This window comes from Anopheles merus, chromosome 3L (assembly GCF_017562075.2).
Source record: "Anopheles merus strain MAF chromosome 3L, AmerM5.1, whole genome shotgun sequence".
NCBI lineage: Eukaryota > Metazoa > Arthropoda > Insecta > Diptera > Culicidae > Anopheles > Anopheles merus.
Genome location: NC_054085.1, coordinates 1,335,106 through 1,479,284, shown reverse-complemented (window position 1 = coordinate 1,479,284; position 144,179 = coordinate 1,335,106). Strand labels below are relative to the sequence as shown.

The 144,179-nt window shown below is 40.4% G+C and overlaps 9 protein-coding genes, 1 long non-coding RNA gene and 1 pseudogene across 18 annotated transcripts; 4 read left to right on the top strand and 7 right to left on the bottom strand.

The window, feature by feature from the left end:
• Positions 1–26,777: 26,777 nt before the first annotated feature.
• On the top strand, positions 26,778–35,821 carry LOC121598751 (sodium channel protein Nach-like). Of its 6 annotated transcripts, none has more exons than XM_041926023.1 (7): positions 26,778–32,755; positions 33,235–33,701; positions 33,788–34,223; positions 34,294–34,639; positions 34,722–34,836; positions 34,915–35,024; positions 35,264–35,821. In XM_041926023.1, the coding sequence occupies exons 2-7, from the start codon at positions 33,271–33,273 to the stop codon at positions 35,431–35,433; spliced, it is 1,608 nt and encodes a 535-aa protein (XP_041781957.1). In that variant the 5' UTR covers positions 26,778–32,755; positions 33,235–33,270; the 3' UTR covers positions 35,434–35,821. The 6 variants fall into 6 exon arrangements, 4 of the variants coding, with proteins under 4 accessions (XP_041781957.1, XP_041781955.1, XP_041781956.1 ...); XM_041926021.1 differs by having other exon boundaries at positions 33,154–33,701; XM_041926022.1 differs by having other exon boundaries at positions 26,778–33,036.
• Positions 35,822–36,180: 359 nt separating this feature from the next.
• LOC121598756 (succinate dehydrogenase [ubiquinone] flavoprotein subunit, mitochondrial-like) lies at positions 36,181–40,092 on the bottom strand. The gene is made up of 4 exons (XM_041926028.1): positions 39,902–40,092; positions 37,650–39,395; positions 36,895–37,257; positions 36,181–36,682 (listed from the first exon to the last, which is right to left on the bottom strand). The coding sequence occupies exons 1-3, from the start codon at positions 39,953–39,955 to the stop codon at positions 37,078–37,080; spliced, it is 1,980 nt and encodes a 659-aa protein (XP_041781962.1). The 5' UTR covers positions 39,956–40,092; the 3' UTR covers positions 36,181–36,682; positions 36,895–37,077.
• A 307-nt stretch (positions 40,093–40,399) lies between these two features.
• LOC121598755 (1,4-alpha-glucan-branching enzyme-like) lies at positions 40,400–44,165 on the top strand. The gene is made up of 4 exons (XM_041926027.1): positions 40,400–40,925; positions 41,441–41,610; positions 42,090–42,780; positions 42,855–44,165. Exons 1-4 carry the CDS (start codon positions 40,840–40,842, stop codon positions 43,954–43,956), a joined length of 2,049 nt encoding a protein of 682 aa, XP_041781961.1. The 5' UTR covers positions 40,400–40,839; the 3' UTR covers positions 43,957–44,165.
• A 616-nt stretch (positions 44,166–44,781) lies between these two features.
• On the bottom strand, positions 44,782–50,993 carry LOC121598757 (serine palmitoyltransferase 1-like). Its single transcript, XM_041926029.1, has 7 exons — positions 50,815–50,993; positions 47,538–47,723; positions 46,974–47,461; positions 46,569–46,896; positions 46,239–46,474; positions 46,023–46,152; positions 44,782–45,944 (listed from the first exon to the last, which is right to left on the bottom strand). Exons 2-7 carry the CDS (start codon positions 47,586–47,588, stop codon positions 45,768–45,770), a joined length of 1,410 nt encoding a protein of 469 aa, XP_041781963.1. The 5' UTR covers positions 47,589–47,723; positions 50,815–50,993; the 3' UTR covers positions 44,782–45,767.
• LOC121598754 (general transcription factor 3C polypeptide 3-like) lies at positions 50,988–54,355 on the top strand. Its single transcript, XM_041926026.1, has 3 exons — positions 50,988–51,078; positions 51,392–53,084; positions 53,140–54,355. The coding sequence occupies exons 2-3, from the start codon at positions 51,627–51,629 to the stop codon at positions 54,298–54,300; spliced, it is 2,619 nt and encodes an 872-aa protein (XP_041781960.1). The 5' UTR covers positions 50,988–51,078; positions 51,392–51,626; the 3' UTR covers positions 54,301–54,355.
• A 1,213-nt stretch (positions 54,356–55,568) lies between these two features.
• On the bottom strand, positions 55,569–86,997 carry LOC121598752 (annotated as a pseudogene).
• Positions 86,998–90,831: 3,834 nt separating this feature from the next.
• LOC121598753 (trimethylguanosine synthase-like) lies at positions 90,832–94,535 on the bottom strand. Of its 2 annotated transcripts, none has more exons than XM_041926025.1 (2): positions 94,426–94,535; positions 90,832–94,282 (listed from the first exon to the last, which is right to left on the bottom strand). In XM_041926025.1, exon 2 carries the CDS (start codon positions 94,252–94,254, stop codon positions 91,126–91,128), a length of 3,129 nt encoding a protein of 1,042 aa, XP_041781959.1. In that variant the 5' UTR covers positions 94,255–94,282; positions 94,426–94,535; the 3' UTR covers positions 90,832–91,125. The 2 variants fall into 2 exon arrangements, with proteins under 2 accessions (XP_041781959.1, XP_041781958.1); XM_041926024.1 differs by having other exon boundaries at positions 94,357–94,496.
• Positions 94,536–97,672: 3,137 nt separating this feature from the next.
• On the bottom strand, positions 97,673–98,643 carry LOC121600426. Its single transcript, XR_006005824.1, has 4 exons — positions 98,561–98,643; positions 98,052–98,233; positions 97,828–97,989; positions 97,673–97,759 (listed from the first exon to the last, which is right to left on the bottom strand). It is a non-coding gene; the product is annotated as an uncharacterized LOC121600426 (long non-coding RNA).
• An 8,719-nt stretch (positions 98,644–107,362) lies between these two features.
• On the top strand, positions 107,363–108,723 carry LOC121599247 (carbohydrate sulfotransferase 8-like). Its single transcript, XM_041926907.1, has 2 exons — positions 107,363–107,696; positions 107,762–108,723. The coding sequence occupies exons 1-2, from the start codon at positions 107,447–107,449 to the stop codon at positions 108,496–108,498; spliced, it is 987 nt and encodes a 328-aa protein (XP_041782841.1). The 5' UTR covers positions 107,363–107,446; the 3' UTR covers positions 108,499–108,723.
• Positions 108,724–112,356: 3,633 nt separating this feature from the next.
• LOC121598694 (carbohydrate sulfotransferase 12-like) lies at positions 112,357–113,310 on the bottom strand. The gene is made up of 2 exons (XM_041925912.1): positions 113,017–113,310; positions 112,357–112,934 (listed from the first exon to the last, which is right to left on the bottom strand). The coding sequence occupies exons 1-2, from the start codon at positions 113,210–113,212 to the stop codon at positions 112,357–112,359; spliced, it is 774 nt and encodes a 257-aa protein (XP_041781846.1). The 5' UTR covers positions 113,213–113,310.
• A 26,744-nt stretch (positions 113,311–140,054) lies between these two features.
• LOC121600548 (signal transducer and transcription activator) lies at positions 140,055–142,850 on the bottom strand. Of its 3 annotated transcripts, none has more exons than XM_041929231.1 (3): positions 142,526–142,850; positions 140,226–142,456; positions 140,055–140,156 (listed from the first exon to the last, which is right to left on the bottom strand). In XM_041929231.1, the coding sequence occupies exon 2, from the start codon at positions 142,413–142,415 to the stop codon at positions 140,235–140,237; it is 2,181 nt and encodes a 726-aa protein (XP_041785165.1). In that variant the 5' UTR covers positions 142,416–142,456; positions 142,526–142,850; the 3' UTR covers positions 140,055–140,156; positions 140,226–140,234. The 3 variants fall into 3 exon arrangements, with proteins under 3 accessions (XP_041785165.1, XP_041785167.1, XP_041785166.1); XM_041929233.1 differs by lacking the exon at positions 142,526–142,850 and having other exon boundaries at positions 140,226–140,893; positions 140,970–141,062; XM_041929232.1 differs by lacking the exon at positions 140,055–140,156 and having other exon boundaries at positions 140,778–140,893; positions 140,970–142,456; positions 142,526–142,849.
• Positions 142,851–144,179: the final 1,329 nt, after the last annotated feature.

Below are 144,179 nucleotides of genomic sequence, written 5' to 3'. Positions count from 1 at the left end.
CACATTTTAGGTTTGTAGAAATTGGGAAACAATTATTTCGTTTTTCATACAAATTATATGGAAAAGTGTCTCTTAGTTTTGTTTGCATAACGAGTGAGACACTGAAACGGATTAAATTCGTTATGCGGGGTTCCACTGCAGTTTACTTACATTCTCTTCTGTCTAATAGAGATACAATCGAAGAATGTTTCAATCCATAAACTTATGTTATCCAATTGCGGGGCCACCGAACTTAGTACGATACGAACCCGAGTATTTTCCTTAAGACATTCTGAGTTAATTGGAAAGATTAACACATTCATTACGCTTTAAAATTAACAACGTTTCATTAAACGAATACACTAATGGACTGTTTTTAGACGTGATAGTTCAATTACCATGCACGAAACGTAAAGCACTTCAATTTAACCGTCAATTAAAATATCATTTTCATGGGTCATTACTCTTCGCTGCGCTGGGGAGTGTTTCACTAAATTTGATAGAACGATGGGTTCCATTCCACATTCACAGCTGCTTAGCTTAGCGCCTGGAAGGCATTTCCAAATGGTAATGATTTACTCATCTCGAATGAAAACAGAAGCATGCGGGTTTCGAAAGCGACGGCTTTTTATTCCATTTCTGAGCTTCGCTTGATAAATGCAACCAGTAAAGAATTATTCATTACTTTTTGGTGGTTTCCACAAGCCACCTGCTCCCACTGCCATCCTCGCTACTACCACAAGCTGCACGCTCCTCTCTTGCCCTGAATCGTGTAATCGTTCCGAGGATCCGATGAAATGGATTGGTGCTTTCTGAGCAACACAACTTTGCTCGATAGTGCTTCTCCATTACGAATGCTAACGAACCCGGCCAATACACGGGTATAAATACAACCAGTGATCGCTCTAAAGCCACGTGTTCCATGGAGTGAAAAGTAAAGCTCCAATTCTGTGCCAGTGACGAAGAGTTTACTGTTAAATTAATTGCACGGTGGAGAAAATACCTTCTGCCAGGCATCAACGCAGATAAACGAAGATTGCAGCATAGCCTGAGTGAGTCAAATGCGGCTGCTCCAAGCTGCTAACGAGCGCTGCTAATTACGATCAAAGTTTTAATTTAGTTTTAGCAAGGAATTTATTACGTTTCGTGTCATGTTTGGAACAGTCACATTCGAATTAATCTCATACCGCTCCAAGCGTTCCTCAGGATTCCTCTTCCCAGTGCAGTCGTTAGTGCAATTTACAGCACTTGATGTTCCGGATGGTTTAACCAAATGAAATATACTACCAACGTTGGATGATGAACACCCTTGTGGAAAGCAAGAACATGAACAAGTAAACTGTACAGAAGCGAAGAGAAAACAATTACATAGAGAGCGTTTTCGGCACTGCCGTGAAGTATAGAGTTTTCGTTGTTTTTGCTTAGCTTTTTTGCGCCAATATGTACTCGGCGCTTCAAAATTAAAAGAAATGGAACAGCGCAAACCATAAAGGAAGTTGTACGAAGATAATTGAATTGTAAATTACGTTACATTTTGCTGTGCGAGGCGTTCATGTTTCGTAACACTGATCATTGACTGCAGGCAGCCAGTATAACCAGAATTGTATTAATTTCGGAAAATGCTACAGTTTTGCTCATGACATCCGGTACACCGCAGTTTGACAGCGGTGTTTACGAGGCATATCCTGTTTCCAACAGCGGCGTGTAATAACTCATCTAACAACACTTGCGCCGTTCGCTGCTCTGCTGGTGTTAATGGTTTTTGCTACAAATTACGTTGTCTCTCAGCGGGAGTTTGAACAAATGTTGCTAAAAGTCTTATTTTAAAAATAACAAACAAATTGTTAAATTGTAAAAACTTCATTTTTTCGAACTCAAGCAAAACATATTGTACGATGGTGTCATTTGCATTATGTAGAATTAGTTATAAATCAGGTGTAAGATTAAAATTAACCAGATAATGCTTTAATCCCCGAAATGATAAGTATGTTTTAAATATATAAATCAATATATGTTTTCCTAAATCAGAAATTCACTTGAAATGCCATTGATAAGACAATTAGTCTAATCCATAAACAAAACCACACAAATGGAAGCGAAAAGTTTTCGTTATTTGCTCTCATGAAGTTTTGAACGTTCCCACAAATTTACCAAGTATAGACAAATTTACCTAACAACAATCGATGTTTGATTGGGAGGACTGTGGGCAAAAGTTTGGGATGTTAATCAAACCATTCTTATCCTGCAGCTGCTTTGCAAGCTTTTCAAGCTCTATTTCCTTTCCTAAATTATCCACATTGCTACGATAAGGTGAACTGAGCCTCGAAGATCGGTTTCTTCTAGCCCATCCGTCCCAAAATCGCTGTCTCCGGTGCGACCAATGCCAGTGAGCAAACGAAAGAACATCACACGAATTTCTATTGAAATTATTGAAATGACTTCATCACGTTCCCTAAGTGCATAACCACCGAACGTCGCTCTGGCAAAGTGCGAAGAAAACTTTCTGCTTAACGCCAACAACCAGACACGACACGAATTCTTCTGTGCACGATGCGACCGAGATTCATTCGATGGTTTCAAGGAGATCAAATCAGAATGCAAACGAAATACCATTCCACATTGCTTCTCTCCCTTTTGCGAGAACAGCCCCTAGACCGCAAGCAGGGAAAGTTTTGAGGGCAAAATATTTTCACATCTACCGATAAACGTTGGGACTTTTGGAGAACGATGACCGTGCCTCGCTGGGAAAAGCAAATTAGAAATTCATTCACACATTCCTTCAAACCTGATTCCTTCCAGCATTTAAAATTTACGCCGGGCAACCGTTTTAACAAGCAGTGTAGAAGAACAAACGAACAGTTCCAACGGCACGTAACTCATACACTTAGCCCCGTAGTTCGTATTGTCACAATCGATACCAAATAAGCTTTAAAAACCACATTTAGTGTGCAGCATGATAGAGATTTTATAAAAACTTGATTCGATTCTTATTTGGACCGACAGCCCTCGTCCTGCTCTAGCAAGGACTAACTATAACCCAATAGGATCTTTCAATACCGGCCAAGAAGACAAATATGGTCAAACTTACTTTACCGTTAATTATATTATAAACAAAACGAAAAAATACAATAACACAATTCATTAAAAGTTTCCGTAAACTGTTATGTTACGGAAAAGAAAATACCAAGGCTCACCTGTACTAAGAATTACTTTGGGTAGTTAAAAATTGCATTGATTTCTGTTGATCCTAATAATCTTCACATAACGTCACCGGAGAGTGAATTATTATCTTCAGAAAGCTACTAATTTGACACATCTGCGTGTTTCCGCCCTCAGGCATATTCGCATCGTCAAAATGAAAGTACCCAAATGGTCACACACACAACTTTTCACACACACAAGCAGCAAAGCATCGCGCCAAGTAAGCAAAGCGCTATAATGTTTACGGGCTCAATGAAAGAATGAGCCGACAGTGCTGTATATATTCATAAATTTTCCATTTTACATCAAGCGCGTCTTGAGATGAAAGTTTGAGCCATAATTTTTTATCCATCTTTTTCTTTGCGCTCTCAGTATCGAACAAATTTGCCTGCAAAGCCCCAAGGTGACACTTTGCCTATCTCGGTTAGGCTCACCTTTAATATCACCAATGTCAACAGATAACGAAACAAGCTAAATTCGTACAGCTATACCGGCACATACACTCTACACTCTCTTAAAGAATTTTATCGACGTGCTCCATAAATTCATGCTAATGGTTAAAACTTTTCGTAGAGCCTAATAAATGTCTCATCGAAATGTGTTGCGAGCCAAGGCCTGCGTTAGGTTGAATTGCCCATTCCCTTTAGCCATCTGATGCTGCACACTAGATAGATTAATCTACTGGGGCAATTTTGTACCCTCCGTCCCCCCTGCTACCGATTTAGAATATTATCCAAACAGCACGATAAGCCGCGGCGAATTAAATACTCATTCGCACAAAACATCAACCTTGCCCTCTGTATCTAATCTAGATTTAGCAAAATCAACATTTCCACCAGATTGAAAGAGGAAAGCTAAAAACATGGCAAAAAAACAACTCCGGCACCATTTTCCTTACATCTGAAACGAGGAGATTGTAGTTAACCACATAATATCGACCACATTTTACTGCTAATGCTCGTAAACATCGATTATCGTGTCCATCGAAAATCCGACCACGGACCGTGAAGAAGGAAACGGCTGACAAACGCGTGTCTTTCGATGGAATCATCATCTTGAGCACAATTCAGACAAGAACCTGGGACTAAAGCTAAAAGCAGAACAGGAGAATGAAAATGAGCACACGATACACACACACATACACACACTCACAGATAACAACAACTACAACCTCGACGAGATTGGGGAAGGATATGATGAAGCAGATTAGGTTTCGGAGTGGACCATTCTTTCTATTTGCCGTCATTTTCGTTGAATCGTCTTATCAAAATGAGGTCAACTATCGAGAGTGTAAGTAGATGGTCAAGAAGGCTGGTTGGGCGGTAACGAGGGGAACTACAGTGGCTTGGAATGAGTGACAGCCTTACGGCGATTGCCTGATTCAGGACAACATTGCGAAAAAGCTTCCGACCGTGAGAGTGAAAGATCTTCAACATGAGTATCCAATTATGGGTACATTATGTATAGTTTCATGAAACTAGCGATATTGAAGTTAATCATGCTTGGAGGGTTAAATGAATATCGTTTCGAGCGTTACGTGGCCATTGGTTAAGAAATTTCTGCGTAAAATCAGCAGATGCAGAAATGATGCGATGAAAAAAGCAATGTATCTGCCCTTTCTATTTGTGTAGAAAAAGATTGTTATGGTGTTGTTAACAGGAATTTCGCATTTTTAAAATTTATTGTTATTTGTGTGGTAAATATCTATTGAAGCATTAATGCAGTGTGCCCATTTCTTCCATCGCACGTTGCTTACAGCTCACGTTATTAATACAAAAATATCGTTTGAAGTTTGTTTGTTTTTTAATTTACTATTTTTGTAATTTTTAATAAATTTATAAATACATTGTTCGTGCTTATATTCATGCACTGCTATTTATATCTACTAAAAAACTTTATATTTTTTGTACATATTTAATAAAATGAATTACATATTCCGTATTCCGAACACATCCGATGCACCTAAAACGAATAGTTGCTTAACATAATAAACCGCGTTAAGTGGGCTATGTCTGCACTTTTGTTTTTTTTAGTTTTGCATAGAATGAGGATACTATTATCAGTTATCCAAAAATGCCTCCGTCCAGCAAAGTGTTTCTAGAATATCAGTCATGCTCGTATCAAAAAGACTTCAAATTGCCATCTAGAATGATATAACATTATATTTTCAAGGCTTTCAATGCATACAAAAAATGTTTGTCTTTTCTGCTGGCTCGAGTTTACTTTTTCACAAAATCTTTAACAACATACATCATCTTCATGAAATAATAAAATCTATTATGAAGAGGACATACATATGGAGTATGTATATGTTTTACAAAACTGCTTCATAATTGAATTCAAACTTTTCCTGATTTTTCATTGAATTTTTAGTTCAGATCTGGCAGAGGTTAGTGGTAAAATAAAGGAACGATTTTATTTTTTCAGCAAATCCATCACGGCTGCTAAATTCACACTATTGACGCATCATCTCCGGTTTTGTAGGCTTTTGGTGAAAATACGGCGCTATCCATCGTTGGAAGTGGCATCATAAAATTTTGCACCGTGCTCGCAGGGATTTTAACTCAACAAACAATGACGCTCCAGCCTAGTCAATAGAGAGGCACTCGAATCTTTTCCAGCAAAACCGCAAAACCTCTGTGTCCGTTTGAAATGGAAGAAAAATATTTGATAATAATAACAACAACAAAGCCACCGAACCAAATTCGAAACGAATGCCTGACAATGACAATGGCGAAAAGAAAAGTTTAAAAAGAAACCGAAACGGCTTTCCACACCCAGGATATTCACCGTGAAACAATGGAAATTCGAAACAGAAACTGTTTTCTCCTGCCAACAAATAACTCCCACAATGCAGCCGTTTGTGGATGGTATTTTTCTCACATTCAACACACAAAAGCTGCGAAGAAAAATGGTTTCCTTTCCGTGCTGTGCCTTGGTGGTGATGGTGGTTTGCTCCCGCCACAGTCTCGTTCGTCTCCGCGAGCTCTCAAAGAAAACTATAGCGGCTAGCTATTGTGCGAGATAGCATAATGATGTTTCAGAAAAAGTGAAAGAGCAAAACAGCATCAGCAGTATGATATTCAAAAGTTCAAACAAAAGTTCTCCCACCCGTGCAGTGCGGGACCACTGTCGAATGAGTTCGGTGTTCTGCAAACTTAATGCACTGAAATAGTTATGCCACTGCAAGCCGGGAATTGCCATGCAGGGAATAGGTGAGCTGAGCATTCTTGCTGACGTTGAAACACACAAAACACCTCTTGAACGGGAAGCTCATAAACGGAAACAATTCTTGCGTGGTATTCCTGTTCATCAAAGAAAACTTGTGAGTTTTTGTATCCCTGGTGTGGTGCCTGCTGCATTGCCAATGACGAGATGAAAAAGGTGGGTGGCGCAATGCAATACATAACAAAAATCCCTACCTCTGAGCTGATATAATTCCCTAACAATAATAAAACACTGTGCGTTTCCATCGCGACCCGTGAGAACTGTTTTCAAAACCTTTCTTTGTACGTTTGGAAATGCGACCACACGATGTCGCCCATTTACTTTGATCGTCCTGCAACGAGTCGTGTTTCTTGAGAGGCTAGTTCGTTCCTATTCCTGTCAAGTGGACCCATTGACAAGATCTGTAGCGTCTCGTTTAGCCCGTGCCAATCTAATACGGTAACGGCGTAGCATTTGAAGAAGTTAATAATATTGCACTTGTTGCCAGCCAACGAATCCCACCCCAGTTGATAATACATTTCCCGGAAGACTCTTCAAATCTTCACGGCGGCATCAAAGACTTCCCTATCAACCGGTTTCCCAGAAGAGCCATGATTTGGCTTTCGTCTCCACCATTTCAGAGTGCTGTTTGGGAGCCAAGCTCCGGTGGTTTATTTCCACACAGCAACCAACGCAACGCAGACCCTTTTCGCGCGGTTGACAGATTTTTAGACCATATCTAGGGCCCAATTAATCACCTTTAGGTATCCATTGCCTGTCACCGCAAAACGTATTGCATGTATTGACCGTTTCCTTCAAACTGCCTCGAGCTAATTAGAAAGCGCTGGAGTGGAACCACTTTCAATCGAAAGCGAGCTATCGCCCAGCTACCATTCCGTCTACGAAAACTTCCGTCTTTTGAGTTTTGTGTGCTCAACCCATCCCTGGCTTCTTCACTTGCTGCTCGCAACGCATATTTCGTTTGCGTGTAGTCAGCGGATCGAATATGCTCACAATTTACCGAGCTGTTCAAGCTGGTGGCGAACGTTTGCGCAGCCAATATATCAGCGTCCGGTTAGGTGCGAGTGTTTGAAGGCTGAAAAGATAAAAACATCCCTAGCGTTTCTCAAACCATCAGATACCCGATGTTGACTCGCGTGCCAGCCCTTCGGTTCACTCGGTCGCACTCCAAATCTTTCGCCAAACATCCAGCTGACCTTGCAAGGACTATTGGCTTTTTTGAGGGCGAACGAACTAAAACTGTCAAAGCCCAAGACATGCGCATTTTCCAACATGGAACCATGTCAATGAGGAGCGGTAAGGCGTTCGGTTGGACTTTGTAAACATTTTACGCTGTCTGCTCACACCATCTCTGCTTGCCGCTGACCCCGCTGCCATATCTTTTTCTTCGTTGTTGACCTGAAATTTCTTTACAGATATATTTTACCCCACTGCCCTGTGCACTCCCCCCTTTTGAAGGATACCACTCTCATACCTTACGTTAGCGTTTATGCTCCCAGGGGAGGCTCAGTGATTTTTTTCTTAGAACGTGACGTTATTCACCAATTTGCCCGACCCGTCAATAAACACTGGTCCCTTTTATCCTCTCTCGTCTTTCTATGTTAGGATGGCGCTTTCTATCTGCAGTTAGTAGAAAAAAGAAAGCTACACGACATACTATTTAAGAGCATTACATAAAAAGAACATTATGCTTTCTTTTCTACCCATGCATTTCGAACCATTGAAACCATCACAAGAGCATTGTGACGAACTGGTTCGAGTCCAGTAGTAGCGAACATGAGCGGATGCAATTGTTTGAAGGTATCCATGAATGCTCTCCCTTACAGCATTCGATTCTATAGAACTGAGCAATGGTTGCCTTCAAGTAGAACTGGGTTCATGTTACGTATAAAAACTGGAAGCTGGATGCAAAACGTTCATTTGTTGGAAAGCTTTTATATGAAGCTTCCAATGAGCAATCGCAAAGGCGTGTTGGACTGTGGTGGGGAGAAATGAATTATGATGAATTTCATCAGCTGATAGAATAGTAGTCCTTTTGGAAGCTTCATTCATTTCATGAACAAATTACAATTGAAAATTGGAAATTGGAATACACAGTGGACTATCTTGCAATGAGTTTAATTCATTCCAGGTTTCTAAAACTCACTAGTTATTCGAAAAATAGTTACATGGGAATGTGTCTTTCCATACAATTTGTACCAAAAATCTATTAGTTGGTTCGATGGCTCAAATGATATCCCACAAGTCACCCCATTTATAATTTATCAAATATTCGAATTTAATCGTTTTTGTAATAAGTTTTAAAAACTGTTTAGCAATTTATTACCAGAATAGAACTGTAACCAAATAAAAAAAATACAATTAAAGAAACTGTTCAAGGAACGCTAGTGGTTATGTAATAGTTTGTTCATTAACAGAGTGTGTGGAAACACTGGCAGGCACGCTTTATTAAAAACAATATTGCAAAGATAAGATAAGCCCAATGAGAAAAAAAGGATTCCTTTAAGTTTTTTATCTAGTATTTTTTATCAGTATATTTTAACTCGAAAATGATATTGATGTACTTTTTTGAAAATAATCAAGCTATAACCATATCAAGTCTGTTCAATAATATAAATACATCTTTTTGAAAATATCAAACATACCGTTATGATTCAAATTACGGATAGTTTCAAACTCCGGAAACTCATCATGTTTTTTTTTTAATTTCTTCATCAGTACCTTCAGTATCTGGCCTTATCGTTTTTTTTTTTATTTTAAATAATTGCCATGATGTACTAAAACCAATTAAAAATGTGGCTGACCTCTAGTAGGCTCTGATGACACGGTATATAAATATTTTCTGTCGGCCAGTTCACCGCCGGAGGCATTCTTTGCAATTTTGCTAAAAACCGACGGCAGTGTAATTTCTTGTGTAATTCCTGTTAATCTCGTTCACATGCATTGAAGTACACCTGAATCCTTTGTAGAGTCAGGTATCCACATGATAACAACTGTGCTTTAACATAATGTGCTCTCAATTTCATTCAAACACGTATTTAAAATACTGTCCGGAATTAAACGTATGACTTTATTTTATTTATCTTATTTATTTTATTGTATCTTGTTTTTAATTCCGGACAGCCCAAGTAAATTGCGATTATTTTCATAAACATACGTTTTTACACAGTGATAATAACAAGAATTAAGATTCAGTAATAATAATAAAACAACGAGATTTGAAGATAGATGTTCCGAATGCCTTGATGGCAATACGGTGAATATTGTCGAGTCGCGCAGCAGTAATTCGGTTCAATGCAGCTACGATTGCAAGTGCAAAAAATCCAAACCCCGTTATCAATTAGACCGTCATCCTGTCAGTCCTGGAGGACACTGACCAACATTGGTTGTCCGGACTAGTGATGCACTCTCTGGAGCGCACCCACGACTCCGATCCGTAGTCGTCAGGAGTCGTCCGGAATCCTCCGGAGTCGTCCAGTGTTGTCCAGAGTTGCCAGGAGTCGGAGTCGTTCAAAGCCAATCGGAGACGACCGGAATCGCTGTCTACCGGGGTCAACATGAGCCGTCCGGTGCAATGTGCTTGTTATCAGCCATTTTCCCTTTTTTTTGGTTTTTTATCCTTTACTTTACGCGTGCACTTAGTATACAGCCCTTGTTTCGAAAGCCGACTCTGGCTGATTCCGGCTGACCCAGGACGACTCCAAACGTCTCCGGACGACTTTGGAGAATTTTGGACGACTTAAACTTTGAGTGACTCTGGACAACTCCGGACGACTCCGGGCGACTCTGATTCCAGTCGACTCCAGACAATTCCGGAAGACTCCTGACGATTTCGGACAATTCCAGACGACACAGTACGACTCCAGACGATTCCGGACGTCTCCGACTCCGGGCGACTACTCCGAATAATGTTGGATCTACCTTCTGGAGTTGGTTCCGAAATTACCGGCGACGGATCAAAGTCACCTGCAAATTTTGGTCAACTTTACCCATTACTAGTCCGGACCATAAAATAAGTTAAAAACAAAAAATGTATGTGTGAAAGTGAAGATTATTGACGAAATCCCGTGGCTGTCCAGGATATGAATCAGAAAGTCCGTAATTTGAAACATGAGATCAAAACTGTCCAGAATATGGATCAAAATATCGTTGCAGTTTCAAGGATTTTTGCAATGTTTCGAATAGAATTATATGAAATCTATATTTTTATTCTAAAATTTGGAAAGTTAGTTTCACTCAAGTGAGTTTTGCTGAAGTATGACCTATTAAATTTCAATCATTAAGAAATTATTAAATGCCAAAAAATGCCAAAGTATCCGTAAATCGAAGCAAAATGGCACTATAAAAATGCTTCGACCGAGGCAAGATTGACAGTAATCTATAGGGCAAAATAGACAGTTTCTTGTATCAAATCGTACTTTTTGAGACATTGATGTTCCATTCAGTAAAAAAATAGCGCACAGCTATAAAATATCTCATTTGATGTCGATATTGTCGATTGAAACACATAATAGCCGCGTGGCAAAATAGTACAAACCTAGAAGCAACTAAAAATATATTGTGTTTATTAATAGTCGACTAAATAAAGAGAAATAGATCTGTCTGATAATGGGTGGTCATCTTTTCAAAACAATTGAATAATTCATCAGAAGGGTCGCTACACACGGAGGACGATATACACGATGCAAAAAATTTGTTTCTAAGCTAGAGTAAAGCTAGAAATTTAGTTTAAAACAACCTTGGCATTTCTTGTAGCTGATTAGATTTTTTTGTTTATTTTAGTTACATTCAGCTTAACATTTTATCAAATTTTGGTTTGTGTATGTTTTTTTTATATTCAGCACTTAAGTATATTTTAAATTCGCAGACAGATACTTGTTTAAAATTGGCCACACGAATCCATTTAATAGACGTGCTGGTTCTTACAAGCCCGTATAGGTTCGATACCTCATTGGCGTCATCTCCAATGAAGGGGGAAACTATATTTGATGGTATATTATATTATATAAATGTTGTTTTAGTTAGAAAATAGAATATTTTTTCGTTTCCAGTGTACTTTTGGAGTCTATTTCTCTGCATTATTTGTTATTTATTTATTAAAATGCAACGATCTACTAGTGGCCCTCTCGAAGCGAATTCTCTTCCATTCATTACATAAAGTTACGTGTCAGTCATCGATTTGTCACGTTTAGTCTTAGGTTAAAATAACTAACACGTAGAAGGTCGCACGGCACGAATACAATTTAACAACGCAGCGCGCGACATGTCTGCTTGATGACGATCAGAAATGACATTAAACTCACGGAACATAAGAATAAATGGATCAAAGGAGCCAAAGCGAGTGCGGCGTTCCTACTTGTCAAGTAGCGATCTAGCTCGGAGCGATCGCGGCGGGACATACATGTTGAGCCTCGAAGGAAGTGCCGGCGAGTCGATCCGTCGATTGTCAAAAAGTCGGGCGACAATTTCTTAAGATATTGTTATTTATGCGTTATATTTTTTAAACAACATAAATAATAGATTTAGGATCACTAAACCTATAATCTTGGAAATTAACTATTTAAGCCATAACATAAATCCTAACCAAACTATGTCAGTAAAGCGAACGATCTGATAATCGGTACAAAATACACCTGTTCTCACTTTCCTCTGAATCTTTATCCGGTTGCTATGGATCGCAATCCATGAGAATGGATTACAATTTACTACGTCTGAATCATTTTCAGCTACGTTTGGATTGCTTTCAGCTACATTTGGATTTTACGGAAATTTGCGCGAGCTACTGCAAAATCCAAACTTAGTTGAGAGCGATCCAAACGTTGCTGAAAGCGATCCAAACGTAGCTGAAAACGATTCAGACGTAGTTGATTGCAATCCATTCTCATGGATTGCGATCCATAGCAACCGGATAACGATTCAGAGGAAAGTGAGAACAGGTGTATCAAAATTAAGTTATATCAGTATTAAAGTTTATTCGAATAGTATTAATTTTTGTATTAATTTAAATAGTATTAATTAGGCATTGTGTTACGAGAAATCAAGCCTAGAATGGACCGTCCCCCGTAGCAAGGATTTTCTATCCGGCTGCGTGGTAACGAATTAAGTCTCGAAAGCCTGTATAGGCCGGCATGTCCACGTAGGTCGTTAGGCTGAATAGAAGAAGTTACGAGAAATAGAGTACATAACTCTACAAGAATGACAAACAAAACAAATCAATTGATTAAGTGCAATCTACTTTAAGCAACAAAAAAGCATCGTGTGAAAATTTATCATCATTTTAAACTTTTCAAAAAAAACTATTCTGTTCAAAGCAGTAAAACAGTAAAGTAGTCCAGCATTGCCTGGTAACTATTTATCAGCAATTAACAGCCTCGGTATGAATGGAAGAAAAACAAACCACCGATCATAAATCGTACTGTTTTCTCCGAAAATATATTTCACTTTTTTACCCAGCGTTTCATACGCATTTCCCTTCTCCGCTCGCTTCTCGTTACTAAATGGCACCAACACGACGCCGAGACTCAAATCAACAAACAAGGACACACAATTTATGCCTTCTATTAGCATTAATATATCCGTGAAAGTAGTTCATTTGGACGGTAATTAAATTCACCTTCAACCGCGACTCACAACGCCCCTCGATGGCGTTTTTGCACGAAGCTACTCGCATACGCATCGAACCAAAGATACCCGTGTTGGGGTTGGTACGTTTTCAGTCCTCAAACCACGGGCTGTCTTCCCTCGTTCCTGCACACTACTGGTGGGCTGAGTTGGCCGAGCTTGCAGCACTTAGTCAACTGTCAACGAGTCGTACCGAACCCTCGTGAAGAAGCGTCCACTCGCATGCTGCAATCTATGGTCGCAGCAAAAACCTGTCCAAGTGGTGGCTGCTGGCTGTTTGCTTCACGGCCCGTTTCAAGCGTCAGTGGCAATAAATTATCTCCCCTAGTACGATTCGAAACTCAACGATCGCCGTGGTATGTTTCTTGTCGTAGCTTCCGCTCAGCTTTATCCCTTGAGCCCTGCTGGAAAGGACACATTTTCCTATGGTCCGGTGGCGTTTCAGACGTCCCCGGGTTTTACCCAGCTCACCACTCGCCGAAAAGATCATCATCAGCGGAATTGAATTTACAGTTGTAGCAAGTTTTCTGTCTCCACCTCTTAGACGGCCCTTCAGCGGACCATTCGCCATACAACTGAGACTACCCGTTGCCCATCGTATTCAGTTCCAAGAGTTCCTGCAGTCTCTTAAGATTTGTGGTTTTTGTGCGCTGCAATCTTTCTCAAGAAAACCCCACACCGTTTCGCTAAAGCGCCCGTCAACCATTAAAACACAAGCCGAAAAGAAAATGGCACTAGCAGGGAAAGCAACATTTTGGGACTGCCAAATCAACGGACAACGGGTAACGGGTGGAAAGCACGCGAAGGAAAAATTTGCGACAAGGGACATTTGCACCTCCCTGGCTATCCTTCTTCTCGTGACAATTGCCATACCGTGCGCCTTACGGAGCTGCTTGCGATGATATCGGGGACATTAGCAGCAAAAGACGAAGTTCTTAAAGGATTGGGTCGGTGTTTGCTTGAAAATTCCTCCGAATGGTGTTTTTCGTGTGGAAAGAGTGGTGTCTGCGCTCTACGCCAAACTTGTCGTTGAAACGGACGACGAGAGTTACAGTTTAAATCAGTGTCATCAATTCCAGTCAAACAGAGGCTAACCCATTCGCGTTGTACCGAATGTTGGCAGTAATTTTGGCCTAAGGATTTTCCACAGCGAGTGTAGAATAATGGTAATATCACTAATTAGTGGTCGCGTTTGTTGTATCATGTATCTAAGGACTATACAAATGTAACTGGTTAATAACACCAAGGAGTCAAAAATGTTTAACAATATTTAGACGAATTTAGAAGAACACAAGTCAGAAGTAAATCAAATATGGTTAACAAAGATATTGACGTGAGGTCTAATTGAGACAACATATAGTCGTCAATAAGTTATTTATTTGTTATTTGTTATTTATTAATTAAAATTCAACGGACCGCGAGTGGCCCACTTGAAGCGAATTCGTTTACAATCATTATATCATGGTCCCGTTTCGGTCATCCATTTGTCACGCTCAGTCTTAAGTAAAATAATTAACACGTAAAAGGCCGCACGATGCGAATACTATTTAGCAATGCGGTGCGCGACATGTCAGGTTGATGACGATCACAAATGACATTAAACTCACGGCACATACGAATAAACGGATCAGAGGAGCTAAAGCGAGTGCGACGTTCCTGCACACCAAGTAGCGATCTAGCTCGGAGCGATCTCGGCGGGACATACATGTTGAGCTTCGAAAGAAGCGCGGGTGAATCGATCCGATTGTCAAGAAGTCCCGCGACAAACAGCTTCTGAGCGTTGCAGTTCCGTTGCTTCAAAGTCTCGATGCCAAGCAACGCACAGCGTCCCTCATAGTCCAGTTGGACACTCCAGGAGCGCAAAGCGAACCGCGTAAATTTGCGCTGGATCGACTCTAAACGAGCTAGGGGCGAGCAGCTGTAGGGCACCATACTACCGAAGCGTATTCTAGCACTCGCCGCACCAAAGCGCAGTATAGCGTCTTGATGCAGACTGGGTCAGTGATGTCTCGTGCTATTTGTTTTAGTAAGCCGATCAATTGGTTACCCTTAGTGACAACGTGCTCTAGTTGGTCGTGGAAGCTCAAATTTTCGTCAAGGAACACTCCTAGATCCGTGACACAGCTTTTGCGCCCAATGGTAGATCCATTTAACGCATAGTCATACACTAAGGGGCACCGCTTTCTCGCAAACGTAACGACAACACACTTCTCGACGCACAATTCAAGAACATTCAAAGAGCACCATGACTGGAAGGCACTTAGAGTGGCTTGAAGGCGGAGTTGGTCTGACCGGTCACGGATACGCAGGAACAGCTTCGCGTCGTAGTAGGTGGCTGTCAGGAGGGAGCAACCGTGTTACGTCATTCAGGAAAATGACAAACAGCAGCGGTCCAAGGTTACTCCCCTGCGGCACCCCCGAAGAAACATCGATACGGCGCGACGTATGGGGTCCCATCTTCACGCAGTATGTGTGACCAGCAAGATAGGAACGCATCCAGGCCAGCAGCTGCACAGGCAGGCCAAGCGTTTCGAGCTTTGCGAGCAGCAAGGCGTGCGGAACGCTATCGAAGGCAGCCTTGATGTCCGTGTAAACTGCGTCGATCTGCGAGCCGACATCGATGGTCCTGTGGCAGAGGCTAACGAACTCAACCAGATTGATGGTGGTTGAACGCGGAGGGACAAATCCATGTTGAGCTGCGCTAATGTAGTTCGAGGCAGCTGCGAGAAGAGGTTAGTACACCAGGAGCTCGAAGACCTTAGCGCAGGCACAAAGCAATGTAATGCCACGGTAATTACATGCATTTGATTTGTCCCCCTTCTTGTGCACTGGAACAAGCCACGAAGTTTTCCAGCAGGCAGGATAGATGCCCGAACGCAGCGAGTCGCAAAAAATCGAGGCCAGGATGGGTGCGATGGTGGTGCCACAACGCTTAAGAGTGGAAGCCGGGATCCCGTCAGACCCTGGAGCAAACGAAGGTTCCTGTCAATCGCCTTCGAGACTGAATGCTCATCGATGATCGGCAAGCTTGGGGCCATAGCATCCACCGGTACGTTTGATAATGCGTTGGCTATCTGCCTCTCATCAGTTACCGCTGGAAGTATAAATAATTAGAACAAATCCATGGGTTTAAGTCCCTGGACTAAATCTCCTATACTTAGTACTGAAATAATAAGAACATAAGAGACAACATTTAGCATTATCGACTGCAATACTATGTTTAGAGCAAGACAATTAGGTTCACAATCAGTTTTTATCCCCTGTTCAATAAAATTCAAACAGAATTGAATGTATCATTGTTTTCGTTTTGTTGTAACGTAATAATTATATCGGCAATTAAATAATGGATTTTTATTATTACACAATTAGCATCTTTAGTTCGATCGATGTTCGATGTTCGGATTACTAATTCAAACAAGAATAATCAATACTTGATACAACTGCACATGGATTGACTTTTCAATCACATTTCAAAAAGAGGTCTTGTAAACCTGTACGCACACCCATAAAATATAGCTACTATATTCCAAGATATATTATTTGTAGAATCACGAACAATTAAAAATTATACTTTTGACATCCTTCACCCTTGTTTACAAAATATCATAAAAATTTAACCTAATAACTTAAAGGTACAAATGTACTATCAAAATCGGCATTCTCGATATTCTAAAGCACCACTCATATTGATCATCCAAATACATGAGTAAAATAACAGTAATGGAACACAGAAATTATCTATCACATTGGTTTTAAACCGAGGGGCCTGGGAGTTTCCTCCCTAGGGGAAATTTTGACTTTGTTTACATGGAAAACCACTGCCAGTCTACAATCGATCGCTTTTTTCTCAACTAGACGCAGTCCCGCTCATTGCACGCAACAAACACGCCAAGCCTCATGCTCTGACAACGCAGCTCAATTGACTTACCGTATACCCGCTTTATCCAACCACCACAATGACAACGCTACCGCTGAGTATTTAAGCTGCTATTATCAAAACGTTAGAGGTTTGCGCACTAAAACAAAAGAATTTCACCTAGCTGTATCGGAGGCTGACTTCGACCTTATCGCCCTTACGGAAACTTGGCTTGTTGACAACATTCCATCTGCTCTTCTCTTCAACAACAACTTCTCTGTTTACCGCTGTGATCGCTCTCTCAGCGGCTCTAGCTCTCGCGGTGGTGGTGTTTTGCTAGCCGTTTCTAACGCATACGAGTCGATAGAATTACCTTCCCGTGATCGTTCTCTCGAGTATATTTGTGTGCGCGTCACCTGCAATAACGCACATCTGTACATCATGGTAGTATACATTCCACCGCAGCTTAGCTCCGAGATATCGACTCTTCGCTCTCTACATGATTGTATCAGCGGCTTCACTCTCACACTGAAGCCTTCGGATCTGCTGTTTGTTATTGGCGATTTCAATCAGCCTAGCATAAGCTGGTCCACAGCTGATCCTTTGTCCTCGCCAGCATACTCATCAATCACGCACTATGAACCAACTGCGCGCTCACTGGCCAACAACACCTTTGTGGATGGATTTAAATTTAACGGATTAGTGCAACTTAATCACATCAATAATTCGCACGGACGCATGCTTGACCTGCTCTACGCTAACAATGCTGCAGCTAAATTGTGTTCGCCTGTCTTTCCAAGTGTTGTTCCGCTTGTACCTCTTGACTCCTATCACCCGGCGTTTGACTTCAATATACGTATTAACTCGTCGACCCGACGCAATTCGACGACTCGACAAAACTCGACGACAACCGCATTTTATCGTTATAACTTTGCTAAAGCTGACTATGTGAAACTGAACGACATGATTTCAATGTTTAACAATAGCTTTCATTGTTCCAATTTTATTTCACTTGACGAAGCAGTATGTTCATTCTCGTCCTTCATGCTGCAAGCCTTTGTTGTATGCGTCCCAGTTCAGCGTCCTAAACCTAACCCCCCCTGGGCGGACCGCACACTCAAACGACTCAAACGTGTAAAAAGAGCTGCTTATCGTCACTACCAAACGCGCCGCTGCCAAAGATCTCGCTCGATCTACTTTGACACGCACTCTTTATACTGCAGCTATAACAGGTTTCGATATCGCAGATATTTGAGTAAAATCCAACGTAACCTCTGCAGGTGGCCTGACTCGTTTTGGCGCTTCTACCACAGCAAAACAAAATCTACGCATACACCGAAATCCATTACGTATAAAGGAGCAACAAGTGCCAACACTAATGAAATGTGCAATCTCTTCGCGGATCGCTTCGCAGATTGCTTTTCACCGGCCATGAATGATACCGATACCATTGATGCTGCTCTCGTCAACACTCCGGCTGGCGCAATTAACATGAGCACTCCTTTCATCGACAGTGAGATCGTTTTATCTGCCCTAGCGCAACTAAAGCCTTCCTTCGCTCCTGGACCCGACGGAATTCCTTCTACCGTGCTGAAACGCTGTCAAACGACAGTAGCACCTATCCTTGCAAAATTGTTCAATGCATCGCTAGCCAATGGCTACTTTCCCAAAACATGGAGGAAATCTTGGATGGTTCCTATTTACAAAAAGGGCGACAGGACAGATGCCATCAACTACCGGGGTATTACATCTTTGTGTGCCATTGCCAAGGTGTTCGAACTAGTGATATACAAACATCTGCTACATGCATGCCGCAGCTACCTAAGCCCGTATCAACATGGATTCGTGCCAAAAAAGTCGACTACCACGAACCTGGTTGAATTTGTAACCTATTGCACTAATCAAATTGATGCCGGAGCTCAAGTCGATGCAATTTATACAGATCTGAAAGCAGCATTCGACTCTCTTCCGCACGCAATTCTTCTCGCTAAACTCGACAAGCTAGGAGTTCCCAGCTCGCTCGTACAGTGGCTTAAGTCTTACCTAACTAATCGCACATACACCGTGAAAATTGATAAGCACATGTCCAAAGAAATAGTCAGCAGCTCGGGTGTGCCACAAGGAAGCAATATTGGCCCGCTTCTCTTCATATTGTTTATCAACGATGTTACCCTGGCTTTACCTCCCGACAGTATCAGTCTGTTTGCCGACGACGCAAAAATTTTCTCGCCTATTCACAACACAGGCGATTGTACATTCCTGCAAGACTGCATCGAAATTTTCTGTTCGTGGTGCAAGCGTAATGGACTGACTATCTGCATCGAGAAATGCTACTGTGTGTCTTTTAGTCGATGCAGGAGCCCAGTGACTGGGACCTACTTCATGGACGGCACTGCAGTTAATCGACAGAATCATGCCAAAGACCTGGGCGTTCTGCTTGACTCTAGTTTGAACTTTAAACAGCATATCGATGACGTTGTAGCCAGAGGAAATCAATTACTTGGCGTGGTTATCCGGACAACTAATGAATTCCGTAACCCCATGTGCATTAAAGCTGTGTACAACTGCATCGTTCGTTCGGTTCTGGAATATTCGTGCGTAGTCTGGAGCCCAACTACCGCTTCTTCAATTGCTCGACTTGAGGCGATTCAACGTAAGCTCACGAGATATGCCCTACGCCTACTTCCCTGGCAGGATCGCAATAATCTTCCTCCGTATGCTGCGCGGTGCCGTCTTCTAGGCCTTGAACCTCTTTCGGTTAGAAGACGCAATGCACAGTGCTCTTTCATCGCTGGATTGCTAAATGGCTCTATCGACTCATCGCCTTTGTTGCATCGAGTCGATATCTATGCACCATCCCGAACACTTAGGTCTAGAGAAACTCTACGGCTCGCTCAACCCCGTTCCAGTGCTGGTCGGTCTGACCCTATGTTCCGCATGTCGGCTGTCTTCAACACTGTCTCGGATTGCTTCGACTTCGATATCTCAACTCAGTGCTTCAAGGAACGTCTCCGGCTTTTGCCGTGGCCGCAGTGAATTGCGATGTAAATCTTATTTTTGCTATGTATTTTTTTTTTTTTCTCAATTGAACTGTTACATCTTAATTAGGCCATACGGCCCGTTGAAGATTAAATAAATAATAATAATAATAATAATAATATCTTAAACATAATTTATAGACTTACTGTCAATTACTATGCTAATTTGTAAAGTATATAAATATATATCAATCCCTATATTAATTAAGTCAACCGTGCGCTCCCTCATACTTCATTCGATTGCACTATACAACATAACACATTACGCAAAAGCACGATTGAAAATAGCATCCCACATTGTTGCAAACCTGTTTGCAAAACTATTCCATCATTGAAAAACAAAACAAACCTGGTTAGAAGCCCTTATTTGGGTGATTGGTGTGATCTGCTACCAACTGTGATAACAAGGGTCATGGTGTCCTTCTGGGAGACAACATCTGCCAGCATTGCCAGCGTATGTATTGACCAATATCGCATGGAGTCGATTCCTAGATTCCTGTTGTTGCGTTCAATAATAAATTGGGTTTTCTGCCATGCGGCTGCGATTGTGCTTCTTGAATGTGGCTCGGCCAAATAAAACGCTCCCAAACAAAGCGCCACGCGTATAGCAGATGCTTTAACATGCCCCACGGTAACATGTCAGCCCGGGTCGATCACGTGTTTGGAACCATTTGTTACCGGTCATTGCTGCCTACAGATTATCGGTGATTTCCGTCTCGGAAGAACATGTTTTCGAATGTGCTACGTTTTTTTTTCTTCCCTCTGCGTCGCTGTCACAGAACTAAACGACTATGCTTAATTGTCCTCAAAGTGCTTCGAAAACTATTAATCATTCCAAAACGGTCAAATATAAAGCTATTATGTCTTTGGTTTACCACCATTCTTGCTAATGGTCGAGGGAATATTGTTCTAAAACGACCCTAAAACTGGTCAGCCTTTCCAGGACAAGTCGCAAGAAACAGCCCTAAAAACTGTTTTAGCAAACAAATTGAGAATAACAGGTAAACAATATACGGTGTTTTGATGAGAGAAAGTCTTTCTATTTAAAACATATCTCTTTAAAACAGATTGATCAGCAAAGTTGATTTGTGTAGTCGTTATAATGCAGCTTGTATTGGAATTTTGCTTCAAAAATTAGTTATTTAATCGAATTCATTAATCCGAAAATGTAAGAGTTTCCTGAAATTGAAATCAAATGATATTGTTTTAGGCTTGAAAAAAATAATGTTCACTATATAAATATGTTCTCTGTACATTTTAAGTTGCGGACAAGCATCCGTGCTGGTTCGTTACCTTCCCTTACATTTGCTCCTTCCTCTACTGTACACTTTCGCAGCAAACAAATCACGTTTCATGCAGTCCCAGTACCAGTCTTTCCCGAATGTCAAACATTAATCAACGCGGCGTAAAACTAAATTTGGGTATTTCTTTACCATTCGCAATTATGCTTCAAAGATTTGCGAGCACGCATTACCCCCGAGGGTTTAGGATTGGTTGGTCAAATATTTGTTCGTTACATACATTTACCAATTCTCTTCCCTCACATTTAGCAGCGGTCAGTAGGGGAAGAATTAAATTCGCAAGAACCCAAGCATTGCCGAGGACCTGCGAGAACGATAAGTTTCGACCATGCTCTATTGCCCCGTCGAAAACGTCGGAAAATGAGAAATGGATCCATGCTTTCAAATAAATGGAACCACGGGTAAAAACATTGCAGAGATATCCGAAACCCCTAACCGCAGCTTGGGACCGGGCGGAGAAGACGCAGCACGGGGAGCATATTTATGCCATCGTAACACAAAAATTCAGATGAGAATACGACGACGATCCAAGCATAATCCAAGCAAGACGAAAGCGTGAAAACGACCCTTGCACGAAGTGGGGGAAGAAAAAATGACGCCAAATTCCCTCCGGGTCAATCTGGAATCTTGGGCCAACGGTTTAGCTTTCAGCTGTCCATTTTATGAATATCGCTCGTAAAAATGAACCAAACGCCGTAAAGAACCTTAGTAAAATAAAGCTTCCGCATCCGCCCGCAGCGAGGAGCCACACACCCGGGCCATTACAGCCCAAAAGCGAAAAAAGCTCGGCAATATCCTGTCCGAGTGTACTGTTTCCACATGGCGCCAGTATTTGGCCACGCCATGGAGCGGCAGAACTAAAGATAACGTTGATAGGTTTAATGAGGTTACATAAATTTTATCAGATTGAAGGATCGATAAACGTGACTTCCTTCGTTAGCACCTCCATTGAGTGTGGTTCTGGGGCAAGAGGGTTCACCTGGGACCCGAATCGTAATCCTTATGCGGTATCAGTAAAAGAGCGCGGACGGCCGAGATTTTTGCACACTGTAGCCAACTGTTATGCCTTGAATTAAGAAATCCCTTTTTTTACTTTGATGTCACCTCCAAAGCCTCTGAAACATAAAAGCTCTAAAATGTTTATTGTAAGGTTGTTAGATAATTCACAAAGAGCTGCTATCCATTGTTCTACTAGTATTGAGTACAAGGAGGAAATGCCTTACAAATAGGAAGGAATTAAACATTAAGATAAGGCTAGGAGCAGTATAACGGGATGAAAAAAATGCATTTTGCTCCAGGTTCCTACAAAATATTATAAACAATGTTCTTTGACAACTTTGAATAATAGTTTTAAATATGCTACAAAGTAAATTTTTATCTCTACTTTAACCAAATATCATTACACATTCACATTATGGCTTCAAAAAACTCAAGGTCAATATTTCTCGCTGTTCTTAAAAGCTTACTTACAGACGCCCAACACCATTTCCGATTAGCTACGGGTAAATTTTCCTTTTTTGTTAGCTCTACCCACTGTTGTAGAATTATCACATAAAACATCGCTTTCAATTTCCCATTGCACCTACCCCCGATGGCACCGATGGCCGAAACCTCAAATCGAAGCTGAAAATAATTTCCTTCATCGGCAATAAAATAGAAAGTATGTGTCGCCTGTTGCAAATACCGTCCCGGTTGGTCCCGGCAGCCGGAAAGACATCTACCGCATCCGCATTCCCATAATGTCCCACCGCGACCGCAATATTACGAACATTTATTACAGGCAATGCGCATATCCGGAGCGAAGAGCGGAAGCCAACCTGTTCCACTTTGCTTACTTCCACGGGTAACCAATTTCATGGCTGCGGCCAGATCGGGTACCCATCATGACCAGTATGAACTGAAGCTGCAATCGAATGTGGCAATAGCATTTTATTTCCATTTTCTAATAAAGCATTCCATCCGGTGCCAGGCAAGCGCCTTTGTGCAGGCTGCAATGTTTTTCCGCTTTTAAAATGTAATATAAGGGGGGGGGGGGGGTTGAACACCGGGTGTTGTATGTAAATTTTTGAGAAAAAAGAAAGTATAATATAATAGCGTTGAGCTTTCCAAGAATTTAGGTGCTTTTTCCATGTTTATTGAAAACATGCAGCTTTGCACTAATAATATAGTTGTTTTCCATCGTTCGAACAAATAGAATTTTTGATATATTATTGTATTTCATCATTCAAATAAACACAATATGCGCCTATAATCGACAAGTTCGGGTAATTGCGTAATGCACGTACAACTCGCGAATACTTACACATACACTAACATGTAAAACTTGTGTATAAATTAAGCTTTATTTACCATATGTTTTGCTTACATTGTTATTTTACACATCTTTATTATCCAACATATTTTTTATCATTAAAAGTTATGGTCGCATGGCGTTGCACAAGTTGTTATGGTTTAGTAAATTGTTTTACATTAAACATTGCTTCACTTTCGCTATTTGCTACACAAATTGCTAAACTACAATCTTTTCAGCTCAATTCAAACATATAGTTAATGGAACTATACGTAGATACACTTCTTTTCATAGTGCTGCCAATAAAACTACTCAGTTTTGCCTCTAAAACATGTTTGGGCATGGACGTTCATAGAAAGCTTAGTTCGTAAAAGGTTTGCAGCTATAACGAGCATTTCGACTTAATTATTGTATCATTAATTATTGTAATGTCGCTTTCATCTTTCGGCCAATCTGACGTATTTGAACCACTTATATTAATAGACATGGACTATATGATCAATAAAGGTACAAAATTTAGAAAAAGAGAAATATTTTAAAGCACATTATGATATGTTTTCTTTGATATTTTTTATATTTAATTAAAATAGCAATGTGACCGTTAGGGATTGTGTTTTCATGGGATGGAGTGAGCATGGTATTGACGACAATTTACGACTGATACCTATAATAACAATTTACGACTGATACCTATAATAACAATTTACGACTGATACCTATAATAAAATCCATGACGATAATGGAACTGACTTCACTTTTAAGTGTTCGGAATGCGTTCAACAATAACAATATATAAATGTTCTGTTCGTTATCTAATGTGTATTGTAAACAAATTTTGACTCGAGAGGGCTTCATAGTCCATCGATTAATAAACTAAACTAAACTAAACTAAATAAAACTAAACTGTGTGAACTCCTTGATATATCTATTCAAAATGCGGGATTTGAAAATACAGGGAAAAAAGGGACCGTAAACAGCCCCGTATCTCGAATTTCTGCGTAAGTCGAATTTTACGAGCCGCGAGTTTCCAGCCAAAATATGACTAATTTTCGTGTAGTTTTGCAACACGTGATAGGTTTTAGCCAAAAAATTATTTATTTGATATTTGATATTTCTGACCGTTTATTTAAATTTTAAGCCTTCTAAAAAGAATCATAAAATTTGATCAAAAGGGAATATATTTCACATTTCACAATTGATGTGTCAAATCAGTACAATTTGCTCAAAGAACTTTTAAATTTATAAAACCGTGTATCTTTGAATCTGCGTGTAAGAGCTACCGTGTATCTCGGGGACAACCATTAATTCATGTTGCAACAGGATAATAACTCGAAATTGTTTTCGACTCGTGTCGAACGAACGAATTGCAATTGATCATCAGTTCAAGTTTTGCTACTAAGCGTTTTAATTTCTTTACGTCTTACAAATCCTCGCTGGAGTTCTACCAATAATGTCGATATCATCTTAGAAGCCAATAAACTGGCGAGACCGGTGGCAGTGTGCGCATTGATTAGCGTTGATCCTCGAATCGGACCATCGAACGATTCCGTCTGCATACTTGATGGTCGCAGTTGTCTCTGAAAGCTTATGGTAATCTTCCATTAAGAGGACTTCCATAAACTCGTATAATATTAATAATATAAGCCGTATAATATACATTTAGTGGAAGATAGGTACAGATGGACACCTTAAGGAAAATATTGAAAATTGGGACAAGATGGACACTTGTAGAAAATGTTGAAAATTGAAGAGGTTTATAGTATTTTAACATATCCTTTTGCTTTCCACGTGTGGTATGTATTGAGATAGTCACGGTCGCCATGTGGAATGTTCGATTTTGGGGCGGTTGCCATGTAATAACTTTGAACTCGCGTTGGCCAAGGTGGATTTTAAACATCGTTAAGGTATGCTGAGGTATACTGTTTCAAAGCGGACTTTCAACACTTGATCGTCCATGCGATCATAGAAACCCAGAAGGGGTTTCTCTTATTGGAAACGTTGAAGTTTAGTAGCCTTACCTTGGGAAGGGGAACATAACTAAACTCTTTAAACGAGAAGTCTATAGATGTTAGATGGACATAGTCCAACTCCTGACAGCCGGAACGAATCTGACCTGCCGTTATTGGAGTTAGTTTTATTTATACTCAAAAGAAGTTAAGGGTTTCGCACAATTGGTTTCCGGGTTGTATGTTGGAAAGATATTGTTTTTACTAAAACACAATGGTTCTTGTCAATAAGTTCCTGTTTTGGGATTAATGCTTATACTGTTCCTGCTTTGGATTATAATGCATAAACTCTTCCTGCTTATATTGTACGTTTCGGTTGGTTCTGATAAGTATGTCACAATTGTTTTTATGCGTTGTTAAGGTATGATCTGATTTTCTGAGTGTGTGAATCAATAATGAATGTATTGCAATGGTGTGATTTGGCTTTCCAAAGTGTGTTACAATGTGTCTATAGCTGATAGTGTATATTATAATAAGTTCTGTAAAGCGTATCAAGCTCGCTCCGGTGGGCTGGCCATGTTGTACGCATGGAAACGGACGACCCAGCCCGTAAAGTCTTTTTAGGCCGTCCACAAGGACAGAGGAGGCGTGGTAGGCCCAAATTTAGGTGGCAAGATGGCGTGGAGGCGTCCGCCATTAAGGCCGGGATAACGGACTGACAGACGAAGGCGCGAGACCGTAAGCGGTTTAGGATACTCCTGAGGCAGACCAAGACCGCAAAGCGGTTGTAGCGCCAGATAAGTAAGTAAGTAAATATGTATTGCAGATATGCTACACACATCCTGATACGTACACAAACCAACTCTTGGCCAATTGCTACGACGGCTCATTCAGCCGTGAATTTAGGAATTGTAAGCGCCGCTTCTAACACATCACAGAATACAGAATTTAAAGCATTATCACGAGACCATATCGATCCTGGAATCGATCATGAACCCATACCGATCCTGGAACTGATCATAAACCCATATCGGTCCTGGAACCTATCATGAACCTATGAACCTAGGAACTGATGCTGAATAATTGATGCTGACCGGTATGAGGTCCTGAAATCCCCATTTTATCCTGGCTAAATTTTGCAGTTCGTATCGCCTTTCTTAGATTTGCATGAGAGCTTTTCCTATGCAATTTTCATTTACATTTTAGCAACTTCCTACAGTTCTAGGATGAATAATCGTTTGCTTTTCCAGACAATACAAGTTTAATAATGACATTTTAAATAATCTTTGTTTTTCATACGCTAATAATTAGACTGTTTGGCGTCATATATTTTGAATTTTTGTTCATTGGGTGACTGCAGGCAACTGACAGCTGTCAATGTAGCATGTGGCTTTTGACAGCTCCCGTTTTTCCGGCATCGCTCTCTCTCTGCTGGATCGTAAAACGAAGTGGTTTTTAGCAACACAACGTAGGGAAGAATTTTATGTGAAATACCGTTCTAATAAAGATGAGCCTTGAATTAAAACATGGTGCTTGGTGACCAGGATGTTTCTGATGTGATTTAACACAAAGGCAAGTAAAGAACAAGGTATAATCATACGATTCATTAGCGAGAGCAAAGCTTGTGCTGCGGCGTGCCACATTACCTGAGAAAGGGCTACAGACAAACCTGCTCAACGCGTGCGTTTTGGATAATTAAACGATTTCTAGGAGTGGTAGTGTTTTACGATCGAGTTTAATCTTTTAAATAATTGATTGGCTACCTAATTTCGGGAAAAGAAGTTCTCGTAACATTTCGTTTAATACAAAAGCAGAATATGTCGAAAGCAGTCTCGGAAGAAGAAGAAGATTTTCAGGGCTATGCTGAAACTTCTATAGAAGAAACAGTAATCAATCGTGAAGAAATGGCACAGCTTGCTTGTGAAATGGGAATAAATGACAAAGCACACACACAGCTTACCAGCAAAAAGGCACAGAGAGACGCCATATTGCGTTCCATCGAGCGAATTGAAAATTTTGCTAACAAAGCAATTGGCATTGAATCTGGTGCAGCAATGACGCGGCTTGATCGCTTAGAAAAATGCTGGGAAGAATTTAAGATGGTTGCAAATGAGCTGCGAATGATAGACGATGAATGCAATGCTGATGAAAATGAAAATTTATTGGATGAAGTGGATGAAAATTGCATGCAAATAGCAGATCTTTTAAGAAAGAAGATGATCGTACCTCTCGCTCCAACATTACAAGTGAAAGAAAGCGCAAGTGACATTCAAGACAATGCTGAAGAACCAAGCTCCTTTATAAAATTGCCAAACTTGTCCCTTCCTGTTTTCGCAGGAAACTATGATGAATGGCTTCCTTTTCGAGACATGTTTGAAGCAAACATTCATAATAATGCAAAGCTGGCTCCAGTGCACAAGATATCATATTTAAAGCAATCGCTAAAAGGAGAAGCAGCAAGTTTGGTTAATTCCTTTCCGTCAACAGGAGCAAGTTATGCTCCGGCTTGGAACGCACTCATTGAGAGATACTCAAATGAATATATATTGAAAAAGCGCTACATTAATTCGTTGTTACAATATCCCACGCTAAATTCATCGAGCCAAAAGGAAATTCACGCGCTAGTAGATACCTTCGAGCGTAATATCAAACTTTTAAAGCAGCTTGGAGAAAAAACCGATGAATGGGGCATGTTGATCATTCAAATAATGCTTACCAAATTGGATGAAAAAACGCATCATGATTGGGAAAAACACGCTGAAAAAAGTAAAAGCCATAGCATTGATGAGCTGGTAAAGTTCCTTCATACCCAATCTCGAGTGTTAGATGCCGTCACAGAAGATCGAATTCCAATCGGTAAACAGAAAAAGACAATGGAACGTCATTTGGCCATGAACGTAGCATCTAAGATACAGAAATGTGCAAAATGCGGTGAGCAGCATCATCTTCATGCCTGTAGAACATTTCAGAATATGTCGCTAGAAGAAAAGTACCAATTTATTACAGAAAAGAGATTATGCCGAAACTGTTTGCATCCCGGGCACGTTTCCTTGACCTGCCGGATGAGATTTAGATGTGCGAAGTGTCACAAAAAACATCACGTTCTTTTACATAGAGATCAAACGAATATAGCACTGCCGGAACAAATGGCAAACTTGAACGTTACCGACACAAACATTGCAACGCCATCGATTAATGCAGCAACTTCATCAGCTCAAAATCATGTATTTCTATCTACGGCGCTTGTAATGGTCAGAAATTTGTCCGGAAAATGGAAACTAGCAAGAGCTTTGCTTGATAACGGAGCTCAAGTTAATATTATGTCTGAAGCTCTTTGTCGAATGTTGCAATTGACTGGTAAGGGTCGCGGTCAGGAATTGATAGGAGTAGGCAAATGTACCGTTCTGACGGCTAAAACCGTTGAGGCAGAAATAGCGTCACGAAACTTAAGCTACAGGCGACGAATGAATTTTTCGGTTCTGCCCAAGATAACAGGCTATCAACCTGAGCGTATTGACACTGCATTTCTAGAAACAGAATTTGAATTAGCCGATCCGGACATAGGCAATGGAAATCAAATCGATCTCTTACTTGGTTCTGAATTTTATCATGAGTTTTTGCAGCCAAGAAACAATGGTGCAGTGATGATTCGCAATCCGTTAAGAGGGTTGCCAGCATTTATTGATTCAGTTTTTGGTTGGTTAGCGACAGGAAAAGGCCAAAGAGAAGATCCAAACTCTCACAGTGTTCCACAGTCCATCATGCATGTGGGTGTTAGTTCTTCGCTTGATGACCTGATAGCGAAATTTTGGGAATTAGAGCAAATTCCGGAAGCGATAAAATGGACACTAGAGGAACAAGAGTGTGAAGCTAAATTTCAGCAACAATATCAACGTGATCATACAGGCAGATACGTAGTGAAATTACCATACAAATTATCTGGTCGTAGCTTGGGTGAATCCAAATCTTCTGCACTAAAACGATTTCACCATCTAGAGTGTCGTTTTGACCGAGACTCCAAGTTGAAAGAAATGTATTCGGCAGTGATTGATGAGTATATACTTCGAGGTTATCTGAAGAAAGTATCCAGCACATCCGAGGTTCGGATGGAATGTTTCCTACCTCATCACCCTGTATTGAAAGAGTCGAGCACTAGCACAAAGATTCGACCGGTTTTTGATGGATCGGCAAAGACATCAAGCGGCTACTCTTTAAATGATGTTCTGTTGAAGGGACCGGTTATTCAAGAAACATTATTAAATCTTTTGCTACAGTTTCGCCTACAGCCAATTGCCATGACGGCTGATATCGAAAAAATGTATTTACAAGTAATGGTCCACCCAGATGATAGACCGATGCAAAGAATTTTGTGGAGGAGTGATCCCACAAAACCAATAGAAATATTAGAACTTCAGCGAGTCACCTTTGGGCTATCACCTTCATCATTTCTAGCCACTCGCGTGTTGCATCAGCTTGCTCATGATGAAGGAGACAACTTTCCAATGGCAAAGGAAGCACTCTTAAACCATTTCTATGTGGACGATTACATTGGAGGTGCTAATACGGAAGAGGAAGCTGCCGAGCTTTACAAACAGCTAGTAGCATTGCTTAGCAAAGGAGGTTTTAGTTTGCAGAAGTGGAGTACAAATTCGGAAAGGTTGTTGGAGAGCATCCCACCCAAAGACCGTGCTTCAAAGACCGAAGTGAATTTCATATCTGATGATCCAGTCAAAACCCTAGGTGTTGTATGGCTACCAGCATCAGACCATCTGTATGTTCAAGCGAATACGAATGAATTTGTCGAGCCTCTAACGAAAAGAAAGGTATACTCGATGATTGCCAGGTTATTTGATCCTATTGGTTTGGTGGCTCCAATTGTTTCCTGGGCGAAGATAAAGATGCAGAAGTTATGGCTCGCCTCTCTTAATTGGGACGATACATTACCAACTGAACTAATGAATGAATGGAAAGAGTTTCATTCCAATCTTCCTTTACTGTCAGAGTTGAAAATACCCAGATACGTTTGTCTGACAGAACCTACATCAATTCAGCTTCACTGCTTCGCCGATGCTTCTGAAGCGGCATACGGTGCTGTCTTGTATCTGAGATCCGAAGATGCGAATGGACAGCGAAAGGTAGAAATTTTGGCTGCTAAATCGAGACCAGCGCCATTAAAGAGAGTAAGCTTAGCCAGACTAGAGTTGTGTGCAGCAGTGATTGCTATCAGGCTATGGCTTCATGTTAGTACGGCGTTGAAATTGAATAATATTGAATCCTTTATGTGGAGCGATTCAACTGTGGTCTTACATTGGTTGAAATCTCCATCGCACACATGGGCAACTTATGTGGCAAATCGTGTTTCGCTAATACAAGACACAGGCAAAGGGTGTAGATGGCTGCATGTTAAAGGAAAGGAAAATCCGGCGGATTTGGTTTCAAGGGGAGTTCTTCCCATGCAGTTATTGACATCCACATTATGGTTTCATGGTCCTGCTTGGCTAAGATCATCACAAGAGGAGTGGAGAGGAAATAATTTGTTGGAGGTGCCTTCTGAGGAAATATTGGAGCGAAAGAAGTTAACCGTTGCTACAGCATCCCTTGAATCTGTAGATTGGTTAAAGCGGTTCTCTTGCTACTGGCGGGTGTTAAAATTCACCGCTTATTATCTACGTTGGAAAACGTTTAAAAGAGAAGAGAGCCCAGGAGAAAAAACATTTCTTTCTGCCAACGAGTTGAAGAATGCGAAAGAGATGATTGTACGAATGCTGCAAAACGCATATTTTCCGCAAGAGGTACGAGAGTTGTCGTCTGGAAAATGCGTATCTACGAATTCACGATTGAAATCTCTTCAACCGTACATCGATACCGATGGTTTACTGCGCGTTGGTGGCCGTCTGCGTCAAACGCTTATTCCACACTGCAGTAAGCATCCTATAATTCTGCCAGGCAACAATCACTTTGCTAAACTAATCGGGGAAACGTATCATAAAAGAACACTGCATGGAGGACCTCGTATTACTTTGGCGGAGATGAGGAAAGAGTATTGGGTGATCAACGGACGCCGTGTTGTAAATTCCGTTTGCAAAGGATGCGTAAAGTGCTTGAGGGCGGATCCCAAGCCAACTATTCAGCCAGTCGGACAACTTCCGTTGTCTCGTGCTACACCCTCACGCCCATTCTCCGTAGTAGGTGTAGATTATTGCGGGCCCTTTTATCTAAAACCTGTACATCGTAGGGCAGCTGCACAGAAATCTTACGTAGCAGTATTTGTCTGCTTTGCAGTGAAAGCGGTTCATTTGGAACTAGTTGAAGATCTATCCACACCGGCTTTCCTAGCGGCTTTTCGTCGATTCGTCTCTCGCAGAGGTCTCCCTGCAAAGGTTTATTCCGATAATGGACTTAATTTCCGCGGCGCTAATAGTGAGCTTGTTGAATTGTATCGCCTGCTGAACGATTCCCGCCATATAGAGGCAGTGCATGGAGCGTCTGCCATGAATAACATTGAGTGGCATTTCATACCTCCACGGGCACCCAATTTTGGAGGCTTGTGGGAAGCGGCGGTCAAGTCGTCCAAACGTACTCTGCGAAAACTATTACGCCAACAACGTTTATCGTTTGTTGAAATGACGACCGTGTTGGTGCAGATTGAGGGACAAATGAATAGCCGCCCATTGACACCATTATCAGAGGACCCTGCAGAATTGGATGCTTTAACACCGGGTCACTTCCTCATTGGGACAGCATTGTTGGCCCTTCCTGACAACGATTTTTTGGACGTTCCTGAAAATCGAGTCCGCAAATACCAATTGCTACAACAACTTGTCCAACGTCATTGGAAGCGATGGAAAACGGAGTACTTGTGTGAGCTGCATAATAACAATCAACGGGTTCCCGCCCCTCAACGCGTAGCTGTTGGGCAGATGGTTATTCTGAAGGAGGACAACGTTACCCCGTGTGAGTGGCCGCTAGCTAGGATCGTTGAAGTCCATCCGGGGTTGGATGGGGTAGTTCGTGTGGTGACTCTTCGTACGTCACAAGGATTGTTTAAAAGACCAGTGTCGCGTATATGTTTATTGCCATTTGAAAGATAGGAGAAGTGTAAAGAAATGTAAATTTTTTGGAAAATTTAGGTGGCCGTGATGTTTGGCGTCATATATTTTGAATTTTTGTTCATTGGGTGACTGCAGGCAACTGACAGCTGTCAATGTAGCATGTGGCTTTTGACAGCTCCCGTTTTTCCGGCATCGCTCTCTCTCTGCTGGATCGTAAAACGAAGTGGTTTTTAGCAACACAACGTAGGGAAGAATTTTATGTGAAATACCGTTCTAATAAAGATGAGCCTTGAATTAAAACATAGACAGCTTTTAATTTACGATAAAAAAAAATCTTTTCAGGGAGACTTTTAAATTCAATAGCAATCACTTAAAACCCTTATAATCGATCAACGGACTGCTCCCGGCTCGTCTTAGTCCTTAGATGTGTATGCGGAGTAGATGTGTACGCTCTAATTTATGAATAAATTTAGAGCTTTTTGTGCTTGTTTTGGTTTTATGAGCCTATTATAATTATAGTACTGGTGGGTAGAGGCTGTAAGAGCTCGCCAACAATTACACCGTTCATTCAATAATGCAATCATACACTCGTGTTCTGCTAAACCATTGTTTAATTATTCATGCATTCACCTTCCCCGTAGTACATGGTTCATAAAGAAGAGTTTTTTTCTCTGAAAGTATACAGTAATAATGTGATCCGTCATGAAACCTACACCGCACAGTACCGTTTCTTAGCCGCACGCGAGTACATTGCAATCATGAACATTTCACCTGCGCCGGGAATATTTCAACCCAAGCCGGTTCGTGTTTCCCAGCTACCGCGCTATCGAAACCGCCAACAAAACAGAACAACCTTCGGCAAAGCCAAGGGAATTGGTAAACTCGTGTGGGATGCTGTACGCGATACGTTCTACGACTTTGCGTCCATGTCCAAAATCCATGGCATGTACTATCTGCAGCGACAGGTTACAACCGGATTCGTGCGACTGCTTTGGATCGCCATCATAGTAGCCTTCTTCGTCTTCGGCATCGTACTGATCTACCTGCTGTGGCAGAAGTTTGTCGATTCGCCGACGCGTATGACGATTGCGTCCGAGATGAAGATTGTACAAGTTCCCTTTCCCGGCATAACCCTGTGCCATCCACAGAGTGTGGTCGACTATAAGGCGGAACGATTCGTAGAAAAGATGTGAGGAGGAGTGAAGCTGCTCGGAAAATGTGACACAGGAGGGCTAATTCTATACTTGCTGACTTAATGTTTCTCCGCACATCTAGCAAACTGCCTCTCGGTGCGACGAAAGAATCCGTGATCAAAAATTTACCTTCGCTGGGCTATTTCACCGAGCATCAGTGGACCTTTCCCAGGCCGCAAGACTTGCGGATGATTGACAACGTGCTGCAGCTGAACAACTACACCATCGAGCAGGCCATCGATGAGCTGGGCATGATTTGTGAGGATTTCATACTGGTGTGCTACTGGGCGGGCAAGCAGTTCCCCTGCTTTGCCAAACACGCATTCCTCGGGTGGATAGGTTCCACGAGCCATTACGGTGCGTGCTGCTCCTTCAACTATCACCCAAACGTGCGCGGAAACAAGGACCCGTTCGTCGTCAATACGTACGGCATGCACGGGGGCCTGAGCGTCATCGGCACCGGCTACCCGCAGGCATCGGACGGCAAATCAGGGGCACTCTACTCGGAAGGCTTTATGGTGAGCGTCACGATTGCTGCCCGTGATTCAATTACTCTAATCTAATCAACTAAATACCAACAAAAACTAGCTCATGATACACCATCCACACGATTTCGCCGTCGAGGCGTCTCCACTTACCTTGATACGCTTGGGTAAGGAGACGTTCGTTAATGTTCTACCGACGGACTCGCGCTGCTCGGAGCAGGTCCTAGCACTACCCCAAAGCCAGCGAGATTGTATCGTCGGGAGCGACTTCAGTCCGCCGATCGAAAGGTACCGCCAGCCAGCATGCACGCTCGAATGCTTGCGGAACGAGGTGCACCGAAAGTGCGGATGCCATCCGTTCCATCTGCCCCGACCGATGGTCGGTCGTAATGGACAGGGCATTAGAAACTGCACTGTCTACGATTCAATGTGTTTTGTAGAAAATTACTGTAAGTTTATGCGAACAACAAACCACCAAAATCAACTTTAAACAGCTAGGTAATACTGTTTTTCCTTTTTACTCACGACAAGATATGTTTAAAAGATTGCAATGCAATTGCTTACCGTCGTGCAGTGATGTAACGTACAAAACGGCCTCGATTGTTTCCAACTTTTCTGCCTACAACTTTTCGATTAATCCGTTTTAGTGAGTACTTGGCCGTGAAATATGCGATGCAGCGCCGCATCATTGAACGTTTGTGGTTTTTCTTTCTCTCAATTCTAGTAAAGAAACGAATCTCACTGATTTTGAGTTCATTTTCCACATCTTTATGAGCAATCAGGCCGTGGCAGCCAACAGAAGAATTGTCGTTGTGTCGTGGATTTCGCTTCTGTGTAAGTATTAAGCATTGGCAACGATTTTGGAATCCATTTCGAGCACCTTCAGACCCACACGGATGGCAAAACATCTTACAAACTAAAACAACAACAGCAGTAAAATTGAGCGTCCGAATATGGGGTCTGTATGGCTACTACGATCGGATGCAACACTCGCTGCCGTTATCTGAAGTATACCATCCCAGGTTGAGAAGCATGTTGACTGTATTTGTGTGTATTTTTTTTTCTTTCTGCAGCCAATCTTGGTGGAGCATTCAGCTTGTGTCTTGGCATTAGCGTTCTCTCATTGTTTGAAGTGTTGTTTTTCTCTATTTTTCGTTTGAGAAAAATGTATCACAAACTAAAGCAGCGCCAGGAGCAGCAGATCAAGCTTGTTGCTCCCTTCGCACGGTTGCAGAAATTTTGAACGCAGGGTTTTTTGTAACGGTCTTAATACAATGTATTGTTTGTTTGTTTGTTATTTTGCAAATAATGATTCAACAGTTTTTATTTATATTTAGATTGTACTGGTATTAACGTTTATTTTGTGTTGTTACAATTTTCGTTTTGGTAAGAAACTTTACCAGCAAAATTCTTGCATCGCATCAATGCCACTAATTTCACACTACACACTTTATATGATGAGGTAGAGTATTTATCATTGCATATCGATTAACAATTCTTCTTGCTTGGAAAGAAACACAAACGAACATGATTTGTAGTGATTGTTGTGTGGTGTTGTAATTTTTATTGTTGAATAATTTGTTTTACGTCTGTCAAATAACTACATGCTTTCACGTCACTAACAAACTAGTTTAAAAAAAATATAATCTTAAACTAAACGATCGATTTCCGGTACGGAAGTTTAAGCTGTGAAAATCAAAACAAGGGCCAGTGATGTGTACAACGGCTAGCTAGAATATCTTCGGCAGTTGCAAGCTCTCTGACCTTTTCCATGGACATCAGCTATCAAACACATCCCCCTAAGGGTTTTTTTTTTAATTTTGTGCTGCAAGGTGCACCAACATGTTTTTATTATCGTCCATTTGGTTCAGTTTCGATTTCCAATGTGTAGGGGTTTATTTTTTTGCAAATAATTCTTTTTTTTTTCATGCACATCGCATACTAAATCTAATGAAGTACACCAATTAAGATTTCGGTTTTAGTTTTTTTGTTTTGCTTTTGGTTTCTGGTTGCCTACAGTAATGAATAGTGTTTGGATTTAAATAAATTATCCAACTCAGGATACGCTTTTCTCACTAATACGGCTCGTTATTTTTTTCATTTCTTCGCGTACAAAACTTCTCCTAACTTATCGTTGCCGTCTTAAATCGTCATTGCAATTATTCTCTCAAATCGCTCACTGGTATCTTCATACGATCAAGACATTATTAGAACAATGGAACAATTGCCAGCAAAACACAAAATTGTGTGCAAAATTGATCCATTATTCATGCCACTGGCAGTGGGGCGAGGATTGACACTTGATGGTAGGTATGTCGTCTACAGCAGCATTGCTTCAAAACCCTTTTCACACATTACCCTTACTGTGTTTGTTGTAAGGTGCCCGTTTTTTAGCTTTCTTCACGCAGTTTTTTTCTTCACTCTTACGTAAAATGTCGACATTCAAGATGCAATAAATAGTGATGGGGTGTGATCGGATCCGTATGCTGTTACTGAAAGAAAGATGAAAAAAAATAAAAACAAACCGTGATTAGTGCAGTGCATTGAGATCACGAACAGGCGCCTGCATCCGTTATCAGCGGGCTGATTGTCTGCCTCATTAACTTCACTCACAATCCAAAACTAAGTTGCTGTCTCGTTATTCAAGGTCAAGGTCATTCAGAGACAATCACATGGTGTTGGGTTATATACGCTTGATACTCACATAATACTTTCAATAGCCAAGCTGCTAGCAACGCGCACGCTTCTTGCCGATAGAAGGAAAACGTGCGAAAGCGTGAGATGGTGTAGGCTGATTTTCTTTGCATCCTCGTTGTAGCGATATACCCCCCTCCCGAAATAGATCACACGACAGCAAACATCTTTCGGTTGTTGTTTTGTTGTTTGTTTAATAAGACCGAATGGCTGGCGGCACGGTAGCACATTCCTCGCTGAGCGTTTCGTCAATGACCGGACGGTAGTCGATGGTGACGTTACCGGTGGCTGGATCGATCCACGTCAGCGTATGTTTACGCCAGTGCTCTTCCACCGGCTTCTTCTGCTGTCCCTCGAGCGGCTTGCTAAAGTCCTGTTGTGGCGGAAACACGAGTGAAAAAGGAACAAAGTGTAAGAAAACATTACGTCGCAGATAAAAAAAAAACGCGTAAAAACAAAACAAACATCATGCGTCGGTAACACCCAATTTCTACCGGTGGTGAAATTCGTGTGTTGTGACGACATCATGTCTCATTTTCACCGATAACAAAGACCAGTAGGGAAGGTGTAATCACGTTCCAAATGAAATGCGTCTTAACGTATTAAAATATTTTAACCTTTGTGTACATACATGGATTTTACTTGGTTAATAATTAATTTAAATATTTGATTATGACTTTCGGTTGACTTTTACACTTTTCGATAAGCACCATCGTTACGTTTCAATTAACCGAATATTTGCATTGTTTGGGTCTGTTTACTTACGTATTCGTCGACACGCTGTTTGTAGTCCTCACGAGCATGAGCACCGCGCGATTCCTTACGGTTTTCAGCAGCGACGATGGTCATGTTTGCGTTCAGCAACAAATTCTGCAGCTCAAGCGTTTCCACCAGATCCGAGTTCCACACCAGCGACCTGTCCGACACTTTCACGTCCTTGATGGTCTTGTAGATGTCGCCCATCTTGCGCACGCCCTCCTGGAGCGTTTTCTCCTCGCGGAAAACGGCAGCATGCGTCTGCATAGTCTTCTGCATATTCAAACGCAACGTCGATGTCGGCACCTGTCCGTCGGCGTTACGCACCCAGTCCAAGTTGGCAACCGATGCTTCGCCCGCATTCGGCTTCAGATCCTGCACCTTCTCTCCAGGACGATTCTCCTCAGCGATCGTTTTGGCGCAAGCACGACCGAACACCACGAGATCGAGCAGCGAATTGGCACCGAGACGATTGGCACCGTGCACCGAGGAACAAGCGGCCTCACCGCACGCGTACAATCCCGGCACAACACGATCGGCACCATTTTCCGTGGTCAGCACCTGGCCCTTGTAGTTCGTCGGTACGCCACCCATATTGTAATGCACAGTCGGCAGTACGGGAATGGGTTCGCGGGTTACATCAACGCCGGCGAAAATCATTGCCGTCTCCGAAATGCCCGGCAGACGCTGGGCCAGCTGCTCTGGGGGCAGATGGTGCAGCTGCAGGTAGACATGATCCTTCTCCGGGCCGCAACCGCGTCCCTCGCGGATTTCGATTGTCATCGAGCGGGACACAACGTCACGCGAGGCCAAATCCTTCGCCACCGGCGCGTAGCGCTCCATGAACCGTTCACCCTGCGAGTTGATCAGATAGCCACCCTCACCGCGGCAGCCCTCCGTGATCAGGCAACCGGCACCGTAGATGCCAGTCGGGTGGAACTGCACAAACTCCAAATCTTCCGAGGGCAATCCAGCGCGCGCCACCATGGCCGTACCGTCGCCGGTGCAGGTATGCGCCGAGGTGCAGGAGAAGTACGCACGGCCGTACCCACCAGTAGCCAGCACCGTGTTCTTCGCACGGAAGCGATGAATGCTACCATCCTCCAGGTTCATCGCAATCACACCGACACACTCGCCGTTCTGCATCAACAAGTCCATGGCGAAGTATTCGATGAAGTAGTTGCAGTCGTAGCTGAGCGACTGACCGTACAGCGTGTGCAGCAGCGAGTGGCCGGTACGATCCGCAACGCAACAGCAGCGATGCGCCTGTCCACCCTTACCGTACTTCAAGCTCTGTCCTCCGAAGGCACGCTGGTAAATCTTGCCGTCGGGCGTGCGGGAGAAGGGCATACCGTAGTTTTCCAGCTCAATGACCGCTTTCGGTGCCTCGCGCGTCATGTAGTGGATGGCATCCTGGTCTCCCAACCAGTCGGAGCCCTTCACCGTATCGTACATGTGCCACTTCCAGTCGTCCTCCTCCATATTACCCAGTGCGGCATTGATGCCACCCTGGGCGGCGACGGTGTGGGAACGGGTAGGGAACAGCTTCGTAATAACGGCAGTCTTGAATCCTTCCGCAACCAGCCCAAAAGCGGCACGCAGTCCTGCACCGCCGGCCCCAACAACGACCGCATCGTAAGTATGGTCAACGACGGGATACTCTCGCGAAATGGCATCCGGGTTCGATTTAGCATTATTCTGTCCAACGGTGAAATGCAGGTTGCGCTGTGACGTACCAGCAGTCAAGCCTCGAACCTACGCGTAAAATGATATCGAAACATAAGCACGAAATTAATAAAAATAAGCACACCAGTGTACTTGGATTATCAAAACAGCCAGCACCAGAGCAAAGATAACAAAACTCACATAACCTACAAACGAATCGAGAAACGGAATGATCTGGATTGTTTTAGTTGGCTTTGCTACCTTGGGTACAGGGGTACGGGTACACCAACTGGAGGATGCAAATTTATTTTAACAACCCCACAATAGGTACGCGTCGAGCACGTTTTCCTTCAGATTCGAATAGATCGCTAATTATTTATCTAAACTTATTACATAACGGCGGGCGCCGACCGCACAAGTTTGTAACCACCGTTATTCTCTGTTGCGAAATTTGCACAACGTTGTGTAATCCATCTCGTGCACAAGAGTAAATCGCACTTGGAACCGTCTCGCGCACGGAAAACGGCCCACATTTCCACTGTGCCCGGTGGTGTAGTTGGTAAACTTTTCACTCCATTCAAACTACTTTCACTTACCGCTGAAAGCGCGTTCTTGGCAAGCACCGTTGGAAGTCGAATCATTCCACTCATCTTGCACCAACTCACAGATGATTGAGAAGTAAATTCACACTGCCAGCGAAAGGAAAACTGCTAATTTTATCTTCCCACTCCAACGCACGACTTCGTGTGCGATTTTTTTGACACCGGGAAGGCAAAGTGGAATCGGAAAAATACGACAGAAGAACCTGTCACACTAAGGCTGCCCCGCACGGTCATATCGGAAGACAGCTGCCAATAACCAAATGAAACCAATCCTTGCAGATGAAGTAAAGTAAAATTTATTAAATGGTTTTATTTTTATTGAAAAGCTTTCCAATCATAAAAATTTCAGCAAATTTTTAAAAAAATTATTAAATTAAAAATCTTGATGTCTCTCTAGTGACACCACGATCGAACAAACCAGCTTGACAGCAAGGAAGCGTTTCCGATTGCCGTCACACGAGCGTTTGAAGCGTTTCGCCGAAAGACGATTCGACTGTTTGTTATTTTGTTTATCTTTACAGATGTTTTCTTTCTTTTAGCGCACTCAAATACCATTGAGCAGCAAAATGTTCTGTTCGAAAAATGTCAGATTCCATTCAAACAATCAAGCGCCAGCACATAATAACAATATTCGTACTTTTCTTGTAAGTTGCGAAAAGGAAAACATCAGTACAAGCGGCAGTCCCGTTCCTCAGAACCCGCCGACCAGTATTCTTCTTCCAATCTGATCGTCCTTTACTCATCGGACTTAGTGACGAAGCTCGTCACTTCGCTGTTCGTTGCGTAGTGGATCGGACTAACCTCGCAGGCGCGCTCACTCGTAGTAGTTCATTCATAAGTGTCGTTGCGGTGCATCAAGTCCGCTGTTGTTTGTGGCTGATCGAGCAGCATCCAGTCTCGTATCGGGGAGAAAAACAGTAAAAGCCTCCACTATGGCTAACGAACCTAAAGTGAATCTTGAAAAGCTGTTTGAGCTGGATCCGTACCTTAAATCGCACGAGCAAGAAATTCGGCGCAGGTAAGCTTAACCGGTTCCATTCATCTCGAGCAGCAAATGCGTACGCGCCGGTAATACAACACCCGGTGGCTCAGGAAAAGTGTAGTGTGTCGGCTAAACCGGACGCGACTGTGTAATTTGAAACTGAGCTCAGCTTTTGGCTTCAAATCCGTCATCGCCAAAGGTTGTGTTGTCCAAGAAAGCGAGAGATTTTTCTTCCTGAGCCATCCATCTAATGAATGTCACGCCAAGGTCATTGCCGTTCAGGACGGGCAGAGGCAGCAGCGTCGGGCCGGCAAGTGCCTATGCGGATGCGATCTTAGAATGCGTGCATTCACGTAGATAAGGACAGCATGATACGAAGAAGTTCAACTGACGGTCATCGTCTATCAGTTGTTAAGAAGATTAGTAGCTTTGTTCAAAACAGAGCACAGAACGAGGGACGAAACACAGCCATTTGTGTGAACTTGTTTAATTAAACATCGACTGCAGTTAATCAAATGACATTCTTTATCTCTTTTGGCTGCTTACTTAAGAAATACCGAATTCCGTGGATGGATCAAGCGTTTGAACGACCTAGAAGGTGGTCTGAATGAGTTCACCCAGGGCTACAAATATTTTGGTTTGCACATCGCCCAGGACAATAGTGTTGTAGCTCGCGAATGGGCTCCCGGTGCTAAGGAGGTGTATCTAACTGGAGATTTCAGTGAGTAAAATGAACTTTTCGTTGAATGTTTTTCGCTTCAAAATGTAAAATATGACACTTGTAGAATTCTCCCCCTATTGTCGACCTCTACCCGGGCATTGGTTCTCGTTTAGCATTTCCCAAGATGTCTCATCTAATCGATTCTGATCTGATAAACATGACCTGACACTATTACAGGTTATACTACATCATGTCATTTAGTCATTAGTACACAATAGTGAAACCCATTAAGTAATCTAAAAGCAAAACAAATATTATTGCATGCATGCTATTATCAATTTTACCGTTAAGAATCTATGCAGAACCGTTTTGCGAATGCATTTTCCCTCAACCTTCATTTGATCTTGTGTAATATTTGTGCTTCTTATCCCACTGATGGAAAGAATATTTGGCGCATTGCTCAACAATAAAACGCATTTCATTTGCTTGAGTAATGCTAGCACTAAATATGTGCTCACTTCTACTTTCTTCTCTCGCAGATAACTGGCAATGGTTGGCCACGCCGTACGAAAAACTGGCCTTCGGAAAATGGGAGCTGAAGATCCCACCGAACCCGGACGGTTCCTGCGCTATCAAACATTTGTCCGAGATCAAAGTGATCATTCGCAAGCAGGACGGTGCGCTGGTCGATCGCCTATCGCCATGGGCTAAGTATGTAGTGCCACCTCCGAAAGAGCTGGGGGTTAATTTTCAGCAACGTGTTTGGCACCCGCCGGCGCATGAAAAATATATGTTCCGCCACCGGAAGCCTAGCCGGCCTCGGGCGCTGCGTATCTACGAGTGTCACGTAGGCATCGCAACGGAGGAGTACGGCGTGGGAACGTATCGCAACTTTGCCGACAACATCATTCCGCGCATCGCCAAGCTGGGCTACAACACCATACAGTTGATGGCCATCATGGAGCACGCGTACTACGCTAGCTTTGGATATCAGGTTACGAGCTTCTTTGCTGCCTCAAGCCGGTACGGTACCCCGGACGAGTTGAAGTATATGGTGGATAAGGCACACGAGCACGGCATATTTGTGCTGCTCGACGTGGTTCATTCGCATGCGAGCAAAAATACGCAGGACGGGCTGAATCAATTCGATGGTACGAATGCTTGCTACTTCCACGACGGATCTCGCGGTGAGCATCCGACGTGGGGTAGCCGGCTTTTCAATTATTCGGAGTAAGTAGCGGTGTTTGGTGTGGCTCCTTCTTTTTCCCCTCTTTCTAATGTTACCTCAATTTCTCCGTCCGCAGATACGAAGTGCTTCGGTTCCTGCTTTCGAACCTTCGCTGGTGGCGCGATGAGTACAACTTTGATGGATATCGTTTTGACGGTGTCACCTCTATGCTGTATCACTCGCGAGGTGGAGAAGGGTTCTCCGGTGATTACAACGAATACTTTGGGCTTAACGTCGATACGGAAGCCCTCATTTATCTGGCAATCGCCAACTATTTCCTGCACGAGATGGATCCGAACGTTATTACGATTGCCGAGGACGTGAGCGGCATGCCGACCCTCTGTCGCCCAACTGAGGAGGGCGGCATTGGGTTTGACTACCGTCTCGCCATGGCCATTCCGGACAAATGGATCCAGTTGCTGAAGACGAAAAGCGACGAAGAGTGGAACATTGGCAACATTGTGCACACGCTCACGAATCGCCGATGGAAGGAAAGCACGGTAGCGTACGCGGAATCACACGATCAGGCACTGGTTGGCGATAAAACGATCGCTTTCTGGCTGATGGACAAAGAGATGTACACGCACATGTCGATCGTGTCCGATCCAAGCCTTATCATTGACCGTGGCATTGCGCTGCACAAAATGATTCGGCTCATCACGCACAGCCTGGGCGGGGAGGCTTATCTGAACTTTATGGGCAACGAGTTCGGCCATCCCGAGTGGTTAGATTTTCCGCGCGTTGGCAACAACGATTCGTATCACTATGCGCGACGGCAGTGGCATTTGGTGGACGATCAATTGCTGAAATACCGTTTCCTGAACGAATTCGACCGCGCGATGCATCACGCTGAGGAGAAGTACCACTGGCTCGACTGCCTGCCGGCGTACGTTAGCTGGAAGCACGAGGATGATAAGGTGATCGCGTTCGAGCGCAACAATCTGCTGTTTTTGTTCAACTTTCACTCCACCAAAAGCTTCACGGATTATCGCATCGGCGTGGAGCTGGCCGGTAAGTATCGCGTTGTGCTTAGCTCCGACGACGCCGAGTTTGGTGGGTTCAATCGTATCGATAAGAATGTCGATCATCATACATTCCCAGAGGGTTGGGCCGGGCGCCGAAATCATATCCAACTGTATCTGCCCTGCAGAACCGCCTGCATTCTTGCCCCACAGTAGATTGCACCGCGCGCTTAAATTGAAGAGCACTATGGGAAACGTTCATCTGGACAGTAGAAAGCGTTATCTATCTGCCGTTTGGCAGTATAGACTGATGGATTTTAGTTAGCTTTCGAGCCCTTGGTTGTTCATATCACTGATACAGTGGCTATACTATAGTCTAAAAATAGAATCAAAAGAGAGCAAAATAAAATAGGCATGCATTGAAAGTGAACATTTTTTATTCTTTCGTCAAACCGTTCCCCGCACAGATCAAAATGAAAGTGTTGGTGTTTTAAGTTTCCCGTTTTTATTCCAGTGTCTACGAAAATCTCATACATAACTTATCCTCTGTTTAAGCTTATCCTTTAAAGCACTGTTTAAGTATTGACTTTATCTTGCAAAGCGTTTTTACTTATTTTACTCTGTGTTGTTTTTGATAATCCATTACCAAAAACAAAAGGTTCGCACAGTGGGCATACCCGCGTAGAAGTATGCATCGCACAAAGCACGTTGTGTACACATTTTGGCAAACTGAAACAAACATACCGTGATCCCGTGACGTTTGCACAACAATGCTGTCCCCTCAGCATAGGAAGTTGAAATCACGGTTTAAAACAGATGTACCGCATGCAAAAGATATTGGGGGGTATAATGATCAGCTTATGTCGAGACGATAAAAAAGCAAAAGAACAGATAGTCGATTTCGTCTCACGATGTTCGTTATTAAATAACTTCAAGCATTTGCTTCTGAAGCTTAAGGCCCTATCATTCGATTGAACCAGAGAGTTCACGTGTTTCATGCAACTGTACACACATGCTTTGCTCTGTGTGTGTTTTTTTTTCTTTTCATTTCGGAAATATGCCATATTTGCGGGTTATTTTCGGGTTACGCTTTTGTTTAATAATACTAGCATTACTTGGCGTCCTTTCCAGTGTTGTCTAGCCCGCTGTGTTTACCGCACACTTCCATCTAATTCTAGATTCGCATGAACACGACCCTCCTGATCTCTTAAAAATCTAAAGCAAATGTCTACATACTATCAAAGATACTGGTGGTGCTGGTTGTTTTGCATGTTTTGTACATTCGCATACAAAGTCATCAGGGGATTATGTTAACAAAACTTACTTTAATTTGCAAACTTATTGTTGACTATTAGACTATAAGCTGTTACGAATGACATGCTGTCAAAATAGTGGTAAAAGCTAGATAGTTTGACGGAAAGCATCGGAAAATATACATTGACATACGCGCTTAAAACAGAAATCGTGAACATGTTTCAACATAACCATACACAAAAGGTTCAACCTTCTCCATACAATGCTGGATGAATGTGTCTAACGAAAATTAACTAAAATATAGATGCGGCATTATTTGTTTCTTACAGCAATGGCGCCTTCTGGCTAGTATTCTGGCTGCGCTAGTTTTTTGTCATAGTAGTTTGATCACAAGCCAGGAGAAGTTGCTTTTCAATTCTTTTGTAATCATTAAAAAAATAATTCGTGACATTTTCTCTTCCGGGGTTTTGTTTATGTTTCACGGATTACGCAATAATATGATTAAACCACCCAACAAATTACATTGTGCATTTGGAGATGCTTATAATGACCCAACCAGGACGAAGGGTCACAGATTTGCTGCACCTGTTTACAAGGGGCCATTTATGATAATTTTATTCGTAATTCTTTTTGATCATTGTTTCAAATAGGAGGAGAATAGGAAGGTATGTGTAGCTCTGTAAGCCCCCTGGTACGCAACAATTTGTGTTATGTGTACGTGAGCTTATGTCACCGATAGCATCATAAAGTGGAAATATCTTACCATCCTTATTTTAACCCGCACTTGCAAAAACTTTCTCTGAAACATGTTCTAAAATTCGGAAAGCATCGTCTATTTCCTTTTCCGTTAGCAAACGATTAACCGTTAATCGAATACTTGGCCTTGGGCAATGCTTTTCCATGGTTTCCAAATATTCTGCCGCTATCACCGCCAAACCGTTGTCGATGCACTGAAATAGCCAGACCAGAAAGGGTTTATTGCATTATTAAAAATAAAAGCATTTTCACTTAATGTAATTGCTTTTTACCTCAGTAGATATCTCGTCCAGAAGCATCTTTTCATGCACCCAGCTTTCATGTTTGTGTTTTAGATATAAATGCTTCACTGGAGATAGTGGATCACCTCTTGATTGGAAGTGTTTCAGTTGAGAAAGTTTGCTAAAACACGCAATTAAGAAGGGTAAATATTTTCACAGACCATTGCTTACAACCACGGAACACTTTTTTTAATTTCAAATACATACTCTGAAACCATTCGACAGCGTTCTCTTAGTTCCACGAATATTCGTGGGTTGCTTTCGAATCGATCCAGCGCACTGATGGCAGCCTGTGCAAGCAAGGGTGGTAGTGAGGCAGAGAAACAATACCCTAATCCGGAGAGCCGCTGATGCTCCACGATGAACGAGGAACCGGCACAAAAGCCACCGATAGTTGCGGCTGACCATTCTAGCCCAGCCGATACCAAATCAACCTCCGTTTTCTGAAGTCATGTAACATGAGCATACGTTAATACATGGCCTTTTTAGTTCATTTTACCCGACGCTTGGGGATCGGATTACCCAGGCTATACTTACATCGACATTGCAGTGCTCAATCAACCCACGTCCACTATCTCCCAACACACCGAAAGATATGCTTTCATCCAAGAAAAGGCGTAGTTTGTAACGAGCTCGTAATTCCACCAACCGAGGCAGGGGGCAAACTTCACCCGTGTTCATATAGATGGCTTCGGCTACCAGAAAACGTCGCGTCTTTTTAGCTTTTGCCGGATTACGCTTGTCTTCAATCTGTTGCTTTTGAAGCAATCGCTCCAAATCGTCCATATCGTTGTGTTTGTAGTAAAAAATCTTGCTTCGTGAAGCGTCCAATCCTTTTTGAATAGCAAAATTAACACACTCGTCACTGTAAACAAAAAAAACGATTTAATACCCCGTTAACAAGAAAAGTAGAGCCGTAATCATTCCATTAAGTGTACATACACGAAAATCAAATCTCCCCTCTTCGAATAGGCCGGTATTGCACTAGCTATAGTGGAAAACGCGTACGAATACACTACAGCTTCCTCCACGTTCATAAATTTCGCCAACCGTTCTTCGAGCTCGAGATGCACATCGACTGTACCGTAGAATCCGCGCGGACCGCAAGAACCGACACCGTACTTTCGCAAGCTCTTTATCGCCGCTTGCTTAATGTCTTCGTCCTCTGCCAGCCCGAGATAGTTGTGTGTGGCCATGTTGATGCACTCTTTGCCATTTACATTTACCATTTTACCGACTGGTCCCTCGACAATCTTTGTTTTCAGCGCTGGATGGTCCTGTGGTACCTCTGCCACGAGTGGTTCCGGTGTCCACCGTGCAAGAATTTCCTCTTCTGACATGGGCATCTTCTTTGTCGTGCGTTTGTAAAAAACTATCCATATTACTCCCAATGCCAGCAAGGCCTCCAATGTCAATTCGAACGGGGAGGACTGAAATTGAATTGAAAAAATCATTAGACCACCGCGTAGATACATCACAATAGCAGATTTAATTAAGCATTATTACCTTCTGAAGAATGTCGTAAATTTCATTGATTATGTACGGTGTGTTAACCATTTTGTGCGTTGTTCCAATACTCGTTACTTGACCCGCAATTGGTTGTGAGACCCGTTGTTAGCTAACAACCAGCACTCCGGGTTAAATATCCACCGTAACTCAGCGATTTCAGTACGGACGCTTGGTAGAAGATGTCTGGAATGGAATATTTAAACAAAAATGCACGGATTAAAAGATATGTACAAGTATTACGGTACGAACAAAAAAATAAACTGAAGAGCATTCAAGATCAACATCAGACTATGTCAATTAGCGTCATTTAGTCAGGGATGTTGACGGTGGTGTGTGTACCAACAACAAGCAATGCAAATTTACTTTGTGTACAATGAATGCCAGAGCATCGTAAGTCTAAGGATCGGTGGATGCTATTGGACGTCCGTATTCGCTGGTAAATATGATGGCAGACTTAACATAGCCACACATTTAAGCAACACATAGCAAAGACGTAAAGATAGGAAGGGTGGCTAATCTTAATGGCTGATTAATTTCGACGTCAAGTGACGTAACATAGTAAAGAAGTTCCCCCTGCTTGCACGAATGTGCAGCAACTTCCCAATCTGAATCACTATGTAACACATCATGCAATAAACCGTCCCCTTTTATCAGCGGGATAAAAGAATGCGATACGTTATCAATACAAAAAAAGAATATCAAAATTTATAGCATCACAGCGCACTGCTAAACCCACACTACCGCATACAGCGAAGCTGGCAATACAATTGAATATGTCTGTTTAGAAAATAATAAATTTAAATGTTAAATCACTACCACTATTTATTTGAGAGAAGGTTTTCAGACTGTTACCGGTACATTAGCCTACCCAAGAGTTCGGATTTGTGCCTATGTTACTACATCGCGTGAGCCGGATAACAACGATAGGGTTCATCGTGTTGTTCATCGCAAACATGTAAATATACACAGGAAGTGGTCAGAACTCGGCAAACTCGTGACATGATGTTGTACTGTTGAATTTTCTTTTTTGCATTTTAAATACATTTTTAATTCGGTCAGTTTTATGGAGTAAGTCGGCTTTTTTGGCTCAGAAAACTCAGCTCATTATCAAACAGCAAAAAAAAATCGGTTACCCGCTCTTGGGTGATCGTAATGGCATTCGGGTTAGTTTCTATTAACCACTGTATCATACACAATTGCTAAATAGATACACAGAATGTGGTTGAATATATTTGTTAGTACTTTTACTATCGGTACCAGTTTGTCACATAAAATCTGCAACAATGTAGGTATCCCCCGTATGTTTTTTTACATATCCATCACTGGATATAACACCTTCTCAAGGTGCAAGTGCTAAACAGCAACAGCTTAGACCATGCTACGGTTTCATTCGTTAGCAAATGTCCGGAGCGACATGTGGTAATTGAAAGTCATAAAATATGGACAACAACAGCAGAATACCACAATAAAACCCTCTTTCTACATTTCGGCTCTAAGCAATACTGGAATCATTGTTGAAACAATCTGCACAATAAACGAGCATTTGTTACAACGTTGGATAAATTAAATTATTTTACCTGTATGTCATGAAAAAAAATGCTCCTTTTCGTCGGTTGTTCGTCAGGCGATATTGGCGGAGTGCTTAGAAAGAACGGCGTCGCTTCATTTAGTAAGCATACCCGAAAGCATGTTTGGAGCGAAGCGCTTCATTACGGATTTGATCATATCACACTCCTTCATATGATTAAACGTTCGTTAAGATATATCTATTCCAATTAGGCCTATTTGTCGCTGTACAAATACAATCAGACATTCTCTTGAAATTCAACTCATTTATGGTCATGTATTTTTAACCAGAAGATTAGAAACTATAGATAGCATACGATACACAGTGACGAAAGTATGTTAACTTTCTTTGTCACTATGTAACCAACAATCGAGGTTCAATATTCAAACCAAACAAAGCAAAATATTGTTCGTTCCCTTAATTTACCATCGACGTGAATCGCTTTTAGTTAGTTGCTATTCGTGGTGCGTTCGTCGTAAATTCGGGCCACGCAAGTAGACGCGGGTTACCAAAATGAAGCGGGAGAAAGTTCGAACAGTTTGCAACAAAATCGGTATTGCATGAACGGTTCGTCAAAACAAACATATTTATATTGTCTCTCAAAATATGCTGCCGTTTTCACGCCGGTTAGAAATAAACACAACGGTATCGTTTCATTTAGAAAGCATTCTCAAAAGCGTGCTTGGACATTCATTTTTTGTGTATTTCACAATGTTCGAAATGCACGATGTTTACGGTTTTGCAGAATGTTTTCACTCGTTTTTAATCGCCAGCCCACTCGAAATAAGTTAAATGCTGGAACGATATTGAAATGAAAAAAAACTTCCATTCTCTACCCTTGGTTTATCTTTGAGGTCAGCCCGCCCGCCCGAAGGCTAGCCCATGGAGCTTTCTAGACGGGGTGTTGTAATATTCAGTTTGGGGCACCCGGCTGGAAGCAGAGACAGGTGTATTCGTAAAACTGTACGCCTGTTCCCTCTCGTGCAAATGTGACTCATTTCCACCAATCGGGACTCATGCAGATAAGCACGTGAAGCGTTCGTTCGCTCGTACGTTTCACATAGAGCAGCCCCTCTGCGAACATGTACGGCTTCTTTCGATGAGCTGCTTTTTAGACGTATTATGGCCCATCCTGCTGTGTTTAATGCCGTCTAAATTTAAAGTTACATTGCCTTTTCTTCAACCTTTCGCAATAAACTGCTTCATGTTACACCCGCTGGTAGGCCTCTTTTTCAATAAGCATGTTTTCCCTTTTAAATTCAAGGGCACTTAATTGGCGAATGCGAACACTTCTTCACATCATCCGATCCGAGGGGGGAATGATTCACCAAATAATCCAAAACTGATAACACATCACATTACCACGCGCCACACGTTCGGTCCCGCTCTATTGCGGTCACACGTTTACCGGGTCCCCCTCCTGATTTCACTGCCGAACAACTCTACGGAACCCGAGCGAGCGAGGATGCAAGCAAATCGTTCTAGTAGATTCCTGCCCGCCCATGAATAAATCAAAAAATCGTAGATATACTCTATATTCTACATTTCATCCAGTCACACACAATCAAAACTTCGATTGCGCTCACGCACCGCTCACACCATAATATTCTACTGCAGTGTTTTATCCACTTGGTCGACCAAAGTAAAAAAAAGACACGTAAACCCGCACACCCGGTTATGCTAGTGCCGATAAATATCTGGTCTTACCCAGTACTGTAGAAAACTAGCATTTACTAGCGAGACCGTGATTCTTTTCACGTTTTCCGCCACAAGAGATGTTCTACGCCAGCATCTGGTGAAAATATGCACGACCTTTTTTTACCACAGCTCCGCGCCCGAAGAAGAAATTGCTAAGCGGTGTCACATCAGCGGAGTCGGGCCTGAAACTATCCGGTGAGCAGATATTTGACACGGCACGTCATTTCCTAAGGTAGCGGTCACAGCTCCAACGTGTGTTCGATGAGTTTTGAGGTAAATGAAAGCCATGAAAGCCATTTAAGCCATTTAAGGTCTGCGGGCAGCATTATCGTTTATTTTCATTCATTTTTTGATAAATTACGCTCATTCAAGGAAATGCTTTTGTCAAGTTAAATTTTTAACTACTCAAACAAACATTTTACTGTTCTTTATTTTGTTTAAAGTTAAACAATCATTTATTATCACAATTTTTGTTAAGTTCAGTTTTCCAGAAAGCCTGAAATATTTTTAATTACTTAACTTATTTAAGGAACAAGTCAATTTTATAATGTCATTAAAAATCCTGTTTTTTTTTCTTCAAATATAGCTCCTGATTAGTCGAGGTTTATTTACTAGCCGTGTTGAATAGCTAATCAACCTTGTGATTGTGCAACAAGGACAGAGTGTGTTGAAACCATTATCTGCCTCTTTTCAACCCGAACTGTCGGGATTGTTTGACAACAGCCGTGTTTTGTTCATTTATTTACCACTCGAAAACTGGAAACTACCAAACTATTGCAACAAAGATTAGAATTCCCTAAAAGTTGCCGATTTACAGCACGATGGCGGATAGTGATGTAGAATACGATGCTTCCAATGTGGAAATTGAGGAATTGGAGGTGGATGAAGTTGATGAATCAGATCTATCGGAGTTTGTCGAAGTGCAACAGCATCCGGCGATGGTGCAAACCGGTTCGTATAATGCTCCCTCCACTTCATCTGCCGGTGGGAACTCTTCCGCCCAATCGGAATCGGAAACCGACGATGAAAATACACACCAGCGAGAGGTTTTGATCAAGAAGCTTGTTGCACGGGAAATTACATTCTCCGAGTATCAGGCGCGCATGCAGCAGGATGACGACCTGGATGACGAAGATGCCGAGGTTGATCAGAGTCATAAGAAAAAGACCACTTTCTTTCAGGACTACAGCAATGCACGGCGTGATGTTTTGAGAGGTAACTTGCAAGGATCTCCAAGAACGGAGGGCAAGGTGACATTGCGTCGCCAGCGACGGTTTCTTCCAGCGGCCCTGCAAGGTTTAATGGGGCAGGCAAACCTTTGCTATGCAAGGGGTGACGTGCGCACGGCGGAAGATCTGTGTATGGAAATTATCCGACAAGTTCCGTTGGCTCACGAACCATTCATAACGCTCGCACAGATACACGAGATGGACGATCCGGAAAAGTATCTGCAGTATTCGCAAATTGCGGCCCACTTAAACCCTTCCGATGCGGAGCAGTGGGCACGTGTGGCGGAAATATTTATCGACCGCGGCGATATTGACGAAGCGCTGAAATGCTACACACGAAGCATAAGAGCCAATCCGAAAAATATCGACATGCGTCTAAAGCGAGCACGTCTAATGGAGACAAGAGACGAAAAGCAAGCGTTCAAATACTACTACAACATGCTACCCTTTATCCCTAAGGAACAGGCCGATTTTCTTATCAGTATCGCCAAACGGGTGGCAGAAAAATTCCACAAGGAAACCAACGTCAGTGCTGCGCTGGATGCAATGCAGCAGGCGTACAGAACGGCCAAGGAGAAGTTTAACATGGAGGACATTAATCTGCTGGTTGAATTGTTAATAGCCAACGGTCACTACCGTCGAGCGTTAGATATTCTAGCAGTACACGCCAACGTAGAACTCCACAACTACGATATGGGAGCTGCTGAGGGAACCCAGCTGAGTCCTAATTTTTCCATTGATATACCGGATGACATAGTGCTCGATCTGCGTACGAAGCTAGCAGTCGTGCTTGTGCATCTGAAGTGTGAACAGTGTTTCGATAAAGCCATAGACGACATTCTGACACATATCGATCCGGAGAACGCTGGCGATTGCTATCTGGATGTTGCTGAAGCGCTGATGAACGAAGAACACTACCACCAGGCTCTTCGGCTGCTGGTGCCATTGATTAAGAGTAAAAAGTTCTCGCTTGCTGCAGTCTGGTTGCGGTACGCTGATTGTTCGCGATGCATAGAAAACTACGATGAGGCTATTGTCGGATATGAGAAGGTAAAGTACAACTGCATCTCTCCTTTTCAGACCTAATTGTATGTCTTGATTGTAGGTGATTTCCCTTGCGCATCATCTAGACGCCCGGTTGGCGCTGGCTGCTTTGCTTAAAAAGCAAGGCAAATACGATGAAGCACTGCAAGCACTGGAACAAGATCCAGACAAAGAATATCTCGATCCCGAGGTACTGCATGAACGATGTCTGCTGCTGCACGAAGTAGGTCGCTACCAACAGTTTCTAGCGGCCGGTTTTATGCTACTGGCGCGTCATTGCTATCAGATCCGGAAGCGTCAAGATATTGCGGTTCTATCGCATGTGAAATATCATGAGTGTAAAGATCGGACTCCTGGCGAGGGTGTTCCAGATTTCGTAACCGGGAACGATTTGTCGGTTGAGACTGAGTGGGAACTTGTGCTGCGCTTACTGACCGTGGCTGACGAGCTTCGCGACTATACCTACTACATGAAGTTGGTATTTACCTTGCAGACCTCGAAGCGTTTTTACAACTATCGACCGGAACTACAGCAGCTTGCATTGACGGCGTGCATTTACAATCGCGATCCCACCTTTGGGTTAAACATTATTCGTGACCAAATTCGTCCGTTGTTCAACTTGAAAGGCGATGCATTCGCAGCAAAGATCAACCATCCACAGCTTTGGAATTTGTTCAATTTAGTCATCTTTATCAGTGGCGACGTACGGTATCATCGCTATTTGGCAAGGGTTTTCTTCCGCTCAGCGGGCATCGGTGTCTATCCGAAGGTGCTGATAGCAAACTATCATCTCAACTGCTCTACCTACAAGTATGCCTTAAATGAGTACAACAAAATATACCTCGTTACTAACGATCCACTGCACGCGATGATGATTGCTGTTACGTTGACACAAATTGCGTGTCAAAAGTTCACCAACAAGAAGCAATCGTTGATCGCACAGGCAAACGTGTTTATGGAAAAGTATCTCACCGGCCGACCGGAAGAATTACGCCACGAAGCCTTTTACAACTTGGGCCGTATGTATCACCAGTTGGGATTGCTGCATCTAGCGGTCGATTACTATAAACGGGTACTGAGCTTTGACAGTGCAGTTGTAAAGGAAAATCCGCAGTATTTGGACTTAAAGGCTGAGGCAGCGTTCAATTTGAGCTTTATCTACAAGCGAAGTGGAAATTATGAGCTAGCTCGTAAATATCTATATGAATACATACAAGTGTAAGCGTTACAACTATTTCTTTTGTAAATAGAAAAATATATTAATTCCAATATTTGTATTCGTGTAGTTTGAGTTTGCTATCCGTTATCGATTGATTGATTACTTTCAACAAGCTAAATCTCCCATCGCAACGATCGCACTGCCTTATGTTTCATGCTGTGGCTATTTTTTTTTAAATCTAGTTTTCGGATATTTTTGTCACATAATACCACCAAAAACTGTTTGTTATTTTTTATTGAATTCGTTAAAATATTAACACTTGATTTATCTATCAGAAGTTCCAGTTTCGAAATTATTCAATATCATCCACAGAACGTTATTTTATTCATGTCACTTCATTTTGTATGATCATTTTCACGACAGTATTTGTCTTGTATAGTTATCTCACTTTGATTAGTCATTAACAACAAAGCTCTAGAAATAGTTTTTCTGTTGATTCCACATCAATTCCCACCGTACTGTAACACGCTGAAAGCATTATTAGTTTCATGAATCATGATCTATTTTAACGAATTTGTATTTGCAAAAGTAGTTTATTATCATCACTTCAGCAGAAATGTGATGTGAAATTTGTAATATTCCTCACAGCTATATATTCTCAAATGTTTTGATTTCACCGTGATGTAATTGACGATCCTCCGTGCTTAGTATTGTAGGGAAGAAAAAGTATAACACGACATAAAAGAATGCAAGGAATTATCTTGGTATGTATTCGGTTTGAAGTTATTAGAAAGCTGATTTAAAATGTTTTAAATAATTTAGGAAGATAGATTTTGTTCAATTGTATGATTGTATTGTATTGATTGTATGATTGTATAGGATTTAATGTGTATTTTCACGGTACGACGGCATAAGCCATATATTCACACCATTTCTCATAACTGAGTATAGATTTGTACAGAATTTGCAGTATACCATTGTAGCACGGATAATCAACAATTACGTTCACTTTAGTTGTCAGGTTTGTTTAATGCACGATTTCCAATCCATGTACTATCATTAGCAAGTGAATTATTTAATAATAAAAACAAAAATACAGAGTTTAAAACTTAATTGCATTGTTAATTATAATGTATAATATCTTGGTGAATTATGGTGAATGTTAAATTTGTTTTAAGTGTGAGTGTATTACATTTCTTCACTTAACAATGCTAAGTCATGAAGAGTGGTAGTAAATGCGGAAACAGATAATTGTATCAACATAGCGTTCTCATTAGCAGTTCTACCTAATATTGGTAGAACAGTGTTCAGTCTTTGTTAATATGCGGTGCTTTAAAAAGTTCAATTACAACATATCTGTTTTATTGTTTGCATATATTTGAGTAATTTTAAATGGATTATCTAATAATTTGGTGTGGTAACATAAACAATCCTTGTCAGTGCAACTTTTAATCTGTTAGCGAGACTCGAGTAGATGGTTGATTTTAACAGAATCTCAAATAAAACTGTCGTGTATTACATATACGAAATGATATCTCAATCTATTCCAGCATAATTCGTCGTACGCCGCACGACATGCAAAACTTAGCGCTACTAATCATGAAGCGTGCGCCACATTCATGGCAAAATTTGGACATTGGATTCATGATCAGATTTTGGCCCCCCTCCGGACTATCTTTCATGAGATGGGCCTCCATTCTGTGGCCCTTGATAATAGCGGTCGTGATCGGTGGAAGGGCTGTGTGTAACGAAAGGCTATTGAACGGTTCGTTCGTTGACTGCGCCGGTTGGCTCTGACTGGTAGTTGAGCTGCGAGAATTCGGCCGTGCTTGACGTATAGGCACAGGGGGTGCGTAGTCTGGTGGTGACTGCGTAGATAGACTGCTATGAATTGTCGAAATGATGATGGGAATCCAAAAATAAGTGACATAAGAGAAAGCAGTTAGTAAGGCAATCGTTGGCGATACAATTTTTGTTGAGATTCGATGCGCATGTACATCACGTTGTATCACAAAAATAGCAAATGCAATTGGAAACGAAATCAGTTATAGCTAAAGCACAGATATCGCAAACCTTTGCACGTCTTAATTACATATTTCTCAGTAGAAATTATTTGAGAATTTTTAAAAACTTTATTTTTCTATTAACTTTTGCATTGACGTTAGGTAGATGGGAATTGTTTAATTTCGTAATAGAAAAAAAAATCAATGTTTTATATTTTGATTAATTATTTAGTTTGCAATGATAAAGAGAAAATGTTGTATTGTTAGATATTTCAATAAATTCTGAGTATCGTTTCATTTGCAGCTTCACAGTTTATACTAAGATCATCAACTCATAACGTAAGTTAATAATCGACGTAAAGGTACAGCTTGTGCAACTTGCTAGCATAAAATGCTGTTAAGGTTATTATTTTCGATTACTATAAAAATGCTGTTAATATTGACATATTAATAGGAAAACCTACCTGCGATAGGCTGAATCAGCACTGGCTTGCGATCGTTCAGACGATCGTTTGTTAAGCGGGTAGTCTTCCACGCCGTACAACTCCTCGGAATCGATCGAGCATACCGAGGACGAGGAGCCGCACATGCGATTTAATTCTTGCACGCTTTTCAGCAGATCGCGCTCAAGATGATCGAACGATTCCGCTGGATAGCGCGGTTCGTGTACGTTTCCGGTTAGGTGAGATGATGCCGGAGTCGAGGCGGACGTACCAGTATTATTAGCGTGATAGGATTTGTTACTGTAGCTGTTCTTCCTACCGTTGACTGGACTCGGCGATGAGTAGTAAGGAAGCGTTCCGGGTTGTTGCATAGTCGTATTATTTCCATTAAGCAATGTATCCGCCGCTGTTGCTTTATGAATGTTTGGTAAGTTCTGCAAGCTGGATAAGGCACCGCTTCCACCGGTGTTACTACTAGGCGATGGCGGTACAGCAGGAAGCGATATGCCCGCTGCATCCTCGCTTCTCCGCCGACGGGCGATGGCTGGAGAGTTTCGAGCGTAATTCATTTGCTCGGCCAGCGGATGAACAACTTCAGCGCACTTTGCAGCATCATTGGCATTGCTAGCACTGGTGCTGTGATTATGTGAATTGTTGTTATTAGTCGAGCTGCTGTTGTAGTAAGAGTTACTGTTGTTACTATTACTGTAATGGCTAGAACTACTAAAGCTACTACTACTATTGCTACTGTTATTATTACTGGCTGTGCCACTACCATTCCGCACACACACATCCATTCTTGGCACGCCACTACTCTCGTGTTTGCGTACGTAGCGGATCGAGTTAGCAACCGAATTGCCATGTCCACTGTCGAGACTGTTGCTTCGCTTGTTATTATTAGTATGATCGGATTGACTGGAGGCTACACTCCGTCTGGTGATGGAGCTCTTGGAATGGACAAACAACGAATGTTTGTACTCCCTCGCACTGATTGGTGATTGTCGATGCAAATCTTCCAGCGATTGCATGAATTCGTCAACATCGAAATGCTCGAGTGCCGAAGATATAGTTGGACGGTCACGGTTAACAGGAGTGGACGGCGCTGTGCTGTTTGACGATGATAGTGTGTTGCTAAAATTATTCAAAGCTGACGATGGGGAAATCAACCGGTTCAGTTCGTACGTCGGTTTGAACGCGGGATTTTTGGGCACGTTATCCTCATTGTTCTTGCATGCAGACGGCGATGGGGAAGGCTTCTTGGGTTGCTCATGCACATCTGACTGCCCAGACTCTTGTCCTGTGCGGTATCCCGAATCTTCTCGATCTTGTCGACTGAGCTGTGGTCGTTTGTCACAGTTTGTACTATTCTTGCTTATCCTATGATCCACTGGGCTGGAGGAATGACTCGTTGTGGGACTACTGTTATTGCTTGTGCTATGGTCGCTGCTGCTAGGTTCGTTGTTGCTTTTGCGATAATCGAAACAAGTTTCTTTTCGCGTTCGTTCTGGTGGTTTTGGAGCCACACTGACGGAGGCCCTGGGAGGTGGCGATATTACAGCAGATCGTTCCACTTTCGGCTCGATAGTTTTTAAAGCGAGCTGGTTTTCATCCGAACAAATATTGCCAATTGTGTTGCTATTCCTACTGCTGCAACTACCACCAGCATCTTTTGTAGAAGGCATGACAAGATTTATCGGTAAATTATCACATTTGTTTATAAGCTTTGGATCGATATAGCTGTTATCAGCACGATTGTCACTGTCCATCTGTGGTTCTTTCTGTTTTTTAATACTAGACTTTCCAATAATTGCATCTAGTGATATGACCACTGGCTTAATATCAGTGGCTTCACTTGCATTGTTACTGTTGTAGGTAATGTTGATCGGTTCCAGTTTTATTGGAACTAACTTTTTGTTTGCTTTTTTGCTGTTTCATCCTCGATCGCTTGGACATTTTTCTTGTGTTTTTGCTGCTCTTCGTCGACTGTAATTGTTTCGTTAGCTTTCACTGGACTAGGAGCTACGCTCAAAAGCTCCTGTTTTTTTTGCTGATTTACCTCGGCACTGAGTGATGATGTCCGCTTACTGAGACTATTACTTTTGTCCTTCATGTCCTTTTCACTTAATGCTAGCTCGTTTTCGTACTTCAGAAACACGGCTAATGAGTCTGTTTTTGACAGCGGTATCTCCCCGCCAGCCGGATTGTTCGGATCCCTAATCTCCAGCTTGAGATTCTTTCGAACTGTGCTGGAATCACGCATTTTCGGTTTCGGCTCCGCCATCTGCAGTGCGTTAAACGTCGATTTGATCGGCAGTTCGTCATACTCAGAGGATTTCAGAAAATTCGGTGACACCGGGCCATCGTCGGTTATGCCCTTCTGTATGTTTGATTTTGCTTTCTCCACATACATTGGGCGAGATACTTTGCGCGGCATTCGTAGGGAGTACGCACGCCGGAAGTTCGAGTTGTGGTGAGTATGTTTCGTTGCGTTGCCACTCGCTGATTTGTCGTTTGCAGTACCACCGTTCGGGCTCATTTGATTGAGACGTGATGTGCTGGTAGTACTGCTTGGAGAACTGGTATGGATCAAAGAAGTGGCAGGGGAAAATAATTCCTCGAGCTGTCGTCTGGCAGACAGGAATGGATCGTAACGGTCAGGGCTGTATCCACTGGTAGTGAAACGGGTGGTATGGGGGAGAAAAAGAATAAACAACAATCGTAGTTCGAATTTGATCCAATTGAGTGCCAAACCAGATTATGCACGATATACAGTTAATTATCTTTGGAATTGTTAATGTTTACAATTTTGTTAGCAATGAAATGAGACAAATGGGATGAATAGTCTGTCAGCTGGTAAGGTCTGTCGTAAATGTCTTGTTTAATGCATTTAGTAATTTGGGTGCATAGCATTTTGAGTGCAGATGATGATAAGAAACAATAAAACATTTTGCAAATAATGTCCTGCTAGTACTCAAAACAGCGTGTCAGTAAATGCAAAATAGCAAATACAACATACGGAATTTGAAATTGTAAATGCATGTATATAAAATAAATCTAAACAACATTCATTTTAGTTTAAAACAACAGAAAAAAATCGATACACAAAAATAACTAAAAAGTAAAAATTACCGGTTCCTGTTTTAGGAAGATATTCTTCTGTCTACCATTGAACATCGCAACCTAGGACCCAGAACTATAAAACAGTGCATCAGTATATACTAAGTGCAATAAAAAAAGATTTCATCTTTCTCCCGTCAAGTAATAACCTACTATCCTATACTAGCCTAATCCTCACAGGTGAGGGAACAATCAACCAAAATTGAATTTTAATAGCGCAAACACAACCTTTGATACCGTTACTACTTCTTGTACAAGTTACAGTGAAGGCTCGTGTAAGGATTGGATAGCCACTAGATCTAATCACAATCGATTGTTAACCCTGGCCAATGAAACGGATAAACGGCCAACGAACCTGTTGCTCGTACGCGTGATGATCGGCCGATGGGCAATTCGCTCGCTATGGTTGTGTCCAATGATTTCGAACTTCTCAACTTTTCGCTCAGTTGTCCGAAATTTATGCTGTTTGTTTGCCAGCCCGTTGTTCTCTTGCGCGGAACGGTTGAGTAGATTTTTTAGTTGAGTACGGCAACCGGGTTCATTTCGGTTGTTAAGGTTGTTGTTATTGTTGTTATTGTTGTTACTGATGGTGTTGTTGTTCTTGTTGTTGTTGATGATGTTGTTGTTGCTGTGATTACAATAAGTATTGTTTTTATTGTTGATACTGGTGTTATTGTTCGTAGTATCGTTAGGCAGTAGTCGTTCACTACTAAGAGTAAATGTCTTGGTTCTTTTCGTAGCCTTGTCGGCGTCTTCTCGTTTAGTATTCTTAGGGTTCTTGGTGATGCTCACACCGATGCCCAAGGAGCTATGCTGCAATGAATGTGGTGATAGATGGAACTTTCTACTGGGAATGGGATGTAAGGTGGTATCGTATAACGGGTAGAAGGGGAAAAACATGCGGCAAAAATAAAGAGATAGATCAATAGTAAAGCGATGAAAAATTAAAATTAGTTTTTTTTAATTCCATGTAATTAGTATTGCGCAGACCGCTAAAACATTGTAATGTCAAAAATGAACGCTTGTACTCCTGGTGCATATATTTTCACTTCCAGACTTACTTATCGCTCGAGACGGATGAACTCATCGAATTGTGGCGTGGCATGTGTAGATCTAACTCGGCCAGACTGTTTGTTGAACCACTGCAACTCAAGCTTCCTGAATATTTTTCCCGGTTTAAGGCACGTTTTGATCTACAGTCGAAATTATTGGGGTTTAAAACGTATTTACTTCCACCTGATCTTGTCACTTTTTGGCGCACTTACCGTATTTGCGGAGCTTTGTATTGAATTCTTGCTTGAAGTCTTTCCTTTGCTGCCGAAATGCTTTGGTTGTTGTTAACGTTTCGGTTGAGTATTGCCTTCTCACGGCACCACTCGACATGTCGATCGTATGCTTTCATGCCAAAGCATCGCTCGCAGTATGGACATGGTTCGTTCTGCTGTGACATGCTACGCTTTAAAGCCGGCTTTGGTGTACTCGCGCTAGGCATTGATGTAGACATCGTTGTGGGGCTGAACTCTTTGCGCTCAAAAGTAGGTGTTTTGCTAAGGCTTAGCTTCCTGACGGGTATGGCCTGAAATGAGTAGTTTGAATTATTACATTATTAAAATGTAGCACGACGGTTATGCGACACAAATGATAGCAGTCAGGTAGAGCATTAAAAACTGTTTCTTGATTTTTAAAACAAGGAAAACACGCGGCATATTAAAATAGCTAACAGTTATTTGCATTCATATGTCACAAAAAGTATGGTAGGTACAAGTGATAGTAAAAATAATATTAGCTTTCAATATTCCAGCACATGCAAAAGAAAACAAAAATAATGTGTATATGCAAATACTGCAAGCAATAGTGCGCAATATTGCAACACATAAATGACAACATGCGTATATTTACATTGCTTTGCATACTTAACCGGGATTAATGTTTCTCTTTGGAACTTATACATTTATAGGTTGTACGTATACAAGTATAACAACACTTTTCTGTGTCGCGGAAAAAGCAGGAAAAACAATAAAAAAAACTCACCTCATTTGAGGAGCTTACCGTCTTTTGAGGGAGTCCAAAATTCTTCGGCAGGTAAGACGCAAGCTCGGTCCCTTCCCGTCGCTGGCGAGAGGAATCGAACGGTTTCCGTTTTTTCGTTTGAACTCGCTCACAAATACCGGTATGTTTGGATAACGACGCCGGTGCAAACTTTCTCAAACAGATGGGACATGGTTGCAGTTCAAGGTTCGGTGGTGGTTCGTACGATGGGTCAAATGTTTCGTAAGACTTGCATTCTTCAATGTAGACAGGCTCTTCCTTTTCGGCTTCCGTGTATAGTTGTTTTTCGTTGAGATTATTATCTGGAAAAAAATGTAACAGTAGCAGATGGGAATTGTTTTACTCAAATAGAAAAAAGGTTGTAGAAATGAGTGAATAAAACCTTTCATATCCAACATACAAACATTACTTGAACATTAATAAAATAATGTAGCTACTGCATCTTTCTATAGCTCGATTATCATATCTGAGAAATCTGTTGTAGTGCATTTTAAATAGCATTATTTTTTTCTCTCTGTATATATTTCTATTTCCATTCCAAACGCTGTGATCTATATTCGGTGCTGTTGCTAGAATTATTAATCATGCCAACCAACCCTGGCGCAAATGATTAAAACATCAGTCAACCATGTCGGGACATCGTGGTCTCGGTCGCTGCCTGCCTGTCCATCTGTTACAGTAAGTGAACACAAAGACGAAGGCTATTTGATATCGTATAACTTCAATCAAAGACAAGCTATCGCAATCGAATGCCTGTGGATTTTGCGACTCGCCTGTGGGAGACCAGACAAATGTAGATGTCTAGCACGGGACCGGTTGTTCGTAGTCGATTTCGATGTAGAGATCAAACTACTTCAGCTTCATTTTGTTGCAGAGGATTAATTACTTTAACCATTCACTGGTTGGAATGATGGTTCCACTTGTTATTTGATGCAGTGGATGATTATGATTAATTATTTTTTCATCACTTTTTTATCCTAAAGCAATTTCAATTGAGACTAATACATAATCTGAAAGTGATGACATAATTTAATCAGCATTTCAACTTCAAAATGAGTATAAGCTAATTACTTCCATCAGTTATCAGCATTTCGGCTGGGAATATCGCTAGATTAACCTTTATATATGTCAACGATAAACCACTGATAAGAAAACATTTATTTCGATAAATGCTCTATTTAATGCAACTCCTTACTATTTATTGCATCCCAGGTGATTTTATTGCACAACCGTTACCCGTTGTAATCATTCCTGTTAATAAGGCCAACCACAAATGCATACATATGCATACATGAAATATAAAAAAAATCGCTACAGTCGCTGTAATAAAACTTTCAAAGAAGTTAAATTTATTTTACTAATTTAACTATAAAATGGTGAAAAAGGAAATCTGTGTCAAAATAGCTATGCTCTAATAGCACGCTCTGCTATAAATTAATTATTATTTTTTTTAGATCGTTTAAACTCATGCTTTCGGCAGGGATAGATAAACGAATGCTTTTAATTAAATCACTAATATAACTAAGATAAAATTGTTTGTTTTTTTATTATACAATTTTAATTTCCATCTTATAAGGATAGAAGAAAAGCGTTTAAATATTAGACATTATATAGCATTAATTTCTCTAGCATATACTAAGTATGTCAAACAAGAAACTCAATGAAAAAATCTCAAAATCCTTTTTAATCTATTACACTTCTTCTTCTTCTTCTTTGGCACAACAACCGCTGTCGGTCATCAGGTCAAGGCCTGCCTGTACCCACTAGTGAAGTGAGCTTGGCTTTCATTGACTTTTTATTACCATAGCAGGATAGTCAGTCCTATGTATGGGAGCACGGTCTATTCGGGACTTGAACCCAAGTCGGACATGTTGTTACGTCGTACGAGTTGACGACTGTACCACCAGACCGTCCCGAAATCTATTACACTATCAGATTAGAAATGTTCATCTGGCAAGCCATTCCACCTGATCTGTTTCCTGACTGCAATAACAACGAACATAGTGCTACGCTCCATATACCAACTCATTTTCCAGACACGAGTTAACGAATTTAATCCACTGGATCACATGTTCAGAGTGGCGTTTGATTAGTATTCCAAGAAAGTCACTTGCAGCATGTTTTTGTTTACTGTTCAAAGTGTGAAACCGTTCCAACGGAATATAAATGCCTTATTTTTCCACTTTCAAAGTGGTTCAATGTAGTAATGTTGAAATTAAGTCAACATCATAGTTTACTCTTTCTATGTTTATTTGTGGATATATTTGGCAAAATAATCCCAAGTAAGTGATCCATCATCGATAACATACTATCTTGTATAAGTAAAGGCAATTTAACTTGGAGAATCCTACACTCATTCCGGTTGATATCTAAATATCTTTTATCGGGGATGTATTTCTATCATTAAGCCACTAATGAACAAGATTATCTAGGACTTTTGATATAGTCAGTTTTATTAAAATGCCCATTTCTGTGTATGATAAGGCTTGAATTCATACCAGATTTTAACCTGTGATGGGAATGTTTCGCATTTAGGTCCATAGCCTGTGGTCATAGCAATGATTAAAGAAGATATTGATTCTGTTTGAAAAACTTTTAGCTCCATAACCCACATCGATTGTTAAGTGTGCACTTTTGTGTTTTGATCACCAGAAGATACACGATCAGTTTGTTAATGCTTCAAATGGTATTAATTACACTTCGCCACTTTTCCCTGTATCGCTCGGGGCAAAGATCAAGTGACTCTAACAAATATTGCACACAACTTTATTTTTCTGTTCATGGGGTTGCGTTGGTGCGACTTCACGTATGTTCTGTTGGCGTTAGCGTTCACACTTTAGTTTAAAACTCACCACCACGAGGAAAACCCGCTTCAAACTGTCAAATGTAATTAAAACTTTCAAATACTAGAACACTTACCACTTCACCACGAGTGAGGAAGTATATGTTAAACTCCACTTGCCTGCTAGTATTTATGTGTCATGGATCTGACATCGTTATCCTTAACCACATTTATCGAACTCATTGCACGCTGGTCTCACAAAATTGTTTGGTTAACAGCCATAATTGTTCTAACAAAGATCTTTCACTATGAGCAAATGTCGCAACACACGACACACGTTAAACTGACACAGAGCGTCAGGTCGTTTTCATACGGTTTGTCATTCATTATTTGGTTTTAAAATGTCGTTTTTTTTATGTAACAAGTGAGTTTCAAAATATTTCAAACCGCATTTTAGGTAGTCTAGTTCAGTTTAGGTAGTAGTTTAGGAGTCCACAGTAAGGTTGATTTCAAAGAGAATGTATTCACAGAAAAACACATCACAGAGAATATTTGTCCCTCACTTATAGAGCACACTCGATCGAATTTTCAATTCCTCGCTCCTTCCCTGTCAACTGAACACTCGCAACTGAAATCGTCATCTCACTATCGAAAACTAGTTTACCATAATGCAACTCGCAACAGGTTTCTGTCCCAAAACGTGTCCAACGTTCTTGTCTTATCGTCACGAGATCGATATTTGTTATATTTTTCCATTGATGCATGGAAGGATGTGGAGCAACCACCACCAACCATCTTTGGTTCAACATTTTCATATAAAAAGCTGCTTCACCAAAGAGTAAGAGAGATATCTTTCTACTGTGCCGAGCCACCGAAATTGTGTACATACTCGTACATCAAATAAGGGCATCTACGTGATTCGTCGATACAGTTTCGTGTCTGTTTTGCAGATTCCATTATATGCCAGCTGTTTGAGAGCACAATATGGTTACAACAACTCTGAAAGATTTGGCATTGATCAAGCCAACCGGTTTATTCTGTAAATTGTAATCAACTACGATTTATAACATGACAAACGTTCGTATTGCAATTTTTGGTAATGAAGCAAACAAACAGTTATTAATTGTTAAAAATAAAGTATCACAAACAAAATTTAAACAATAATTTTTTTTATCTAAGTCGAAGTCAAAGTACAAATGTTATATTTTTTTAATAGCTTTTAATATGTAGTTTGCTCACAACAAAAATGATTTTTTTATTATTTCTTACAAGTTAAGATACAATTTTTCACATTTTTCAATAATCCAAAGGAATTACAGGGCCAAATTTATAAAATATGCTCGCCTTTATATATTACGATGAAAAATACACAACTACAAAAAATATCAAATTTCTTACTTAAGTTCATTGAAAAGTTATTGAAAAGTTTTAATAAAAGTAAGCAAACAGCTGCTGAAGTTGTTGCATAGTGAATATAACGGGAGTTTTTTTGTATTAATATATGAGATCAAACTAAAACATAATGTGGCAAAATGTTGCAGCGGGCCTGAAGATCTCAGCTCGCGGGCCGCATTTAGAATGTGGGCAGGATTACGAACCCCTCTGGTATATCCAATCTACCAATTCGGTTTGCATTGTTTAGGCCGTATAATACAACCTTTGTCGATAAGAATACATTTGACTTTTCTGCCAATGCTTTGTATAAATTTTTCTGGCCTCTGGACTTCATGTTTTAGGTCATTTACATAAATCTGTTTATTGCTGCAAATCCAACGATGCCAATGTTTTCTTAAAATGCCAAACAAGGCAATTAATTCACAACAGAAAAACCAGATAAAAAACAACTTGTTTTGAAGAGCTGTTTTGTTTTCTTTCTGCATACTGAAGATATCAAATAGTTATGCAGCTTAAGGTTTACAAATTCCAATAACGAAATAACAATAATCATCCTCATCTCGCAATTCATTATACGTTGAAAAAAAAGCAAACCGGTTAATCTCAGCTTAAATGAAACGATCATTTAAGATATTCATGTTGTGGTATGAAATTGGTGAATATTGGATATGAAGAACCGGCCAGAAACCAGCGCTCAAACGAATTTTGTTTCCAAATCTGCATAATGTACACCTGTTGCTTAATCTTGAACGAAACCAGTTTGGGCTTGTTTTTCTTTCCTTCCAAATGATGTTCTTTACCGGCATTCTATGGTTAAGTATCTAAACGATTGTATTGAATTTTTTTTCACATTTCTCTGTTTTCGTGACGACCTTCACAAAATCAACCGTATGTGGCAAGACATTGTGTTTTCATAGTTGCTCCCATATTTAATTTGCTAGATTTTAATGTGATAAGAGATTGGGCTGCTTTTACGATATTCGTCATAAACTTAAAACCTTTAAAAAGGCTAAATCTCCATCGTCAATGTGCCATATGGCTTATTCATTAGTGTTTACCATTTTCCCGTGTTTGATTCCCAGCCAGATTGTTGTTATTATTTTTCATCCCTAGACACTACGCTCCATGCTCAACGCACTCCTCCGTTCAACGAAGTGAGTTTTAATCTGATCATGTTAAATTTATTTTAGTCATATTTACTTTCATCATGTCCCCCTTTACAAAGCTGCAGGGTGGCACAAAACAGACATTTTGGTGGTACCTCGCATTTAAACGCGCATGTACACGGGATTGATTTATCATCGTATACATTTGTCCTGACCCATTTCCTTCGATCACACCCGTCCTGGCAACTTCAACGAATACATTTGCAGTTCAACCATTCATAAGGCGATAATAAGTGAGAAAAAACAACTCTGGCATATACAAGCCATGTGCAACACGCGTCCGTCCGCAACGCAAATACTGACAGTATGTCGGTAAGATAAAAGTATGCACGAAAATGCCTATGAAAGGGATGGATTGTGGTCTCTCTCGATTGAGTTCGTGTGTTTGCTAGAGGTGTTTTATTGACCATTTTTTTAACGAGTAGGTTTTACTTTGCAATTAACCGATGGAAGGGAACGAAAAAGCTCACTGAGCAAATCTACGTTAGTGTCATTCACGGTTTCAAGGTTTATGTGTTGGTATCAACATCATTCTTGAACTGTGGACTATTTTGTGAAATTAATTATTCTTTATTGCATTTTTTTCACTGCAAGATAGTCCAATGAATCAGGGGTTGTTTTCGCCGGCTGATAAGAGTTATCTCTGATGTCATTTTCGCAATATTACTGATTTCTTCCATTACATGTGGAAGCTATAAAAAGAGTTGAGTAAAAGATTCTCATAGTGGCAATACAATTTGAGTTTCCAGTGTTTTACATACACATTATTATTAGTGTCTAGTTACAAAAAATCGAATTAACCCGCTGCCGGTTATCGAGTGATTGATGTATTTCAAAATCGATGGCGAGAGCTTTCTCTAAACATAATGGATAGGCACTTCCCTGCAACTACCGTGCAGTTTCCAATCCCAGCTGTTAAATATTTTTTATCTACGCTTCAATTTGCAATATCTCCTTTGGGCACTTTTATGAACATTTGCAGTATTCATATCCACACGTTCGTGTTACCCGCGAAACATACCTGATTTGCACGGTCTCAGCGATGCCCGTTTACTGGCACTTAGGATTTCGTAGTCGTTAAGATCCTTCTTCGGTGGTCCTTCGGTGTAACCATTAGAACTGGGCACTGAAGAAATCTCCTCGGGGCTGGTGACTAATTTGAGACGACTTTTCGAAGCACTTCGCTTCAGACTTAGGCTTTTAAATGCACTAGACAGCTTCGACCGACGCATCGGTATGCCGCACATTTCAACGCCGATAGAATCTCGATGATTCGTTGCACTGGCTAAATCCAGATCATTTGAATCGTGTGTATCAGGGCGCATTCGCATTCGTACGGGTTCTGGCATGTCATCAAAGCTGCTGCCATACTGTTCGTACTGGGATACCAGATTTAGCCCATTGGATGTAGATTTCGATGGGCCAGGTTTTGGTGACGAGGTTTCCAATCCAGAAGAACATGAACGATTGGACAGGTTCTTTGATGATTTTGACTTGCTCTTAAATAATTTGTTCCACATATTTGCAACAATTTACTATAATGTGGAGAAACTTGCAATACACTTCGCACAGTTGCACAATAACGAGATGATTCACAGTCGCCTAAATATTATAATGCGCACTGCATATGTCAATGATGACTTTAAACAAAACAAACAAAAAATCAGTAAAACCTTCAACGAACAAATTTGTATTATAGTATAACACCTTTCACTTATCGCGTATCACATTCGCGTAAAGGTCAAAATTTCACTTTCTTGTTGTTTCCTTTCCTTTCAACAGGCTAATCTTCAAAAATCGCACAAGTCATGTTGTCTATTAACTTAATTTAATACTTTCATCACTTCACGCCGATCTTGGAAAGGAATCAGTATCATTCTGTGTCGCACTTCACTTATCTTTTCGTCTACAACAAAGCTCTAACGGAACAGCGCAAAATTCGTGTTAAGAACTCGACAAACAATCCCTTGCATTCCAGGTACCTATCACCAGAGTAAGTTGATAATTAAGTGTTGTTTCTATTATCAACATTGGTTTCCTATTGTGCTGCCGTTTTTCTACCGTATTTTTACAATTTCTTCACCCTACCTTCGCTTAGGTTCAACGAAACCGATAGTTTCCCTTTACTTTCTGATCATTTTACCCTTCATTTTTTGTTGGTGTTTTTTGGTTTCGGAAGCGGATAGAAATTCCCTCCCTCCGTTGTAACGCAGTGGCCACTGCCATCACCCATCGGACCTACAAAGGCGGGCCCAACCTAAATGGCATAGCGCATTTTCGATCAATTTCCTTATGGGTTTTTGCGGTGGTGCCTAATAGATATTTTCGTTTCCTTTCGTGTTTCCATTAGCCTATAAAAGATGTTAGAAAGCATATAGATTATTGTGTTTACTGAAGCATGAAACGAAACAGCTTAAGATAAAAGATTTGCTTTATTGGTTGAATGAAGCTATAGAACAAAATCAATTTGTTTGTGTTGTAAAGTAATCTTATTTTAGTAGTGCATGGTTTTGGCTTTTTCGACTTTTAAGTACTTCTATCTAAAGAATTACAAAATGATGTACTCTTTTCATTGAGGCGCTAATCGCGGTTAATCAACACCTTGCGCTCGTTACGCGATGATCTTCCATGTTAAGCCTTGAACGCACAGTAAAATATCCCGTAGTGGATTGCTGAGATATTTCTTTGCTCGCGACCAGTCACGACCGGTCAGTTAGGAGCCCATTTTCGGCTTGACGAATGAGAAATAATATCCTCTGCCGGTTGAAAAACGCACAGCAATCAAATGTGCATGAGAATGAACTTAAGCTAACGATCATTCATCACCGGAATGTTGTCATGAACCTTTGCTGTGGTTAGCATTGAGCATCTCCACAAACGTACGCTTCCCCATATATTCACAATCAATCACTAAACACTCTCACACGGGGATCATTATGTGCGGGGAACATTGTTGCACAAGTTAAGCTAGCTCTTTGATGAGCGACCGGCTGCAGGGAAATTTAATCTCCCGGATGCTGCTCCTATGTAAATGCCACGTTACACTGTACCGTTCTCACCGTGCTGGAAGCTGAACACACTTTTACCCAAAGTTAAATAACTCGACGCGGAGAAATTTGATTCCTTCCGCAACCACCGTTCAACCACAGCGCCCAGGGCTTCCACCATTCATCAAGCCTTCAATTAACATGCCTCGCATTTGCAAACACATTGCCACTTTCCATCAATTGCACCTAGTCACTCCTAACACATATCGCTGAATGTAAACGACATCCAAATCATCACGAAGCTGGTTCCTGCTCTAGACAAACTATACAGTGGGAATTTTACATTGTTAGCCTACCAGAAGTAACTATATCTTAGTAACACTTCATACGAACACTACGAACATACAAACTATGTGCCCGACACCGGCTCATCAAAGCCATACGTGTTATGGGCCACAGCTGTTGCTTCCGTCACTGTGGTCGTTGTAAAAATCGGTGGTGATCTTGCTGCCGTAGAAGTCGCGATGCTACTAAATTCGTCAGTTTGTGATCCAAATCATCCCACTCGTGCTCTCTTGGCTTACTCGTGTTGCGCATCGTGAACTTGCTGCCCGAGAAAAGGGCTCTTTTTCTCCTTCTATCTCTATCTCTCTCTTTTTCTTCGTCTGATTTTCTCTCTCCCTCATTCACTTCTAACCTATATAGCGGCGTTTCATAAAAGGGTACCATCTCCAAACACGAAACAAATGGAGAGATTATTTTCAGTTGCTACGCAGGAATCTCACGAGCACTCTGCAAAATACTAGCTCTCTGGGTGCGTTCGGTTTTCAAGATTATCACAAGACAAGAGACGCACCTTTAACAAGCAGATGAACAGATTTTCGTTGATGAACTTGTGGTAAATAAGGGAACAGTACGAAAATTATTTAAAATTTTCATACATGTCTGTTTGACAATAATTAAAAACTTAATAATTGCTTTAGAATAGTAAATTTTTTTCTGAAATTGTTGCATTATTTCTGTATTCGCTCTCCATACGATCCACATCATGCTACCCACACGAATGATGGCTCTTTGCAAGATGGATCCCACACTTTGCAAACATGTCTAATGATCATTACTGGCAAACGACGTCCACATAAGTTTAAGTACGATCCAGCATGGTATTGGGAACCGTTCACGGGATGACCATCTGCACAGAATATGGCTCTATGGTTGAGTGATGTAAATAAAACGCTCGTATTACACATCTACAGTGCAGCCCATGGTTGTTGGAGTTGTGTTGTTCTTTCAACTGAAACCGTCCCGTTCGTAGGCACGATTCCATATCAAGAGACATCATCACGATGATGCGTCAGAATCGCTAAAGACGAGAATGGATTGGTTCAACTTTTTTAAGGCAAAGCGATTAATATAGCTGCACTGTACGATGGTGCGTTTATATGCATAAATATAGCAGATTAACTTTTGTTACACAATATAAGACATGTGTCAACTGAGCATAGTTCGATGTTGTACAAACAATTCAATAACGTTAAACAAATCAGATTGCACCTCGTTTCGAGAAAGCTACGAATCAACGACCCGACTATCCCGGACATAATCTTGAAGCTCCGTTCCTCTTAAGTAGCAAAACCTATGACTGAAAATGTCTTTGCACCATTCTCGTACAGCTCGTATTATTGAGGCAATCTTGGCTCAGTGTTCCCGTTGGAGATGTCGTTTTATTTTCGTAACGCGTATGCTCACATTTCTTTCACCCTCCGGGCGCTACGCGCTACTTCAGCATTTTGAGGATGCAGTTCAGTGAGCTGCGCTCCCGTTTGTTTATGTTGTGTTTTGATTTTTGTGTCTCCCTTTAATTTTGCCGTTCAACCGCGTTGGTATGGTTCGATTTCTTTACGCTTCTGAAAGCATGTGGATAAAATGGGCAGTACAAGAAATTCTACAACGCGCCTTTCTCACACAATGAATTACTTTCCGTAAGGCTCCCACACAGAGGCATGCACGATGTTGCATTAGCAAAGCGCAATAGGATGTAGATTGCACTCGATCCCGGCTTACGTACAGTTTTGCCGGCTTACAATATTAAGAAGGGATTCATAACAACAAATTCAGAAATAGAACCGTGCTGCCAATGCAGTAATATTATTTCTGAGGAGGCGTATTTTCTTAAGCTGATTGTGGGCAAATTACAAACACCGTGCTCATTGGAAGACGACACGTTATGTATCATGGGTTATTTAAAAAAATGTTGTTCTTCTGTCATATGAAGAATGTGTTGGGTTGAAAAAATTACTTAGGCCCGATGGACTTGCACTATCACACACGAAAGGTTTGCACGCAATGGCAGTGAACGGTGTTCGGAAAGCGGAACACATATCTCAACGATTGCAAATCTTTGCGGACTCGATCTTATGGGATGCCGCAAACATGAAATACAATTGGTGGCGCCATAAGAGAAGTAAAGGTAAAGCTCCATTGCACAATTTGTGGCTCGTGTTTTGCATCACTCGTGGCAGATAGATGGTCCACTGAATCGATTCTATGCTTTGATTGTTCGTTGAGGGCCAACAAACTGGTTGCAAAATAAGATTTTTTTTATTTTAAATCAATCGCAATCGTAACTACCAATTATGTATTTTGATGTCTTCTTGTTTTACAAACTGTAGTCACTATGCTATTTTTTTATTTGGGAGGAACGGCAATATTGCTTATTCATGTTACAATTTATCTTTATACACTATATGATCATTTTTTTACAATTCTTGACAATACAATCTTTATACAATATATGATCATGATTTTTTGTGCCGTGTAAATGTTTCGTTCTATTGAGATTAAAAGCAGCACACAAGAATGTCAATAAAGAAAATGAAAAAAGTTAAATAATCACAATGACTAATTCATGAAATTATTAACGTCACAGACAACATTTGAGATAAAATCTTTCAACAACCAGCACTTGTAAATGAAATTGCTTTCTTAAGTAATGATGGAAAATAATCGTTTACTTACGTAGCACCCCTACAAAAGAGTGTATCTTACTGCCGAATACAAATCATCATGATTCTCAAAACATATGTTTTTCCGTTCGTACTAAATTAATTTGCATTGAAGCCGGCATACAACATGCTGAGCGGATGTTTGATGCAGTGCAGGTTATTCTTTACTGTTTGTTTTCTCATCTTGTCACATTTGCCGCCCGTTGGAAACTAACGGTGCTGTAATACCCCGGACGCTCCATTCCCGCTGCGCCTAACAAGCCACCACCAAGCATCGTGAATTTCGACGTCTTTCCTTCTCTTGCATGGATATAAAAACTGCAACGGAAGCGAGAACTAACACAAGGGCAGACGGCACTGCGACCCCATGCACGGTGCATGTAACACAATTATCGGCGTTTAGTAACAATCCTTCCTCACTCACTGGAACAAGATCGCCTAGTGGAAATGAGTTACAAAATATGCAACATTGCCGCCGTTGCTCCGTGCTCCAGATGATAAACAATCTGCTTAATGAGTTGTGCAAGTTCAAGAGTTCACCGGAGAACGTCACTCGCAAGTATTTACAGACCCTAGGCCAAGCAAACAGACTCTCAGCTGGTGAAAAAAGATGCTTCTCACGAAACACAACACCTAACCTTACCACCTTGCCTCACGCGAACGATCACCGGTTACGGCACGGTGAAAAATAGCGAAAGTTTGCCAAAGCCTTGACGCTTTCGTTCGCTGCCCGAAACACATTTTCCCATCGCCTCAGCCAAACTGTAGACGCGACCGACCGGATCTGATTCGATGTGAACGATTGATAGGGGTGTTGGTAGCAGAGCATAATGATAGCGTAAGGGTGTCGCGGCCTCAGGTTGAAGGCCCCATTTTCTCCTCCATTTTCCTGCGCCCTTTCCAATTTTCCATCCGCGATGCGTGTGTTTTGTGGGGGTGAGAAAAAAAAATCGTTTGTCAATTTGCAACAGTGCCCACAGTGACTATGCAAATACTAACTGGTACTTGCTGAACGCAAGAGAAAGGATGCAATGGAAACAATGTAGGAAGCGACGACTCAAACGATCCTCCGTTCACCGGAAGCCCCACGTTACGAAATGGATCTCACGCACCGCAAGTACAATCATTGACCATGCAAGAAACTCACGTGCCGCCTACCGTTCCTTTTGATGGGTTTGCATTAGCTTTGCAACGATTATTAAACAGTATGGATGAAATTGTTCGGCTGTTGAGGCTTCACGAACGGCAGTGAGGCAAAGGCATCAAACGTTGTCTATAAATATCGGAACAGAATGAGACCTAGTTCTGCTAAGCAAAAAACAAACCGTTTGTGCACACAATTTTATTCTAATTCAAGTTACAAGTGATCGTAAAGGGATCGTTGATGCTATTTATAAGTCCCGAGTGCGTTTTCTACCCGCAAATGCATGAGTGCAATTCCCGGTGGCCAATCAGGTTGGCCTAGTTGTCGTTTCGACAGATTTTATGTGGTGTTTATGAGTCACGTGATGATTTCTGGGTGTGTGGTTGAGATATAATGCTAACCGCATATCAAAACTTCGTGAGAATAACTACAGTAGTTGTCAAATGGAATCAAACATCAATTTCAATTGACAAAATATTATTGAAAATACATTGTTTTTGTAAGTACTTTACCATGCAATATTTTGATTTCATTTTACATTACCTGACCAGCTGCCCTCAAAACGATCTGCAAAAATATAAATATAAACATAATTATTATATGTTGTACAAAACTGAACATCGTTTTACATAAAACATTTTATTTCAATGTACCTAAGAAGACGAAACTAAACTTCTTCAATACATAAGCTTTGGTGGAACACTTAAGAATGATTGTTACATATAAAACCCTAAAATAGGTAAATGGCGATGCCGGATTTCTTCAGCGTTGTTTCACACAAGAACACAGATAGACATAAAATTACCTCCAACTATTTCGGTACCGTGAAACTCTTTCGTTCGACATCAACCCTAGCGATCAGCGCATGGCACTGCTGGACTAATTGCGAGCATCAAACAGTTACCTCCATGACGGCAAGTTACCGCGGTCTAATGCTCACACACATTCATCCCGCCGGCAAACTAGATATCGGACGTTTTCGCTATTTTTAGCTATGTCGTTGCAATCAACGCTTGACATCCAGAGCGCAACGCTTTGTAGGCTCCCAGAAAGAACTAATTGGATTTCGGGCCCGGACTCTGCAGGTCCCTGGTGACAGTCGTCGTCAAACTCCATAGAAAATGTCACTTTTTGTTTATGCTTCGCTCGTTGCGCAAGAAGACACTTTCTACGTCCCATTGACGGTGCACTTTTCTTCCCGGGCGTAACCTTCGGCAATGGAAAGTGAAGGTGCACCCATCTCGCCAGCCTCACTTCAAACGGGATTTTATCGAACGTAACAAGAGTGCAACCCCGAAATAGAATCGTCTCCGGCAATGGGACCGCAACCATACGCGCGCAGCGAAAACGTAATCTTAGGAATCATTAACCGACTGTTTCGAATCACCGGGCGGATCGCGGCTCGGGACAGAGTTTTAAAGTTCCAAACCGGCGTTGACAATCCAGTACCGGTGATTGAGTGGGCGGAAATGATGCACGTTTCAGCAGCATCCCTTGAAGCGGCTGCGACCTAGCATGCAAACCAGTATAACACTCATTAATCGCCTACATACATTATCACATGAATGGTGTATCGAAGGCCACCAGGGCAAGACAAATTTATGGAATAATCTTACACTAGTTGGTTGGACTATAGACACTGCACGCAGTTAAATAAACATACACGGTTCAGGTTTTTATCGTCGGAGAAGACTGTTAGTGAGCACCATTGAAAGCATCCTTTTGATAATTTTGTAAATGAAACCTGCCTATGACACGCACCCGTTTTTGCGTGAACCCTATTTAGTATACGGGCAGCGTACACTACCATCCGGAAGGGAATTGAATCACGTATAGCCTTGTAGGAACCTTTGCGTCCATGCAACAGGTCAAAGAGTCGGCTCGACTGTAAAAAAATCGACATATTTTATGCGATTACAAATTATTTACATATGTTCGTTTCAAATAATCAAATCCCATTCGCTTATATTATTTTAAATAGAAATTATAAACCTTATTATGCTCAAACACGCAAATACAATAAATAAATGAATATTCTGGGTAGCAAGAGATATGAAAAAACTAAAATTTAGCTACATAACCAGTTAATAGCTAAAATTAGAAAGAAAAAAAAACTTTCACTTCTGCGAGAAGTGCACTATGAGAGCATCGTGGAAGGAAAAGTCAATCTTACTTTTTCTAAACTCCATCTATCAGCGGTAAAGGCCGGAAATACTTCCATCGGCGATGCTCCTATAAACAAAACCAGATGACGAAATGTATCTTGATGTTTCTTGTTGTCTTTTTGTTTATGCTAACGTGTAGGTTGATGTATTTCTTTTGTTACATTGATGCTCATTCAGAATGATTCACTTAAGGCTTGACAACAAAATGAATACGCGTTTCAATGTATTTTTAAAACGAAACTTCATGTTTGAATTTATTTACAGGCGGTCCCCGAGATACACGGTTAATGGGGACCGAAAACGGCCGCAAAATACCGCGTATCTCGAATTTCTGCGTAAGTCGAATCTCGTGATTTCCCGCCAAAATATCACTAATTTTCGTGCAATTTTGCAAGTAGGGGGTTGTTTAAGCCACCAAATTAATTATTTGATATGTTTCTACTGAATTGAACAGTTTTAAACCTTTGGAGTTCTGTTGTCAGTGTTTGTAGCAATACCGCACTGATACGGGTATGGTCTGACGCCTCTCAAAGGCTAATATAGGATCTCCATACCCTACTCCGACTCAATACGTCCACGGCGTACAGAACGGTAACATATTTCTCCAAATATCTGAGCTTGGGTATACGGGGAAACCCAACCCCTTGGGAAGATGGGCTATATGGATAAATTGAGCGGGGGGAGGGGGGGGGACCAGCGTCTGTTCTCCATGTTAGGGGCGGTTGGTTGCCCCTTCTGTCCTGACATCCTACGGGACTTTAATCAGCTAGGATGCGTAGGCCCTACGACGAGACTGGAGGTTGGGGGAGAGGCCTTGCAAGCCACCCCTGGAAAAACATAAACGCAACGAAAGGAAACCAAAGGATTTCGAACCGGACCAACCGATACCGACCCACGCAACCGAACAAGGCAAACGATTGGAAACTCGGAACATGGAACTGCAGATCTCTCACAGCACCCAGAAGTACCCGCATTCTTTCGGACGAGATGAGGGCCCGTGGCTTCGGAATAGTAGCACTTCAGGAGACGCGCTGGAAAGGAGTGACGGAGCGCCCCTATCGTAGCGATTGCATGATCTACCAAAGCGGTGGTGAAAAGCATGAACTCGGTACGGCGTTCCTGGTCATAGGTGAGATGCGAAAGCGAGTAATCGGGTGGTGGCCGATCAATGAACGGATGTGCAGGTTGAGGATTCGTGGCAGGTTCTTCAACCTGAGCATCATAAATGTGCATAGTCCGCACCTTGGAAGCACCGATGACGATAAAGACAATTATTATACGCAGTTGGAGAGGGAGTACGACCGCTGCCCACAACACGACGTTAAAATTGTCATCGGGGATTTTAATGCTCAGGTCGGACGGGAGGAGGCATTTAAACCGACGATAGGAAGTTTCAGTGCCCACCGGCTGACCAACGACTACGGGCTTCGGCTCGTAAACTTCGCCTCCTCCAAGCACATGAACATTCGCAGCACCTTCTTGCAGCACGCACCTCGCTTCAGTTACAGCTGGAGATCACCGCAGCATACACTTTCCCAGATCGACCACGTTCTCATCGATGGAAGGCACTTTTCGGACATAATCGACGTAAGGACCTATAGAGGAGCAAACGTCGCCTCAGACCATTTCCTGGTTATGGTTAAGTTACGCTAGAAACTGTGCGTGGCCAACAAACTGCGCTATCAGCCCACCCCAAGGCTCAACACAGACCGGCTGAAACAAGCTGTTGTGGCGAGGGACTTCGCAATCGCGCTTGGGGAAGCGCTGCCGGAGGACATCACTACCGAGGCGATGTCTCTCAATGACCACTGGCGCATGGTGGAGCAAGCCATCAGCAGCACGGCCGAGCGAACAATTGGCCGCGTGACCCATAACCAGAGGAAGGAATGGTATGATGATGAGTGTAGGCGAGCACTCTCCGAGAAGAACGCCGCGCGGACCCGCATGCTCCAGCGCGAGACCCGGCAGAACGTGGAAGACTACAGACGACTGAGAAGGCAGCAGACCCTACTCTTCCAGGACAAGAAGCGCGGCTTCGAAGAGTCGGACGAGCAACTCATGCAGCAGCTATCCCAGTCGGGGGAAACTCGTAAGTTCTACAGGATGCTGAATGCGGCACGGAATGGTTTTACTCCCATGACCGCTATATGCCGCAGTGAGGAGGGAGATATCCTGTCGGACGAGCGAGAGGTGATCGACAGATGGAAGTGCTACTTCGACAGACACCTGAACGGAGCAGATACCAGAGCAGACGCAGGAAGCAGAGGAGAGCAACCCTATGACAGCCAGCATGACAATGACGAAGTGCCCCCGCCATCTTTGGACGAAGTCATCAGCGCCATCAAACAGCTGAAATGTAACAAGTCAGCTGGCAGCGATGGTCTGGTGGCCGAACTGTTCAAGATGGGTCCGGAGAGGCTTGCCGTCATCATGCATCGGCTGATTGTTAGGATTTGGGATCAGGAAGAACTACCGGACGAGTGGAAACTGGGTGTCATACACCCAGTGTACAAAAAGGGCGACAGGCTGGACTGTGCTAACTTCCGGGCCATCACAGTCCTGAATGCTGCCTACAAGATCCTGTCCCAAATACTCTTCTGCAGACTTTCGCCTCTTGCTACAGATTTCGTCGGCAGCTATCAAGCTGGATTTGTTGGAGGCAAATCAACTACCGACCAAATCTTTACTCTACGGCAGATCCTCCAGAAATGCCGAGAGCACCAGATCCCTACGCACCACCTGTTCATCGACTTCAAGGCGGCCTACGATACCATAGATCGGACCGAACTATGGAACACCATGCAGCAGTACGGATTACCTGGGAAGCTGGTACGACTGTTGCGGGCCACTATGGACGGGGTGCAGTGCAAGGTGAGAGTGACGAACATGCTGTCAGAAGCGTTCGAATCTCACCGGGGTCTGAGGCAAGGGGATGGACTCTCCTGTTTGCTGTTCAACATCGCTCTGGAAGGTGTCATGCGAATCGCGGGCTTCGACATCCGGGGCACGATTTTCACCCGAACTCTCCAATTCCTTGGCTTCGCGGATGACATCGACATCATCGGGCGAACATCTGCGGCGGTGTGCGAGGCGTACACCCGACTGAAACGCGAAGCCGCTAGGATTGGATTAAGGATCAATGCGACGAAGACAAAGTACCTGCTTGCCGGGGCTCTGACCGTGATAGAGCCCGACTCGGAAGCAGAGTATCAGTTGACGGCGACGATCTCGAGGTGGTAGAGGAGTTCTGCTACCTTGGCACGATCGTAACTTCGGACAACAACGTAAGCAGCGAAATCCGAAGGCGCATTGTTCAGGGAAATCGTGCCTACTACGGGCTCCACAAACTCCTGCGATCCAGAAGACTCCAACAACACACGAAATGCGCGATATATCGCACACTGATACGTCCGATGGTCCTCTACGGGTACGAGTCCTGGACTTTACTGACGGAGGACGCCAATGCACTCGCCATTTTCGAACGGCGGGTGCTAAGGACTATCTTTGGCGGTGTGTGCGAGCACGGCGTGTGGAGAAGGAGGATGAACCACGAGCTAGCTGAGCTGTTTGGCGGTGCAGATATCCTGACGGTCATCAAAGCCGGAAGAATACGCTTTCTGGGGCACGTGATGAGGATGCCGGACTCATGCCCCACCAGGAAGGTGCTCGTCAGCGACCCGTTCGACACGAGGCGTAGAGGAGCACAGCGAGCTCGCAGGCTGGATCAGGTGGAGTCGCACCTGTCGGAGATCGGATGCAACCGTGGTTGGAGGACTGCACCCCAGGACCGAGTTTCCTGGAAACGAATTGGCGACCTGGCCATGTCTACGAGACGTGCTCATTGAGCAGGCCAAGAAGAAGAAGAAGAAGAAACCTTTGGAAATGGTATTTAACATTCGATCAATACGGAAATTATTTGGTATTTCACAATGGATCTGTCAAATCAGTACAATTTGCTCAAAGAACTGTCAAATTTGAAAGACCGCGTATTTGAAAGACCGCGGGGAAATCAATAAGTCACTGAAAGCCAACCCCACAAGTGTGTTGGCAGGCCTTGACCGGCATCGGTTGTTGAGCCAAAGAAGAAGAAGAAGATTTTAGACCTCTCCATTTCAATGGATTTTAATCACATTATTTTAAATATAGTAACACTTAAAGAACGTTATATTTAAACTACCAAAATGTACCTCTTGTCTACCATTCATTTATTCGTCTCAGATTCAGTGCGATGTTTCGGTAGACTGACCTTGACATTACTCCTCGTAAAACTTCCACTGCCAAGAAGTTACAGCTCGCACGCGTTAACGCAAGCATAATCCAAAGCTCCAAAGAGGCCCACCCAGCAAACTGTCACGAGGCATTTACTGCGTCTCTGAACAGTTACAGCACGATCAAAAGCTCGCCGACACCGCACCTTTTAGTGCGCGATTGTCTAAATGCCCCGAGGGCTCTGCGACGACGTCGCACGCAGTTGGTTCCAACGACCGACAGCTTGACGGGCCAAACGAACTCGTCTAATCACACGATTAATGTAAAGTAAGCATGTCACCAATTGTATTTGGTCTTTAATCAACCGACTCACAATAGGGTAATAATTAAAAGCATTAGTTTTGGTTGGCGTTGGGTATGTATTCGTCAACGCAAACAGTGGTGTTGCTGGCGGGAAGGACAATTAGCGAATGGAACTCGACATATCGACACCTTTCGATCGTTTGAGTACAGTTTAAACGAACAAAAATTTAAGTTGTTTGTATCAAAAACTCACGTTTACTAGCTCGATTTGAAAATGAAAAAAAAAACACATGCGAACCAGCGTTGGCCTAGTTTGCCATTCGCCATATGTTGATTGCCATGTACATGGGGACCAGGAACAGACCTGCGCGATCACATCTGCGTAGAGGTATCCAAATAGTTCGGTTTGCTTTACACTATAATCGAACAAAGCTTGTATACCGGTGACACGACACCGGACCGGACACGCTCCAAGCTTATAATTTAATTAATCTACTAAACTATTGCTTCCGGTTCTCCGAACTCTTCAATGGTGGTCAATGCTGTCGATGATGGCGCGGGAGGGAGGCACGGAAATATCGGAAACTGCTCTCACTCCTAAATTCGGTGTCACGCACAAAATGTAGGCTAGTTGAACGAATGACGCTTCCCCATCGACCATTTTAAACCACAGGAAACCGGTACAGCCACTATCCGGTTGTGGTCACTTTTGTGTACGTGCCAGTCACCCGCAAGAAGCGGCTATTAATGGCAGAACCAGTCTTGCCATAATCGGGGAATTGCGTAGGATCGATTATTACGCTTTCGGGCTAAATATCGTTGCATCGATCATCGGTGCGTTTCTCTTGCGGTTGCGTGCGCCGTAGTAGGGCGAGAGTTTTATATTTGTGGGATGCTGACAACACTGCAGCCGGCTGGTTTCGGTAAACAATCGGGCCACTTTTTCCATTGTTGGCAAGATATATGCGAAAAGAAAGCCAATTTCGATTAAAATGTCAAAGCAACAACGCCGCGAGAGACAATTTTTGACGACACCAAAGAAATATCGTGTTGGCGTACCGTACTTGGGGTTGTGATAAGTTTTACATGTTACAAAGTGGCCAAAAGGATTTATTGAACCAGAATTTTAAGAAAGTTTACTCGTCAAATGATCCCATCTCGGAGATTGTTAAATAACACCATTATTGAAAATAGTATGATAGTCATATAAGTTTGTGTGGAATAATATTGAGAAAATACGCGGTGAAATGAACGCGCAAATGAAGAGACACCTTATGGAACAGTATTTTTGTTGAAATCCCTGGTTCCTATATAAAATCCATTCGCTTTCTAAACAAAGCAAGGGCTAAAGAGTTACATGAGCTAATTGAATTTGCAAACCATTGATATTAGTATCCGTGTACGGGGATTGTGGTCGCACGTTTTCCTCCGTATTTACAATTCAAGGTAAATGTCTACGGTCGCTAACTACAACACCAAATTACTACTGACATCATGCATACCCTTTATACAGTGACTTCATGAGGCTTCAGTCTTGTTTACTGTACCTTCGTTAAATACGCCCCATAGTATAACTCTCAACTGTTACGCAATATAGTGGAAAAGTTGAGCAAAGAATCTTAAAAACGATATGTACGATTTTTGTTCTACCTCACGTATTGCTACAGTCATATTAATTGCACTACCATCCAAATGGTAGCCATTGGTGCTAAATATCGCGAAATTGTCCCATTTCAAAGTGTTATCAAGAAATTAGTTCCAAGATTGTATGTACTCATTAATTTATTGGTTCATAATTATTTCTACTAACGAATGTACTCAAACGGCATGGAAGAGCATCATTGCTTGAAGGCAAAAATAAACATATCCCCTGATTTTGTGTCATAGTATTGATCTTCTTTACATGAGATGCACATTCTTTCATCAACATCCAGGCATTGTTTGACTTCGCATTCATTAGCATACTGTTTGATAGGTGCTGCAAAAGTTGTGAAATGAAACGTTTTCGCCTTCCTCTGATTGAAGTCAATGAATGATCGTGATTGTTGACCGCCACATTTTGCGTTCAAACCGGAACCCTCGCTGAAGATCACGCTAAAACCGCATTCCCGAGAAGCGATAAATTTCCGACGAGCTCAATTTCGAGGAACATTACTGTTGAAATATTCATTAGACACACAAACGAGCGGTTGGTTAACGGATGGTTAAGCCACAATCAAGCTACTCGCTGCGGCAAGGCGACTGTGTTCGCAGGTTTGTCTGTGGCCAAGACAAGGCGTACGGTAAATATTTCAGATATAATATTCCAGAACTTTTTTTTGAATAACAGATTTTCAATAACCGTTAACAGTTTTTATTATAAAAGATTGGATTTATTCAGCACCTTTAAGGCAACACACTAACAACGACCCTTGGTAATACCATACACCTCCAACGATTACGTAGTTGCTGTGAGCAGTTACAGTGCAAACAGATGATGTCATAGTTATGGTGGTAATTATTGGTAATTAATTCTAGCTAGAGACATCTTTCAATGCCAACAGACGGTTTATGACACGGTCGATTGGTGAGTTTGAGTTAGAAAAACTAATTCACTAAATGACACTTCATTTCGTTTAACAAAACACCAACGGTTCCGCCGGTACGTAGTCGAGTTGCGGATGAATTATCTTATCTTACGAAAAGTGCAAACAAACACACCTCTCCTTGGCCACGATGATGCTTATTTGTTCGACCTCTGTCCTATCGTTTGCCTGTTTTGCCAGCTCTTCGAGATGAGTTCAGAAGATTGACGCTCTGTTGTGTAGGTTTCGGACGAAACTAAATTCATTTATAAGCATTGTTCAAAGCATGGTCACGAGTTATGTAAAAGAACACTGTAAATACTTTCTATAGCTCGTAATAGAATAGAATGAAATCTTACTCCAAAGAATTTGGTTTAATCAAATTCGAAAATTCTTATCTTTCATGCACAGATGGGCACATAGCTTAAGCACACATTTAGTTTTTCGCATATAAATTTCGTGCTCGTTTACATACAAATTGTATGAAATAAATTTCGAAAATCTTTAAAATCCACATAAGGTGTCATAGTAAGATTCACTCTCTCCTACGTAAGGTAGACACTGAATTGAAAGTTTCTCCACGATTTCACGAGTTTTGCCGCGTATATCTAGTTCGGGGCTATATGCGATGGTAAATATTTTGTTCCAGCCAGTCATTTTTTTAGTGTGCATAAATTAGGCCCATATAACACCCAAACAAGCTATTTTTCTTCATACCAGTTTTTTCTTCCTTTGGCCATGGACGTTTTGAGGCGGCGTGGCATTTACTGCGCCATACAGCTATAACCCTTACTAGTGTTGGAGGGGTTTAGCACGGCAGCGAGTTTGTATGGGCGTACGGGAACGCCATGGGCGCAAGATCTTACAGTTAAAGTCTTTAGCACAGCTGACACCCACTAAATGCGAATTCCAGCCAGCTTTCTGCGTCTTTGTTTGAATGGTACTGTGTTTATTTTGCACGAGCGTACAGAGTTGTGCCCACGGACCGGCTGCTCTTCCGTTAGTGAAATATCATCCGAACATAGGTGGTAAGAGAACTTACGCGATCCATGATCAACACGGTTAAGCTTAACGAATGGCATTCCAACCTAGATTTGAAGTACCACTAACGATATGAGCATAAATTGCGCACAGTCCCCAGCATGTGTTTAGATGGCCATACACGTTTCCTAACAGAATAGCATCAAAGGTTGGAAACACATCGTGTAGAAGCCCCGCAAAGAGAGGATAACTACAACCATTTTTGTTTTGTTAGAAACGTGCGTACTTATGGTACTTCATATGTCATGTAGGCCGCTGAAAGCATTTCTCACCAGTTTTATGATCCTTAGAACAAGATGTTGATTGGGTAAAGCCAGTGGCCTTTGTTGAATATAAACAAATGTGACCTAGTACGCGTCAGGCATACGGTAATCAAATCACATCACCTAATCTTGCCTGTCACTTATTTTTCTTTTTTTCAATTGAATTTAATGGAATCATAAATACGAGCGTCTCTCACCTTTCCGGGATTCTATGTCTGTTTCTATGTCAATATTTCTACCAACCCAGAATAGCATGTTTTGTTTGCTTCAATACACTGGTAAGTTTAAACATATTTAAACACTGCCCGACCGAATCGTGAGCAATATCAACAGGCAAGCAAATACGGTTCCCATTTATGGGACATGCGACTCTTGGCCACAGGTATGTGCATGCTGCTAAGGACCATTTAGTTGAACAGTAACAGCACGATCTCCACTACACATAAGTAGACCTCAACCCATGGTGGTCCACGTGCGATGGTGTGGACTTGTTTCATCATTGTTCGCTTATCCTTGGACTGCCCTAATTTGGTCTCTGAAAAATCCGAGACCTAACCAAACGAACGAGCCCTGAGCGTTTCATCTGAAGTGACCAAGCTGATTGATTGTTTCACCCACTAATTTAAACACCATCAACAGATAATTTGAAACTGTTTACCTCCAGAAATGACGATCAGAACAAATTCACATGTAATACATTCTCCACAAAGTTTTACACATTCCGCAATCTGTTGTAGTCATTAAATAAATCTATTCGCACCTTTTTGATTAAAACTGTTAAGGACACCACAGTGCCAAATTCGTTTCTGGATTCAATATAAAATTTCGCATACCAGCATTGCAATGCATTTTCTAGCGTTAAGTTTGACTACTTGAAAATGTTTGTTTGTGTATAAATTAAATTAATTGTGAAGTAACAAAAATAAGTACTTAGTTCTTAATTTAAAAAAAGCTAGAATAGAAGAAATTTGTATCAAAATTAAATTCTTCTTATTAATCGAATATGTTACAATTTACAATCATTCCAACACTTGTGAGCAGTTTTGCCAAACAATTGTAGCAATCATCATAACATTATTATCTAGCCTTTATAAAATGTTTTATTTATGTTTCTTTTGTGACAATTAAATCTCTCTTGAATAAGCAATTTACGTACAAAATCAATAGAAGATTATAGTTCGGCGCATTTTTCAAAATGCATAAGTTAATATAAAAAGCCCCCATCTTATCGTAAGGGATTATCCCTTACGCCATGGTTCGATTTATTTCACCTTATCAGTTATTACGAAATCGTTGCACATGCACAGTTACTTTTTTCGCTATCGATGGCATAATCGCTATGAAAATAGGTATCGGATCGAAATTTTATATTTCTTGCAAACAACTAAATATAAAACCGGTGACTTTTTGTTTACTTCCCTAACAGACAACATCGTTACCTTCGCCGGTTATCTAACTAATGTGTTGCGATAGGTCGTAGGAAACGAACATTTTATGATAAGAAACTTACGGTCGTATCGTTCCTTGAAGTCTTCGTCGAAACCGTTCTCGATGGCGTTTTCTAGCGCATCCATGGCGTTGTTGATGGTTCTCTCGAAATCAGTATCGCTATCCATCGTGGCGTCACACTGTCGTGTTTTCACTGTTAGATCAAGCAATTTCCGATAGCGGGTGATTGATTTTGAGCTTATTTTTTATTGTTGTCACTGCTTCGTACACTAATCACTTATGCAACATGGTACGGGCTGCCAATCACTTTGCCACACACAGTGAAGTAATTATTTTAATGACATTATTGCACAATTTATCATTTCACCATTGATACACAAGGGTACACTTTTTGATTTTAATCTCATTTCATTTCACTTTTTCGGGCGTACAGTCGTGGCTGCATCGCTCATCACGCACACTTCCTATACTGTGGACAAAAAAACACCTTTTTCACTAACGCTACTCGCCGTTTGTCTGTAAAATGACTGTAAAATGCAATTTATTGTTTTAACTTTTCTTAAACTTTGTTGCTCGATCCTCGTACATCGTACAGCCCTAATCGCGAGGCGACCGCGGATAAGCGCGCTTGACGGTGGTCTGTTTGCCGGAGCAAAACACGGCCCTGGGCTTGCCCAGTGAAGCGAACAAACGAGTATTGAATGGAGTTTTCTCACTCGAATGGTTATAGTTGCTTCCCATTCTCGCACAAAGGTGACGGTGTGATTCATTTTTTTTTCTTTCCTGCACTTACTCTTGCTCGCTTCCATCTGGCCATTTGTCGCCTTGCCAGAGATCGATCGGATGGAGGCATTCCAGTCCACAAGCGCACATACACACAAACACACACCAACACGCATACATTCATTGGACCAAAAACCCGTCATAATGTCCATGAACATAGCAGCCATCATCATCATCATCATCATCATCATCATCATCACTAATACCATCAAAAGACACGAGGGATACCACAAAATAATATGCGCGACAGGTACCTGCCGGGCATATGATATCATCATTCGGTATCAGAATTCCGTCCCTACGTCCGTGTAAAGGTGTCGCGATCCCATACTAGCATACTGCACGATTGTTGCTCAATCCATCTTGCCCGATAGACTTTGGGCCGATTGAACGGCCGCCCACACGGTGTGAAGTAATAGCAAACGCCAAACAAAACACCTAAGATCCATCCAAATCGATGCAGTTTACTAAACACTGTTTTCTCCCTCTGCTTTGCAGGCTACTACTGCGTGGGATTTGGTTTCGCTTACAACGTCGTGGTGGTGGTGGGTTGATGGATAAAAACTTAGCTATTAAAACAAGAATTCTTTCTGATATTTTTGCGAAGAAATATAGAATATATATATGGGATAGTTGTTCAAAACAGATCTTCATCTCACCTGGCTAGACATTATTTCCAATCAAGAATATAACGAATTTTTGTAAAAAATTAAACACTCAATATGCTACTCAAAACATTTATGCTTGCCTAAGTTAACCTAGCAATGGAAAATGGGTCATCACATCGAAGACTGGATTGTTCTTTCCGTTGCATAGTTCACGGTGCTTTGAGGAAGGACCTCCTACAGCCCTTCAATTTGCGTTTCCAAGGTGTTGAATTACAGTTCAGTGCAAAGTCAGTTTGGTTTGATCGATAGCATACGTTTTCGTTTTTGTTCTTTAACTACCGAAAGCGTGGTGAAAATGATTACAATCAATACATTCCCCCACATCCTTCCCCCTGTCTATTTTGAAGCTTAGAAAACTTTTGCTAGAGGACGTAAAAGTTTGGCTCTAACTATTGCGTGCTAAATGTTATTGCAAGTAGAGTAGTTTACAATTCCATCACGCTATGCTGCGAAATCCCTTTAAAAGCCTTAGAACACGTTATATATTCAGAAGCAACAAAAAATAAATTGTTTATAAAATTACTAATGTAAATTATACATAAACAACAATCTATGTGTAGCATGAAAATTGACAGTGGTTATGATAAAGTAAAAGTATTGTTTCCGCTTTTTAAAAAATCTTTTCTCAAACTTTTGTCACTTGAACGTAATGCAACTTTAGTAATTACGTTGGGATGATGTGTTGGGTGTTTGTGTCTGTATCTCCGCCAAAGACGACGCTATAGTGACGGTTCCCATTATCTCAATAACATGCCATAAGGTCTTAATCATATCTATTTTTCCATACACGATTTGTAGTTTCAGTGTCACAGAGAATAGCAAGCACTGAATCACACGTGTGGCTACCAATGCTACGTTCGAGTTCGTTAAGCTTTTGCATTGAATTTTTATTTGTTTTTTTTTTTTCACTCATGCGCCAGCGAACGCACCCTTGTGGGGTTAGGAAATGTTTCACGACAGGTAGACTCTCTAATTAAATTAACATAGTTCAAAATCTACCGCAGGATAATCGTAGATTAACGTTTTTCACTTCCTTTCTCAGGTGGCCGGCCACATTATTCGAATATATTCAAAAATATTCTTTTTTTCATCCACAATTCCTCCACAAGAATCATTCAAATGTAAAGTTTCTCAAAAAGTTTTTAAAACACATTTTCACATGCAACGCATACTGCAACCGCACCGAAATACTTGAATCGACAAGCAAACCGCAGGACTTTTCAACATACTTTTGTGTGTATTGGATACTGAACCATGATATCACTATCATTCTAGGTTATTTCTTTAACTTTACTCACATTATCACCAAAAAGCATATTTTCACATTTTACTTCTCCACCTTCCCGATATGGCCGTCGGAGCACAACGGACTACCACACGGTTAGACTGTATCGCTCAGATGTTTCCTTTTGACTGACAACCGGACCGAAACGGCGACGATGGTGACGACGTTGCCTGGCGACCACAACAACCATCGCGTATACACACGGTCGTGCTCTAATCAATCGCGTGCTGGGTTCAATCCCTAGCCCTCTGTTCCTTTTTGCCATTGCGCTTATGTTTGTGACCGTCATTTTCATGACCCATTGATCAATGCGCAAGGTGATTTTAGTACCCAGTGCGTTTGTTGTACAGCACGAACATGTGTGTGTGTGTGTGTGTGTGTGTGTGTGTGTGTGTGTGTGTGTGTGTGTGTTGGATATGGTCGGGCAAAACCCGTTTGTGTTGGAGACGGCGGTTCGCGTCTAGTAGCTGGAAATTGTAAGGAATTGTTACACCATGGCAACGTGTTCGCTCACGTCCAGAGACGATTATTTGCCATCTGTATGGAGGGAAAATATGCAAGAGTGCTTTTTATAAGAACAATCGTAACATTAGACCAATAGAAAAAGGAGGATATAATTCTTATACAACAAATTATTAAGAGGAAATATCTTTCTGAACTCCATGCCATTCAAGAAAGCGTTGCCACATTTCTTATATATTTGGATTTCGTCATACTGTTGCAACTAGAGAAGTAGAACGTTAACCTTTAAGAAGACCTTCTGCGCTATTGGCAAGTTTTGAAGCTCATAGTTGCATTGAATCTGCATGATACGAGATTCAATCGCAACACATCAACCCATATGACCAGCGGGTAAATCGTGTTTGTTACCTCCCATCGATAATTTGCAGCACCAATCAGAATGTACGCCTATAACCTGTAAATATTTTGAAATTTTCTATGAATTTTTCTACACATAAAACGCCAGCATCGTCGTGCATCACAAAAATTAAAGATGTTAATGAACTGAGCTACAAAAAAGACACAATGCAGGCATTCTTTTCGTTCTTATTCCATGCCGTGTACCTGTCGCCAATAAAACCTGTTTCCCAATCAGCGAAGAGTTTCGACCTTGAACATGAACTTCCTTCACACGACAATCCTCACCAGATGGTTCTTTGCCGTTGGTAATCACAAGAACTACAGAGGCTGCTCTGCTGGAATAAAAATCCGAACTCATGCTTGGTTGTGATGCAGCAGTAAACTACACTTCAGTAAAACTACAATTACACGCGTTCGATTTCAAATAAAGTATGTTTTTATTATTAATAGTGTTAAATTTCTGTAAGTTCCTCTAGGTTTGCCCATTTATTTAATATTATTATTTCTTTACTTTAATCATTCACTCCTCGCAGTAGCGTAAACAGAAATTCATGAACAACACACGCAAAACTGAATTTATCTAAGAATATGCTTTCCTAACTTACGAAGGAAGGTGTAGGAACGAACACAACCATTTTACCTAACACTTCATCCTAATGAAAGCAAACGCAATCCTTCTAAAACTTTCTATTGATAGTGTAAGTACCTAGTAGTTTGTCAAGTCACATATGCTCAAGATTGTCCTAACGAAAATAGGCTAGCATTTTGCGACATCACAAACGAAACATTTGGAACGCAAAATGTATACATATCTTCCAGCTACATAAATCTAAAAAAACACGCGGTTCACGACAACACACTGGTGTTAAAACTGATGTTCGGTTGCATCAATTGCTAAAATAAGAATTTAAAACTATTCGGGTTTTGAAATTATTTCAACTGCTATCGGGTTTATAGAGACTTTTTTTGTATATGAATTGAAGAAACAAATAATTAGCCTTTGTGCGATACGCTACACTACAGTTATTTTTGAACGAAATGTAAACATCAACGGTAAGGTAAGGGTTTGAAAATGGCGGAATGCAGATACAATGCTACGCTTTACAGCATATGTCAGCGGCGTTTCTGCTTGGTGTTTCTGGCGCATATCATCAGTACGAAGCGCACACATCAACAACAAATGCATAATGGAAGCAAAGCCGTAATCTATTGGTTGATCAAATCTCCGTAGTATGCGGTCAGTGCAATCAGCTTTCGGTCGAGGAAATTCTGCTCGATTTCCACTGCTCCGTTTGGACCGGCCAGCATCGTCAGCTGCTGCGTGTTCGAATTGCGCGGCAAGTAGAGGGCTATGTTTTTACTCACACGTTGAGCCGCTTCCATCAGCTGCGTAGCCGGTACGGGCAGCAGCGATTGCTCCAGATTGTACACTTCATCCTTCAGATAGCCTGGACCGCCCCACGGTGGTGATAGGAACACAACATCGGCCTGTAACCGATCCACCAGCTGCATAAAGTCTCCGACGATGAACTCTATTCGATCTGCCACACCGTACACCGCCGCATTGTGCTTGGCCATCTCTATCTTTCGCGGGTCAATATCGATCGCGATTACCTTTTGACAGCTAAAAGCAAACTGTATCGTGTTTCCACCGCAACCACAGAACGCATCGATGATAAGGTCCGAGCGGCACCGTTCGGCCGTGTGTGCTGCCACCTTCTCTGGGGTAACCGAGAACCACGACTCCCGATCAAGTTTGATGCCAGCGTCGAAAAGCGAGAACAGCGAAAACCGCTTGTACCAATACTTTAGCAGCGATCTATCGTTGGCAATGTCTGCTGGCAGACTGGCGACAAATTTCGTTTTGCGCTTCTTTTTCTTCTCCTTCTTCGTCGTGCTGGTCGGAACGTTGCATCCACTTTCGCTGGACGCGATTCCGGGCGTTTCCAACACATTCTCGGTAGCGTCGCCACTTTCCAGCGAGTCCACTTCCTTCCCAACGACAGCCGGTGGTAGTTGATTCATCTCCAGGATTGTACTCGATCGTACACTCGCTCTGCCCACCGCTCCCGGATTTGCTTCATCGTCGTCGGAGGAAGAGTGTAGCAGAAGTGCATCTGCCGAGGTGGCAGCGTCCGTCTTATCGGCACCGCTAGCAGTCTGAAGCTCGTTGCCTTCGTCATCGAAATATGAGTGCTTGGGTTTGTGGTGTTTCATTTTCAGCACCCGATTGTGCAGGCGAATGTGCTTTTTACGATAAACAACCTCCCCGGAGATATTTATGATCGATTCGGTCTCATTCGCCGGGTCCGAAAAGCAGTACCCCATCAGCTCGAATGCAGCTTTCAAGCGTTCTTTCGGCGTTTCTTCGTTGTCACTCTCGTGGCTACGTTTCAGATTGATCGGCTTTTCGTTAGGAGGTCTGTCTTCACCCCCATCTCCGGCCGGTTGCTGCGTTTGTTTTCCGAATGCCGTCGGCAAACCGTACGACTGCAGCACCGCCGACAAATCTTCGGCTGATTCCGCAGTCTTTCCATAGCTCTTTTCCTTATTGCTCGTCTCCTCGTTCCCATCGTTGGGTTCACTCGCAGTCTCGGGCTGGGACAAGCGCATTTCCGCCACCATTTCCGGCAGCTGTAGCTCTGGCTGTGGTAGCTGGTAGGAATGTGCATCGCCTTTGCATGCACCATTATTGCTGTTGCGTTTTCGTTTATAGTATTTTGAGCTGCTGTTTCGCTCACCACAACCCGTATTCGCTTCGTCATGTGCGTGTTCGGCCATAAAGTGGTGATACTGCTTGGCATACAGCTCTTGGAAGTGCTGTTGCCATAATATTTGCCAGTACTGCTCCCCATCCATCGCAGCCTCTTCGTCTGGTGGTAACGTGGCACCGGTCGCACGATTCGCCCCAACCAAGTATTCCGTTTCGAGCATGTCGGAGCTGTTCGAGCTTTCGTTGGAAATTTCCGAGCTAAGACTTTCGGACAGGTTCGAGCTTTCCGAGCTAACCTTCGAGCTGCAAAAGTCATAACTGGAAATTGTCATCCGCGTGACATTGGTCATGGAGTCCGTGGTGCCCACCGTAAGCGGTATGCTCGAGGTAACCGAATCACAACGTGGGCTTAAGAGAGCTTCATTTTCGCAGCTACCCGAGCGGTGGGTGCTCCAAAGTCCGTCATCTCCAATACCGCATCCGCTGCCACCCGCACCTTCACCAAAAGGTAGCGACCAATGTGCCATTTGGCATGTTGATTTTGTGTAGGGATGAGGGGAACAGGCGGAAACCACTATTTCCATGGCACTGGCAGCCGTGATTGCATCGTTATCGAAAGAAAAATCTTTATCCACCTCGGTGGCCGTGCCGGGTGTTGCTTCACTTTTATCGTGCGGCGTATTGGTACCGGTGGCCTGGCCCTGGTCTCCCGGCTCTAAATACTCCGGATTGATGTAGTCGCTGTACTTTTCAATCCACGACGCCCAGATTATTGCTTCACCGTGCTTGTTCCAGTACGTTTCCCATGCTTCGTGTAAATCTTCCCGCCCGAACGCTTCTGGAAGACTGTTGTTCCGTTCCATTGACGCAAGCGATGGGATAGGCCCGCCGCTTCCACGGCCATGCTCGCCGTCTCCTGCGTTCGTTTTGCTGCGTTCGAGTAATTCATCTTTGAGAGACAGTTTCCGTTCATGGATGCGTTCCGAAAGGTCTGCTCCACTATCACTGGAATGCAAGCCGGATGTGACAATGTTTCTTACGCTGCTGTTGCCTGTCGTCAACCCTGCCCCAATGTTCTGCGTTCCACCCCCTGAAGCATAGAGCACATGTTCATGCTCATCCGTGCTACAGTAGTTGGTATCGGAGTGGCTTGCACTGGCACTGAAGTAGCAACTGGCGTCACTGGTCGTCCCCGGATCGCGATCGCCCCATTTGGAAGTCAGTTTACGTGCACCATCTCGTCCAAAGCTTAGCTGCTTAGCCAAAGGTTCCTCAATGAACACATCGTCCACTTCGGCACGGTCCAGCACATCTAATATTTCGTCACCACCGCCCCCAGCTGGCTGCTGTGCTACTGCGACTACAGCGCCTTCCGCACACTTCGCTTCCACCGATTGTATTGCTGATGAAGCATTGCCCTGCTCTGCTTGTGTTAAGGGATCCATCGATGTTATCAAGGGCACGGAATCACCTCGTTCCAAGGTGGACACGTACACATCGTAATAATTCTTGATGAATACACGGCTGCATAGGCAATAAATGCTTTTCTTCTTATCCTTCACCAAAGGATGCGACAGGTAAATCTCGGCTAAGGGTTCCCAGTGGCCCTCGGAAGCGCTCATCGTGGTTTTGTGCACTACAACACCAGCGCTGGAAGAAAACAGTAGAAGGTAAGTTAATTTGCCCGTGTGGGCGAGGAGTTTCCCAACCAAACAAACCCGCACCTGAGTGGATACGAGCTATGCACAAACTTGTTTCGCACGAATACGTATGCATTACGCGACACAGCTTACCATTAAAAACACCACTGGGAGGGGATTTCGTTTCGTTCCTTTCAGATCGACATTTTTTATTTACATTCATAAGAATTGAACTTCTGACCCGCCAAACGCATGGCCCGAATTCCCGTTGAGCAAGACGAGGGTTTTTGACGTTCAAAAATTGCTGCATCTCGCTCATTTTATCTAGCCGTCCTTTACTCGCTTACAGTGCTCGTTTCGAGGTAAGCTTCTGTGCTCCCCTCTTCTACTTCACTCCAAATACTACATAAATGTTTTTCCATAAGCCTTTCGTTGGGTTGGTGACAATCTACGCGCATCATATACCTAGGAGTGTATTTTCTCGCTCGATTTATCGTACCTTCTCTTTCGCGCACATGGACACGTGAAAAATGTTTACAACTTGGTGGGTATAAATAGTAGCAAAATTCTTCTTCTTCTTCTTTTGGCTCAACAACCGATGCCGGTCAAGGCCTGCCAACCCACTTGTGGGGTTGGCTTTCAGTGACTTATTGATTTCCCCCCATAGCAGGATACCCAAGTGCCACAAATCCACTAAACGACCACTAAACGGCTTCTAAACGACTCAAGTTCTCTACCTAAACGGAATATAGAAAGACTTCGTTTAGCAGACGGCAAACGACTCATTCATTCTAAAAATAGCAAAAAAGCTGGTGGCGCTCTCTGTTGGTGGGATACCCCAACCAGTTGAGCTTCATCGCTTGGAGGAGAGCTTTCTCATTTCCTCTGTACTGTTGTATGGTTTCGCATTGAAGTTATGCATCGCTAGAACTAGAACGGCGATACAATTGTTTAATTACTAAACTCCAACGGAAACCACCAGTACTGAAGCAAGTGAGAATTGAGTTATGGTCGTTGGTGTTGATACCCACGTATCTGACCACACGACCATTCACATAGATTTTTGCTCAGAAAGTTATAAGGCTATATAGGTCATTATAAAATGAAACTTGTCGAAACACATTGCAAGAAAAGGATAGCAATATAATGATGAGTATTACAATACGCCATCTATTGATCAAACCAATGAAGCTGTGGAGCTTTCATTTTTTTATATGGATATTCAATTTTCCAGTCGTTTAAGCTTAATCTGTGGCGCTTGGGTAGTCAGTCCTACGTATGGCGGCACGGTCTATTTGGGGCTTGAACCCATGACGGGCATGTTGTTAAGTCGTACGAGTTGACGACTGTACCATGAGACCGGCTTGTAGCATGAGTAGCAAAATAGAAGTGCTAAATTTAGTTCATTACAGGCGGTCCCCGAGATACACGGTTAATGGGGACCGAAAACGGCCGCAAAATACCGCGTATCTCGAATTTCCGCGTAAGTCGAATCTCGTGATTCCCAGCCAAAATATCACCAATTTTCGTGCAATTTTGCAAGTAGGGGGTTGTTAAAGCCACCAAGTTAATTATTTGATATGTTTCTACTGAATTGAACAGTTTTAAACGATTTGAAATGGTATTTCACATTCGATCAATACGGAAATTATTTGGTATTTCACAATAGATGTGTCAAATCAGTACAATTTGCTCAAAGAACTGTCAAATTTGGAAAACCGCGTTTCTCCGAATCCGCGTATAAGAGGTACCGTGTATAACCAAAGATAGTTTAAAATACACATATTCTGTTTGTGCCGTACACACTTAAAAATTTTTGCCGAATCTCGGTTAATTTTTGCCGAGATTCGCACAACTTGGCAAATATCTCGGTTGAATTTCAGTTGCCGAAATTTCAGTTTGTTTTGACGTTTACGTTTAATCGAGATTTTCGGTTGTGATTAACTGAGATTTCGACAAAAAATAAAAACAATCATTTTGGAATGCCAGTTCTTTTTTATTTGCATACAAAATTGTTTAAATAATTGGATTGAATGTTTAGTAAGAAAAAAACGCTATTATACCTTTTTAAAGTGGATTAATTATTTCCGATGAAAGTTCTAATATTTCATAATCTTGTATTTACATAGTAAAATCTTATATTGATTATATCAGATTGCTATGTTATGCACTTTTACTTTTATTAAAAAACTTATAACGTACATAATAAATAAAAGACACAATTAATAATCACAATGAACACTTTAAAATTATGTGTGCGGTGGCCGCGCACCAACCGCACCGAGCGCCCCTGCCGAGAGCTCCTGCTCGATCGGCTCGCCAACACACTCTAATTGTGCGCTCGGCACACACTAAGCCTTGCGCTGCTTAGTGTGTGCAACAGTGTGCGTGACACACTGTCGTCCTCCTAGACGTTGACCGGTGGCAGCGCAACTGCCACGGCAAGTCCAGGGGTCGGCACGGCTGCCCACAACACAGATGAATTCATATTATTATTATTCTTCTTCTTCTTCTTTGGCTCAACAACCGATGCCGGTCAAGGCCTGCCAACCCACTTGTGGGGTTGGCTTTCAGTGACTTATTGATTTCCCCCCATAGCAGAATAGTCAGTCCTACGTATGGCGGCACGGTCTATTTGGGGCTTGAACCCATGACGGGCATGTTGTTAAGTCGTACGAGTTGACGACTGTACCATGACACCGGCTATTAGTTATTATTCTAATCACTAGAATTTTGCTTTTCACCTGGCTATTCAAAAGCAGGTGCGCTTTTTAAATAAGGAGAATGTAAATAAATTCTTTTATAAACTTGATTTTAAAACAGCTGATTAAAAAACTTATTGCTAGTTGTACTGAGTGCTCCAAGTTTGAAGCATAAAAAAAGAAAAGAAAAGTTTGTCAGCCGCATAGCATTTTACATTGAAAACTGTAAAGGCTTGACAAAGAACGATGAATACACGAATCAAATTGGTTCCTACATGAATCGTACTGTTTTTCCACACCACGTAGCATTCGCCGAGTTCAAACATTTTGGCAACAATTATAATGCGCGGGACATCAGGCGTCGGAAATGAAGTCTCAAACTAAAAAAGAAGAAAAACATAAAAATAGAGGATTAAACATCGTCTTTAAGCACGAAGTCTGCGGGAAAAATATGAGGTTAATGTGATTATTAGAATTGCATCATTTGCAATTGTTAGCTGTAATAGAAACTCTTGTTGAATCCTCGTAACTTATATCAATCCAATCGATTATTCCGTGAAGTGGATTTAATGTACGCTCATCATTCTCTTTGTAGTCTTCTTCGCGGGTTCGCTTGGCTCCTCTCATAGTATTTTTTTCTCGTACCAGACACAGTGACTTAATCAGGTATTTTTTTATGTACCTGTAATCTATTCGATATTTTTCCAATTTTTCTGTTGGATTGCATTCCACATGTCTTCGAATTTAGCAGCAGTAGGATTCATCAATTCAAATTCTAAAGATACCTGAAAAATGAAGAATTGAGCTACAAATGTATCCCTAATTCCATCGAGATAGAAGATAATCAACATACCAATTCTCCTCCGAAGGCTGAAGCCGCAGAACAGTCGGTCATAAATTGGGAAAAAATCCCTCTGGCGCGCTTTTCGTGCCGGTAAGCCAGTGTTTATTTCCATAAATATTTTATGTTTTTCATACAATGTTCCAAGGCAACAATAGTTTCTAACTCGTACACCTGTGAAAAAGATTAAAATCAATTTAATATCCAAGTATAAGAAACTTCATATGTGATGCTACCAAATCATCAATATTTTCTCCACGATCGTCGTTCGTTATTATTTTTGAAGAAGATGGAGTCGATTCATCGTGTCTTGATCGGTAGAACACTCGACTACAGGATCTTTTTGCAAGGGTTTACATTCTATAATAGAACCAGCATGCCGTCCTGCTCCTCGTCCACCTTTATGAAACCACGCTGCCTGTAAAATATTCGAAATTTGACTAAAATTCGTGTTGTTCTGTTTTTAAGTGTTCTGTTTGCCTAAATATTTTCCAGTGACTGATACACCTGATTTTAATTGCGTTCGAATCTCGTGTGACATGCTGTGATTAAGCTGTTAGTATGTTCTAATCACAAGCAGATATGTTTGGATTTACTCAGAAATATTGTATATAATTCAATCGAAGTGTTTGCGAATACATCCTAGCAGCATTCAGAACAGACAGCACGAAATTCAAAACAAAAGTGTTACGGTCTAAAAAATGTACACAGTTAACGACAGCATAATAAAAAATAATTGACTTACATAAGGTACATCTGAAACGTTCGAGGCCAGAATGGGATAAGTTTTAACTAATGATTTTGCAAGCATTACTTTTTTCCGTTTGTGGACGACTGAAATATATGAAAGTAGTACATCAACTCACACTTTTCATTATTTTTTACAATACTTACACTCCGTAATTGTCCGCTAGCCAATCGCAAATTATTCGATTAATTTTTTGTTGGTGACCTCGTCGGGTTTAATTCCTTCTGTCAATGTTTCATGGATTTGTTTACCTTCATCACTTTGCAGAAGGAGTAGGCTACGTCGATTTCCTTTAAAAAAAAGTTACTTCTTTGTATGTACAACACGCCGTAGCAATAATACTCACCTTGTCAAAATTGTACATCTTAAAAATTGAACTCAAGCTTTTGGTTGGTACTTTATTCCTCTAAGTTTTTTCCATAAATTCATTGGGAGTCGTTGTAATGTCGATTGTAACTCCATACTGTTTTTGATATTTTTGAATTATTTTCATCATTTTTATCGTTAACTGTAGTCTAGTGAAATCATTGTTGTCCAGGGATAAGAAGGTGTCCAAATCCGTTATTTCCTCTTTTACTGTAAGAAATATTTAATTAGTTTCAACCTATCTTTCCTATTTCCCAATCTAGCCTATTGAGTATATAATATAATATTACGCTTATCAATAATCCTGGCAATAGTTCGTTAGGGAGACATATTTTTTAACACTTCCAAATGGTGACCAGAAGGCAAAGGTAGCATGCGAATGGATTTCTTCAAACGAAACAAATTTTTCAGTTAGTCCTACTGCAACTTCGTACGCTTCTAGACAATCATTATATCCGTTAGTTTTGCATAATTTAATCAACAAAAACATAGCACTGTTCATAACCACTATCTCGGCAATAATACCATACGACGGATAATATTCATTTTCGTGGTTTTTTGATGCACACTAGCAAGTTTTTTCTGAAGTCGATCCCATTTATTGCTGCTTTGTTGGGTACAAAAACATGTGGAACACACAAATCTATGAAGTAAACACTGTAACAATGTTCTCGCTTAACTAAGTTTCCTCCGTAATATGTAATATTATCACTACATGGATTATCTAGTATATCTATGGCCATTGTAAAGCATTGTCGTTGTGCTAAGCTTTTGCAAATATTTTTAAAATTTCTGCAAGTTGATGATTGATTTTTGTTTGGTTTGTTCTTTTGCTCGAACACTAAACAATTATACTGTTTCATATTTCCGCTCTTTTTAATACACTGAATGTAATGGTCAAGATGGTGATTTTTGTTAAGTCTTCGTTGAATTTTTTTATAAAATGACTCCTCATACAACCGAATAAGTTCTTCTTATGATACTAACATATGGTCAGATATTATTGTAGACATCAAAATACGAGTTATATTCAACAAATGACCGATCATACGCATATACTCGCCATTAGCGGGAACCTTGTCAGCAAACAAAAAAGGAAAAGAACGTAGTAGTCGCAGGTTTTGTGATGCAGTCTGTTTGAGTTTGTAACTACTGGGTTTAGATATCATTTCATCAGTAAAGTTCGCCGATGGTCTATTCTTTTTGTCGATGTATCCATAGGCAAATAAATGTATGCGGTCATTGATGAATGATGCACTGAAACCCAACAACTTAATTTTGTGATAGTGACCTAGTACTAGCTGTATAGTTATTGGCACCAATCCTTCCGCTATGTCATGCATAGTATCCAAAGCAAAATTTTGTGTAATGTGATAGTATTGTAGCTCATTTAATATGCAATTATCACGTTTCAATCCACAATCTGAAGGATTCATATCTCCTGAATTAACTTTCTCCAAGTTGAGTTCATACCACTCTTTCGTACGCATGGGAAAATTTTAGAACGGATTCTGATGAAATGCTGGTCTTGGTATAGTGCAAAGTCTGCAGAAAACCTCATGTACAGCCAGTGTATCACCGCAGAACATCGTTACCACTGCTTGTATGGTATATTTTTCTGTTCCGTAGAAAACGTCTACTCCGTGTTCCAGTTTTCGGAGGTCATGAATTAGAGGTTCCAAGATCTTGTTAAAACCATGCTTTTTGGAGTCTATAGAAGTGCAATAGATCAGTGAAAATATTGTTTTCGGAGAACTATTCTACCTGCTTGGAAAATTTTCTATTTTAAAATCGAACACCGATACTTTGTTAATACCTGCTCTAGAGCTCAGTGCATTTCCGAGTTCAACGTCGTCTTGATAAAGGTTTATTCGTATGGCGTCGGGGAATTTTTTAAAATATTCACTGTTTTGGTATGTTTCTCCTGATCGGAAACTAAAGTATTCTTTGAGGGTTGGGTATGGCGGCAAATTATCTGTCATCAATTCCCTGTTTTGGGGACTTCTGAAAATTAGCTTCAGGGTCTCAGTGATCGGTATATATGAAGTTACCTATTACTTTTGTTGGTATACCATCAATATGCCGAATATCTTCTCGTGTTTGAAGCAATTTTTCTACTGGTCTTGGAATACTAACTGCCAAATTGTTTAAAAATTGTGTTTGTTTTGAACGTGTTGAAACTTCCGAAAACAAATCTTCTACGTGGAACTTGTTTAAAAAATTTATAGTTCCTGGAGCAGCTAAATCAGTTTTACGTTCCGTTAAAAATGACTTTGTTCTTTCTTCAAAGTAAACACCAAGCATTTTTACTAGGTGTTCGCAAAGTTTTATCATTTGCGAAATTTTGGTTTGAGGAAGCGAAACATCTGCCGTCAATCTGCAAGTACCCAGAGCGACGTTTTTTTACATTTGATCCAAAGTGATTGTTTCTTTCCAAAATGCAAAATTTTCTTCAGTTGCCGGAAATGAATTGGTGTCAAAATCAGTTTCCATATCAATGTGGTTTGATTTTTTTTTTTGTTACGGGTTCGTCTGGGATCTCATTAAGCGTTTCTCCGATAGTTCTTTTGGCACCGGGTGTTTTGGGCGAACGTGGGTGTTGCTGCAATATGTGCCTTTTTAATGATTTGAAATGGTTATATGTCGATCGACATATCTTCTTACATCTTCTTCCTGCAGAATGTTCAGAATCTCATCCATTTTCGCTTTTATCGCACTTCAAATCACAAAACCACTCCAAAATTGTTTCGTTGCACTAGCACGCTGTAAATACAATGGCAAATGACAGACAGAAAACCGCGTCACGGCTAGCAGGATGGTTGAAACGTATCAAACCGATATCTCGGTTATTTTGACAGATGAGTTCGGTGACAGCTGTGTTAACGTATGCGCTCGGCATGCAGTGTTGCCGAGATTCGGTTAAAATATATATTTAACTGATATGTCAGTATTTTATGGTACTGATTTTCGGCTACTGGGATTTTTCAACTGACATATCAGCAAGAAATGAAAGAGCTGACATATTTCGGCAGTTTATTTAACCGAGGTCGTGAAATATTTTTAAATGTATACATCGTTTTACGTTTCATTTGTGCACAACAATTGTCATAATAAAAAAAAACTATAATTCATGGCAAATTTCAAACATTCTCATTTAAAAACAAAAAGTTAAAATAAAATTTGCTAATTTGTATGAAAACAAACAAAGACAAATTTCAAACAAAAATCAAGAATTTGTGCTTAAATATATTCTTTGGCCAATTATCCATGTTATTCGCATATCCGGGCGAGGTCATGTCCCGATGTGCCCGGATAAACAGTGGAGGAGTGGTGGAGTGTATTTATTGTTTTGTCTATTTAATTTTCTCCACCGCTTTTTTCGACCATCTTGAACCCTCATAACGACTTACAAAAAGGCTCGCCAGCGAGGGAAAATCGCACCGATTTGGAGCGTTGGCGAGCTCACGACAAGCGGGTTTTGGCCTGCGGGATGTTACCGAAGCGAGTGCTAATACGGACGTCACACGAAGCGTAAACTTTGGCGTAAACTAAATTTCAGCCATACAACCCTATAATCTTTTGACAGGAAGTTTACGCACCGACAAACCGACGTGACACTGGCGTTACAAAAGTGTCCCACACGAAAGTACTGTCATTTACCAGTGAGGCGAACACTTCTGTCAAAGTAAGCTCTGTTCACTGCTGCTTCGATGTAAACAACTTTTCTAAATACAAATGGCGAAGGAAGTGTGAAGCATAATTTTGTGAGAATTATTGGACAAAACATCCGGGAACATCATTTTATAAGTTTCCAAATCAATGTAAAAGATGTGAGAAGTACATAAAACAATACGCATTGGAATTTGCGAAGAAAAACAAAAAGGGGGTTTAGCAGTTTCTTCTCTGTGTCAGTGTAGTAAGTGAATCATTATAGAGATGGCACTAGTGTTTAACGTATTTTCATTTGAAATAAGGAGACAACTTTTGAAGCTCATTTTGTTCGAAGTGTCACGTCGGTTTGTCGGTGGTTTACGCTCTCCCATACAAATCAAGCGTAAACTTTTTGAGTTTACGCTTCATGTGACGTCTGTATAAGATTCATAGAGCCAAGGTATTGTGCTTCATTTGACAAAAAATGCAAACGAATCGTATCTTGAAACGCTTCACGGACGCTTTGAAAAGCTTTCGAGGGCAAGAGCTTTCGTTCGTATTTGATTTGAATTGGTAGGTATTCCGTTGGAGGTTTTGGCAAAGGATACTGGGTTTTCCAGGATTTTTCATAGCCGTGGGGCACTTTATTGACTCTTTTGGAATATAGGAACGCAAAAAGTTTATGCTTGATTTGTATGGAAGAACGTAAACTTCCTGTCAAAAGATTATAGGGTTGTAGGGCTGAAATCCAATTTACGCCAAAGTTTACGCAAAGTTACGTGTGACGTCCGTATTACAATGATAACAGGTCCCATAACGGTCCTGGAGCTGATCCTGACTCTATGCAGATCTTGCAACATATACATTTCGGTACTAGAACTGAACCGATACTGATCATTAAACTGATTAAGATTTCATGTCAGTCATGGAATAGATTCTGATTCCGAGCCTGCTGATACTGATACTGCTTCCTTTTATATTTTGGGACCTGAATAGTACCTGAACCTGAACCACTAATGGACCGCTCCAGTCCAGTTTTCCTATTTTTATTTCTTGTTGCATCGAAGGGTCCCGCGGTACTATCATTAACTCGGACATCTTAACAACATGCCCATCCCATGGAAGGTCGCCCTAAGCAAGGATTGACTATCCGGCTAAGTGGTACTAAGTATCGAAAACCTGTATAGGCCGGCATGACATGTTACTCTTAAAAGATTATTTTTTCAGTAACTTTTTCGTATGAATGTTTTCGCTACGTTTTCACACATCCGGATCCAGTTCTTTGGACCACTTATTGGAAAACTTTTCTTACACATCGTAGAAGACATTGTTTAGCTATGCTTAATCCAAATATTAGGCCCATGTAGAGAAAAATCTCGAAATACCACGGAAAAATGTTATTAAATTCTGACTGTAATTTGTATCAGACCGTTTGAAGGTCAGGGAGATAATGTTAATACTTAATGAGAGACGCAGATGACCTTAAAATGTACTTTCCTGTGCGTAGTTCTAATGACTGTCTCAGATTACAAGGCTTTCTTTCTGTTTTTAATCTTTGGTGTTCCTTAAACTGTTTGTCACTCAACGTCAGTAAGTGCTCGGTTATTTCGTTTACTCGTGCGAGAACTCCTTTATGTTTTAATTATGTTCTTTCTGACACTTTATTGCCTCGATCTGAAACTGCTTCGGACTTTGGCATTATATTAGACACGAAACTTTATTTAGACAAACAATTTGACGACGTTATTGCTAGGGCTAACAGGACTCTTGGACACATAATTAGAAGTAGCAAAATGTTTCATGACTCTCTCTGCTTAAAATCACTTTACTGTTGCCTTGTTCGTCCGTTGATTGAGTACGCTTCAGTTGCTTGGTTTCTGAAGCAAGTTACTAGAATTGACCTCGACTAAGGCTTGAGAGGATCCATCGAAAATTTACCTGAGTAGCTATTAAGCGGCTTCCGTGGAGACCTAACGACGTGCTACCAGCTTATCATACGAAGTGTCAGTTGTTAGGGCTTGGAACTCTTGAAAAGAGAAAAATGATTGCCCAAGGAATGTTTATGTTTATACTATTAACTGGTAGAATCGATGAACCTCTATTGCTAAGTAATGTAAATTTTTATGTCCCTACTAGACCTTTAAGAACTCGAAAATTTTTAATAACTGATTTTCGTTATCATCTTTTCTGTGCTAGGGAACCGTTTTTATTGATGTCCAAGATTTTTTTTAAATTTAATAGTGTACCTTTAGTGTACTAAAATGTTCTAGTGTCATACGAGACTGCATTAGTCTAATTTGAGGAACGCATAGTTTATAAGACATTAGTTGTAATTGTGTATGCAGGCCATGGAGGCTTGATACCATAATAATAAATAAATAGATAAATAAATTCAAGATCTTATAATCACTTTAAGATAGATTGATTTGTTTGAGAAGATCCTATATTTACATATATCTCAAATACATAGGGTGGTCCCGTGGTACAGTCGTAAACTTGAATGAACCTCAATGAACCGTTACCTCACGGTAAGGGCTGTGTATTCGACTTGGGGGTACTTATTAAATCTCGAAATCATCTGTATAGGCCGATATGACTACGTTGGTCATTACGCCAAATAGAAGAAGAAGAATCGATGGCCCCTTGCCTACGTTCGGGTTGTTCTACTGTATTAAGATTCAAATTTCGACTATTTTTCCCTTTTCTAAATCTCATCCTCGGTTTTAGCCTCTATTTTCAAGTTAACGCAATAGATATCCTACATCATCTCATGTCAAATCTCAAAACTAAGCGTTTTTTTTATTTTATTTTTGACCAGTTTTTTTTAATCACTTTCAGTTTATCTTTTGGGTCAATTTCGCGAACATATTGACTGTTCTGATTCTTCTTCTACAGGCTTCCCTTATACAGGCATTCTTTACTTCTTGGAATCAAAGAACGTGACAGTGAGTCTTTGCTACTTGAAGATATTTTGGATATGAACCAATCGCATCTGATTTTAAAGTCCGCGTATCCTGAGTTTCCGCCATAAGATCTTTTTTTATAATACCTTCCATTTTAAACTGACCTGCTCAAAATTCCTGGTAGTTGATCTTATCCCGATTCTGGGACTAATAAAGAGATCAGCTTTTATTCCAAGTTTAGATATAGTAATATCAGGCCAGATTTTAGGAGTATGGCTTTATATATACTTACTTACTTACTATTACGGCGCTACAACCGCTTTAGGTCTAGGCCTGTCTCAGGAGTGTCCGAAACCGCTCACGGTCTCGTGCCTTCGTCTACCAATCCGTTATCCCGGCCTTAATGGCGGAAGCCTCCACATCATTTTGCCACCGCAATTTTATTATTTATTTTATTATTTATTTGAGTGGCTGCGGGACTGTCGAATAAGAGGGGGTTTCAAATTACAGAGGTTGAAAGTGAATGAAAGGTCCATACAAACAAGAATAAGACAGAACATTTAGTATGCAGTCTTAACTGTTGCTATAGGAAACTGCGAACAGGATTGCCAATTTGAGCATACATCATTCATTAACCATGGCAACACCATACACAAATAAGAGGGATACAGATTTCAGAGGTTTTCCAAATTAGAGAGTCAAAAATGTACTGGAAATCAAGGGATTGTGAAAAATGTTCAAATAAGAGAGGTTTCTCAAATTGGTGTCAGGCTCAGAGGTGTCAAATAAGAGAGGGTTCACTGTAAGCGAATAATTATAGAGATGGCGCTAGTGTGTAACGTATTTTCATTCAAAATAAGGAGACAACTTTTGATGTTGGTTTACCACCAACAATTTTGGTTTAGGCCTGTCTTAGTCTTGACTACCTGGTATCAAATTGGTGTGCTCATAGCAGGATAGTTAATCCTACGTAAGACCCGATCCATACGGGACTTGAACTCATGACCATCATGTTGTTAGGTTTTACTACGGGACCAGCTCAAATCCAACAGACCAACCGAAATTATTGTCTTGAATTGACTGCTACATTTCATAGCCAGTTAGATTAAAAATAATTGAATTTAATCAGTTTTAATTTCAGGATATAAAATCAAATATATTGATTTGTGGAAATATATTTTTGCTCAAACCAAATTATCACGAATTTCCGGCAAAATCTGAAACCCGAAAAAAATAGCCCTTGTCATGTTTCAGCAAAGCAACGGAGAAAAGGAGAAGGATGTTAACTTTAGAAATGGTTATTTTTGTTAATGTAAAATTTAGCAACCCAAATTTTCTACAGCAAATTTTCACACGGTGTTACTGCTAAAGCATAACGCTCCTTCGCGCGTTGGTATGTTTATATATCAGAAGAAGATAGAGATTACTAGAATTTTATTGTAACAAAAGAGATTCAGATTCGTTTACATTTTAAGTATTTGTTTCCTTACCTTTTTATAAATGAAATAATTTCAACTGTTACATGTGATCTTAGCACAACGGCACCAGTATAAACTGGTTTGTACTGGTTTCTGAAAGCCATTCCAAAACAAATCGGGTTTTTAACTAGACGATAATAGCTACAACAGTAAAACAAGACCAACATTTATGAATTGGTGCTGTTTAGTTATCGTATGACGTGAACATGAGTTTTACATTTTTGTATCAATTGCCCAATTGTTAAGTGAAGCCTAGCGCGTGCCGCTAAACAAAGTGCAAATGCACGAACAAGCCTAATTTAAACAATAAAGCTCAATTTATAACGTTGTTGTTTGACCACGTGTGTTGGATTCTTCTATAATGCTTATTAGTCTAAGAGAAGTTATTCATCGTTCATGTTATTCATCGCTCGGGCAAGTAATTGTAGAAAGTCATGCTGAAATAAACTTGCCCGAAGCGGTCCATTAGTATCGGGTTGATTGTGATGGGCATATCATGTGTCATACATTTATATCGTAAAGTAAAAAGACGCGTAACATGTAGACTCTTTACGTTAAACATATCGAACATTCAGGCGTGCATCGGAGGCATATTCATAATCACACTGCTAATGATATGTGTTGTAAACTACGAACTGATTCGTACAGAATTTGGAGAAAAATTTGCCACTGATATCAATAAATGGAGGCTGTCACACCTGACCAATGTTTGCCAACGATTAAACAATGGAGGACGTACGTGGCGAATGGTTTGTATAGCACACAGGACACTGCTCTAACTCACAATGTTACACTTTCAGATACAAACCTTCAGCCGGCGTTTTATCTGCACAGCAAAAATTATAGTTTGGTTTATTGCCCAGTGTTTAAGGCAGGCACCAGCACGTGGTTCTACAACTTTAATACATGGGCAGGATTCACGGAATACGAGATCATGCATAACGACAATCTGTTTCTTGCGCGTAAGTTCTACCCGATAGAAAATCGCGTCACGTTAATGCAATCGATGGCACATTCATTCTCGTTTATCATCGTACGGCATCCTTTCGAGCGTTTGATAAGCGCTTTTGAAGATCGACTGGTGAGTATGAAAAATGCGTACTATTCGCGTGTATCCCTAGCCATCTATCGCCGCTATCATCCGACGGGAAGCGGCAAAATTACATTCCGTGACTTTGTGCAGTACATTATCGATGATGTCGAATATCGCAACAGCACAATGGGGTTAGATATTCACTGGAGTCCAGTTAACAATCTGTGCACACCTTGCTTAGCTAGATATGATTATATAATCAAACTCGAAACATACGAGCAAGATGTGGAAGTCATGATAAAAGCGGCAAAATTGCAAGGTAAAGTGAAACTAATGCAATTAAACCACGTCAGAAAGGAACCTGTCGAAATTCTGATAATGAAATATTTTTCACAAATAACGCAGAAACAAATAGAAATGTTGTACAGTATTTACGAGATTGATTTCCAATTGTTTGGATATTCTGCTGACAAATATTTTCAAATACCAAAATCATTGACGTGAATAGTTAGCCAGAGAATCGTGAAAATTTGAAGAAAAGAAGCAATTACAGCTTTGTATGTAAACTTAATACTAAAACATGAAACAATCATGTAATATGTAAAAACTAAGAAAATTAAATTAAAAGCTTAAATTTAAATCAGTTGTTAAGTAAAATGTGAGGCTAAAGCTCGGATAAGGTTATGTATTTTATATTAAAATAAAACAAAACATCATTTACAGTTGTTATTTACTATGTATATTACAATTTTTCGAATAAGGACAATTCGATGTTTTTTGTTATTATTGTTGACATAATTTGATCCGAGACCAAAGGGAGTTGTTTCGTGGCCACATGAGCCACAAAATGCTGAATATGTTGTGAACTTTGTCATAATTGCTTGTCAATTGCAAAAAAGAGCTTTTCCGTGGCTTCATCATAAATCTACTCATTGACGCAACTAGAACGACAAAAAGCAATACTATATGACAAAAAGTCAAGCAATTAGTATAGATTTTTTTTTGATAGAAAAAAATATTTTTAAATCGATAAAAACATAACCTTAGCCAAAAATGTCAGCATTTTGTCATTGCGGTGGCCTCGTGCCTATTGTAAGCAAACAACAAAAAATCCATGACGCTTGTATAATCTAGTGTTCCTGGGTTTCATGAATCCTTCGTTGAGATTCATTTATATGAATCTTCAGAGATGAGTGATTCAAATCTCGAATCGAACCTCTAAAGATTCAAGAATCTCAAGGATTGGGTGGTTTGCTCGCACGACATGCCCGTCGTGGGTTTAAGTCTGGAATGGACTGTTTCCCTGTAGCAAAACAGACTATCCGGCTGAGTGTTACCAAGAAGACTCGAATGCCCGTATAGGCTGGAATAACCACGTAGGTTGTTATGACAAGAAGAATAGAAAAGGCTCAAACTCTATGAATATTCCCAAACGAAATTCAGATTCATTCAATCATTTCAAAGATTGAATCAGATTTATCCAACATTAGTATAAACGATATTTTGTAGTTTATCGAATGCTTGTGTCTCCCATTTCTGACAATAAAGAATATGGGATTTTTAAATACAAAGCTAAATAATAACAAATAACAAGGGGTCAGTCTCGTGGTACAGTCGTCTTTATTATTATTATTATTATTATTATTATTATTATTATTATTATTATCATTATTGAGCCTGTCTCGTAGTACAGTCGTCAACTCGTACGACTTAACAACATGCCCGTCATGGGTTCAAACCTCAAATGGACCGTGCCGCCATACGTAGGACTGATTATCCTGCTATGGGGGGAAATCAATTAGTCACTGAAAGCCAAGCCCACTAGTGGTACAGGTACCGACAACGGTTGTTTGTGCCAAAGAAGAAGAAGAAGAAGATTATTATTATTATTATATTTATTATTCATGTTGTTTATCTCTTGTCTAGGGAATGAAAAATATATCTGGAAATATTTAAATGTTGTTTTTTGTTCTGTTTTTTTTTTTGTTTTTTTTTGTTTTTTTTAAATGCTACGTCTATCGCCAAAAAGTGTACTTTATCCCGTAGAACTGTTTTTTTTAAGTCTACTTCAAATGTTTGCTTTTTTTTTTGGGGTCCCTAGTTTCCTTAAAAGTCCTCAAATGTATAAATATCAACAAACAGTATACTATTCGTACTTTTATAAATATCTTTTTGCGAATACCAAATACACAATCCTGATTTTTTTAAGGATTAATGTTCTTCTGTCCTTTGATATGGCAGTTATGACATTATTTAAATGGTATCTAGTCTTCGTTTAATCAGACTTACATATTTTGCTATGTTTTTGGATGTGCATCATCGTTGTTTTCGGTAGTGCAAATTTTTCAAAACATTATTCAAATATTAGTCAGTATACGTTTTTCAAAACAATTTGGTCGTTTTTCTAAGTTAAGAGTCTTTTATATGGAAATGAATCAAATAATGGAACTGTCGTTACTAAAATTTCAGACTTTCCAAATTTCGGTACAGTGGAACCCCTCATAGCGTGTACCCCTTATTACGAATATAAGGTACCCTCATACGCTTTATAACGAAATTTTTTGTCCTTGCAATTGAGGCCATCGACGAAACTATTAAAAAAATCAAAACGCCCCAGGAGATTTTTTATGCTTTGTTGTCATGAGAGCTTTTATTTTTTCAGGAGTAACGGTCCAAAAAGGTCGTATTGTTTAGAGAGCTTTTATTGCTAATATAGAAAAGTGTGAAAATTTGTTTAGGCCTTCCAAAATTATCTTCAAACATCGTAATAACTTTTGATCACTATAAGAGTTAGCAACACATTTTACACACTTATTTGTAAAAATGTACTAATTTGAGAAAGATGTGGTGTTCCGTTAATATGTGCATTAATAAAAAATCAATCACTCATAACAGCAAACTAACATGTGGAGGTTTTGTTTGGGGACGCCTTTATACCGAGGCACTCCGCGGCCGCTCTCAGTCCGCTTATATCAAAATCCACCTCTGGATATTGCACTAAATTATCAAAAAACACTTATGATTTCCCTCTCTGAAATTATTCAAGTTTGCGACCCTAGCATGTTTGGTGAACCTGGTGAGGAAAATTTTCCTGAAAGGCCTATTTATTAGCAAGTCAAAATTCTACCTTTTATCTTTGAAATCTCATAGAATCTCTTGTCTATTCCTCAATGTTGTCATATCCACACAACTTATTTAGTTTATTAAACACAAAAGCAAATCATTACTATTGTGTTACGTCGTGTGTGTAACACAATAATGCATGGTTGCTATTTTGATCGATTTTCCGTTCTTCGCAGGTTTTCATGCTTTCTCTAGTAGTTGGTTGGAAGTATCTTCCATGACTCTATGCAAACCATTGAAAATAAGTTTTATCTTTTAATTTGACAAATTTTCCATAAATCATGCGAAACTGATTCTCAAAAAACTTGATAAAAATTAAAAAAAAAAGATATATAAATAAATCAGTTATGTTCCCAAAAAAGAAAAAAATACTTAAACAATGTTTACACAAACTGAAACACGTGTATTTTCGATGGAATTTTTATTTTATAAAACTATAAAACTTAATCATTTGCTGTTTGCTTCTCAAATTAATTTGAAAACTAGTGTAGAAAGAATTGAAAGTTTTACTTTTATTCCCAACCTTGGTGATAGTTTTCAAATGTTTTCTGATGAGACAAGTGTTTCGAAATATGGCCTATGAGACAACGGTTTTGAAAATATCAATAGCACGTTTCAACGCCAAGACTGTTGATCAATCACAAATACTGTACGATGAAATCTACGTCAATCCTACACTGTTGTTGGTTCATGGTTGTTTATGCGATCGAGGCGAACCGAATTCGAAAGGCAACTAATAACACAACAACTACGATGATTTCTTATCAATATGGGTTTTCCACAAATCCAGTAGGCTATATTTCGAAAAGAATGAATGTAAACCTTTATTCAGTCATTTGTACACATAGAAACATTACGTATTTGATGAAACTACTACTACTACTAACACTACCTTAAATGCACCATTCAGTGTTAGTTTTTTTTTTTCAAACCATGATAAGGTATCTACATTTGTAAAAACCCACTAAGAAAATATCAAATCAGGAATTGCAATTAGCAGCTAACTTTTCTTCTAACTTACACGTTCCTCATTCCTTCCAAAGTGACACATTTTCCCCAGGTTTATTTACAGCTGACGCTATTCTGTTTGCTTTACATACTTTGAGAACTTTTCCGGTGAATATTGAAATAATTCAAAATCTATTCGATACACATCATACAAATCATCAAACTGCTGTTTGGTCAGTTGAGAAAAATACTTTTCTATTAACCGATCAACTCGATCGCGACGCGAACGGTTCATTTGCACCGGCTTAATCTTTCCATGCAATTGGGTACGGTTGTAAGGTATTCGATGTCTTGTGCAAACGTTTCCATTTTTAAGATCGAGTCGTATCGTGCCAGGCAAGGTGTGCACAGGTCGTTTATCGGTCGCCAATGCAGGTCAGCTGGTTTGTTATTTCGAGACTGCTCCACGACGAATCGCACAAAGTCTTCAAAGGAAGGAATACCAAAATGATTACCATCGTCATGGTAACGTCTGTAGATTTGATGCGAAAGGTTTTTAAAGTACGGATGCAGCTGTCCGAGCAAACGTTCCTCGTAGGCACTAATCAGGCGTTCGAAAGGGTTACGGACCACAATGAAGGAGTAGGTATTTTTCATACTAGTTAGTAGCACTCGCGGATTTTCCCATGGATACTTTCGGCGGGCCAGATTAAAATTGTCCGTTTTATCGTCTAATATTGTATCCTCACTAATCCCAGCCCAACGGTTGATGTTATAAAACCAGGTAGTAGTGCCCGATTTAAACACCAAGCAGTACAGCAAGCTTTCGTTTTTCACGTGGATGTAGAATGAAGTTTCAATTGTGTTTTCTACAAGTTAGACAAAGAATACAAGTTTGGTCAGCATTTGGTTAAGTATCGCACACTGTTTACCACCCTTTTCATCACATACTTCCTCCATTGTTGGTACGTTCACATGCTTCACGTAGGTGGAACAATCGATCACGATTTATTTTCTCCGTAGTTCTATCTGCATGTTTGAACCCGTACAACACGATGTAGAAACATACCAGCATGCCAACGATAGCAATACTTATCGCACGTCTAAGCTGTGAACGAAATAAAAACGACGAGTTTAATGTTCCCATTGCGACAGCTGTAATAGAACTGAACCGAAACGCTCGAGCCACAGCATCGCATGGCAGAAATGGTACAGTTTAAACAGTTACTGTATGGTTGATGATAGAAATTGGATCAACATTTTTGGCTCATCTTATTCACACACACACACACCCACTCTGTATCAATTGATCTTCCTTAGATAGCCCACTAGAAATACTTTTCTTGCGTTTTGCGTGAACCAAAAGACAAACATTTCACGTTTCTTAATGATACTAGCAAACAATAGAAACAACCATTTCTATTATATGATATTGTGCTTTTAAGACCAATTATAACTTGACATATAGAGCTTTTTAATAACTACCAATATACATTGTTGGGTTTAAAAAATAACACAACGGCCAATGCCGATCTAGACTGTTCTATTAATAAACGAAACAAATCATCGAATGAATCGATTGTTTGTTTTATGTTCACTGGTACAGCTTGTCATCGAAATACGACGCTCGATCTAATGCAGATCGTAAAGAAACTACGTTTGACGGATTTTTCGGTTTCAGACAAAAAAAATCTAATTTTTGTGTAGTTTTGTTCCAAATTCCTTTGAAAAAAATGTAAGCGATACCAGGTATGTGTATTTGGATACGCTAACACGCTTAAATGTGTACGAAGACAATTGAACCTGATATTACACATGCTTCGCTTATTCTACAACGAATCGTTAGCTTGAGTGTGAATTATGTTAAATATTGACATTCTCCCTCGTCGTCGTCATCATTTGGGAAAATTGATAATACAAAAGTTGTAATTTCTTATCAATATTGATACGTTGCGAAACGATTTTGAGCTGCTTATTTGGCGTATAGGATAATCCACCTCTAATTGCGAGGAATTAATGGATAAGGATTATTATAAATTATAGGGCAAATAATAATGGATTTTTATTAACAACAAAAACAATTTTAGCATTAGATTCAACCACATCGGCAATCCAGTTTGCTTTCTTTATTGTTAAGAAAATCAAGGTAATAAATAATAAACATAATAGCTTAAAACCTCATTTTGTTAAGAGTATGCTGAATATTAATTAAATATCGATCTTTATTTCTAAAATTACTATATCGATGTTTTGAAACTTACTTACTGTCCAAATGATTATCTTATATGATTTTCTATAAAGATAATGCAGGTTTTATGGTTGTAAATATTTAAACCGAATGCTTGATTAGCGCAGTAACGCTCGAAGGTTAATGTTTGGCTTACATAAGCGTTGATACTTACTTGATTGGTTCTACAATAAGGGGTAAAGCTTTCCGCATGATTATGCGTTTCCAAAAGGGCAGTGGCGGATTTAGGGTGTGGGGGGCCCTAAGCGTTAAAAGGATTGGAGGCCCCCGCTTGGTGTCGACCGGGGGAGGGGGGGGGGGTGCATATGGTTGCATTAGGTTTTGAATCAAACACACTTTAATGGTTTGCTCGCGGGGGGGGGGGGGGGGGGAGGGGGTGTTCAGAATCCTTGTACTGGGCCCCAATAGTTTATGAGTCCCTTCATCCATGGGGCTCCTAACTAGCACAGAAGCTCTTGCTGAGACTACTGTACACATTGTTCTATATGCTGGAATTACCATACACGGGGCCCCTACATTGACGGGGCCCCCCGCGGCCGCTCAGTCCGCGCACCGTTAAATCCGCCACTGCAAAAGGGTTATATCATGGCAGTTTTTGGTTCTATATTGAAACAAAAATAGAGAAGTATAATAGATAGTTATGGGTTCTAAAATTTTCTGCTATCGATTATCTGACATAAAAGGAGATTATCACACTTAGTGATCAATCCAGAAAGGGAACACCAGAAAAAACGCCGGTAAGAAGTAGCTACTGCGAGAAAAAATAGCCTGATATTAGTATTTACCTCATGATTTTAAAATTGCCTCATATTTATTAATTTAAGTAAATAAGTAAAATACAAATTATTAGATTTAATTAAAATCATCGCTCTTAAATTTTGGCTCTAATCCATCTATTTTTGACTCCAAGGCACCCATTTATGGTAGCGTGTCATAAGTTTTGCCTCTAAGGCAGCGGTCGGCACACTTTTGAGGCAAAGGGCCAAATTTAGTAGATGATCTAAATAACCGCGGGCCAGGAGAAAGCGGTTTTTCTATTATTGTGCTTTTGAACTATTGCATTACACAATTTTACAAACAAAATAATTGGTTAATGATATCAAGTAATTGGGCCGGTCTGGTGGTACAGTCGTCAATTCGCACGACTTAACAACACGCCCGTCATGGGTTCAAGCCCCGAATAGACTGTGCCCCCATACGTAGGACTGACTATCCTGCTATGGTAACAATAAGTCACTGAAAGCCAAGCTCACTTCACTTAGTGGGTTCAAGCAGGCCTTGACCGACAGCGGTTGTTGTGCCAAACAAGACGAAGAAGATATCAAGTAATGCGATTGGTATTGTTGCTGTTTTCCTATAATTGTGTCATCCAAGCATGGTTGAAAATTCATAATACCTACTTAAAAAACTAATTGCATCCTTTAATCATTTGAGGATAGGCAAACGTGCGTTTAGTAATTATAAAAATGTTTTATCGACAAGTAATGCCATGTCCGATAAATTGATAAATGATTCTATATGAAAAACTTTAGCACTTTGACAATCATTGTACTCGTAAACAGCAACAGCGTGGAATCGTTGTTCTCGTTAAAAACAATAGGGGTTTTTAATATTATTATTTGTTTTCAAATACGATGCAAAATACCCCTAAAGCAGATAAAAAAGAAAACAATTGATTTGTGTGAAATTAAGAAGAACGAATAGCAGAACAAATATTATCGCGGGAAAAATGTATGCAGCTATTTCACTATATCTAAAACATTGTTTTCCATGTATTACGTTGGTGACAGTCGCATGCAAAACTTAAAATAAATTCAATGCAACCAGACTTTAGTGTATCTTATCTTTATAAAATTTAGTATGCGACCTTCATTTCGATAGTCTTATTGTGGTGTTAAAATAATGTTAATATTACATAACGGTTACATTAAAAACAAATGCACAACAATTGTCGATTTTCATGGGTTTATCTTAATCCGCACTAACAAAACGTTAATTGCACTTTGAATAGTAGTATCCCATTAGTTAGCAGACAACATTTTTGACCTCCATCAGTCGAACTCTAACCATGATGGCCAAAAAAGTGAATCAAACGCGTGCGCGGTCAAAGAATGGCACCCCGTAGCGTCAAAAATGGACTCCGTGCAGAAGTTTGTAGACGTCGTATAAGCCCGTTTCTGTATTTTGGTCGCCATTATCTTGGCACTATAAGGCAGCAATCAAAGCATCGAAAGAAAGCCCAGGTTCATAAGGTTGCAAAAGAAGCTGAAAATGAAGGCAAAGGGAGAAGTGGCAACATTACTGCGTTAGCTGGGCCGTTAGGTCGATGCAATCGGCCAAACAGTGAAATAGTACCTGTGAAACATGAATAAACAGATCAAGAAGTAGCAATCGCGTCCACTGGCTTTGCAGCGGCAAAAAATGACACCAAAACACAATGCGATCGTTTCAGGTAAATTTCGGCAGAATTTCGATATGACACCCTATTCCTCGGACTGGCCCAACATCCGTCAGTAGTGTCAGTTGTCCCATCAAATTTTTCTGGACCAACATGATGCCAAAGCTCTGTTCTAACAATTTTATCGCGAAAACTTAGGAGGAATTGATAAAAATCGAAGGTAGAACTTAAATCATGCCAACATGTATATCTTAGTCGGCCATGGCGAAAATTCATGATACAGGGTTTCCCGCGGTTTAATGGTCGGTACCCAAATCTTTTTGTGCCTTTCTCACGATTTATTCATCATATTCCATAGATTGTTGGTTCGTTCTCATAACTTATTGGTATCGTCTGATTGGATATCAATACAATAAAACCAAAAATATTTTGGGAACCGACCAATAAATCATGGGAACACACCAACAAAATATGGGATGCGACCAAACAATTATGGGAACCGACCAATGAATCGTGGGAAACCCTGTAACTGACAAAAGGCAGCTCGCAAAGCCTTAGATTCATTTGTGCAAGTAAGCTTATATAATTACGTTTGAAATGATGTACATGTGAAGAAACTATACATGCTAGTTTTTTTCTACAATACAGGGTTTTCCAGGAGTTCTTATAGCTGTGGGACTCTTTATAGGCTCCTTCTTCCGTGAAATTTACTTAATGTGTTGGGAATTGGACTTTATAGCGCACTTGTTGGACAAATCCAATGGGAATTTTCAAGGAACCTGTCCAAAAAGGGTGCCCTAGAGTCCAATTTCCAACATATAAAGTTCACTTCCTATCAGAAATAGTCAATGAAGTGTCCCACAACTATGAGAACCCCTGGAAAATCCTGTAAGCCAAAAAAAGTAAATTTTTGCAAACGTTACGAGGACTGATTGGTCCGTCTTTCCATAGAACTCTAATTAAAGTTGAAAGAGCATGATGGCATAAAATATCATACTAAAAGATCTTCGTTGATTTATATACGAATAGTTTCTTCCCATATTTCAAAATCAGTCAAATCCTTTCGCGGGCCGGATTGAATGTTGCGGCAGGCCACATTTGGCCCGCGGGCCGGACTTTGCTCACCGCTGCTGTAAATCAATCGCTTTATTAATCGCGTTTTTATTGAAATTTTACTTTATGTCTGAAACTGTGTGTCATTTAACTGTGTGTGTTTAACTGTGGATTTAAGTAAAGTAATAAATAAATAATTTGGATTAGTCTCGTGGTACCATCGTCAACTCGTACGACTAAACAACATGCCCGTCCATCATGGGTTCAAGCCTCGCATGGACCGTGCCGCCATAAAGTCGCCTTGCGTGAAAGTGAACGTGACATGCAATATGTTTTATAGTCTAAATTGTTAGGGAATTGAATATCCTTTGTTTTGGTATACGACAAGTCATATTCTGATTACATTAAATTAAATATAGCAGAAAACCCCAACATTTTACGTTCAATTTCACTGGAACTGTAATCCGGGTTGTACATAGGACTGACTATCGTGGTCATAATGGCCATAAATAAGTCATTGAAAGTCTAGCCCATAAGTAGTACAGGCAGCCTGGACCGACAACAGTAGTTGTGCCACAGAAGAAAAAGTTAATAAGTTCATTGATAGAATTTTAAATTTTTAAATTGTTATGCCAATTTCGAAACCTTTGGAAATGGAGTGGAGTGAAAGTGAAATTGACATGTATTTTACGGTGAAAACAATAGCTTTAGAGTTTATAACAATTAATTATTTTTAAACAAAAACAAAATTAGGGTAAATGTACCAATAGTGGTGCAATTTGTGGTGGTACAGATGTTTTTTAATGGATTTAAAGTGTCAGGAAGGACAACTTCTGAATATTTTAGCACATAACAGTTAGAATATGTTTTATCTTCGCAATCACAACCATTTTTACCATGAAATACATCAAATTTACGATAAACTACATATTTTTGTGATTGGTTCGTTGTACCTATAATGGTGGTATGGTTCCTATAGTCGTCGTTTTGTGTTCCTATAGTGGTGGTAAACAAAGATGCATCAAAAACGATGTATAATATCAATGAAACTTAGTTTCGAAGCTGATTTCGTATGAATAGCAAGGATTACTGCCATAATCGTGGTTTCTTGCGTAAATCAAAATCAAAAAAATTTAAAAATTTGATCGATGAAACTATTGACTAAAGTACTGCATCACACCTGTCGTCAACCTACCCGGAAGAGTTTGCTTGATTTGGAGTCGATTTTTCACTCAGCCAACTAAGCGAATTTTTGCCTTTGTTTGGTAAATTACTTACAGAAAACTCATATATGTTGCTTATTTTAATAAAAAAATTACGAAATGTCAAACATATCGTCGAAAAAAATCTAAAATTACCTATTTTTATTGATATTAGAACTAGGACCATCACTATAGGAACATGCCTGTTTGGTGTACCTATAATGGCACTATCGTAAAAAACACTTAAAAATACGGAAATATGGTCAAAAGCCAATGAATTTGAATAAAACAATATCATTTGATAACAATTATGTTAAAAAACTAATAATTTCGTTGTTATGTGGTCATTTAGAACGTTAACAGAAATATGAGTTTCGTTATGAAATCCTAAGGATTTTGGAAAAATGTTGATACCTTTCACAAAATAATGGATTTTTCGGTCACTAAGAAACAGAATGGCCCCATTTAACTTTTAAAACCTTTGTAAAAGGCTAGATAACATTTCACACTATCGTAGATAACATAACTACTGTTAATTTATCGTACGAGACGCATTTTAGTGCAATACCACCACTATTGGTACTAGCACCACTATAGGTACGTTTACCCTATACAGTTTTTGTATTGTTTTTGTGATTTAAAAATGCAGTTGTCATAAGTCTGCTCAAATACCTTGTAAATTGATCATGGTTCTTACAAGAGTCATTTTTTTACTTACTGACAACTGATGCGTTGTCAAAAATTGATGCACACTGTAAACAATTGATGCCAAACTTAGAGCCCAACTTTGGCGGCAACTACTGTATTAAATCATCTTTTCAGTTTTCAGAAACTTCCTGAGTGGCATAATATTCACATACACATACACCGTTGAGTGCCGGTTGCAAAATGGAATAAGTTGAACATAATAACGTACTGATTCAAATCAGATGCCTATAGTTTGAGTAGCTAGCAAACGGAAACCAATGGCAAGATTCACAAGCAAAGCAGGCAACACTCAAAAGCGCAACTCATCTTGTGAAGCAGCAATGATCACTTAAACGATGAAAATGATGAACGATGGAATAGACCGGTACATTGGCTTGCTTTGGACGAACAAAGACTATCCTGAAGATTGAAACAGAGCCTTGTCCAGTGCAATCGTTTTCATGTCCTACGTTCCTACACACTCACTTCTTTCAAATCTATTATCGTAATCAACAGCAAGGTGGAAGCATTTTCAACACACAAAAACACAAAAGAAACCGACAGCACGACACTGCACAACAAACTCATTACGGTGGGATATGCAGGGAAGATGGCCGGGGCAATACGGGAATGCAGACAAACATGGATGATACACTGTACATAATCTCATTTGCATTGTTGTTTTGATAGTATCCATCTAATGGAAATGGTATCTAAAAAATGAGGAAAAAATAAAACGACTGGGAACCTCAACAAAAACCATGCAGAGACAAAGCAGATGAGTTCTTGTGCTACAAAATCACCCAACAAGTGTAAAAAGAGTTTGGCGAGCGACAAGCTCCAACGCTTTGGGAAGATGGCAGGAAACGGATTGGTGTGGATGCCAAGAATAATTTAATTTGAAATTTGAGCTTGTAGAAAGTGGTTTTGAGCTGTTTAAATAAAACAAAAAGTGTAAGTTGGTTTATTAAACCAAGCTTCTACATGAAATGATAACAACCGTCGAACAAAAGACTGCATAACTTATATGGGTCAAACCTACATGTATTGTTTATGTTATATCTAAAATATTAGATCTTGTATGTTATTAAACACACAGATCTTTGTGTTTTGCTTAATACATTCTACCCTACAAGCTTTAAAATGGAACCAATATTTCGAAAAAATAAATAAATAATCTCATTCAATCTCATTACTATTGCTAAAAGGTTACTTTTTTGTCACCGATGATCTATTGAGATTCTAATTCTTTAAAGCTTTGATCGACCGTAATTGTATCGAAACGGAAAACCACCGATACCAATCGATCCCAATTCTGCTTTCCGATCCAAATCCCGAGTCATTATTGCACAGCTGTGTCGTTCGTGCGAAACTACCACACTAAACCTCGCTTCTCGGCCGTGCATTCAATTGCACGTTCAATTATTTCATCATCCAGATCCAATTTCAATACACTAATGGCTTTTGATATCATCCGGTATTTCCGCTGTCTGACTTCAGAATACGTTTCACATTATACGTGCTGAAATTTCACAATGTTTCGGCTGTACGCGTTGTGTCTCTTTACCACCGCCTGACATATGCCGTATTGACCTAAATGGTACATTATTTCAAACTTTGTTATTTAATTATGCACTGTGCTGATTGCAATATCGATATGTAGAACAATGGGTTCAAAAGAGAACTATTTTTAAATATGGCAGACTAGTTGTGAAAATGCAGAGCATATGAACAGAAATGTATAACAACGCCAGAATAAATAAACAATCATATTTAAGTCTTTCGTGTGTTTACTGACCTTCAATTTTGCACCTTGGCTTAATTTTTGCCGTAAAGCAATCCTTGCCTTGGGGGAAATGATCCCAACCACGAAGGCAGCAAACCTCGCCTAATCCTGCACAGGAGCCAGTACGACTACAAGACATTTTTCTATTACTTCTCCTAAATTATATTTCTATGTTGTGTAGCAACGTAATTTGTAAAATACGTTCTTTTGTAAAAAAAAGCCGTAATGTACAACAATAGTCGTTATAGCGCTCCACTAAATTTATTCTTATTCATAGTGCCACCATTGTTTGCGATTGTTTGCGCAAAGGGCATTACTTACCTCAAGTAATCCCTATTGTTCCATTGCTTACGCTTCACTGCTGTACTATTTGATTCGTTTGTCAGTTTACTACATAACCAAATTCAAACCCATGAAAACTGTGCCAGCAGATGCAAGAAGCATTCACCTTCTATAAAAGCTGTGATCGTACAGAATGAATTAACATAGGAAAAAACAAATCGTGCCTGAGAAAGGTGGAAGGCAATGGCTAGACACACCACGAGCGAAACGGAGCGAAGCGGTGGAGAGAAAGGAAGAGCAAGGGGTAAAACATGACGGCATCGTGAAAACTTTGTCCAATTTTCATTTCCGCGCTCCACATTCGTTCAGTTTTCCTTCGCAATTCGTCAAACACGGACGGCAAGTAGCAGGAAACAAATTCATGAGGCTGGACTTCTGATGCAAGCTTAGTTGTGTTTCCCTTTCACTTCCCCGACCCGCTGCGTGGTAGATTTAGTTTTCATCTATTATGTGTTTTTTTTTAGTTTTTGGTTATGCACCTAGCACGGCTCTGTTGTGTGCGTTTTTCGTCACTCTCATTCACCTCATAAATCCTCAACAAGGCACAAACTTTATTCAAGTTTTTGTTCCTGCATTCGCAAATTGTATTTGGTGGAGCGTATCACAAAAAAACAAGCACACATCTCTCCGCTACCCATCAAGTTGGCCAAGTCCGGGGAGGTAGTTTTCTGTGACTTTCACCCAGTTCCTTTTGTTTAGTAGTTCAAATACAACAAAGCTGTGCAATGCTGCTTTTTGCGTATGATGGTTTGTGAAGTTTTAGTACACACATTATTGTAGGTTCATAACACGAACATGCATTAAGCGTGAGGTTAGTACGGAACAAGTATTAAAGCTTAGCAGTAGCTCTGTACTAAAAAGCCAATTTGTGGTTATTTATTCTAAATTCTTTTACACCTATGTATGATAAGCATCCTTTTGTTTGTTATAATGCGTTCACTTCATGCCTTTATTACTCATCCATTATTGCTTTTTTTTAAAGCTATTGTATGGGAACAAAATGAAATAAAGCAAACAGAATTGAACTTGTAATTATGCCAATCCTATAACAAATTTTACAAAAAGCTTCTCATTTTCAATCTCTCACTATAGAGCGTTACTTTTTCACTCCTATAGTGAGACGATGTTGGTTAGTGAGTTGATGTTAGGTGCGGATAACTTGGATGGTTTTTGTACCGTGTTGGTTTTCTTGCACACTTTGCATCGACAAAGCGATTCATCGATGTAGGCGTTGGACGAAAGACGACAAGGATGTTTTCGTCAAACGAACAAACGAATAATAATATGTTGTGTAATATTTATGAAGTTATCTAAATAGTTTATAGATCAAATAAGTACAAGTAAGTTTAAAATAAATTGCAGCAGTTTCCATGGTATGTTGGTACGGACAACCACTGGATCACACACCATTGCCAGACTGATATCATTATTGACCGCATGGTGTACTGTTGATGTCTGGATTTCTGCGGGACGACACCAAAATATCCAGGACCCTACAGGAAGCAGTTTCATTTGGAATGCTCAACATCTGCGTCACCTATTTTCCCTTATATTGTCGGAGGGAATGTCCTCGAATCCTTTTTCATTGTAGGACGCAAACGTGAACCGATTTTCTGAAAGTCTGCGAAATCGGAGCCCGTGCACCGTTCACACTCCGAGCAGAATCGACTGCTTGACAGCTCAAGCGCCTCGAACTGCTGCGACTCATTGATCAGCACCTGAGCAAAATAGCGCCGCAGAAGACGCTGACGATGTTTCCGAGTTTGCCGCAGTTATCCGACTTTTTGCAGATAGGACCAGACCTGCTACAATGCGCCTTATCCGTTGCCGAAATATTTTCCCTGGTGGACGCGGAGCACTCTTATGCTATCGATGTGGTGGACAACATATTAGTATACGTGAACCGTTTGAACAACGAATAATGAATTACGATGTAATTACCGTAACAGTGGATAGTTACGGTTTAACAGAACAATCCAGCCGAGAGGATAAACATGGACAGAACTTTTTCTTTGACAGAACTTTGGTAGCACCGGGAAGCCGTTTCTGTTCGAAACGATTATTGCGTAAACGGGATGCGAAAAACTAATAATAGGCTCTCGAGGGCCGCATGTGGCCCGTGGGCCGTAGTTTGGAGACCCCTGCTATAGAAGATCGCTTGATATCAATATCCAGGTCCTGCAGCAGTGCATCCGGCGGAGCATGCTGGGGGGCAAATTTAGGGTATTGTGTTTGCGGGAAAACATGCGTGTGCTGACAGCCCAGACTGTTCAAGATGCTGAAGAGCGGAAAGAGTTCGTAGAATACGACATTCCCGGGATTCGATAAGGCGTATGCCAAGATACCACGGGACTCGATCTTACCTGGAACATATGATCCGAAAGATAAAATAAAAAATTATCGCAAACAGTGTGTATTTTGATAAAAAAAAATATTACAACCGGTACACCATTCACAATTCTATTTGTAGTACATTAAATAAAGAAAATTATCAAATCCTATACACTACAATGTTTGTTATAAATAATATTAGCACACAAAAAATTCTTTTACGGAGGATACAGAGGATTAGAGAGGACAAAGGAATGACAAAATGATCATTTGAAGTGCAATTCTTATATCGTTGAAAAGACGTATATGTCCCAATAAACGTTGCGTTGCCCTGTAACCGGGCCATTTTAACTAGTCAGCTTAAACTGTACTAAGCTTTTTATTCGTTTCTATGCGCGATGCTGGTTTTGACCTGCTTTCTAATAATTAACATTCATATTTTATCAGAAAATGTGTTGAAACTTAGACAATTTACTCAACAACCGAAAAAGATAGATAAAACAGTAATCGTATGATTTGGCACAATGTATGGCTACTTTTTTCACAGGTGTTTAGTCCCTCGCAGATTTCAATGCATTCTTCAGCCCCCTACGATAGAGTCCGTCCGTCTTCCCCACTTTGCACAATGGGCATTTGCAGGGATACAATTCAAAAAATCAAGTTTGTAATAGTGCAATTCCAAATAATAAGTTTTAATACTTAGGGTTAAACTAAGAAAAATAAAAATATGATATCTTTTCTGGTTCTCTAGAATAGACCTCTCAAAGTTGAAACTTGTTAAAAACGCAGAAAAATCTTCATTTTTTTGGAAAACTTTGAACCTTTGTAACATTTTCAAATATGAACCGATTTTGATAAGTTTAGGCATTTTAAAAATGATATTTAGTCAGCTTTATAAATACATAAAAGAATCTGAGTTAAGTTAATTTTATGCTCAAATATACGATGATAACTGAAGAAACCTCCTGAACATTTTCATCCGTATAATTTTTGACCTGATGTCATTATGAAAGAAGCGTAAAGTGGCGTTGTCTCATATATGTCACATAATAGTGTAATATATATACTATCAATCTGTGGAGAAATATTCTGCGAAAGTTTGCGAACGCGAATTTTATTGAAGTTTTTTCACTTCATCTTTTTCTAAAAACACACACTTGCGTAACTAGGCGGCTCTATAGGTGCCTAGTATAGCATATTTCGTGTATTCTACAAAAATATTTCTACGTGCTTTTGATCACCTTTCATTTCCATTACGAAGCTGTGTATCTTAGATATAGTTCATGTACTTTTCTAATATGTACATTTCTATTCTAATCTACCTTTATTATTAAATATAATGAAGCAAACCAGAACCAAATACCCTTTGGTCCTACCCCAGGTTATAAAAGGATGTAAGGAAAATAATTCAAAAATTACAGGCATAACAGGAAAACACTACGAACGCACCAGCATCTATTGGCGTTTTGAGAGAAGAAACTCTCAAAAGTCATGACATACTAAATATAAGGATAGAGGGAAATATACGACGAACAATATTTTGCAAGAAAGAAAATGCATCCAGATGGACATTTTGTTTTTTTGACGCACTAAAACAAAGACAGAGTTTAACTTTACAAATGAAGTAAATACTTTGTTTGTAGCTATCGTTGAAACAAGTGCTGCTAATTCTGATTTTTTCGGATAGTTGTAAAACCAAGAACATCAGCTTTTTAGTTTTATTACCCCTTCTAAAGGCAGTGCAGGACTTGGAAAAGTATTGAATGAATATTATACAATATCAATGCCCAGGAAAATGTGTAGTTCCTTTTTTTTTAAACAACAGATTTAAAATTTTAACCTTCAAGGACAAACAATATGTGCTGCTTTTCATTACGAATTTGGGAACTACTTTATTTCAGTGTAAATGCTCTATCTAATTATTTAAATGCCTTAATTCATGTCATTAGAAATGTGAACTAAACGTCGGGAGCTTTTAATAGCATCCACCTAAGTTGTGTATGTAAATTTTTAATATTTGTTCCATCTGTTCCACACTATCAACTATAGAGACATTGTAACACACTTCGGAAAGCCAAATCACACTATTGCAATACATTAATTATATTACATCAGCAATTCAATCCACACCATAGCAACATACCCAGACCACACCGTTCATATAAAAACAATTGTGACACACTTTTTGAAAACACCCGAAAGACGCATAATAAGCAAATCAGGCGTTACTGCAGGCAAACTAGGTGAACCGAGAACGCATAGCAACTTATTGCTAAAAGCGCAGTGTAGGCAATGATCGACGAACGCACTCGTTCTTTGGCTAGAACAGTTGAAACTTTCCATAACCTTTGTAAAAACACTAAAAGAGCAGCATAGGCACAAATTGACAAACACCCCACACCATTTCAATTTATAAATTGTTACCAGTAACAATAACATTTAATTAGGACAAAAACATATTCCAAAACCAAATGTACGAAACCCATAACATATCTTGAGTATAAATAAAACCAATTACGACCATGGCAAGTTAGATTCGTTCGGACTGCCAAGATAGGACATTACGCTTCCTAATACTTCGCCTTCCAACTTATTTCAAGAGTTTAGTTATGTCCCCCTACCCAAGGTAAGGCTTCTAAACTCCAACGTTTCCAATAAGGGAAACCTCCTAAAGGTTTCTATGATCGCCTGGACGATCAAGTGTTGAAAAGTTCGCTTCAAAAAAAGTATTATTCTACCTTGATACATGTCAGCGAAACACTGACCTACCGCGCCGGTACTCGAGGTACATCACATTACATGGCAACCGTAACTATCTCCGAACCCATTACACTATTAATGCGGATCGAGAAGAAACCGCGTGTCTCGCGAATATCCGCGTAAGTCGATTTAGTGTTAGCCGCTAAATTAATTATTTGATATGATTCTGACTGAAGATTATAATTTTGAACCATTTTGAATGATTTTTCAAATTCGGACAAAAGGGAAATAATTTTTGACAATTGATGTGTGGAATCAGTATAATTGGCGCAAGGAACTATCAAATTTAGTAAACGCCGTATCTCCGAATCACCGTATCTCGGGGACTACAGGTACTTTTATCCTGTGTTCATGAGAAGTGTCTTTCACGCTGTGCCCGTCCTTATCTACTTTCCCGTATAATTTAACATATCTTCGAAAACTGAAAAATATACACGATATACCGATATACATACAAAAGCAAAGCTAAATCCATGAACGGTAAGCTTAAACAAGTTAGATATCATATAAAACTTGGATTTACTAAACAATCTCTATGCTCAATTATTTGATTATTTTAAATCGACTGTAACATATGATGTTCAAATGTCTTCCAACGGATCTACTTATCCAACACAACCTCAAGATTACTAACAAAAAAAAAATCAATATAAGAATTGCAAAATGCGCAAGCCACAAATAACAAAGAAATGTGTCATTATTCCACAGATGAACGTAAAAATGGTGTTATAAGATACGATTGAAGCTGCTTCTGTCATTTTCAATCATTTTCCGAGATGGTAATCTGATATCAACCTTGGCTGGAGTATATTCAAAGGATTGACCGAGCAGTACCACAAGCCTGGTTTGTCCACCGTCCGAGTTCTGAAAACCTTTGGAGATGACGTTTTCACCTTCCATGTATTCCTGGTTTGCCTATTTTACTATTAAGTTGTTTTGAAATTTCCATTTTTTGTACAAATATTGTTTCAAAGTCGCAAACTAGTTTGGTTCATAAAAATTGAATATCACTCCAACACTGGCAATGCTCCGGTACACTGACAATGAGTATACCCAACACCCAATTTGCGATGCTGGATGGACGAAAAATTGAGAAGCATGTGTGTCATGCCATTACTTATTCAGTGCATGCCCATTTATCGCTAGAATTCAATCCGACTTCTGAACGTCATCTGTCGTTTCTGTATCCGATTTCTGTTGCATGTCTGCACCAGCACCTCCTCTCTCCTCTCGGCTTCTTCTCGGCACAATCCACCGTCCTGACCACCCACTGGACACCATGAACCCTTTTGTATCGGATAACACCAAAGTTAGAAGTGTGCACGTGTTTCAACGCATCGTATTTTTCTTGCAGTGTGAGCATGATGCATGCAAATTCATCTTCTGGTTCGAAACAATTTCAAAACTCTGTTACCGATTTCCCTATACCAGGTTGGATTTTACTGCACATGAACTGCAGAGTCTGCCGTAAACGTAGGCTGGTTATAAACGTGTACAGTGTACCGCTGAATAATAGCATCACAATCATTAGACAATTGTGGCATTGTGGAGAATGCCTATCGAGGCACATATTAAAAGAACGACGAAGCACAACACAAAGCATAGAAATTTAGATGTACCAAGGATTTTTAGCCTTTTTTTATTTTTTCAAAATAATCATTTTTCAAATAATTAGTCATTATTTATTAATAAATCGGTTATTAATAATTGAGTTTGGAAATGAATTTAAGTTGTTAAAGAAAAGCAATGAAAAAAAAAACAACATGTTATGTTTTATTCCTCTAAGGCTAGTAGTGTCAAACTTTATTTAAGGGTCCCAAAAGAATGCAATTACAAATTAAAGCACTCTCCCTTTTCCCCCGCTTCCACACTCACCGTCAATGTGGCATACACAGGCGGTTCCCGAGCTACACGGTTAATGGGGATCAACAACGGCCGCAAAATACCCCCTTTCTCGTTTTTCCTCATAAGTCGAATCTCGTGATTTCCAGCCAAAATATCATTTATTTTCGGATAATTTTGAAAGTAAAAGGTGGTTTTAGCCACTTAACTTATTATTTGATATGATTCCAACTGAATATAACAGTTTTAAACATTTTAAATGGTTTTTAACATTCATTCGAAAGGGAATTTTTTGGCCTTGTAGAATTGATGTGTCAAATCAGTACAATTTGCTCAAAGAACTGTCAAATTTAGAAAACCGCGTATCTCCGCATCCGCGTATAAGAGGTACCGTGTATCTCGGGGACCGCCTGTACACCATTTTCGTCCTCCATGACACTCAAAAGGAGGAGAAAAGTTGAAAATCACTGGTCTACACAATTTCGAGGATGTCGCCGGATGGCTTCTCGATCCGACCCATCTTTCAATGATCCTCCGACAAGCAAGTATTTTGGCTTTGTGGGACAGTAATGAAATATGTATTGCTAAATTTAATGAGTTAATTGAATACCATTACACCAAAGGCCAGCCCATTGACTGTGAAATATTCGATTTATCATAAGTCTTTGATAGAATCTGGCGCCATGCAATGCTCAAACAGCTTAGTATATGGCTACGGAGGACGCGTTACAGCGTATCTTTATAGCATCCTTTCAGACAATACCATAAAAGTTTTCATTGAAACTCTATCTTCAAACCTGCATCTTCTAGAGAAGGGGGTCTCCAAGCTTTTCAGTTCAAGGGCCGCAATGATTCACAAATAACGCAGTTCAGGGCTATTTTAAAGTTACTTTCAGCTGATGAGAACGTTGAAATCCCGGTTTATTAATAAATACGCCCGCACAAAATGTCAATGTGCGATATATTGATTCGCCCGGTGGTCCTCTATGGACATGAGTCTTGGACCATCCGTGCGGAGGATGCAAACGCTCTGGGCGTGTTTGAGCGACGCATCCTCCGGACCATCTATGGCGGTGTGTTCGAGCATGGAGCGTGGAGGAGATAGATACACCACGAGCTTGCTGATCTGAACGTGGAACCGAGCATCCTTTTAGTCGCGAAAGCTGGCAGGATACGATGGCTGGGGCATGTCATGAGGATGCCGGACTCATGCCCCACCAAGAAGGTGTTCGACAGCGATCAGTTTGCCATGTGACGCAGGTGAGCACAGCGAACTCGATGGCTAGATCTGGTGATGCGAGACCTGTCGGAGATCGGTTGTTTACATGGATGGGAGGCTGCAACCAAAGACCGACAATCCGGGAGAATGATTGTTGACCGGGCCATGTTACATCAACGTGCTATATTGTCATCAGGCCAAGAAAGATAGAGAGAGAATAAATATACTAATTTTCATTGGCTTTTTATATTATTCAGAAGCTTTCGTATGTAAAGATTAAAAGTTAAATTTTTGATTAGTATATTTCAAATAATAGACTTCTTTATTTTATCCTGTACAAAATCTTCGCGGCCCGTAGTTTGGAGCCCCCTGTTATAGAGAATGGTGTTACTCCGGGTCTCTCCTATGCTCTAGAATCTCTCTTCCGTCCCATGTCTAGTAATATCAAATGTTTTATAAAGTTAAATATTGCTAAATAAAATGCTGATGATATTATTAAGGAATGCAGGTAAAGACGGATACTGCGGGAAAGATAGACACGTCTCATAAGTACACGATAAAAGTCATTATTGGCTAGCTTAACAATGTAGCATTCAAACTATATGACAACACATTTGAGAACATTTTTGGCATGATTTCCGTCAAATTGGTTAAATTCATTAACCAAACACATTTCCAATGGTGCGCCCCCCTTGTGGATCTCCTGGGATTTTAAACTCTGTGACTTGCATTGTTTATATTGATTTAATGAGTTGCCGTGACTATTACCCTAAAACATGGTGAAATAATGGTAATTAAATCTAAAACTATCTTGTTTTCTGCTGGTTTAGAATCCTGAAACCAAAGTGATAAAGACGGACATTCTCTCGTAGGGGTAGATGTACACCGACATTATTGATTTATTTTTCCATTTGGTTATGAACAGATGCCATTAAATACCTTAAGAAAGAGTAATCCGAAGATATGAACCGTCCAGCGCAAGTAGAGAAAGCATTGGAATATGCGAGAAACAGCACGCGGGTCAAAATAGCAGCCATACGTTATATTACCTACTCGTTCGACGCTGATGATGCCTCATTAACGAAACACAAAATCTTGTCACGACTTGAATTACTTTAATGATTAAAAAGAAGAGGCATTCACACGGCAATATTCAGGAATAGAAAAGAGATTCTATGGGATTACCAAGATAAAAAAGTTAAATTTTGACTTGATGAAAAATGGCCTAAATGTCCTATTAACAAGTCCACCCAACTTGCTGGGGTCGCGGATTTCTGTAATTCAACGTCAGCAGTGAAGACAAGTGAAAAGTAATTTGAAATACTAAAATTTAGTAGACCTCTTAAATTTCCAACGTTTCATATAGGTGTCTATCTTACCCTTAAATGCCCATAGTGTCCATATCAGGTCCCGAACATTCCAAAATTGATCGATTTATCAATCTTGTTGATTTATGAACAACTCATAAAATTTTATAGAAACTCATTTTGTGGTGAGATTTGAATGTAACATGAGGTCTGCACATGTTAGTGGTCACTGTATTTATATTTCTCTAGTTTTTTAACATGTTCCTTTATGTGTCCGTGTTTACCTATCTTCCCCTAGTGAATATTATAGTACTTAAAATCCCATAAAATAACTAAGAAATGTGAAACATGCGCCCCGCTGATATTTTGGAAATAACTTTTGATCATTTTCATTCAAATCGCACAAATCACCGGGTGAAAAGAGAAGTGAAGGGCCATATTAATCATTTCAAGATGCTTGATACCATAAAACATCTTGCCTCCCGTCAAACCCAACTTTACATCAACAATAGTTGGCTTCTGCCTAAATTTCTGTACGTTATCGAGATAGTGTCCTCATAACGGGATGATTTAGCATCGATCGCGATCGACTGTAATACAGAGTCGTGGACTTAAAGTGGACACATAATATATTCGAAGCAGGCGGTTTGCGATTCGATGCAAACGGCACGAGATTCGAACGTAGATGGAAACAGGTGTAATTACCATTTATTAGTACTATTTTACAAACGAAATGCCGTCGGCGAAGAAAGATATAGCTTGCAAACGTAAACAAACAGTTTACTATGCTCTTGCTTTCAGAAATCCAATGGTAGCGGCACACGATTCGATCGTAGTGGCATATGATTCGACCATAGTGGAACGCGATTCAACCGTACTGGCACGCGATTCAACCATGGATGCACGCATTCGTTCGTAGTGACATGCGATTCGAAGCAGGCGGTTTGCAATTCGATGCAAACGGCACAAGATTCAAACGTAGATGGAAACAGGTGTAATAACCAACATAATAGGAGCAACCTTAAGTTGTTTGATGGATAACAACATATAGGCTGACGCATTTACCTTCAACGGAAACGGAAACCGTATTGATTGGTAGTTGCCCTTGGTATTGCCACCAATAACAATTGGACCTTTAGCAATCAGCTTTGGGCTCCTTGTAATAGCCCTCCTCGCCATCATTATACTAACTTACCAACCGTCATTAGAAAAAAAAATACTATAACCATCTACACCGACAGATCAGTACACAACCATTCCACTAGCAGTGGAATCTACTCCCGCATTAATAATAGTGCCATCAGGCAACCAGGCCACACCTCTATTGTCACCGCAGAAGCAATGGTCTTGGTTACCGAAGAAGTTCTACGCAGGGATAAACCCAACGTGATCTACATTAATAGCTCAAGTGTCCTTCAATACATTTGAATCTGGTGTTATATTAAGACACCACTTTTCGAGAAACGGTAGTTTATTGTACTTGTTACCGCTCTCACGTTACAACAGAAGAGAAGAGCGATACCCACCACGTGCACACTTATATATCCTGTTGTGAGTGCCCCGCTTGGGCACTCCCTAGCTAATGAGTGTTTTATACTTAACGAAAACTACTTACAGTGCTACCTAAATTATGTCGACACAACACTGGAATCATCTGTGACCTAAACTTCCAACAGCTTAGCAATATAACGGATTCAAGTCACCTCAGACAGAACGTAATAATCCAGTTTGTCACCAGAGCATCCTTATATGCGTCCACGACTTCAGCCGCAAAATTAGCCACTTCGAATGATTCGCGCCCAATTTTTTTAAATTTCTAAAATTTTACTAACGTCTATCATGAACTGTACCTACCTACACATTAGAGGTGGGTATTGCGGAGCTTTCAAGTGATCGTGAATGAACCGAATCGTTCATTGCCATGAACATGAAGGTGATTTCGGGTCTTTCGTTGTTTTACAATTGCTATTTGCATAGTCTATAAATAGCTAAACTATTCGTAAATTGATAAAACTACAGATTAATCCGTAGGTTTGGTGATCACATGAAAACCAATCCAATATTGACCGTATATCATTTGACCCTAGAACGCGATTCACGCAAAAAGTTTAAAATCGACTGTTACTTACTTTATATATAAATTAGTGAATATTGCAAGTTTCTTTCTGATGAATTATTCAAAATGTTTCATGCAAATTCAAAATCTTATGCATCAAAAGAATTAGCTTTCTCTTCTTGTAACACCGGTTCATGCATTTTTTTTTTTTTTGCGCGAACTGAATTGGCGCGATGCCACGAGAGTGACAAAACGCTGTCAACTTTGTCAAAATTGCTTATGAAACAGAGCTTTTCTCATGGCCGCATCAAAAGTCTACACACTGACAAACCTTGAAAGACATAAAGCTATACCACATGACAGAAAAGTCTTTGAATATCGATCGATATTGTGTTTATAATATACTAAATAGAAACATGCTTTTTAGCAATACACTGGAGCGCCGTTTATCCGGGTTTCTCGGGACTTGACCTCGCCCGGATAAGCAAATAACACGGATAATGAGTCAAATGATATATTTTATCACCAATTCCTGATCAGGTTTTTAAAAAATTTCTTTTTTTTATAAAAATAACCCAGTTTTTATTAACTTCATGTTTTTCCTGTGAGAATATTTAAAATTTGCCATGAATTATAGTGTTATTTGTTATGACAATGTGCTCTTATAACCGCGTTTTCAAATATCCTCCTCATAACGCAATATTACCTTTGTATTGAACTGTCATTTCTCAACAGCACGGATAAACGGAAAGCCGGATAAAAGGTACCCGGATAAACGGCGCTCCACTGTAATTCCTTAGCACATTAGCACTGATGACAACTGCTCCATATAACTGCTTTTAAACGCTTTTTCGCTAACGACAAATTTTGTAACTTTTTGACAACTTCATTTCCTGGCTGCTCCAGGTTGTAAAATATTTACAAAACCTAACGCTTTGAAAAAAGTCGTCAGCATTTTGTCACTCCCGTGGCCTCGCGCTTAATGAACCGTACGGTTATGGTTCATTTGGCACATCTATACAGGTGTCCCCCGAGATACGACTGTATTTGGGACCGAAAAAAAGGCCCAACGCAAGGCGTAAGTCGAAAAGGTCGTATGTCGAATATCTGTCAATTTTAAGTTTATAACCGAAGTTGAAGAGTCGAAATCTATCATATCGTGTTTTTATTTGAAACAATGTTCGATAATGTATTAATTTTACACAAAAATCGTTTACACGATATAGATATACAATAACGGGTAGTAGTGGAATCTTTGGAAATGTGTGTGTAACGGTTATCAGCTCAGAAATTCAAAAATATACATCAATTTCTTCTCGATGACAACTTTTCACTGTCAAAATCAAAATCGTCGTTTCTGCGAATCGTCGCAACTCGAGGGGGTCGTAACTCGGGGGACGCCTGTACTTTACATTCATGTTTATTTTTCAAAGAATATCCGGGATAAGGTGACTAAAACTGATATGCAAAGAAGAATATTAAATATTAAAATTAAAATTGAATTGCGATTCCTAATATAAGCCAATACGACCTAAGTCAATATTAAGATAAATAAGTAAAGGTTTCCGGGATAGGTAAGTAAGTAAGTGTATCATGATGCGGCTTTGTGGTTTACTGGTAGATGGGGCGACTTTAGTATAGTCATGAGCAGCTTTGGTTCCTATTTGAACCATCCTCAAATAGCAACGAATTTTCATTACGGGTATCTGGTTGCCATAAGATCATAATTAGTGATATAATTTTTAAAATAACTATCCCATTTACCAAGTGGAGGCAGCACATACTGCCACAATCTTATTTGAATTTAAACAACTATAGTATCGTACCGAGCGTCTTTTCACAGTCCATTAACATCATTATTATTCTAGTTCCACCATAATCCATTTCATTGTTATGCTACTAAAAGTTCCTATTTAACGTTAGTGGATAAACAACCCATGCGGAATTGATTGCAGAGATGAAATTTTGACTACGAGCACTGTGTCTGTCAAAGAATGTGTTGCAATTTTTCTTTTTTAATCCGAAACTTTACCTTCCATCTTAATAGTTGTGTATGTACACACCACACTACCTACATTAGTGTGAATGCAAAAGCAATCGGAACGATGTCTGATAAAGCAACACGGTCCTAGACACGTTGATAGTGTCATCGTTCTTTCGCCAGGGTGCATTGTATTCAACAGTGAGAGGGATTAAGCATTCTGAAGCATAGTATGTATTCACACGCGATCATAAGAAACCGTCGTTTCGGAAAGCAGCACTTTTGAGCTTATTCTGTTGTAGCACTGAAACATTTGTTCCATTAGCGTATGATTTTTTATTGGCTCGTCAACCTTATATTCATAAGCTAGAGCATATAAGCCGAAATGTAATCACATCAGATTCGTTACTGATTCAAGATAATTATAGTCATGCTAAGATTCATTTTAAACGGAATAATAAACGAATATTTTACAATATTCAGTAAATGAACTATGATTCAAATTGCACCATTTTTAAATTGTTTAAAGCGTAGAGATGAAGGTAGCAAGCAGTGGTGTACTTTCTTTACAGATATTAACTTTTTGGGTTTTTGTCGAGTTTTGGCAGTTACGTTCTAACTGCAGTATACAATGATTTTGGTATAAATAAGGCAAATCTGACTGTAAAAGCAATAAAACAATAATACTCAAAACGAAATGGGTAAATGTGTATTTCATCGCCGCAGCTTATATTTTTAGTGTTAGTTGTTGCTGATGACTACCTTTACTGGGCCATTATTTTCGACAATCTGACATTAATTGCTCAACAAATAAAATTATTGAAACTGATTAAATTAGTTTTTTTCTAAAGCCAAACAATCCATTAAAAACATTTTTCATGACAAAAACTAAAAAAGTGCCCATTAAAACTGTTTGGAAAGTTTGGAGCCCGTTATAGGTCATATTCAATATTATACTGTCATTGAAATCATTGAATATGATATGACCGATTAACTGGACGCCAAGTATTCCACACAAAAAATTTGACTGGCTCGGCGTCACTATATTTTTTTTTAGAATCCTTTCTGCAGAAGCCTCTACAGTTCATGTAAAAAGATCCTTTAAGCAAGTACGGGGTGATTCGCAATAAAACATAAAACATAAAACATAATTGTTGTGAGCAAAACAAACCGCATACGAAATAATTTGCGCATCATAAGTAGTGAAGGATATTTTCAGGAATTAATTTATGCAATTGTCAGTTACCGATGATGATTAGCTTTGTTATTAGATTAGTAAAAAAAAAGAAGCAAGGAATATTGGCTCGCCTCCCCCCATAGTAGGAAGTCTCGGATACCTGTATGTGCCGGAAGGATCGGGTAGTTCGTTATGCCAAAACGATGATGTAATAAAATACAAATTCGATCTTTACATTATTCTTAGTAGTTAAGCCTATCATCATGCTTACATACATTACCACTGATAAAGAAACTGATTACTCTACTCTGCGTTACCTGCGTAAATTGTATACTGAAAAGCTCGGTATAGACTATAGATCGAACAACGATCGGCGAATAAAGTAATACTAGTGTAGCATTCATGCTATCGTACCCATTAATTTTTTTTTCTTTTGGCTCAACAACCGTTGCCGGTCAAGGCCTGCCTGTACCACACTACTTGTGGGTTTGGCTTTCAGTGATTTATTGATCCCCCCCCCCCCATAGCCAGTCAGTCCTACGTATGGCGGCAAGGTCCATTTGAGGCTTGAACCCATGACGAGCATGTTGTTAAGTCGTACGAGTTGACGTCTGTACTACGAGACCGGCACCCATTAAATATACAGTCATTATCCGATATACGCTATCGTACGGGACCGAGCGCAATAGCGTATCTCGAGTTTTCGCGTATAGCGGATTTGTATGGAAAAATAGTTTACACTACCAGTTCGAGGGTTGAAAAATATCGCCACAGAGTTTTGCATTAAAGGTTTTTGTTGTAAAACAGGTATCTTTTGCACAAATTCAATGCAAAATGCAAAAAGAACATTAAAGAAATCCAAAAAGAGCATAAAATATTTCAATGTATTAAAATATTTGCAAAAAACACATGGAGCTGTCAAATTTAGAGAAATCGCGTACTGCGAATTCGCGTATATCGAGTATCGCGTACTGCGGATAATTGCTGTATATTTAAAATAAATAAGGAAGACCTCCGAAGCAAGTCATGAATACGGAAAAGACTTTATCGTGAACAACAAATAGATCTTAAGCATAAGATCAGTTTTATGTAAACCCCCACCAGGAAAGCTCAACATTTGACAAAAATTTGTTTTCCAAGCGCGTAACGTCTCAAAAAAGAAAGTTAGCCGCTTAAACATCAGGTTGCCAAATGTGCGCCAGCTTGTAAGTTTATCAGTACAGTAGGTGACCGCTAGCTGAGAGGTAAACAAGCTCCAGTTAACGAACAATGTTCGATAACTGGAGTGACGTTTCTATGGATTGATTGTTTTGATTGGCGTTGAGTGGAATAAACATACCAAACTTTTTTTTCATTTATGTTGATATAAAGTATAGTAATTCGTGTAATAACATAAATTAATAGCAAACGTAGGCAAAAGAAACCTAAATTTGTTTGAAAAATGCACATTTGCGACAAATTTCTCTTGGTGAGATTCCGGATGTTTCATGTTTTGACGTTTAAGTGTTCGTTAACTGAGAATCACTCCAGTTAGCGAACCTCCAGTTAAAAAGCACTCCAGTTAAAACACATCCATTTAGCGGTCACCTACTGTATAAATAGTCTCAGAAAAGACATCAAGTCAGTTAACATAAGATCGGACATAAGATCGTACATGTCGTTTCAAATTACTTATGAACAGCTATTGTCCCCCACCCGTGGTAAGGCTTGACTGTCTCCAACAAACGTACCGTGTACCAGCAATCCCCCAAATCCGAAAGTTTACGCATACTAGGTGGTATACCCTTCCAGTTCTCACGACCTGGAGTAATCGGAAACTCGACCGTTACCCGACGCATCGCCAATCGCTTCATTTAGATTGTTACGCAACAGAGTTAAGGTTCGATAGAACTTACCGCACCGATCACGAAGCGCTGATACGGCACTGCTCCAAGCCAGCGTTGCGAACAGCAACAGCTGCGCAATCGTCATCACCCAGCGTTGCGACTTACGCGGAAGTTCTTCCAGACTAGGTCAGCAACACTAAAATTTTAAATTATTTCGAACTACATACATCATTTTTTTCATTTTCATTCAATTCATGTTTTATTTTTCTTTGCAAGCTTTGCCAAACGTAAATGACATAATCCTTTTCCCAATATTTATAAAAAATAGCAAGTTCTCTGAAGTTTCCTCAAGTTTCGAGGCAAAAGAATATTATTAAAAAAAACCCAAAGATTAACAGAAAATATTAATGAAAGATCGTAGATATTATCATCGAGTCAGCATTAAATTATCACCTCGAACACACTAGCAAAAGTGATAAATTTAAACTTAAGCACAATGCCTGAGAACATGTAGCTGTTTTGATTTAAAAATGAAGATAAAAAGTTTTAAATTTGTAACTTAAGTTCGAAAAAACATAATTAACCTTGTTTATATATTTTCTTGATTTGTCTTGTTTTGCGAAAAACATCCTCACTTAGAACCCGTTTATTTGTTTGGTTTAAGCCATAAAACTAGTATTATCGTGACTTAATTTTACTGTCAAAATTAAAAATAAAAGTGTCATGTAACAAAAATACTTTTTCGTAATTGTGGACACTAAATAAGCTATACATCTAGTATTAGCGTGATTTAATTTGACTGTCAAAAAAAAGTGAATAAAATGTGTGATGTAACAAAAATACTTTTTCGTAATTGTGAAGACTTTAAACTAAATAAAGAAGTATCTCGCCATGTTCTTTAATATGCCACATTCAGACTTTTTTAAAGCACTACATAAATTCAAGTTAAGTCAATATGTTTACTAATATGAACTTATAACCAAGAAGCTGAACAGTATTCCTGTGTTTTGATTTAAAAAAAAGCCAAACTGTCAATTTAAGTTTAGAAGAAACATAATTAAATTATCTTTTTCATAAATTTGCCTCACTGACATAGCGTTGTTGTTTGCTGCAAACATTTAGTGCTTTGTTTTAATATGTTTGGTTTTAACCATAAACCTACCAATATCGTTGATTTTATTTTATTATCAAAAATGTAAAATATGTGTCATGAAAAAAAAAAAACAACAAACTTTTTCGTTACTGTAATGTGTAAAACCCCAGCTTTAATTAAAGAAGTATCTCGCTAAGCGATTTCTTCTTAAACAAAAACGTTAAGCGATTTTAAAACACTACATAAATCAAGGTTAAGTCAATATTGGTACTAATATGAAGTTATGACTGTTACGTCTAATAGTTGAACACATGTGTTTTGATTTCAACTTAATATTAAGAAAACTGAGCTTAGTAAAAAGTATTTGAACTATCTTGGTTTTACATTTACTTGTTTGCTGTTGTTTTGGAAAACATCCTCACTGAGATATCGTTTAGAGCTTTGCTTTCTTATATGTTTCGTTTAAGCCATAAAACTAATATAATCGTGAATTAATTTGATTATCGGAAATGTAAAGTGTGTGTCATACAACAAAAATACTTTTTTGTTATTGTAATGATTAAAAACTAAGCTTTTGTAAGCTTAAATAAAAAAGTATCTCACTGAGCGATTTAATGTATCATGATCAGATTTGTCTAAAAAAAAACTGCACAAGTTAGGTTTAAAGTAATGCCACTCAAATAAACACGAAATGAAGTTCATATTTTCTTGCCTTTTAGGTAACTTTACACTAAATAGTCATCCGAGCACTAACGTAGGTCGCACGTTGACATTTTTCATCATCTGAATAAAGAAAACGATTGAAAGAAAACAAAAAAATAATACGATTTATACAGTGGATCATAAACTTACGTTTCCTTTTTACTGTTGCTCCCAATAATTCTGAACCGAAAACATGTCAACATTCTCAGTTTCAAATTTGTAGATCTCATCAAGGTTTGTAAGAACATACTCGTTGGAAAACGTATCGTAGGATGATGCACTTGGCGATTGTTCAGCATTTGGGGTACTGGAAATCTGATTGCCAGTTGGAGCAAATATTAACACAGTACGCATTTCTGCTGGAATATAATGTTTGCTACGAGGTTTTTGTATTACAGATGTTGTGTATCGACCGAATGCCTCTTGCTTCGGAATATTTGGGTACAGATACATGAGTTCACCAAGATCACAGATGCGATTTGCTAGGGGTCGAACGACAAGATCCTTCGCTGTAAATGGCTGAATGTGTAGAATCTGCTTTTGTCCGTTGTTGGATTCGTGCACCCAGGCAATGCTGATCCCGCCCAGTACACTATCCGTGAACCGCAACAGGAAGGTTCCCGGTACACATTTAGCCAGATATTTTTCCGCGGTAGATTTGTGTATGAAGCCGATAATGGTATTGTCAACCCATAGAATCTGTAGGTGATCGCGTATTATTTTCAGTGCGGCATAAACCCATTCCCAGAATGTATAGATGCATTCCGATGTGGTATTTTTGCAGAATTGGGCAAAGCTGATCATTTGGTCGTTCGACACTGAAAACGAAAGTTTATCCCTGTACGCTTTACGATACATGTATTGCATATTTTCATCGGTCAAACTACGACCTACCCGTGCACTAAATGTCCTGCTGATTGCTTCGACCAGTCTATTCCAGGGTATTAGATTCGGTACCTCGAATAGTTTGCGATCGGCTTTTGCAAATAGGTTGTCCCAGATAATGGTTGCCCATGCCAGTTGTTCCTGATTTACGTGTACTATTACCACTGCTGGAAGTGATAATGTCCACACGGTAACTGTCAGCTCTTCCTGTTCCAAAGTAAAACTTGACTGGAACAAAAGAGCAAACTTCTCGTCCACCACGCGTTTATTTATTTTCCTGCTGCCACGGTTTATCTTTTTCAGGCGCATGTTACTGAAGTTCGCAAGGAATTTATTGCTCAATTGGTACTGCAGATTCGCAATGTTATTCTCGATTTCACCAGATGAGCAATCTGCGGCAGCGTTCGTACTTTGAATTTGTTGTGCTTGACTCTCGGAAATGATGGACACCGTTACTTTCGGGTTTCCTATCTTCATAATGAGCGCATTGTCGATAAGCAGGCGAACGGTTGCACAAAAGCGTGTGTTCATTTTCATCACTTGCGGTGGTTGATTTTCGACTATGAATGCTTTATGTAGCAACAACTTTATGAAATTCATCACGTCTTTCATAACCTTCCACAGGTCTGAATTGATTTCTTGTGAGACATGTTCTCGTAACTGGCTTTTCATTGTCAAGTGTATCTGATCCTTCGTGTTCCACATGATCGCTGCTAAACTTTCATACCATGTTTGTATTTCATCCAGGCTGTACGCATTTGTCAAACGGACCTCCGGAAACATTTGACTTTTCTGCCATTCGAAGATATACTTATTATACACCAGGTTCAGCACCTCTTCGGCTTTTCGTATTGTCTTCTTGAATGCATCTACAAGACAACTTTGTCTCAGGCTATACCATTGAATTCGTTTGTTATGGCTTCGCTGATTTGATAGTCGCTGGACGTGATCTTGCCTTTGCACCAAATGCTCGCATTCCTGTATGAGTTGGTGGGTTTCCTTCCAATTGTTTCGCTCCATTACCTGAAGCTGCTGTAACCCATATAACACATCTGTCTGTTGCCCATCCGATGAAGTTTGCGCAATCGTATATTCGGTTTTACAACCTTTTTCGCAATTTGGTTGTATTTGGTGTAAAAGGCTCAAATATAATTGAGTCAAATTTTGAAAATTTTGGTCTCGAAGCATAATGGCCGACCTGCAGAGAAGACATTTCCTCTTATTTGGAAGATTGGCTGATACTTGGTCTACTTCATTGACGAGAGCAGTGAAAAACTTGGCAGCATCAAGTTCATACATCGATTGCATGTTGTTTGTATAAGTTGGCGCGTTGTGCAAACTATCTTTGATCCAATTTCCCAGATGCTGTCGTATTAACACGGGATATTTCAAATCATTTAGGAAATGGAACTGCTCTAAAATACAAGGCGGAAGTTGATGCAACCGAGTCTCCATCCTCTAGTGCCGCCAAGAGAATGCACGTTGACTCAAATACACTGTATTGTGGCGAAAAGGGAAAGATTAGCAAAAACACGCCCATGCTGTGTCGAATGGTATTACTCTACCTGTCACACTTTATTCCTAATACTTTTTCCACGTACAAATTCTTGTTCACTTTCGATCCGTTCTTCACTTGCACAGAGCAACTTGTAGAAGGAAATAATTTTTCTGTTAAAAATCTTTTAAATTATATCATATCTGTAAGTAGCCATACGAGATTTAATCTTTTCCGTATCTAATACGTCTCACGCATCTAGACGCGCACGCACATTGGTGTATTTACTATCGGTGCCGCTGTAAAGAAATCTATTGGGCAGGCTTAGAACTGTCAACTTTGATTTGTGTTTATCTTGTTTTTACAGGGGTTTTCAATTCATCTCAAGACCGTAGGACATTTTGAAGTTATCTTAAGGCCGCCACAGACACATCTGAAATTGCGCATTGTAACACTCTCTTTTTTCGATTTTGAATCAACCGTCGGCGAGCGAAATTCTAGGACCAAAAATACATGGCCCAGATTTTCTCGGCAGCAGAATTCCGCCTGCAGATAAATCTATGGATATGACAGTTCGGAAAAGTTGCCGCTGACAGTTTGTACCAAGGTCCTTGAAAGAGAACAGGTCGAAGCGCTTAGAGTAAATTGACAGAAAGCCATGGGAAAATTTTGACAGTTAAAGTGAACATTGTTTATGTTTAGCGATGGACGTTGCTATGGAGTGAATGAGAGTTTTGTCCAGCATTTTACATTCAATTCCTGTTAGAATATTTGAAGAATTAAAATTAGAATTAGAATATTACATGACTGATACAATCCAAGGATCTCATTTATCATTCGTAGCCGGGTTATAAGTAAATGACGGTATGCATATTGTACCAGCATGTGTCGATTGGATGTTTCATTTTACTCTCAGTGTTCAATTGAAAGTAAAAAGGACTTCTTTAACCCAGTTGAACATGTTAAACATTTCGTTTTTCCAGCAGGACCGTTGCAAACGGTAGTGGTTTGTGGTCACGGAATGGCAAACAATGAAAAAGGTTATCAACGTTTCTGAACACAGAGTAGACTGCAATTACTTCTCCTTTATTCTCCAGAAGTGATTGACCGCAAGAAATTTAACCAATATAATCTTCCTAATAGTAAAATCGTCCACTTTTCCGCGTTAACTATTAGCCGTTTGTTTGTAAACACTTTTTCATGAAACTGTCAAAAGCGAGCTGAAAATGGCAACCTAGCAACGGGCTTTGCATCGACCTGTTCTCCTTAATAGATCTTGGTTTGTACGTGGGTTTGACAGCAGACGGACTTCCGCGGCCGCAAAGTTCAGGTCCGTGTATTTTCGGCCTAAGGCCCGTGTCTGTGCTCCATCGGATGCGATTTTATCGGAAGGCCTGTCAAAATTTTATATGGGATTTGACAGATAACGTCGGACGTGCGATTTCGTCGTACGACGGAATCAAAAAATTTTGATTTCGTCGGACGCCGCATCCGATTTTATCTGTCAAACTAAATGTGTGGTGTTTTGTAGGAACAATCTCAACTTAATTTTTCATAATCGTTATACAGGCGGTCCCCGAGATACACGGTTAATGGGGACCGAAAACGGCCGCAAAATACCGCGTATCTCGAATTTCCGCGTAAGTCGAATCTCGTGATATCCAGCCAAAATATCACTAATTTAAGTGCAATTTTGCAAGTTAGGGGTGGTTTTAGACACCAAA

Bases quoted from the DNA above. Each gene is read 5' to 3' on its own strand.
- LOC121598755 (XM_041926027.1), top strand. From the start codon at position 40,840: ATGGCTAACGAACCTAAAGTGAATCTTGAAAAGCTGTTTGAGCTGGAT. The intron at 40,926-41,440 runs GTAAGCTTAACC...TGCTTACTTAAG, and splicing joins GAGCAAGAAATTCGGCGCAG to AAATACCGAATTCCGTGGAT. The intron at 41,611-42,089 runs GTGAGTAAAATG...CTTCTCTCGCAG, and splicing joins GTATCTAACTGGAGATTTCA to ATAACTGGCAATGGTTGGCC.
- LOC121598751 (XM_041926021.1), top strand. From the start codon at position 33,157: ATGGTTCATAAAGAAGAGTTTTTTTCTCTGAAAGTATACAGTAATAAT. The intron at 34,224-34,293 runs GTGAGCGTCACG...AACAAAAACTAG, and splicing joins TCTACTCGGAAGGCTTTATG to CTCATGATACACCATCCACA. The intron at 35,025-35,263 runs GTAAGTATTAAG...TTCTTTCTGCAG, and splicing joins GTCGTGGATTTCGCTTCTGT to CCAATCTTGGTGGAGCATTC.
- LOC121598694 (XM_041925912.1), bottom strand. From the start codon at position 113,212: ATGGGAACATTAAACTCGTCGTTTTTATTTCGTTCACAGCTTAGACGT. The intron at 112,935-113,016 runs GTATGTGATGAA...TCTAACTTGTAG, and splicing joins ACGTACCAACAATGGAGGAA to AAAACACAATTGAAACTTCA.
- LOC121598756 (XM_041926028.1), bottom strand. From the start codon at position 39,955: ATGAGTGGAATGATTCGACTTCCAACGGTGCTTGCCAAGAACGCGCTT. The intron at 39,396-39,901 runs GTAAGTGAAAGT...TTTTACGCGTAG, and splicing joins CCAAGAACGCGCTTTCAGCG to GTTCGAGGCTTGACTGCTGG. The intron at 37,258-37,649 runs GTAAGTAAACAG...CCGCCACAACAG, and splicing joins AACAGCGTGTCGACGAATAC to GACTTTAGCAAGCCGCTCGA.
- LOC121598753 (XM_041926025.1), bottom strand. From the start codon at position 94,254: ATGAGCGCTTCCGAGGGCCACTGGGAACCCTTAGCCGAGATTTACCTG.
- LOC121599247 (XM_041926907.1), top strand. From the start codon at position 107,447: ATGGGCATATCATGTGTCATACATTTATATCGTAAAGTAAAAAGACGC. The intron at 107,697-107,761 runs GTACGTGGCGAA...TTACACTTTCAG, and splicing joins ACGATTAAACAATGGAGGAC to ATACAAACCTTCAGCCGGCG.
- LOC121598757 (XM_041926029.1), bottom strand. From the start codon at position 47,588: ATGGTTAACACACCGTACATAATCAATGAAATTTACGACATTCTTCAG. The intron at 46,897-46,973 runs GTATGTACACTT...TTTTGTTTACAG, and splicing joins AGGGGAGATTTGATTTTCGT to TGACGAGTGTGTTAATTTTG. The intron at 46,475-46,568 runs GTAAGTATAGCC...ACATGACTTCAG, and splicing joins TTGAGCACTGCAATGTCGAT to AAAACGGAGGTTGATTTGGT.
- LOC121598754 (XM_041926026.1), top strand. From the start codon at position 51,627: ATGGCGGATAGTGATGTAGAATACGATGCTTCCAATGTGGAAATTGAG. The intron at 53,085-53,139 runs GTAAAGTACAAC...TCTTGATTGTAG, and splicing joins CTATTGTCGGATATGAGAAG to GTGATTTCCCTTGCGCATCA.
- LOC121600548 (XM_041929231.1), bottom strand. From the start codon at position 142,415: ATGGAGACTCGGTTGCATCAACTTCCGCCTTGTATTTTAGAGCAGTTC.